The following is a 101,369-nucleotide window of genomic DNA, read 5'->3' as shown; positions in this document are numbered from 1 at the left end:
AATTAGGTCATCCGGCAATTAGCGGAACGTTGCAATTACCGCAAATTTATCCTCTTATACTCTTAGGTTCCAGATAAACGGGGTGGTTTGAATAAACGGGGGGGGGGGTGGAAAATTTTCTAGATTTTAATAAACGGGGGGGACCTAATTGCCGGGGGGGTTGGAAATTGTACTTCTGAAACCCAAAAATAAGGTAAAAATAGCCTAAAATCAGGCTATTTAGAGCAAAATAAGGGGCCTTCTCTTTAACAGCTGAAAATATTCTTAGAGATTAATAAACGGGGGGTCCTAATAAGGTCCGGGGGGGTTGGACAATTTTCGAAAAATTAACAAGCGGGGGGGCCCGTTTATTTGGAACCTAAGAGTACTAAAGATGATTCATTCATTAATATGCGTTACATTAAATCTAAAACCTGAAACCCGATGAAAACCACTGACTTTTATATATCCCTGGACCAAGCAAAATCTTTGATCGGAGTTTTTTTGAAATTGGTACCCGCGGGGAGAGCGCTAGATTTTCTTTACAGGTACCAATTCACAAAAAACTTCGATCAAAGATGGCGGATATAGCTTCGTCCAGGGATATATAAAGGGTCAATGGTGAAAACCGATGTAAAAAAGGTGGACACAATTAGAAAACAAGTGGAATTCAATGGTTTCCACAGTTTTCAGATCTTAGATTTAGTGATAGCTAATTTTTCTGTTTTTGTTATTTTGACATGATGAATAATTTTAATGCAGATCTTCATAATAGCTAGCCTGGATATCCAGGTTGTAAACTTTTTTATAATTTGATGTTTCTGGTTTACAGCCTGGGTCTTCATAAAGCGATTTGCATTCCAACATCATAAGACAACGCATGCGTATTTTGTCAATTCAAATATTGCACGAAGCTAAAGAACTACCGACAGGCATCTAGGTAGACCAAAAGAGAAAAGAAATCAAATTATTTACAACTTGGATATCCAGGCTACAAAACAACAGAAACATTTTTTTATTTCTGTTTTTCTCATATTTTATACTCAAGAGTGTTGAGCGTCAAAGATTTCTGAAGATTTACTTCAGTTTGCAAGAGTTAAAAATATCTTCAAAAACATGAAATATTTTGTATGATATTCTCTCCCCTATAAAAGCATCACGAATTTACATGAAAACATATTTTCTACCTAGAAAGAATCCTTCGAAAGGAAAAGACGTTTTGTGATTCGATGGCGACATTTGATTGGATAATTTTTAGGATCGCCAAAACATTAATTTAATTACTTTTATTCATCCTATTAAAAAACCAAAGCAAAATGGGACCCATGTTTCTTTATTTTGCTTAACGAAATAGGACTTTTTATAACCTATTGATTTATAGGTCTCGTTTTGGGGCAAAGAAAACATTTATTTATCAGGTGCTTATTTTTATAATTCTTGATTATTTTCCCAAACTTTCGATTACGACATATTCGACTTTCCCAACGTTCTCACCTATTGTTTTCAATGGGGCTTCAAAAGGATTAAAACAAATCCTAGTTTCTATTGCATAATAGCCCATACTCTAAAAAGGGCGGGCGCCCCACCATTATTAAAATAACTAAGCATCTAGGCATCTACAATAATGAATAGCGAATTGATTCAGAATCAGTATTTTTTCATCCTGACACTTTTCTTGTTTTCTGATGAAACACAAACTACGCTTGTTTTTTTACAAGAACCAGTAAAATTTTGATGAACCTCTGCTGTTGGTTTGTTTTGTCACTTTGAGCCTCAATTGTTCTTATCCTGTTCTTATGTATAGGGTGTTTTATGCTTTGCAGCCAATTTTTACTACTTTGACCCTTAAATTGCTTAAAACTGAGTAATTTCAGACTTAGCATTGTTCTTAAACTGTGTTGTTATTTACTATGGTCAATTTTCACAAACCTTGATTTTCCAAACCAAAAAAAGCCCTAAGGCTATCCTTCTCATTTCTTTATAATTATAATCATCAAATTTTCGAAATCTACATCTTATTGAAAAAAGTCGCAGGAGCATGTTATTCTCTTTGCATGTTTTTCGAATGGCGGATCACAAAGTAATTATCTCCCTTTAATTACGTCAGTCAGCTGCCGCAAATTCCCTCCGATTTCCGCCCAAAGTACTTCGCATCCGCTGCCACTTTACCGGTTTTATTTTTAGAAAAGATTGCCGCCCCCCCCCTGTCAGCCCGCTCCAAAAAATTGATCTCGAAATTTGGGATAAGCGTTGGATAAATACACCTTTTCGACCGTACTCGCGCGGTCAGGCGCGTGCCACTTTATCATTTATTCACCTAACCCTAAACTCGATCCGATTCTTTTTTATACCTTTTTCTATTGTCTATTGGTACGAAAAAAAGACTGGGACGGTTTTAGGGTGGTAAAACGGACAAAAAAATGCCCGCGCTGCAATTGGCGGCTACGGTCAAAAAGGTGTATACTCCCCCGTATTTCTTTCTCTATTTATTCTGCCGGGGGAACAAACAAGAAACCCAGAAACTATCAAATTCTTAAAAAACATAGAGGCCTTGTGTATGGTTCAAAATAAAAAAGATGAATTTCTCAAAAGGTTTTTCTGGACTCAGTTCATTTCAATTACTGGCATTGATGTTATTTACATCCCCTTTATTACAAATTTGACGCTTTTCCTAATCCCTCGTAAACAGAAATAAACAACATCATTTGGCAATTACAAAAATTTTAGTTATAATTGACCGTATGTGAGAAATATGGCATTGTGGATAAATTTCCTTTTCCATAAATTTCCAAAACATTAAAAGTGATTTCCTAAGAAATTGGATGCTTTGGAGTATCAAAAGCCTTAGAATGTTCTTAATTTGTTCTTATATAGTTTGTTTATAAGTAAACTTGTATCTTATGTAGTTCTTCTTCATTTTGGTAATTATCGCCTCCAATAAACAAAAACACATTACCAGACACAAGGGGAGGAGCAAGTTGTTGTCCATCATCTGAAATTTTAGGAAACGTCAATATCATTTTCGACACTATCTTCTTCGTAAATCTTGATTTGTCATTTGGGAAAACCCCTCTTCATTTACAATGGCAATTTTTCATATCTTTCAGTATGTACTGTTAAATTTTCCGGATGTTGATTTTTGCCTGGTGCCCGGATAACCTAGTTACTCTTATGGAAATAAAAATACCGTATTACTTCAAATAAACATCTGTTAGTTAAATTTTTTGGTTTTGGGGAGGGGCGTTTATTTGAGCGGGCGTTAATTGAACATTAAAGCCAGTAGAACCCAGTATTTTTGCGAGTTTCTCCTAAACTTATAATTAGTTCGAATTAAAAAAGATTTCAAACAACAGAAGTTCGAATTAGGGAGAGGCCATCGTAATTGATTTAAACTTTTCAGGAAAGATCAAAATATTACATTGAGATACCAAAGTAACAAAGTCTTCCTGAGAAGGCGCCCTCTGCATTTCTCTTGAATTATTCTTCATTTCTCGAATATTTTTCTTTAATTACTTTCAAAATCATTTTATCCGTAACTGATATTTGGGTGTCAAATCTCAAAATTTCAAGGACCCCCCCCCCAGGTCACCTTTCAAATCACGCAATCATAACGCAAAAAAAAAATTTAAGTTAAATTTCCTTTCTACAGTATCACGTTGACGTTGATCGCGTTGGTTTCTCTGATCACGCAATCACGCACTTTAAAATCTTAAATCACGAAATCACGAACTTGTTTTTCCAGGCCAATCACGCCACCTCGAAAACCGCTGGGGGGGGGGGCTCTTCAAGGAAATTATACTAATCATTAAAACTCTCGGGCAATTTCATTTTCAACTCCATACTTAGTTTAGTAAATTTACAGTCTGATGAAATTTTACTCCCCGTGTGTTTAAGGGGGTATATTTTGACTCTAAGAAACAGAGTTTCACATGTAGAAAACCACAGGGTAATCATTTGGGTATATCTAGAAGTCTTAAAGTATCTTGCTGTGCTTTTATAAAATGGTAAAGTGAAAATTTAGTTTATCTCCTACTGAGAGAATCAAAACGTCGGCCCTGCGTGAAAAGATGTCTTTTTTCTTCATAAAAATATTCTTTTTTCCTAACTTAAAAGATTGTTTTTATTTGTTTTTGGGCCGTTTTTCCACCCTTTTACATGATAACCCCAATTTTCAAACTTTTCTTTTTTTTATAAATCTTTTATTTCCCTACCGAAGAAATCGATCATTATGAAAAATGTCATTCTTCTATGTATTGTTTGATAATCGCTTTCACGTAATCTGATTGGTCCGTATAATTAATAGAAATGATCTGATTGGCCGATTGGATCAATTAAACAAATCTGATTGGCTGACGCATCTGAGCAGTGCACGCGCTTCTATTTTGTTTGTATAAATAAGCGAGGAATTTTTTGTAAAGGAACAAAAGAAATTGATTGTTTTCTGTGTATAAATTCTAAAGATATTTGAACAACATTGAAAGGTTTGAATCAAATGCGTTTTGTAATGTGTGTGAAAAGCACATAGAAATTTTTTTTGTACTTTGAAACAAACACGAGAGGAAAGTTCACTTGTTTTAAATTTGATCAACTTTTTCCTCTAATTGAAACATCGCATTCAAATTCTAAAGGTATGATAATTTTTTTATTCAACTGTTTGACCTTCATTAATTAAACGTGCGAGGAAGGGAACGACTTTCTTCCTTCGAGACTTTTGATGCGTTGACCTCACCTCATTGAAATTAAAGCCTTTAAAATCTGTGGGCTGGAGCTTCAAGCAGAACCAACCTTGAGGGAGGATCACTGGGGAAGCTATTACACGTTTAAAGTTCAAAACTATTAAAATATTTACAAAGTAAATATTTGTTTATGATTTTCATTTTTAGAAAAACCTCAGCTAAAAGCGGTTCGAATGTTTCCCCTAATTAGCTCTCTTATCGTGCGGTCATCAATTAAAAACTCATTTATTTTTCTCGTTAATTACGCTTTCTTTGAGATGAATGCGTCATTCTTTGACTGTGATTTATCTACTTGTCAAACTTGTCAGATGACATGCGTTTTGACGTCTTCTTGGCACCCTGTCCAGGATCTAGAGCTCAACTTGTTTTGCCTTTTTGATAGTCTGATGGTGGAAAAACTATGCCATCAGCCAACAACAGAAAGCGAAGTAGCGATGATAGATTTTCTCTAGGCTGCTGGCATCCACTAACGGATTCGTGCTCCTTATACTACCAGCGGTTTTGTAGAGGTCTGCGATTCAGAGTAGATTTTTTCATTGGCTCATGGGCCCTTTTACGCCAACCCAATCCTTATTGGCGTCAACTTTTGAGCCGGTGGGGAAAAGTACCTTTGCCCTTATTGCTTCTTAAATATAAAGTTATAGAAATTTCAATTATAACAATACCAAAACTATATTATGATATGGGAATCACTGCTAAAAGTTATTTAAGTCTGAGGGTGATTTTTCTTGCCATTGATACGCGCTTTTCACAAGAAACTCAAAAATTTTCAGGCGTCAATGTTCTCCCGATATTCTACATATGAAAACTTAAAATGGGTTTTAAAATCTGCTAAAATCAGGACTTTCTTAGTAATTCTGAATTCTGGGACTCAGATCGTTCTCAATTTGCTCTTAGGTTTTGGCCCGTGTTCTTATAAAGAAGCGTGTATTTCACTGACTGTCTAACTATACGTCTGGTCGTTTAAAATGAGAACAAAAGAATTTTAAAACATCGGTGTTTTTCTTTGAACTTCAGTATTTTCTTTTGCGGTGTGTCGCAACTTAACAAATGACGCAAGTTTCAATTATACTCAATGTGTGCACAGAGTTTAAAAAGTCCGGTGAAATATGCCTCACAAATCAAAACAATTTAAAATCGTCTACTAGAAACATTACTGAAAAAAATGATTATCTTTGTTTGAGGTAAGCTCCTTTGGATAGTGACTTACGCAGCTCGGGCCTTTAGAAGGACTGCAATCGACGAAAACTTTATTAATTTCACATTTGTATAAGTTCGAATACATAAATGCCCTGGGCGTTTATTAAATTCTTGGGTTTTTAGACAGCGTTTCTTCGAGGGGGTTTTTATTTGAAGTAATACGGTATTCAATTTCGAACTGTACACGGGTATTGACAAAAAAACCCTCTGGAAATTTAGAGTAACAAATTGCCCCCTGGAAATTTGGGCTACAGTATCAAGAAAGGCCCTGGATATTAGAAGAACTGAGCCTCCCTGGAAAGTCCTCGCATTTTAAATACATTTGTTGACCATCGTCTTAACGTGACAATTTTATTCCTTCAGAACCCAAAACCTTCACCAAAATGCCCATCATGTACGAAAAAGTCATCCCCAAAATCGAACCACTTGAATTGGGTGGCAATATGACATCATTTCACGGCCACCCTGGGAACGCCCAAATGATGACCGCCCATCACGGAGCGCCCATGCACATTTTACCCTCGCATCAGATGATAGGTTTACACTCTCACCACCATCAGAATGTGTCACCGGGTCCTCAAATGAACGGAATGCAACACCACGATGAAAACTCACCGATCTCCATGACAACTGTACAGGTAATTCATTTTTCTGCCTCACTTACTCTCGAAATAAAACTCTTAAAGCGTGAGGGGATTGGGTAAGAGATAACGTTGAACGTGTGAAGTTTTTCAATCAATTTACTCATAGACAAAAAAAATTTCAGTTTTTCTTCTTGGTTTGGTAACTCGAACCTATCACTTTTTTGGTGTCAAAAATGTTACCAAATTTCTGTCTATGTTGAACTGAAATCTTAAGAAAAATGTACACGCTTTTTTTTTATAAGAATACACTTTATAAGAATGTCTATGATGAAAATGGCCAAAAAATTAAGAATATTGTAAGAATATCACCATCATGGAATTTAACAACTGAACTTAAGAATGCCATTTTTAATGCATTTTAACCTGTAGATTGCCAATTTCGATCTTAACCTAAGAATACCGTAAGAGTATTTTTGGATGATTTTCGCCACAAAGTTAAGAATATTCATGATGAAATGAAAAAACACCATTCTTATAAAAAAAAAAGCGTGTATCTTGCATCTTACACTGTTTTCAGTTTCCCTAAAATCTAGTTTCCTTCCTAAGTTAAAAGTCAAGTCTTCAAATTTTTGGTCAGATTTGCACTTTCATTTTTAATCGTCCATGAACGAAACAAAAAAACAAAAACAAGGATCTACTTTATACAACAACAAAATATTCACATAGATTAACATGATACATGATAAAATTCATCAAACTTTATTGATTGGGCGTAGGGGTGGACAAGTCTCTTGATCATCCGATTAACAAGTTTTACAAAGCTTTAATTAGCAGATTTAACTAATTGAATCCATCAGTTTCCCTTCTGATTAAATAAAACAAAATCAAATCAAACTAATTATAATACCTTATCTTTCTCAACCTTTCAAAAAGTCAATACTCTTACTGATCAGTATTCATTCGATCACTTCACACTGAACTATCAACACTGTCCGAATTTTCATTTTTTGTGTCCGAAAATTGAACACAATGACGATTGAAGATTTTTTATCGATTCACCATCATATCGAAAATATTGTACGTTTCTTTCGAGTGAATCTTTTTTTCATCACCGAACTATCATTATATTGAATTTCATTTCAGGGACAATTTTTGCTTAAGGAACTCCTTTAGTGTTCAGTACCTTAGTGATGCCTGGTGGGTTTAATTACACAACTTTGCTTCTTTAGTTAAACGTTGAGGCCTTATTTTAATGTTTTTTGTTTTTCTTATCTACAGACTGCATCACCAGTTACAACTAACCAATCAGAGAGCGACAAAAAAGCACGTGATCATGTCAAGCGACCAATGAACGCTTTCATGGTTTGGTCACGTGAGAAACGAAAGAAGATGTCGCAAATCAATCCCAGAATGCATAACTCAGAAATCTCAAAAATTTTGGGTGCGGAATGGAAACGAATGACGGAGCAGGAAAAGGGTCCTTACATCGAAGAAGCGAAACGACTTCAAACGCAACACAGTATCGAGTACCCTAACTATAAATACAAACCGAGGAGACGAAAACCAAAAGCTATGATGAAGAAGGATAAAATGGGGTACCCTTACGACGCCAATGGCGTACCTGCTGGTATGAAGTTCCCTTACCCTTACGCGAACATTGCGACGTTCCCACAAGACGCGATGTACACACCCATCTATCAAATGCCTGGTGCACCCGCTGGCTACGCAATGTACGCCGCTCCCGCTCCAACCACTGTATCTACCGCTGACCAATCTCGACAATCCATGGTATCGCCATCTGGACAAGCCCGCCATTCACCGCCCACCTCCACCCCAGACTTCTATACCAGTATGGCTATCCAACCATCAAGCACCGTTCGTTCCTCGTCCGCCGACCTTATGATGTCGGTGACGTCTCAAAACGATCGCTACACGTCAATCAACACTACACAAGGCAACGTTCAGTATACTTCCACGCCTCCACTTCACATCCCGACCGCTGCGGAACCTGCCTCCGGAAGTCCCGCTTACACGTCAATGTACGGTGGCCAAAGACATTTATAAACTTTCATGGGAGGTTTTCCTGCTATGATAATTTCCGAAATCTTTACTTAGAACTTTTGTTAACCTAGCTCAGACCTTAAATTTGGCGTACCCCAAACAAGATGTAGTGTATTTTTGGTTTAAATTGTCATTTTTGAATGTATATACATAGAAGAAAACGTATTACACAGATCGATATTATTTATAATATGATAATAACACGATAATATAATATTCGTATATTTTATAACTTCGAATTGTGAAGTTAATGTAAGAAGATTAGAGAAAAGGGGGCTGGAAATTTCCCCCCTTTTTATTTTTTAATATATATTGATGAAAAGAAAAAGTTATTTTTCAAGGGACTAATTTCGACTAAATTTTTTAGCCATTTTATTTAATCCAGATTGAATCTGTCGAAGAATTTAAGTATTGGTCTTATCTTTTGTTGCTGTTTCATCTTTTGAGTTGTGTATAATTATTTGTAGTCCAAAAAGATTATATGTATTGCATACTATGCGTATTATACTTATAGAGAGAAATTTATGTCAAAAATTGTATGTTTTTTTTATTTCGTATCGTAACTGCAACCCTGTATATAGTGTTTTTTTAATTTGTTGAATTTTTCAAAATTCAGAATTATTTTTTTTTCTGAAACTAAAATAATACATTCATACTACTCATATAAAACTCTGCAATTTTCTATTTACTCGTCCGTGCATATTTTATCCTTTTCCCGCGATCCTCTCATAAAGAAGTACCAAAATTTGTATATAAGGAGAATCAATGGAGCAGACGATTCAATTTTAAGGTGCTTTTACTTTGCGTAAGGCAAAATTTTGAGATATTGATTTCCCTCTTCCCAAATTTGTTTTCGAAAAAATCTTATACCGTAGAGAGAAATGCAAATTTAATTGGCAACGGAAAAAACGACTTATGACGTCATATTTAATTAGGATACGATGACGTCATCCTGTTCTAATTAAATCGTCTCGATGTTGTTCCCTTCAAGGGAAAGGCGGAATTAGTGAGACATTTCTGTTGACAGCTGTGAATTATTAAATAACGCTTTTGGTAACTGTGTTTTCGGAAATTTCGGCCTAGGCCAACAACGTTATCCGAAATTACTGGGAAACGAAACTTTTTCGGACCAATGGGTAAATAACACGAAAAAATCCAAAAGGCAAAAGAATTGAAAAATACATTACTCGCATACATTTCTCTCAAGTGATTTGTCCATCTATCTAAACTGCGTCTGTAATCTATAATCAAGATCCTACAAAATCTTATAACCGCAAACGATTTGGAAGCGCTCTAAATTAGGTTGGAAGGGTAGAATTTTAACTCTGAGTTTTAACTCTAGACTTAAGTCTTAGGATCTTAGGATCTATGGATCCAAAAATTAGGGAATGGTCCAATAGGGCACGTAATATAGCCTGGAAGTCTATAAACCCCTCCCGAATTGAAATACTCGAATAAATTTATCAATTAGCCCAAAATGAGGAAATAAGCCAAATTCTCAATAGACTTTGACCATGATTGTAGTTGTTACAATTAAATTATGACACAGTAGTGTAGTAATTATCAATCTTGATTCCGTCCAGGAGGTCGGGGTTCGATTTCCATTCGGTGCTCACTTGGCAAGTGAATGTACCTTCGCCCGGGCCAACTCATACCATGTGAGGGGAATTGGGGAGACAGAACCTGAATTTGGTGACTGTGCTAGGTATCGATTTCACAATACATCGTGGATAACGTGAGAGTGCGCTGGCTTTTTGTGGTCTATGCCTGATTAATGCACTTGATCCAACAGCGTAAGACGGTTCTATCGAGATGACTTCTAAACTGCTCAATACAGCGCCGGGCATCCTCTGTAAGGAGAAGCCAGCCACCATCATATTTAACTGCCAACCAGCGTAATGTCTTTTTACAAAAATTATTAAAGAGTGCTGAATTTTGACACCCCTGTCTCAGTCGACGTCTCAGTGGCTGAATTCAACGAAGGGGGGTTTCATGGTTGGCGGAGGAGCGGAATCGGCCCTTTTTTCGGACGGAGTGGCGGAATTTGGCGAAAATTTAGACGGAATTACGAAAATTGGGTTCTCTGACGGAGACGGAAAATTAGACAATTTTAGTGCGGAAAAACGGAATTTAGCAAAAAAATTTGCGGAATTTCGGAATTGGTAAAAGATATTCAAAATTTGCGGAATTTTCGACAAAAATATTGAATCTCAAAGGAATTTTCGGTGACGGAATTTTGGTTCAATTTAAGATGGTTTGACGGAAATTGGAGAAAAAATTGACGGAATTGCGGAATCGGGTACCCCCTGAAACCCCCCCAACGAAGGATGTTTAGCAATTAGGAACAAACTGAAAGCTCTCTTGAAGATTTTAGGACTATTCTATGTGAGGTTTATTTATAAACTAGGGTATGGCCGTAGTTTATTATACATATTATGCGGTTGAAACAGTTAGATTTCAAATGAAGGAAGTTTTCTCACCCAACAGAATCGTCATTTGGAAATATAACTCCGAGTTGCAGCTGCTCTAAAAACCAAGAAATTGAGTTTTATTTCCATTCTCATAAATTTCCATACAGGGGGTGGACGAACCTTTTCAAGTGAAAACGAATTTCCTGGAAAATGGCAAAATTTGTAAAAGAACCCTTGGAAAAAATTCTTTTTATGTCTTAAAGTGAGAGTGGACGAACTAAAATCAGTTGTTAACCCCCTGGAAATTCAAGAATAACTTCTTACCCTCTGGAAAAATGAAAAACCACTTCTTTAGATCCCCTAGTATTTATTATCGGGCGGATTACCCCCTGGAAATGTTCGTCCACCCCCTGTTTGGACATAAAATGGAATGGCCTATTTTCACAAAACAGCTTCATGCAAACATGTTAAGCTTGACAGGATATACCCACTATATTTAGCAAAGATTAAAATCTTAACCCTAAACCTTCATAAGACTCTTCGCTGGAAATAACCCTAAGCTTGGGGAAGGATTCAGGCTAAAATCCAGGATATCCAGACTAGCCTGTGATACATTTCCTGGCCGCGAATTAAGTTGAGGAAATCCCTAAATAATCTTCTTTGTAGAAGAGATTTAAAGTTAATTAAAAATCTTGCTTAAACAATTTAGATCCATTCCTGTCAACTTAACAGCTCTTTTCAAATGATATTTTGCACGACTTTAAAAGGAAGGAAAAATTAGGAGGATTTTTCTCCGGTGTAATGGATAGTATGAATTCAAACTTTACACCCCCTTCTCACAGACCTCCTGGAAAAATTGGGCAAAATATCGTCCCCAGAGGAAAGTTATACTACAATTTTTGTACCCACTGCAAATACTCAAATAAAACAATCCTCACTGCAAAATATTATGCTATTTTTCCCATCCCTACTGAATTTTCTGATTTAAAAACAAAAGAATTGAAATCCTCAGCCATAGAAATATGGGAATATCAATCCCCATTGAGTTTCAGACCGTTATTTTTATCCTCGTCGGCTGAAAAAATCCTACCAGGTCTGTGAGAAGCGGTCATTTAACTTGGTTTAGTCTCTTGTTTTGGTCTGACTGAATTCCAAGGCAAACTTCAAAAATACAACAACATCTTCAAAATGTCAAAAATGCTATATTGCCATAAACCGCCGTATGCCTTAGCCTTGTGAAAACGAGCTGAGTTAAATAAACTAAGTTTGATTTATGTTTGATATTGAGAGCCCATGCTTTATCTAGGAACAACATTAAAAGTATAACCATCAAATTAAATATCGCCAGAAAATACATAAAGTATCTCTTTTAGTCAAGTATAGGCATTGTCATTACTTTCGATCTACAACGAAAGTAATGGAATTCGTCCCTTTTTTGGTATAAATTCACAAGCTCCCCCCATTTACTTTTGGCCAGGATTGTAGGTCTGGATAACCCTCTCTTCACAGCTCAATTTTCAGAAGAATTTTCAGCTAAGAAACGACGATCAGATCGACTGAGATCAGAGTGTTAGTGATACTAGCTTTCTGCCCTCCACGCTGGAATACCTCCTTTATAGAAACTCTTCCACAAGAGGATGAGCAGAAGCCTAGGTAAAAGGTTAAGATTTTCCTCGTATCCCAATTACGAGAGCGTATCATTAGAAGTATGGTCAAGACATGAATCATGAACGACCCGCTGCTGTGTGAGAAAAGCTTAACAAAATGAGGAAGTAGAAAATATGACGTCATCAAATTTCATTAAAAGATTTTTCAAGATGGAGACGACTCGGATTAATCTGTGGATTAAGCGATTAAACGAATGTTGCGTGGTTTGAGAGAGCTAGAGTAAGGACGGCTTCCCCATTTATTGATTAGCCAGATTAATTGTTATCTGATTTTCAATTTTCTTTTGTAAATTTCGTTGTACTGTACTGTATTTAGTGCAGCAACTGTGAAAACCCACAGTTATACACTGACAAACCTAAAGTCACTAAATGATTTTACTTACAATGGACTAAATTTCAACACACCCCTTTCTTACAGACCCGGTAGGATTTCTTCAGCCAGTGGGGGTAAAAGACGGAACAAAACTCAATGGGGATTGTTGATATTCCTTTTTTATGGCTGGGGATTTAGATTCCATTGTTTTCGGGTCGGAAAATTTAGTGTGGATTGGAAAAATAGCAAAATATTTTTTAGTGAGAATTTCTTTATCTGATTATTTTCAGCGGGGACAAAAAAGAGAGTATATTTTTCCAATGAGAGTATAATTTTCCAATGAAGGCGATATTATCGCCAATTTTTCCAGCGTGTCTGTGCAAAGAGATTTGTGCTGTGAGAAGGAGGTGTAACCCCCAGGGGGGGGGGTACTTAGGTAAATGGAGGGTACAGTATGTGCCGCCCTTAAGTGTACCTTTTTTGGTTCCAAAGTCCCGCTAAAGGTCGGAAAAATCAGAAAATTAAATTTCAGTCCCACTAAGGGTCAGAAAAATAGGAAAGTCTCAACTTTTTATCCCCTGAAAGATCGAAATTTGGTCAAAATTTGTCAAATTTGTCCTGCTAAGGGTCGTAAAATTCTCAAAATTTTCCTTTGTTTTCTCCTTTTTAGTCCTGGTAAGGGTCCAAAGTTCAAAAGTCGGGCAGCACCCGCCCCCGTCAGCTCGCAACCCTAGTACCCCCCGGGGTGTAACCTTTTGAAAACGCTATACGAATCCTAAAACAACAAACTATGAGGCTAGGAAGGAACTGTTTAACACACAAACAAACGATCAAAGATAAAGGCATTGTATGGCTGGCGATAACGGTTCATATAATTCACCACACCTTTTCATCCGATCGAGACAACGGGAAGTAAACACGACATCGATATTCCCGTGCAGCTAAGATGTTGATGATATTCTTTGCATAGTTATTTTTAAGAAGAAACTGATATTGAATTTTCGAGCAAATTTCCGCATCATTTCGTCACAAGTTCCGTTTGTTTTTCCTTTCCTTAATTGCGGACACGTGCGTAGTCAGTAGCAAAAGATGTACAACAAGAACTAATTTGTATTTTTGTCTTTGACTACAATATCTTGAAAACCTAGTACAAACAAAATACCCTCAAGAAAACAGCCTTGTACCCATAGCCATTCACTTTGTGGTTTTATTGAATAACTTTGATGCAATCGTGCGAGTTGTAGGAATCATAAAAAAGTCTCTACTAATGAATTAATCGACTTATAATATTCGCTCTTAGTTACTGGCGAATTCACTACGCCATCTTCTATAGCAATCATAGAGGAGCCCCCCCCCCCCAGTGGAAAGTCTGAACACAGTCTCACGCAATTTTTTTGTCTTCAATCAGGATCACGAAAATCAGCAAAAAGTTTTGATGATCGCGCATCCCTTTGAAATACCGGGTGGTCTGAAAAAAAAAACTAGAGCCAGGAAAATTTGTATAGTTATAATTTGGATGGTATAATGGTAAAGTAGTTGATACGATATATTTCGATTTTGCTAAAGCCTCCGATACTGTTCTCAACCGTCGCTTGCTGAAGAAACTTGAAGGATATGGAATAACAAGTAACTGTCTACGATGGATAGAGTCTTTCTTGACAGACAGAAAGCAACTCGTAAAGCTCAATCAAGCTCGGTCAAGTACAAACTCTGTTGTAAGTGGTATTCCTCAAGGAAGTGTCCTTGGACCACTTCTCTTTGTGATCTATATCAATGACCTCCCGGACAACGTCATCTTATCTATTTTCCTATTTGCCGATGATACGAAGATAGTCAATGAGTTCGTCCACCGTATCAAGCACTTTCGTTTTCTAATTTTTTTTCCGATGACACCGCCGCCGCGAAAGGCTATTGTAATACTTTACCTAAGCGAAATTAATAAATAATAAAATAAATAATAGATATCTTGGGACTCCCAAGAAAAATTGGGTTTGAAAAAACAAAATCAGGGAAACGGCAGATATTTTTGATAATAGTATACACTTTCAATTGCAAGAAAATGATAAAAAATGGACGTCAAAAAGACAAATTTTGATCCAACATGAAATGTCAATTAACAAATGAAATAAAAATTTAAATCATCTATCTACACACTGGATAACAACTATAAAAAAAACTAGCAATAGTGTTCAGAAAAGCATTCGTAAGATAGGTGTTCACTTAAATGTCATTTTGATACAATTTTACTTTCTCTCTCGGCAGTCTCAAATTTCGACATGTTATTTCTGGACCACCCGGAAGTCCAAATATCACGCATCACGGCTCAAAAGTCTTTTAAATCACGATCACGATCACGTTTTGACCTCTGATCACAAATCACGTAATCACGCTAGAAAAAAGTCCCTATCACGCCATCAGGAAAACCGCTCAGGGTCTCCATAGAGAGAGGTTAGGTAAAAATATCATATCGATTATTAGTGCAATCTCAAAATAGAAGGTCGTTCGTTTTTCTAGCTAAGTTAAGTATTGAAATGAATTGAAGTATTGCATAAATTCTTCACCATAAATATTTAATAAATTATGAATGAAAAAGTGCCATCAAACAATGATATCATATCATATGCTCATGAAAAATTAATTTCTTTTCTTTTTCACGACGAAAAAATTAATATTTTATTTTTTGTCTGAATCCTCTATCTCTTTCATCTCATTTTGAGCAGTGATTTTTAAGAGAAGTAAAGTGACAGAACATTGATTTCTGACTGGTCTGGATAAAGATTACAAGAAAATCGGGGGGATATTTTATTAAGAAAGATTTTGGAGCAAAGAATGTCCATATTATTCCACTATCATTATCTATTTTCTTGAATTTGAATTCATCTAAAATATACTTTTTTTGTTGCTTTGTTGAGAGGATAGTTGTATATTAAAAGGGTTTCACAGCTAAGGCCAATAAGCACAATCTAACCCGAGAATAAAAAGCAAAAAGTTCGAAAGTGTGTTGCGGAGCAAGAAAAATGACGTCATTCTCTAAATGCGCGCGTATTTTTCAATAATGGTAGATTAGCTGTGGTGAGTTTTTTAGTATTCACGCAGTATACACATGGAGGAAGGATGACCTGCTATTGTTTTATTTTCAAACATTGTGTTGTCTACTCAAATAAAAATTCAGATATTTTCGTACACTATCTACGAGGTATTTTTATCTTTTCTATACTTTCTCTCATGCCTGAAGACCAGAAACTCTTGCGCCTGAGCTTTCCAATCCAATTCCAATTTATTTGCGTGTTTTTGAAAGTTTGGTGTGTGTGCTTGTCCTCGTGGATTTTATTAATGGCATCAAAACAGAATATACTATGTCTTTAAGAGCAAATTGCTGTCCCAAGTTAGACCAGTTGTCGCTAAGGCGGGTAGAAAGGCAAAAAGGTCTGTAATTGTTTGGCGTGGCATTTGTATTGAATAACTAATTACTCCAGTATAAATTTTTATAATGATAACATCATATAATTGATTCGTCATTTACAAAACATTTGTTACCTAGGCTAGGGAAAAGATATTTTATCTCGATTGTACTAGCTAGACAGTTAGTCACACTAGTATCCTGCCAAAATGCGTATCAAAGATTAATGCTGCGAATGCGCTATATCATTTACTTGACTCTCAGGCAAAAAAATGCGCCGCAAAACTTCTAAAGGGATTCATGAAAAATTAACCCGGCGCTTTTTAATGAAAATAACATTTTCAAAAACTTTGAGAAATTGCCTAAAATTTGAGCCATAGATGAAAAAATTTGAGCCAAGCCAACCTTGAAAACTAATTCGAAGAGCAACTTCCCAACAAAAAGATCTACGGGGAGGCGGAACCCACCTAGATCCGCGCACCGCCGGATAGGCTTTTTCCCGGAAATTTTGCCGGACCTCAAACAATGACCCATTTACATGTGCGGAATTATTTTTAATTTAGCGTATAAACAAGGCCTTAAAAATCGAAGCGCTGTCTTGGGAATTGAATGACAAAATTTGGTCGGTTGATATTTGGCTGCTGCACGTTCGCAATCGGTAATTTTTTCTCATTTTAAGCTTTCAAGTTTTAATTGATTGTCTTGGGATCTTGAACTTGATTCAGGTAACTCTCATCCTTGTTGTTGAAATACATCCTGTAGATAACTGATGTTGTTTTTTCTGAAAGCTTAATTTCCTAGTGTGACTAACTGCTAGATGAAGCAACACTAGGCAGTTAGTCATACTAGCGTCCTGCCAAAATGCGTATCGAAGATCATTCCTGCGAAAGCGCTATATCGTTTACTTGACTCACAAACAAAAAAATGCACCGCAAAACTTTTAAAGGGATTTATGAAAAAATACCCGGTGCTTTTTAATGAAATTAACATTTTCAAAAACTATGAGAAATTGCCCAAAATTTGAGCCATTGATGAAAAAATTTGAGCCAAGCCAACCTTGACATGGTAATAAATCCCCAAAAGGCTGTAATGCTGGCACAAAATGCAACATGTTTCATCCACGTATGTGTTCTTCATCGATCAGAAAAGGTGAATGTTTTAACACAAATTGCACTTTTACTCATGTCAAGGGGACTAAAAGGGACCCAGTACTAAAAAACCATACAAACACACAACAATCATTGGATTTTCTGAAAATCTTAGACAATTTTCGGACAGAAATGATATCAATGATCACTACCAATCTGAATGTACGAAATATTCAGCAACCATCTCAAACTGTAGATCAGAAATACCCACACCAATTTCACCCCCGTCTTCAGGACTATCCACTCAACCAAAACAATTTTCACCACAACAAACAAGGGATACCACATCAATGAATACTTTTTCTTTTATGAATATTCAGGGTTTATGTCCCCAGACCACTCAATCATCAGTTCCTCTACTAGAATCAATTCTTCATTCTGAGAACCACATTTTTATGGGCCTAACCGAGACATGGCTATCATCTTCGCACAAGAAAGCAGAGCTTGAAATTGAGGGATACGAGCTCTTTCGTAAGGATAGAAATCGCATCAAATCCAAATATGGAAGACATAGCGGAGGTGTCGCATTTTATCTTCGAAGCGACGTATCTCCAATGTTTGAGCCAATACTTGAATTTTCAAATGGTGTCAATGAAGCTCTACTACTTCATTCAAAAAACCTTAACCTTATTCTTGGTGTCATTTATAGACAGCCAACAAATATTCTGCACAAATCAGCGGCTCCGGAATTCTTGGACCTTATCTCAGCAATGCAGGACATCATCGAATCAATCGAAGGAAATACCCCCGATATTTATCTATGTGGTGATTTCAATATACCCCACACCATAAAAAATGACTCTTACATACCATCAATTAGTTGCAACAAACAACTTCTAGATGTTTTAAACAATTTTACTTCAATTTTAAACTTGAACCAGATGATCCATAAGCCTACTCATTCTAATGGCAATATATTAGACTTCTTACTGACTAATAACTCTGATTCAATCTTCAACTACCTATGCACACCAACTGCTCTCTCAGACCACTTCATCATTGATGTTACAAGCCATCTGAACTTTCTATGACTGAAACAACTATAGTAATAACAATAATAAAAATTTAATCAGTGCTTTTGATAGTTTTAACTTCTATTATGATCAAATTAATTGGGCTGTCATCAATGAAAACTTCAAAGACACTGACTGGCACAATATTTTGAACCCACTTGATTCAGACCCTGACGCCCAATATGATGCTTTATCAAACAATGCATATTCATTATATCTTCAAATAATGTACCTCCAAAAATATTTTCATCCAAGAAGAAACGCAAGCCAAGAGACAGGCGGATTTTAATGCGAAAAAGAAAGAAACTGAGAAAAAGATTTCAAAATCTTAAAACTACAGAAAAACTTGTTGAAATTGAAGTGCTACTTCAAAAATCCTTTGCTCAAGAGAGGAAACAGAAAGAAGCTGAAGCAACCTCTAAAATCAAATCCAATCCAAAATTCTTTTACTCATACGCTAATCGCTTCTCGAAATCTAAACCAAAAGTTGGACCCTTAATCGATCCAGACACTAACAAATTGACTAATGATCCCCTTTTGATGGCCAATATCCTACAAAACCAATACAAGTCTGTCTTCACCCAACCTCTTCAAAACTACGACCTTCATCCGCTTGAGTCACTAATACCAACACTTGAAGATATCAATCTGACTATCGAGGAATTTGTCAAAGAAATCAGTACACTGTCACCAACTTCAGCACCTGGACCTGATGGTTTTCCAGCTATTCTTCTTCTGAAAACTAAAGATAACATTGCTCTACCACTTTCAATCATCTGGAGAAACATACTTAACAAAGGAATCACTCCAAAACTTTTAAAAACTGGACATATATCCCCAGTTTACAAGAAAGGGAATCAGGGACTTGCTGAAAACTATAGACCCGTTGCCCTCACATCCCATGTTTCAAAGGTCCCAGTTTGCAGAGTGTGGCACGTTTGCTCGAGATCTCGAGTGCACAACACGGAAAAAGTCGAGTGCAGGTGCAAAATTTGAGGTTTTCAGGTGCAAGTGCAGATGGTTTTTTAACCCCAAGTGCACAGTTCCACTATTTTCTTCTCAAGTGCAACTAACTTTAGCAATGTTTTGCCTTTTTTGGGCCAATTTCCGAGGTATAGGTGCACCTTGTCCGGACGCCAAAATTTATCAGGTGCGCTCTTCCAGTGCGGAACTTGGTATTTCCGAATTTTTCCTCGAGTGTAGCCTTACCATACTCTGCATACTGGCAAAGGTCTTTGAAAAGATTGTACGAGCCAAGATACAGAATCATCTAGAAGAAAACAATCTGTATAACAATAATCAACATGGCTTTAGGAAAGGCCGCTCATGTCTTAGTCAATTGCTTCAACACACCGAAAGACTGATCCATTACCTAGAGAATGGAAACAACATTGACGTTATCTATTTAGACTTCAGTAAAGCTTTTGATAGAGTAGACCATACCATTTTGTTACACAAGCTTCAGAAAAATGGCATAAACGGTAAACTCCTTGAATGGATCAGATCCTTTTTGACTCATCGAACACAGAGAGTTTCAGTAAACTCAACCTTGTCCTCAGAAACAGATGTTATTTCAGGTGTGCCGCAAGGATCTGTGCTGGGACCGCTATTGTTCCTGATCATGATTCAAGATATCGATAACAACATCCTTCATTCTATTTTGGCATCGTTTGCTGACGACACTCGTTTGATGAAAGAAATATCCAATCTGGAGGATGTTTATCATCTACAAAATGATCTAGACACTGTCTATAAGTGGACAGAAGACAACAACATGCAGCTGAATGGTCTTAAATTTGAGCACCTTGCCTACGGGAAAAAAACGACGCTCTGAAGCAAAGTTCTCGCTATTTTACTGACACAGCAACGTTGATCGAAAATAAAGACGAAGTTAAAGACCTTGGAGTCACCCTAGACACTCAGTTGACTTATGAGAAACATATCCAAGAACAAATCAAAAAAGTGAAAAATAAGTGCATGGATATACCGCACATTTAAATCAAGGGAAGTTGAAACCATGTTAACTTTATGGAAAGCACTAGCCATCCCTCATTTGGACTACTGCTCTCAACTCTGGTCTCCCTGGAAGCGTGGTCTTGTCCAGCAACTGGAAGAAGTTCAGAAATCATTTTTACATGGAATTCCATCCCTCAGACATCTCAATTATTGGGAAAAACTCAAATCATTAAAACTGTATAGCCTTGAAAGACGGAGAGAGCGGTATCAAATAATTTATACCTGGAATGTCATTGAAGGCAACGTCCCGAATTTTGATTATGACGAAAGTAAAGGAGGCATTTCCTGCCATATAAATCAGAGATTGGGGAGAATTTGCAATCTAAAAGCTGTCAATATCAAACACAAAAATATCTGGAGGGGAAGTCTTTCCCAAGAAGGCCCTCGATTATTCAACACCCTTCCCAGACCAATAAGAGATTTGACAAACTGCCCCAAAGAAGTATTCAAAAAACACTTAGACACCTTCCTCACAACTGTTCCGGACGAACCTCTGCTTGCCCACTATTTTAACCTTAGGCAAGCTGACTCCAACAGTCTCAAGGAAATGTCGAAGCATCGGACTCAACGAGTTGGATGAGCTGTTCAAGCAAAAGCCAAAAAGAGGTACAAAAGAGGTAGGTACCTTGAAAACTAATTTGAAGATCAATTTCCCAAGAAAAAGATCTACGGGGGAGACAGAACCCACCTAGATCCGCGCACCGCCGGATAAGCTACTTAACCCGGAAATTTTGCCGGACCTCAAACACTGACCCATTTACATGTGCGGAATTATTTTCACTTTAGCCAGCTTTAGCGTATAAACAAGGCCCTAAAAATCGAAGCGCTGTCTCGGGAATTAAATGACAAAATTTGGTTGGTTGATATTCTGGCTACTGCACGTTCGCAATCGGTCATTTTGTCTCATTTTAAGATTTCAAGTTTTAATTAATTGTCTTGGGAACTTGAACTTTATTCAGGTAAAGCTGAAAACATGGCTTTGTTGGTAGCTTACCGCCAACCAGAGGATAAAAGCAATGGAAATCCATTGACATCCAATGATTTTATCACCCCACTCAATGAAGTAAAAACAGCAATATCAGAGCTAGGAGCCACCCAAACATCATTTTTGGTGGTGATTTCAACCTACCTAAAGCTACCTGGCCAGATGGCTCACCTAAACCTGGTTGTCCTTTGGATGAAAGAATCATCCTAAACTCATTGAATCAATTCTGCAATGATTATTTCATCTCTCAATACGTGAAAACTCCCACACATAAAGATGGAAACATACTTGATCTTGTTTTCACAAACAATGAAAACATTATCCATAACTGCTCAACAGTTCCTGTCCTTCAAAGTACCTTACACCACAAAATTGTCCTGGTATCAACCTGTCTTAATGTTAACACTGTATCAGATGAAGATGAGCAGCCAGAACCTCGTACAGGTTTTAGCACCCTGAACTTCTTTGCTGATGAAATAGACTGGGAAAATATAAAAGAGACCATGCGTCATATCAGGTGGAAGGAAACACTTAGTGACGACCCAAACGAATTATTGGAAACCATAAATGCCCTGTGTTTCAAAATCTGTAAAGATAATGTATCAACCAGAATACCAATAGAAGGCAAAAGGAGATCAAAAGTTGAAAGGTATTGTAGACCCTTAACCAAAAGACGGAGAAAAATCACAAAAAAACTTTTACTCACAAATTCTCAAACCCGAAAGAAAAAAATCAAAGAGGAGCTGCTGCAAATCGAAAAAAAATTGCAAAAATCCTTCCAAGATTCAAGAAAGTTTGCGGAAAATAAAGCTATTGAATCAATCAAAAAGAATTCTAAATATTTCTTTGCATACGCCAAGAAGAAATCAAAAGTGAGAACTAAAATTGGACCACTAATAGACAAAAATGGGAACCTTACAATGAAGAATAAAGAAATGGCTGACACCCTTTCAAATCAATATGCTAAAGTCTTCAGTGAACCCATGTCACCTGACGATCAAGCTTTCAACACACAAACCACTGAAATATCAGAAATGGTAGTCACTGAAAATGACATAATGAAAGCCATTGACGAATTATCACCATCCTCAGCTGCTGGTCCAGATGGTTTCCCAGCAATAGTCCTAAAACAATGTAAAGAAGAATTAGCCATCCCATTGTGCCATCTATGGAAAAACAGTCTGGAAAAAGGAATTGTTCCAAATAAATTGAAAAAATCAACTATAACCCCAATCTACAAAGGAGGAAACAAATCACTGGCTGCAAACTACCGACCAGTCGCCTTAACATCACACGTTATAAAGATCTTTGAGAAAGTCATCAGAAAACACATTGTCAAACACATGGACGAAAAAATAACTTTTTCAACCCAAATCAGCATGGCTTTAGAAGTGGAAGATCTTGTCTGAGTCAGCTCCTTGAACAACATGATCTTATATTAAACTTACTTGACAAAGAGACCAATGTAGATGTTGTTTACTTAGACTTTTCTAAAGCTTTCGATAAAGTGGATCATTCAATTGTTCTGTCAAAATTCAAAAGGCTAGGAATAACTGGTAAAATCTATAATTGGATAGAGTCCTTTTTGAGAGACAGGCAACAAACTGTAGTGGTTAATGGTGTGAAATCAAACAACCAAGAAGTTTATCTCAGGTGTACCACAAGGAAGTGTACTTGGACCCCTGATTTTCCTGATACTCATTGGAGACATAGATGAGAATGTTATCCAATCTATCGTCAAGTCCTTTGCAGATGACACTCGCACAACCAAGTCAATAAAGAATGCTGAAGATGTAAAAATATTGCAACAAGACCTTCAGATTTTATATCAATGGACAATCGCAAACAATATGAAATTGAATGATGCAAAATTTGAATTGCTACTTTATGGCTCAAATACTGAAATCAAAAATGAATCTCACTATACCTCACCATCAGGAGATAAAATTGAAGGAAAGAATATGTTAAAGACCTGGGAGTTCTTATGTCCAATGATTGTCTATTTAAACATCAAATTGAATCAATAATTCAAAAAGCCAAAAACATCATTTCTTGGATATTACGTACCTTCACTTCCTGCTCTACACATACCATGATCACTCTCTATAAATCACTTGTGATCCCTATACTGGAATATTGCTCAGCGTTATGGAGCGTCAGTACTATTAGTCTTATTCAAAGACTTGGAGAGATCCAGAAATCATTCTTAAAACAAATAAAAGGAACACACCAAAATTATTGGGAAAGTCTAAAGAAGCTTAGAATATACTCACTTCAAAGAAGGAGAGAACGCTACAGGATCATATACACCTGGAAGATATTGGAAAATCTTGTGCCAAATATCAATGATTGCTTCAAATCTAAAGAACATCCAAGATTAGGACGAATGTGTTTTAGCAAATACGCCGGTCCAACAGTACCCTGACTATACAAGGAGCAAAACTTTTCAATGCAATGCCAAAGAGCATTAGAAACTTGAAAAATTTAACTGTTGACAAATTCAAAAATGCACTTGACAAACACTTGCAAAAAATTCCCGATGAACCCCAAATCCCTGGTTATACAGGGTGCAGGAGAGTTGACTCAAACTCAATTTTAGACATAAAATCTCTCTGCTGATCCATTTCTTCCTTCAGGAATTATGGATTGAATGAAGATTGTGGTGTAGATCAAAAGATTCTTGCCAGAGCGGTACGCTCAAACACATCCAAAAGTATCCAAAAGTAAGTAACTCTCATCCGCTTTATTTTTTACTTGACTTGCAAGCAAAAGAATGCGACACAAAACTTCTAAAGGGATTTATAAAAAAAATGAACCGGCGATGTGAATGAAATTAACATTAAAAAGCTTTGAGAAATTGCCTAAATTCTAAGCCAGAGATTTGAACAGTTAGATTATTTCAACGTAATAGAATTGTATCAAATATTGAGCCATGTCGAATGTAATCGATTTATTTATTCAATGATTTTCTTATGTTAGATTTTGTTTGTATTTTGACAGTATATGTCAAGCAATCGAATTTTAATCAATCAATTGCCTTCAAGTTCAACTTGGCTTAATTAGTTTGATTGATTTGATTTCTGCAGATAATAAAAGGCGCGCAAAAATTAATGGGATATAAGGTACAGAGTGTTACTGCCAACGTGGTCTTTGGTGGCTAGTGTTTCGATGATGGAATCAATCATCATCAACAGATATAAGAAGCGCGCCATTATCATATTCCTTGACACGCTAGATAGGGCAACTGCTCACAGATTTCCCGCTGAAGTGCGCCCAGTGTTTAAGTCGACTAGTCAGCCGTGTTGTTTTCTAAATTATCTTAGATTTTCGAACGTTCGAATCTCAAAACATTCGAATCAATGACCAGAATGAACAAGATGGTAACACTGGAGACGCTTCCTTTTATATGAGAAGTCCGATCCAGTCAAGTATTTGGGTAAAGGCCACATTTTTGGTACACCTGTCCCTTCCGTTACGCTAAAAAAATTTCATCCTCAAAATTGCTTAAAACCTATTTATTTGGATGTGTATATACCTCTATGATGATAATCAAGTATGTGCTCCTCTATATTACCTTTTTGCAGAACTGTAGGACCCTAGAAGTTGTTGTGGTTGATTTTTTTCTCATTTTCAACCAATAACTAAAAACTTGTTATTTCTACAAAAAGAGACACTTATAAGACTAAACTTACTCTTAAATGTTTCTACAAAGTGTTTTAACCAATTCCTAATCGTTTTCATGATTTTACATTTTCGGGTTGGAGGGGTAGCCTAATTTGCGTAACGGAAGGGACAATTTTCAAATTTTTAATTAACATCTTTACTAGGAAAAAACTTGTTTCAAAAGATAGTTTGAATTTTAATAGTCAAATATGATCTTTTAACCTAAAATGATAGAACTAACCAGAACTAACTATATAAACTTACAAATACTCCTAAAAATTGTAAATATTAGGTATAGAATAAGCGTAACGGAAGGGACAAATTTTTCTGAAAAATTTTCAAAATTTTAAAATAGCTCTGTTTTGGGCCATCCAAGCCTCATCCCAAGTTTTAGATGATCCCTAAAATTTAGGTGACCCACTGTAGGTGACCCCTGAAACCAAAAATGTGACTTGCATTTCAGTTTTTCTTTAAAATTTTATATTGAGCATTCAAAAAAGAAGACGCGAAACGCGTCCTATGGAGCCTAAGGGTTAATGAGACCCCTGGTAAAATTTGTTATGGTCAAAACAACTTCGAATAACTCCTAATTGTCATTTTCAGGCATTTTGAGCAGTTTGGAGTCTTCAAAAAAAAATCAAAAATTTTTGGTTAACCCTTTGAGCGCGCAGTAGTTTTGAAAATGTTGAAAAATTTCAATGATTTTTTTGAAATTTGAAACTTCAAAATGGCGTAAAAGCTTGTAGCTTTTGATTCAGACACTCGTTTTGGTACCAACCGTTGGAAAGGTAATTCTATACAGGAAATAATAGACGATGCATCCTGGAGTATGATATTGTTTGCAAACCAGCTTTCTAAGCCAATGTATACTGTGAGATCTGGTAACTTGCATCAGTGGAGAGGCTAACATGCATAGCCCTCAACTGACTGACCAATCTAAGCAGCAAAACTTCAAAACAAATGAACTACGCAGTCTCGCTTGCAGCTCTACTCTACCATTTTAGTTTTGATTTAATTTTGTATTTTAATGACCAGCCAGGTCATTCATTTGAGGGCTATGCATGTTAGCCTCCACTGATGCAAGTTACCCAATCTCACGGTATAGAATTTAACATCATTACTGGAGTTGGGAGGATGCCTACAGCAGTCTATGCTTAAACTCCTATATCAGGATTAAAAAGTAGGCTAATTTTACCCCTTTTATCTTTCCCTTTACAAAAATACAATGCTAACAAGTTGACACACAACACATTGACAAGTCATCCCTGAGAGAAGTTTATCGAAATCTGCAACAAAAACGAATAAGTGTTCTCTTCTACAGTTTGCTCCCCCCGGCACTCTTTCGAAGCTGTTTATCAAAATTCCACCAATGGGGTTGCCGCATTTCAAATGGCCCTTCTTTTTGACACCCATGGCCTCTCAGTGCCTTGTATGATAAGCAGCTGTAAAACTCCACCCTTCATATATTTATTTCAATCCGTGACCCTAAGCAGGGTGTCTACGGGACCTTGAAAACCTTGAAAGCCTTGAAAACCTTGAAAATGAACTACCCAACCTTGAAAACCTTGAAAACAATCAATTTTCTGGGAAAAACCTTTAAAACCTTGAAAAATCGTTAAAAACCTTGAAAAGCACTATCCAGTCATTCGAAAAGTAAGAATAAGTAAAAAACCGCCTGCGGTGCTAAACCTTTATAACATTTATAGAATTCCATATTTCCCTGTTTCTGTTGCAATTCTGACCATTTTTAACACGGTCCAAGAATTGAGCCAAAACGCTCGCAGAACGCCCCCGAACTTCCGCGCGAGTGAAAAATTTAATCAAGCGAAGAGTACGAGCAGCGATTCTAGCTTTACGATGGCATCGCGGATCATCAGTGGATAGTATTCAATTATCATTATCCTTTTATATTCATTTCTAGAACTTTTGCAAAAAAAAAGGAAAAATAGAAAAGTTGCATTTTTATTGCTCTATTCACATACTGAATTTGAAAGATCTTCTATGTGGCGTTTTTTTTTGCAAACTGCAAAAAACTGATTTTTTTCCCGCTTTTGCAGGACTTCAGTTTTTAAGTGCTGGCGTGCAGCATAGGGTGCAAAGTCCAAATATGTGTTTCCCGTAATTTTTGTATTAAGAGTTAGGTCTATACTGGCTCAGGTTTTTTCTCATCTTCAATTTACTGAAGAAAGCAGGAATTTGATGCGAGAGTTAGATTGTCAACAAACTGCCGTAAATAATCATTGAATAAACGAAGAACTAAAATGTTAAATCTTTTCATTTTGAAGAATTGGTGCAAAAAAGTGAAACATAGAAAAGTTTCATTTTTCATTGCATTAACTGAAATAGGGGATTTGGAAAATTTTCTTTGTTTAGTTTTTCATAGCTTCAGCCTTACTTCCCTTCCCTTACTTTTTTTTTTTGGGGGGGGGGGGCTAAGAAATATTTTGGCCTTTTTAATAAAGAACCTGGGGGCTAAAATTACCAAAATATTTGGGGACCTAGATTGTTGCCCCCCCCCCCCCGCTAGATGATCTGACTGAGACTCTGGGAGCTGTTCAGCTGTTCATCAAAAGATCTGCTCTTATCTTACTACTAAATCAAATATAAAAAGCAAAAGATTTGTAAAGATAGATATTAATACAAGGAAAATTTAATAGTTTTCATTTATCAGTACTGTACTTTCATATATTTTTTATTGACTTCTCTCTACGGGGGCGAGAGAAGAAAGTTAGGGAACCTAGCACAAGGCAATTTTTGGGGGACCTTACTTTGTTGGGAGGAGCTAGAAACCTGGCTGAAGCTATGTTTTTTGCTTAAACCTGTAACTATGGGCGAGCAACCCGTTGCTAAATTGTTGGCTTGAAATTGAAAATGAAACAACTGAAACTTGAAATCCGGTAATCTTGATATACAAGTTTAAGTCTAAACTGCCTGGTATAATAATGAAATTTTACTGCATGAAATAATTTTTGGTGTGCCATGTTAAACTGGTGGTTCAATAATTTCACTTCCCACTTTGACATTTGAATATAGTTTATCTGCCAAGGCTTCACACACTATGAATGAGGCCAAGAGTTTGAATCTGGTCTGGGTCAAAAAAGTCTTGTTATTTTATGTTTTTTTTGGGTGTAGAATCCAAAAAAGTGGTCCAAAGGTCTAAGGTCATCTAAATTGATTTTTTTGGTGGGCCATAAGGTAGGCTATATGGCCAGGCCACAGAGGTAGGCCATGTTTTCGACTGACCCTGGAGCATAGTATATAACCAATAAGAAAAACTAGCTGACTTTGGTTTTACCACGAGTACAATGTGCTGTAAAATACAAAATTCTGTATTCCTGAATATTTAATTTGATTTTTTCTCTATAACATTTAAAAACTTTGATATACAGGGCTATAATATAAAACCGAAATATTACATAATAATAAAATATTCTATATTATAAACACTTTTAATGGGTTTTTTGGCAAGTTACAAGCGTTTGACAACACAACAAAAAGTTGGGATTGGATTTTTTGGCATCTTGATAGGAATTGTTGGTCCTTACTATACAGAATCATTTCAAAAATACTTTGAAAATCAACAACAAAAGGAAAACCAATTGAAAGGTAATTTTCGCTCAGCGGAAGAACAACGCAAGGAGGAGGCAAAAAGACAATTTAAAATTCTTAAAGAACAATATGAACAAAAAATGGCAGAAAAGAGCTCCTGATTGTGTAGCCAAGTCTAGCCTGCCGCTTAAGGGAATTAATTTTGGTCTGCACTGATTTTGGCAAACAAGAACCTAAGAACATCTTTCAAATTGGAGTGACACAATATTTTAATTTTGGCATATGGTAGTGAAAATCTAAAAGCATTATTTTTAAAGATTATAAAACTACAAATCTTATTTGGGGACATTTATTTTGCCAAAACTAGTTCCCTTAAACGGTAGTTCTTAGCTTTAGTAGTTCAAGGCTTTAATGTGACAGCTCAACCATCCAGCACAATTCTCTGGAATTCCATTTTTATATGATCTTTTACAGATCGTATGTACGCTGAATGATATGTATATGATGATAAAAAATATAGATTTATAAATATGTATTTTTACATTCTTTAAAAAAAGATCTCGTAAATGTGTAAAACGTGAAATTCTTTCCATTTTTTACTAAAGGTATATGTTTTAAAATATCAAGGGATTTAAGTTCCTTGGTAATATGTAGCTTATCTTATCATCAAAATTTAGATTACTCAATGATTTTGGTCCCTTTAGGCCTTACCCTGAATTTATTTATTTTGTTTTAATCCTGATTGTCTTGTCTTCTCATTTAAGATCTCAATAGAGAAAAAAATAATAGTCATCATAATATGGGTTCCATTACCCATTGACATTTTTAAGTGAAGCTGAATAATTCCATTAAAACGCAATGAACAACTTAAAAAAGAAAAAGCACACCAGAAATTGCTTCGTGAAAAATTGATGAGCAGCTTATGACGTTACCAGAAAATAAGCATATGGCTATCAGGACCATTATGAGAGGTTATAATTGACAAAACTTTAAAAACAACACCACTTTCGTTATCTACTTTTCACGATCTTTTACAGATCGAGAGAAACAGAAAAGGCTCGCAGAAATCCAAAAGAAAAAAGCTGAGGAAGCAGAAAAAGATCTAGAGAAACAGAAAAGGCTCGCAGAAATCCAAAAGAAAAATGCTGAGGAACTAACCTCACAATTAGCTGAAAATGAGGAAAAGGTTAAACAAGCTGAACATTTAATCCAGAAAAAAGAGCTTTATGATAGCGTTGAATCTTCTGCAAAAGGTAAAACTTTCGAAGAATGTATTAAATTTGCTTTGAATCGTGCAATCGAAGATTTGAATTTAACAGGTCAAAATTTATTGTTTGAACACTTTTTGAAAATCTTATTTGCAAGGGATTTGTACTAAAAATCATCATAAAATATCCCAAAAAGGTTCAAAACCTTTCGAATTGACTTTGGATTTTTTGGTGGTTTTTAAGGAAACTCTGTGTCACATTTTAGCCTCATGTTATTTTTTTTTGAAGGTAAAAACCTAATTCTACCAGACTACAGAGTTGATGACTCATCTGCTATGAGTTTGTTGAATATTTTTTAAAGAAAATTTCCTGATGAGATCATTTTCATTAATATTGGTCAATTTGTTTTTGCTGATATGTGTTTTCTTTTCTTTCTTTTTTTATTTGGTTCGTCCTTGCTTTAAGATTATTTGATATTCTGATGTGTACAAAATTCATAATTAAATCTTGTTTACTTCCATCATCGAACAGATCAACGAGACAGATATAGAACGAATGAAAAGGATAATACTACAGAGAGAAAACTTCTGGATCAAAGAACTGAGAACCCTCGCACCTCATGGGTTGAACCAAGAACTCAATCTTCTCCAACCGAGCGCCTAAGTCTGATTTACACGTTCATTTTAGACCAAATTCAACTTATCAGATGGCCCCATTTACACCAACCCATTTTCAAGCCGAAATCGCCTAAAATGACGTATTTGTCCAATTTGACGTCAAATAATTTTGTATAAAAACGCTTTTTTTTCTATAGAAATATCATTCCCTTGAGAACGGACCGAGTCCGAAACATGTCGGGAAAAATCAAAATATAATAGCCGCATTCTTTTTCACCGCCCAACACACAATCTTGTTTACTTCTTTCTTTTCAGATTAACTAGCATATTAGAAAAATAAAAAAATTTCCATCGATGCATTCTATTTTGTGAAATATGGATTTTCAATACCCTTTGACCTTGACATTTCAAAATAAGGATGATCATATTCAACACGTAAATGTGCACTATGGTGGCCCATCGTTGTCAACATATTATTTTCTTCGAGTAAGAAAGAAATTTAAAAAGTAATTAAAAAAAAGAAAATATTTTTTTATTTCTGAATGAAAATTTTAAAAATCGTTTAAAAAGAGAAAAATAAAAAAAAATTGATAAAAAAAAAAAATCGTTTTAAAAAAAAAAATTAAAAAAAAAAAGAAAAAAAAAAAATAAAAATAACGCGAAAAAACCACGTAGCCCAGCGTTGTCACTGTCATTATTATCTCCCTAGTAATTGGAGTTCGGGAATACGTACTAGTTATCGCATGACTTCGAGTGCAATACGAGAAATATTTTACGAGTACCGATATTTTTCCGTAATATTTTTCCGAGCCTTTAGGCGAGGAAAAATATCGGTAAAATTTCGGAACGAGTAAAATATCGAGTATTGCACGAGAAGTCATGTGATAACTAATTTATTGTCGACTCAAAAAAATTGTCCTCTTTTTGTTTTAAAACTTAATTCCGCCTTCTTCTGCTTCTGTGTACTTTCGAATGTTTTTATTCGAAAATCTAATTCGAACGTTAAATTCGAACAAAATAACATTCGATAACTTCCCGCCGAAAATATTCACACAAAAACAAAATAGAGAAACATTTTTCGATCATTTTCGATCCAGAAGTTTTGTTTTCTGTTTTGCAGATTTTTCAGAGATGTATTTGAAAGTTTCTAGATTGATAATTGAAAATGCAGATGATGTACAGTATGGTTTCGATAGAGAAAACCTTAATCATTGGATTAATCATATTGATAACATTCAGTCTTTTTCTATGTTTTTGTTTCGATGACATGGCCATGGGAAAGAATAGCAGAGGAAGGGAGTCCCACGATGGAAATGTATGCTTGTAAAAATGGTTAAAGAACAACATTTTTTCAACAGCAAAACAATTTGGATACTTTCTTGATTATCGTCAATCTCTAAATGTTTCGAATTTTAGAAGGAAGATATAATGATTGTTGAGTTGAAAAGTCAAGGACGTACGTTGTTGTCGAGAACGAGAATTAGGAGAGAACTTTTATAAAAATCACTCGTCATTTGGTTTAATACAAGACATTACACTTTCCTTGTTATGTTATGAGAAATTTTATTGGCAAATATTGAAGAATCTCAAGTTTTTTGTATGCATTGATAAAAAACTGTTTGGTATCACACGGACAAATTTGCCACAAGTTGAAAATATTTGGTTGGTGTCAAGTAGTTTTATAATAAATTCTTAGTTCATCAGATTTGATTTTTAGTGTCTTTTATGTTTTATGGAAGAACTCCAAAGTAAAAGTTAATCTGAACATATTTTTGTTGCGTTTCACCCTTTGATGTTTGATTCCCAAGTCAGTTTCTCCGAAAGTCAGTTCTTTTCGGCTGTTTTGTTTTGATTTTTCTCCCACCGCTTACCCAGTCCCCCAAAAGTCAACGCGGTCATATTTCCAGACTAAAGAAATATGAAATATCGCAAATATCTCGATGCTCTCGACCAATCAAAACGCTGATATTTTTTTGGGTCGGCAATAAGTTAAGTTAGCAAGAGAAATCCACAAAGTGGAGAATGAAGAACGAGTGTATTTTGACAAACTTCCAAGCAGATCACTTCCGCAGCTGGACACTGCAAACCTGTGGTTTCGTAGCCTGTACCAAACTATTCTTCGCTGAAAAGATAACGCGAAGTACAGTTTGTTACGGTTAGGCACTATTCCGTGTCTGAGACATTTTTTCACGAGTCTCTAAATGTCTGAGACAAACTAAGACACAAAAGTTCTCTAACCGAAACAGACCGACACCACTGCAAGATTTAAAAAAAAATAAAAATCGCCCGTGGGCGTTCGGGGTGGTACAGGCTAGTGGTTTCGCTTTGCATTGACTGAAAAATTACTCCGTGCGAGCCAATCAACGCAAGCTTTTTCCTTAAAAAATAAATCGGTTTTTCAAACATATCTGGTAAGCCTCAGAAGATTCCCTCCCTTAACCAGTGGGATCGTACCACGAGCGTCAGAGGCCAAAGCTTTCTGCGAGAATATTTGATCTCACTGACGACGAGGTGGGTGATTTTAATCTGCGAGGTCACTGCATTGCAAAACGTTCGAATCTGGAAAAGTTTTACTTACTATGTAAAAAGAATCTCAAAAATCTAAACAAGAGCTCAAAATTTTCAGATTCTTGGTTGGAATGAGAGTTTAAATAAAAGATTTTAAATGTTTTGGGCTTAACTTTCTAAGGACTTTGAAGGTCCAATAATAATCCTACGTCAGTGTACAGCAGGGGTCTCAGTACAAAAATAAATGAGAAAACTTGTGTTTATTATCAAGAAAGAAAACAACTAAAAATTAAAAGTATTTATTTATTTATTTTTTTAACAACTGTATTTTTAGTAGCTTGAAAAGTATGAAAAGTAGGGAACTACATGAATTGCTCAATAACGAATATTGCTGAAAACCGACTTCTTCAATCTCAAAAAATTAAGATTGTCAATACAATGTCTACTTAAAATAAAAGAGGACTCTAACAGCCAAAATTGAAGCAGAAATTGGAAGACCGAAAAAGTAAAATAAGAGTATAAGTTTTCACTTGAAATAAAACTTTAAACATTTTCGAACTGATGGAACTATAATAATACTAAAACAAATTACTGTATTGAAAGGTCCTCCTACTACAAAAGAATGTTTTGTATACTTATATAAATTAGTACTCGCCAAAATAAGTTCCCTTAAGGTAGCAAATTTTCAAACAAACAGAAAAGCCAGAAACAATGCGAATAAAATAATGTTTTGGACAGACAGTCTTTTATGGATTTACTGATGGATCCTCCAATTCCACTTCTATTAATCCGAGAAGCCTACAGTAAATATTACACTTGAGTGCATCGAAAAAGTTGCTGAAAGCAGTTTCGTTCAGATTTCCTGCACAAAAATATCTTTCATTTTCATTTTGTTGAAGTTCATCTGCTGTTGCAATTTCTGGATCGTACAAGGTGTTAACCGCTGCCTTGCAAGTCGACAAGGAGCAATTTCTCATCACTTTCTTGGTACGAAAAATGTGTAAGAGCTTCAGCCTTCTCATACAGTCATACATGAAATTCAAGTCATTTCTTACTTTACATGGTATATACACCATCATTATTAAGATACTTGATGAAGGCTCCGTCAACAAAAGGCTCCACTGTAACTGGCTCACCATCAAGAATACTAAAAAAATAGTCTGATATGTGAATCAATTTTCACGAAAACCAGGCCTTGTAACACATTTCACTGTAATAGCTTTAGTTGCAGTAAGCATCTGCTCTTGTTTTCGAGTGTGCTGCTCAAGGGTCATTTCATAGCGTGGCCCACATACTTCCCAAGCTGTTGCCTTGAAATTCTTAATGACCCACATTTTTGTTGCATCATTCTCTGTTGTGTACGCTTTAAATGCATTACGTAATCCTCCCTCAGCAAATTTTAGTAATTGCATACGAAAGGTTAAAGGTGTTTGTCTCAATTTATTGTTCAGGGCTCGGTAGCCTAAGAGTTTACCAGGTCCCTCAAGTTCTTTGGCTACTACAGCATCTTTACACTTTAACAGCCTCGATTGGTGTCATTTTGTCTAAATACCACAGATTAAAGTGTCTCATTCATCGATCTAGGGTAGAAAGACTCCATGGGTAATTAGGGTTTTTTTTTCGACGAAGCGGTTTTGCTTTACCAGAGTCTTTAGATCTGTTTCAAGCCTTTCATTAACTTTCCAGTTAACAACCTCCATGAACTCATCCGCCATGTTTGTTTACATGCATATACGCGTTCATCATTTATCTTTTGGAGAATATTATGGAGATAACACACGGTGAAGATGATAACGCTGGGCTACCTGTAATTCACATACTTTTTATTTTTTACTTATATTTTGATTTTTTTTTTTGATTTTTTTTATTATTTTTTTTATTTCTATTTTTTCATTTATTTTTATTTTTTTTTATTTATTTATTTTTTTATTATTTTTTTTATTTCTATTTTTTCATATTTTTTTATTATTTTTTATTTATTTTATTTTTATTTTATTTTTTCAATATTTCCATTTGTAATTTATAAATAAAACACGTTGACAACTATGGGCCACCATAGTGCACCAAAAGTTCTACAACGAAGTTTTGAAAACCGTCAACCTTGAAATTAAACAACAGTTAGAGTGTAGCCAACAAGAGGCTTATGAACAAATAGAAATCGAAAAGAAGAAAGCTGAGAGAGCAGAAAAAGACCGAGAGAAAGCAGAAAAAGACAGAGAGGAGCAGAAAAAGCTCACAGAAATCCAAAAAGAAAAAGCTGAGAAAGCACAAAAGGACCAAGAGGAACAGAAAAAGCTCGTAGAAGTTGAAAAGAAAAAAGCTGAGAGAGCAGAAAAAGACCGAAAGAAAGCAGAAAAAGACAGAGAGGAGCAGAAAAAGCTCACAGAAATCGAAAAAGAAAAAGCTGAGAAAGCACAAAAGGACCAAGAGGAACAGAAAAAGCTCGTAGAAGTTGAAAAGAAAAAAGCTGAGAGAGCAGAAAAAGACCGAGAAGAAGCAGAAAAAGACAGAGAGGAGCAGAAAAAGCTCACAGAAATCGAAAAAGAAAAAGCTGAGAAAGCACAAAAGGACCAAGAGGAACAGAAAAAGCTCGTAGAAGTTGAAAAGAAAAAAGCTGAGAGAGCAGAAAAAGACCGAGAAGAAGCAGAAAAAGACAGAGAGGAGCAGAAAAAGCTCACAGAAATCGAAAAAGAAAAAGCTGAGAAAGCACAAAAGGACCAAGAGGAACAGAAAAAGTCGTAGAAGTTAAAGAAAAAAAGCTCAGCGAGCAAAAAAAAGAAAGAAGAAAAAAGCCAGAGAGGAGAAAGAAAAAGGACAGAAAAAGAAAAAGAACAGAGCTCACAGAACGAAAGAAAAGCTGAGAAAGCACAAAAGGACCAAGAGGAACAGAAAAAGCTCGTAGAAGTTGAAAAGAAAAAAGCTGAGAGAGCAGAAAAAGACCGAAGAAGAGCAGAAAAGACAGAGAGGAGCAGAAAAAGCTCACAGAAATCGAAAAAGAAAAAGCTGAGAAAGCACAAAAGGACCAAGAGGAACAGAAAAAGCTCGTAGAAGTTGAAAAGAAAAAAGCTGAGAGAGCAGAAAAAGACCGAAAGAAAGCAGAAAAAGACAGAGAGGAGCAGAAAAAGCTCACAGAAATCGAAAAAGAAAAAGCTGAGAAAGCACAAAAGAACCAAGAGGAACAGAAAAAGCTCGTAGAAGTGAAAGAAAAAGCTGAGAGCTGAGAAAACAGAAAAAGACCGAAAGAAAGCAGAAAAAGACAGAGAGGAGCAGAAAAAGCTCACAGAAATCGAAAAAGAAAAAGCTGAGAAAGCACAAAAGGACCAAGAGGAACAGAAAAAGCTCGTAGAAGTTGAAAAGAAAAAAGCTGAAAAGAAAGAAAAAGACAGAAGAAGCAGAAAAAGCGAGAGGGCAGAAAACTCACAGAAATCGAAAAAGAAAAAGCTGAGAAAGCACAAAAGGACCAAGAGGAACAGAAAAAGCTCGTAGAAGTTGAAAAGAAAAAAGCTGAGAGAGCAGAAAAAGACAGAGAGGAGCAGAAAAAGCTCACAGAAATCGAAAAAGAAAAAGCTGAGAAAGCACAAAAGGACCAAGAGGAACAGAAAAAGCTCGTAGAATTGAAAAAAAAAAGCTGAGGAGAAAAAGACCGAAAGAAAGCAGAAAAGAGAGAGGAGCAGAAAAAGCTCCAGAAATCGAAAAAAAAAAGCTGAGAAAGCACAAAAGGACCAAGAGGAACAGAAAAAAGCTCGTAGAAGTGAAAAGAAAAAAGCTGAGAGCGCAGAAAAAGACGAGAAAGCAGAGAAAAAGACAGGAGGAGCAGAAAACTCACAGAAATCGAAAAAGAAAAAGCTGAGAAAGCACAAAAGGACCAAGAGGAACAGAAAAAGCTCGTAGAAGTTGAAAAGAAAAAAGCTGAGAGAGCAGAAAAAGACCGAGAAGAAGCAGAAAAAGACAGAGAGGAGCAGAAAAAGCTCACAGAAATCGAAAAAGAAAAAGCTGAGAAAGCACAAAAGGACCAAGAGGAACAGAAAAGCTGTAGAAGTTGAAAAAAAAAGCTGAGAGAGCAGAGAAGAAGCAGAAAGCAGAAAAAGACCAAAGAAAAGAAAGCACAAAAAAGAGAGAAAAGCTCGTAGAAGTTGAAAAGAAAAAAGCTGAGAGAGCAGAAAAAGACCGAGAAGAAGCAGAAAAAGACAGAGAAGAAGCAGAAAAAGACCGAGAGGAACAGAAAAAGCTCGTAGAAGTTGAAAAGAAAAAAGCTGAGAGAGCAGAAAAAGACCGAGAAGAGCAAAAACGAATCACAGCCTTGGAACGTCAAAAAACTCAGCAACTTACCTCACAAATAGCTGAAAATGAGGAAAAGGTTAAAAAAGCTGAACATTTAATCCAGAAAAAAGAGCTTTATGATAGCGTTGAATCTTCTGCAAAAGGTAAAACTTTGGAAGAATGTATTAAATTTGCTTTGGATCGTGCAATCGAAGATTTGAATGTAAAGGATTATGACATAGACGAAGAATCAAAAAATCATTCGTGTGACATAAGAATTGAAGTTCCTGATTTGGGAACAGTTGCTATTGAAGCCAAGGATAAGAAAAAGGTAACCAAGCCAGATATGGATAAATTTAATCGTGATCGACTACAAAATCAATTTGCTGGCAGTGTATTTTGGAGTAAAACATCAAAAATTCCAGAAACAACAGATACTGGTCCTCGAAAGAGTGGTCAAAATTATTTATGGATCGATCCCCAGAGTAAATGTTTGTATGTTCGAGGGGAGCAAATGGAGAGAATCGCTCACATTGTTTTCATCTATATTGATTTCCTGAAAGTCCTTAACCAGCAAGGAGGTGAAGCTACTGTTCTGGGAAATAATATACAAATCATGTTCGGTATGATGTCTTCTCGATACAAAGCCTTTTGTAAATTAAGGAAAGAGTTTGAAAAGGTTGACAAAACATTCACAAACAATTTGGACATAGTGAAAGAAATGTGTCAACCACGGAAACCAAATATAAGTCCAATGAAAAGAGGTAATTCTTCTACTGAAATCGGATATGCTAGTGATTCGAAACCATCACCATTGAAGAAAACAAAATCTTCTCCCCAGCCAAGAAGTAATGTTGCTCCAGCCATCAATAATCTTACTGCTGTGTCTGGTGGCTCAGAAATCTAATTCCTCCAACACACAGAGGTCTTCACCGTTTAGCAATGTCAGTCATGTGTCTATGTTTCAAAATGCTAATCCATCTAGCAATTCATTTCATGATTACAATTTTTCTGCGCACCAACCCTATCTTAATTTAATCAATTATGGTGGTAATGGACATAAACTTCATGGTACAGCTGTTAATTTCACTGGTGGTCCATACCAAAGTCTCACTCCACAACCACTTAATATAATGTTACTTGTGAGGACGATGATGAAAATGAGACATGATGCATTGACAATCTCAGCAATTTTTCGTGTTGCTTTTTACCATGGCGATGGTTTTTTTACGTACATACAAATTTTAATTTTGCCTTATCTTAAGTGGGTTGACTTTCGCGTGGATTAATATTCGCGATTTTCCTGAACTTTGGCCATTTTCGCGAAAAATAGTCATTGCTAAAATTTAAAATTCGAATTTTGACCGAAAAAAAGTCTAAGCGAAAATTAATCCACTTAAAAAAAGGTAATCTTAAAATCATTTGAAAACTTTTCATCTCATCTTTTTTGAATTTTTTTTTAAGGGAAATGATTTTAATTCTTTAATTGCACAAATAAAGTTCTGAAAGTTAAATTCTAAGCAGCCTAAAATTGCGACAAACAATATATTTTATAATACAGATACAAATTTGAATTTACTGATTTTTTTACATTTTTATATATCATAGTGTGCACCCCCCAGAATAGTGGGGGGGATTTGTTGATTTGGGTCGAAAATTTTCAGGTGGGATTTGGGAAATTTTCAGGTGGGATTTGGGGTTTTCCAGATTTTAGGTGGGAGAAACAAGTTAAGGTGGGAGTTAATTTCTTTAGGTGGGACTTTGGGTGTTTTGGAAAAAGTTAAAGTAAAACTTCTTATTTTCAGATTTTATGATATATTTTTTTTATATATTTCATAAATAATTCGGTTAGTGTAAAACACAGGTCACATGTCACAGGTCACGGGTCACAGGTCACAGGTCAGTGTTGACAGGTCAGCTTCAAGTACTGTAAAACACAAAGAAAATGTTTGAACAACAGTTGTTAATGTCAAAAATATAATTCCAAAGGTATTTTATTGATCTAGAACTATTTTAAAGCCAAAAATCTATCCAAGTGCTTACCACTTGCTTTCGCGTTTTATGTCGTGTATAACACGGACCTGTAATACTTGTATTATATATTACACCTATATCACACATGTAATAAAAATTATCTTTTCAAGGTTATATGCATGTTATGTATGTTATATACAAAGAATACGTATTAAAAAACCTTTTGCTTTAAACGCCCCCTGACAGGAAAATAGCTATTTCACAATCACTATGTCATATCTCATTTTATATCCTGCATCACCTTGGGTATGATAACAAAAATTGATGAAAATAGCATCAATGGGATTATAATTTATAAATGTTTCAATATTTTTATCCCTTGCTTTGTATTTTTGATAAAATGACGTCACTATTTTCATATCTCTAAAACAGCTCTCTTGGAGTATTTATTGTTTCCAAAACCTGTCAATATATATCCACTTGCAGCGTCAGCATCCTATTATGCATGAAAAATATTTTGATGTTAATTGGTGGACAAAACCTCATATTTTGAGATAACGTCATTATTTACATAATTTAATTGTCATTTGTTGTCAATATTTGGGGTTGATGATTTGTCGTTTAAGTCTTCTAAATAACATATTTTGATATTATATTTTCATTACATATAATTTTCTCAGAAACTTATGTTATGAGTTGTGTGTTATGAGTGCGTTACAGTTTTCCGATCTGTAATTTGTATGACCTGTTACCTGTAACCTGTGACCCGTGACCTGTGTTTTACACTAACCGTAAATAATTTTTTACCATGCTAAACTTTTCTTTTTATTATTACAGGTCATTTGATGTGTGAATAAATATCTTTAAGAATGTTTTTTTTTTTACTTTTGCTTACCTTATTACACTTATATAACTAGTCAAGTAAAAGTACGCGGTTAAAATGAGTGCGAGAATTTATTAACGCGAAAGGCAGGGTTTTCGAAAATAACCACGGCTCGAATTTTGTTTAAACATTTGTAATTAACGCGAGGTAAGCAATTCGCATTAATAACATGAGTAGTTATATAAGTGTAATAAGGTATTTTGAGAAGCACCAAAATGTAAGAAATGGAACTATACATATACGAATAATTACCACAGTAAAATAATGATAAAAACTAGACTTACATAATGTGAACAATACGCAAGAAATATTTTTGCTCTTATTTGTAACAATCATAATCGTATATTGACGAACAATATATTGCATCTTCAAGTTTTGTTTCGTTCCTCGAATTAGTATATATTTTTTTTATTTTTAGCTGGGATCTGGGAGTCTGGGCTGAAGGTGGGAATTTTAGGATAAGGTGGGACCTGGAACCGCCTTGCACACTATGTATATTAGTTACATACCTACTCTTAGTTAATGTTTTTATGGTGTTTTGTAATTTAGCTTTGAATGTTTTATTTTTTATCACGCTAGAGTAGACTTTTTTTGTTCATGCTTTTGATGGTTCAATGATTGTAGTTATAATACCAACTTTATAATAAGAATAGTGGGTATGCTTTGGGTGAGGGTGAGGGTGAGGGAGGGAATTTTAACATAACAGCCGAAATGGAGGGCGAGATATTTTCAATGTTTTTCTTTTTTTCAAACTCAAATTCTATGCACATGAGTTCAGGTAACATGAAACACAACATTTTCCAGACGTCTCTTTCATGGGCACAAAATCACATAACGATTTTCTAGTCATTCATATTCTTCAAGCAGTTGCGTGGTGGATTTTCATTTTGGCGATTACTTGGGGAGCAGTTATTTTAATTTCGGCGAGAAATAATTTATATCTAAAACTCGTCATAATTAGTTTTCGCTGAAATAAGTTCTCTAAGTTATATGGATCAATTATAACATGATTTAGGATTTACATCGTTTTAACTTTTTATTATTCTACGTTTTATTGCAAAAATGTATAATTTAAATTTAGCTAGCTTAAATTATTTTGAAATTATTAGGTCTCCGAGGATTCTAATTTCACTCCTCGCCCCTGTTGCCCCTTAATGTTTTCGAAGTTTTTTTGAATCTTGAATCTTCCCCATTTTTAAGGTGACTGTAATTTTACCAAAGTTTCTTGTCAAATATAGGAATAATCTCATTCTCTTTAAATCTAAAGATTTCTCTTTTTTGATAGAATATCACATCACATCTTTTTATTTTTCATTTAGAATTAAAAATTGAAACTAAGTGAAAACCTTTTACCAGAATATGGGGTTCCAATATCCATTGACATTTCTAAGTGAAGCTGAACACATCCAGCACGTCAAAGAGCATCAAAAATTCTATAATAACATTCTAAACAAAATCAATTTGGAAATTCAAGAACAGTTACGCAATGAACGACTTGCGAAAGAAAAAGCACATCAGAAATTGCTTCGTGAAAAGAAAGAAAACGAACAAAAGCTACAGACCAAGAACGAAGAACTTCAAAAAGCACAAAAAGAAACTGAAAAGCTACAAGACGAGGCTCGAGAAAATAGAGAAACTGTAAAACAAGCCGAGCAGCTTATCTATAAAACTGAACAGTACAAACATGTAGAGTCTTCAGCCAAAGGGAAAACTTTTGAAGAGGAGATCAAATACGCTTTAGTTCAAACAAAAAGGATGTTGAATTTCGATTGTGTTATTGATACGCAGAATAAAATGCGTTCATGTGATGTCAGAATTCGTGTGCCAGAGCTTGGCATTGTGGGTATCGAAGCTAAAGATAAACAAATGATTACCAAAGATGATATCTCCAAATTTAATCGTGATCGTTTGCAGAATGGTTTCGTAGGAAGTATATTTTGGAGTAAATCTGCTAAAATTTATGATACAAATGATATGAGTGATCTACAGAGCTTTATATGGATGGATGCGAGCAGTAAGTGTTTATACATTCGTGCTAACAACGATTTTGAGAGAATAGCCCTTGTTATTTTTGCTTATGTCGAGTTCCTTATAGCTCTTAAGGAAGGCAGTGGTAGTGATAACAAAGCATTAACTGAAACAATTATCAAAGTTTTTGATATGATGGTGAACCAGTATGACCAGTTTGGACGCTTAAAAAAAGAAGTGCAAAATTTGGATATCACTTTTAAGAAGAATTTAGAAATGGTGACCCATTTGTGTAAAACGCATCGTGTCAAAATTAATGAACGTCTCTTGAAAGAGACTGATTTTGTTGTGGTGTACAAGAGAGATGCAAGGAATTTAAATGCTTATCGGAACGATGAGCTGTATAAGATTCAGAGTAAAAGCTTTTTCAATCCAAAAGGTAAAGCTATGAAGAGTCCAATGAAAAGTCCATTAAAACGGGAAAACGAGAGCAATAGAATCGACGTTAAAACTGAGGAACCACCTCTTTCAAAGAGAAGTAAAGAAATTCTGTTCGAATCTAGCGTTAGTGACTTTACAGCCGTCCAGGAGAAGGGTTTGGCTGGAGCTAAAACACAGCTATACAATCATGATTCGCTTTTGAAAGTAGACCCTTCGAGTTTTTACGAAGAGAATTTTGATTCAAGCAATGCGAATCGAGCAACGAAAAAATCGATTCTGGAACCGTTTCAGATTGATTTAACTTCAAATAATAGCGAGGATACATTTGATACTGCAAGCTATGATAGTCAAGAATTTTGAGAGCTCTTTGTGAAACATTTTGTTTTACAAGTCACTTTTCCCAGAAAGGATAATGGAGATTCACCATGCCTAGCTGATTAGCTGATGATTCGTAAAAGATGAAACTGACAGTATTAAATGGATTCTTGTCTACTTTTCTTAAAAATTGTATGATTCGCCATGCCTATAATAAGGTTAATACTGAGGTTAAGCATACCAGGATAATCACGACGACGGACGAAAAATGTAATTGGCTAGTGAAAATACGAAATTTGATTGGTTGAAACTCACTAGCCTGTTAAGTTTTCATTCGTCGTCGTGATTTTGCCGATTTACTTAACCTCGCTAATGTGATACAGTGTTTCCCAGAAAAAAAGTGGACAAATTTTTATATAAAGTAAAATCCTTATAATTTATGCGAAATTTTATGACTTGTTTGTTCAATTAATATTCCAATTTCTAAAACCTATTCAATCATCTTAGGAATTGAATATCTATTGAAACGGAGCATGAGCCTGGAAAGCGACCAAGAGTACCTAATAAAGAGGCATTTTCGATATTATTTTGCATCAAAATGTGTACGAATGGTATTTGAATACCTAATTTGACGTATTTTGTTCATTAAATGAGATAAAAAGCAAAAAATTTTGAAGTTGTTAGGCATTTCTGGCTTAAAATCCATAAGCAACTTTTTGGCTGAAATCCTGAAAATCCTTAGCAACTCTAGCCCTGAGCCGAAAATTGAGGTTGCTTATAAAAAAATGTGTATTTTATTCAAATGAATTAAAACGAAGTCCTTTTTAGGGACGTAAAAACTCATATAGTAGATATTGTATTTTTAGTCTGAGCAATTTTCGTACTCTTCGAGAAGAAACAGCTTGTAAGCAAATAGAACATTTTGTAAAAGATAGCTTCTTTATGCAATGCATACTAATGTTAAGGGACCTAATTTTCGCTGTCGAAAAAATAATCTAAAAAATCTAATTTTGCTGTAATTGATTTTTGCTTTATACAACTAGTTAAAAATATCAAAAGTGTTTCGCTCAATTTGAAATTTTGAAATTATTCTCTTGATTTTTTCACGGTGGTTGCAAATATTTTCGTGGGCACTTCAAATTTTTGCGGTTTTAACAAAAAACCGTGCAAAAAGCAAAATTAGTTCCAACGAAAATTGTTTCTCTTAAGGTATTTTAGTAGTGAAACGGTAATTATTTAATTGTAATCTGGTAGTTTTCAATTTCTTTTCAATTTCATATGAAATTTTATTCAATTTTAATAATTATCATAAATCAATCACACGAAATGCAAGTTCTTTTTTGACCAATAATTTCATTATTCGAACCCTAGGTCATGCTGAAAATATCAATGAAAATGTAGCAAAGTATTGGCCAAACTCCCCCATAATTATTTTTCCCTTAATATTTAAAAAAATTGTCACCTCCACAAAATAAACTTCTCCCGGGTCTTCCCATTTTTTGACTAATAGGCTCATTTTCAGGGTATAATGGACCGGACCTCGGAACCCTGACCTTTGAAGGAAAAAATCAATGAAAAGTATTTATTTTCAAAAGCATTTCCAAAAGAGCTATTGAATTAAGATGAGCTAGAAATTACCCTTTTACTCTTTGCTCAATAAGGTAAGGTTAATCACCTTCAAAAGGTTAATGATAGGGTCACATTTCTGCCAACCGTCATTTTTTTGCCAAAATAATCAACATGCAAGCAATTATTCCCAAGGGACCAATATACTTACTCAACGTGCAAACAATTATTCCCAAGGGACCAATACAGTAATCAACGTGCAAGCAATTATTCCCAAGAGACCAATATAGTAATCAACGTGCAAACAATATTCCCAATATAGTAATCAAAAGCAATTATCCCAGGGACCAATATAGTAATCAACGTGCAAACAATTATTCCCAAGGGACAATACAGTATCAAGTGGCAATATTCCAAGGGACCAATATAGTAATCAACGTGCAAGCAATTATTCCCAAGAGACCAATATAGTAATCAACGTGCAAACAATTATTCCCAAGGGACCAATATAGTAATCAACGTGCAAGCAATTATTCCCAAGGGACCAATATAATAGTAATCAACGAGCAAGCAATTATTCCCAAGGGACCAAAGTAGAAAAAATTTACCGACCAATATTAAGTGATTTGTTCACTCAAAATTTGAATGAAACACTAGAAACAATTATTGGGCATTATTGATTGACTGATGCTCATTATTTATTCTGCATTAGTAAAAGAAACATAAAAATACAAAATTCAAATTGGTTACGAAAATAAAATCAATATTTCTTTTTTATCCAAGAAATTTCTCAATTAGATACATTGAAAATTATGAAAGACAGTAAAAATGCAATGTGTAAAAAAAAGTTCCATGAAAAAGTTTCCGGTGTGTATTTACAATACGTACTAGTTATCGCATGATTTCGAGTGCAATACGAGAAATATTTTACGAGTTCCGAGATTTTTCCGTAATATTTTTCCGAGCCTTTAGGCGAGGAAAAATATCGGTAAAATCTCGGAACGAGTAAAATATCGAGTATTGCACGAGAAGTCATGTGATAACTAATTTATTGTCGACTCAAAAAAATTAACCTCTTTTTGTTTCAAAACTTACTTCCGCCTTCTTCTGCTTCTGTGTAGTTTCGAATGTTTTTATTCGAAACTCTAATTCGAACGTTAGATTCGAACAAAAACATTCGATAACTTCCCGCTGAAAATATTCACACAAAAACAAAACTTTTCGATCATTTTCGCATTTTCGATCCAGAAGTTTTGTTTTGAAAAGTTGCAGATTTTTCAGAGATGTATTTGAAAGTTTCTAGATTGATAATTCAAAATGCAGATGATGTACAGTATTGTTTCGATGGAGAAGAAACCCTCCATCATTGGATTAATCAGATTGATAACATTCAGTCTTTTTCTATTTTTTTGTTTCGATGACATATGGCCATGGGAAAGAATAGCAGAGGAAAGGAGTCCCACGATGGAAATGTATGCTTGTAATAATGGTTAAAGAACAACATTTTTTCAACAGCAAAACAATTTGGATACTTTCTTGATTATCGTCAAGCTCTAAATGTTTCAGATTTTAATTGAAAAGTCAAGGACGTACGTTGTTGTCGAGAACGAGAATTAGGAGAGAACTTTAGTAAAAATCACTCGTCATTTGGTTAATAACAAGACCTTATTGATGTATATGAGAAATTTTTTTGCCAACATTCAAGAATTCAAGTTATTTGTATGCATTGAAAAACTGTTTGTTATCACACGGACAAATTTGCCAAAAGTTGAAAATATTTGGGTGGTGTCAAGTAGTTTTATAATTTCTTAGTTCATCAGATTTGATTTTAGTGTCTTTTATGGAAGAACTCCAAAGTAAAAGTTAATCTGAACATATTTTTGTTGCGTTTTTCCCTTTGATTCCCAAGTCAGTTTCTCCGAAAGTCAGTTCTTTTCGACTGTTTTGTTTTGATTTTTCTCCCGCCGCTTACCCAGTCCCCCAAAAGTCAACGCGGTCATATTTCCAGACTAAAGAAATATGAAATATCGCAAATATCTCGATGCTCTCGACCAATCAAAACGCTGATATTTTTTTGGGTCGGCAATAATGCAAAGGATATTTTCCGAATAGGTTGAAGTTTTACACTTACGCGAAACTAATTAAATTTGTTGTTCTCGTTGGAAAAATATTGGTTGGTCAGTGGGTATAGCAAAGTGCAAAAAGATTTTTTTTGTGATCTACATATGGTTTTCAAAATTATACCTTTTCTTAAAATTATTCAAAAGTACTTGGAATTGATAATTTCATATTTATCAAGGCTGTGGATGAATACATTTAGAGCCCTTTGACGCCCTTTTATAACCGATGTGTAACATTCACCGCAGTGGAAATTCGATATTGTTATTTCTTTCAATTTCAGTAAAAAGTAGGTCGGTCGGGCCCGTAGAACAACAAATTTAATTTCTTTCAGCCTGAAAATTTACAAGAAAGCGCGAGGTAAAAAAAGTAGAAATAGTTTCAAATTGAATCAATAAAAAATTAGCATTAAGAAAATTTAACTTTAAAATGCAAAAAAAAATTATGTATAAAAATAAATAAAAACGTATCACAAGCTTAACACTGACAATTTTGGGTCAGTCAAAAACCTGGCCGATCTCTGTGGCTCGGTCACATGGCCTATCAAAAAAAATTTATTTAGGCCTTTAGACCCCTATTTTTGGATTCTACGCCCAGAAAAACATAAAATATCAAATATTTGTGAAATTTTTTTGACCCGGACCAGATTCGAACGCTGGGGACCCCCAAGTGCGTGGAACCAGCGTTTCCTTAGAATGACTTTTGTGGAAGCGCTGGTAGATTTTTAAAGGATTATCATGGCTTGCCACTGAGCTCAAAAGGAACGCTTAAGAGTAATCTATCAGAGGCTTGGCTAAAGATGTGCTCCAACAGAGAGGTTACGATGGTTCCCGACCGAGAGAAAAGTCTCACTGAGCTACCACAACAACAGAAGTTCCCAGGCGGTCCCCACCCCACGATTCCCCCGGTCCAGCGATGCTTAACACCCCTATTCTGACGATAACGCGTGTTTTCATTGCGTTATGATTTTCTTCATTATGCCAATCAAATTAGTAACATTGAAAAGCGTCTGAAATCTATGTCAGGTGTATAAAAAACTGACTCAAAACTTATTTATCTTGTTTGTATATTTTAATCTCATTATTTTTCTAAATGCTAGAAAAACAAAGTCGAACCTTAGAATTTGTTTTCAGAATGAGGAACCAAAGCATCTTTTAGATTTTTCAGGTGGGCAATAAGGTAGGCCGTAGGGTGGGTCATCTGGCTAGGCCACAGAGGTAGGCCAGGTTTTTGACTGACCCGACAATTTTTGAGAATAAGAATTTAGTTTATAAGAATTTATTAATAAAGAATAGATTTTTGCCTCATGGCTCATATAAAAAGTGTGGATTGAACAAAACCATTTTAAAATTAGAAATTGGGTAGTATGTACCAAAATGCGAAAATAGAATTATTAAAAGTGCTGTTTTGTATGTGCTTCCCGGGGGGGGCACTGGGTTTGCGGACTGACGGTATGTGCGGGCCAAAAATTGGCTTTTAAAATTGCACCCTTACAGTGCAGCAAAAATCAGTGAAAATCATACCCTTAGAGTGCATTTTCCCCCAAATTTTCGATCCCTTTCGTGCAAAAAATGGTCAAAATTCTAGCATTTTTGGTCAAAATATCTAGATTTTTCAAGAATTTTCTGAAATTTCTACCCTTACAGTGCATCTCTAGTTTTTCCGACCCTTACAGTGCATTTGAGGTGCCTTGAAAAAGACACCCTTAGTGCCCGCACATACCCGTCGGTCCTTTTGCCCAGCTGCCCCCCCCGGGATGTGCTTCAAATAAGTGAAAGTTGGTGTCATCAACTATTTATCGATGTCTGATAAACATCCCACCCCGTTTGTTTTTAATCACTTACAGTGCAGGGGAAAATGTAAACAAAAACCGTTAATAGACCCAAACTTACAACATCAACCCAAAACTTAGCCGATCCAGTAATGTCGGAAATTATGAAACCAAAAATTCATAGATGTTTGTCTTCGATTCTTGAAGGCTTCATCAAAAACTTGTTTGAAGTGTGCTACGGCGTCTTTCTCGCTTTTATTCATCGCTAAAGATTGACGCAAATATTCCAAATCGTCCGGATGATCCAACTCCGGAATTCCGCACGATACCAACATGGCAAATACGGTAATGAAGAGGTTACCTCGACTCCGCAAACAGGCGAACGCTTCGATACAATCTTTCTTGAACCTATGCACAGGGAGAAATGAATTTTTATACTTTCGAAAGAAACTTCAAACGAAAAGCCTTTGTGTTGTAAATTCTTCATCTACTATACTTACTCAATTTTAAAAATTGATCTTTAATTAAGCCTTTTATTTTTCATTGCACGACAATAGTCAATATAGGTTTGGATTTTTGAACTGAATTTAAATTATGTTACGAGCAACGATTACCTTGTTTTAAGAATATTGCTATGGTAATTGATTTCTAGAGGAGTTCGAAAAGTACCACTTCAAGACTAACGGTATATTATTCACCTTGGCAATGGTTTCAAAACGAAGCAGTCGTTGCCCATTAAATAATTCACAGTAAACTCTCGCTTACATGTTTTTTTTTTTATAAGCATAACGCTTATAAGCATATGAAGGCTCAGATTTGCAGAATTCCTAAGCATAACATGAGCATATATGTCAGCCTAAAATATTTTTCAAGTGATCATTTTTATCTGTTTAAAAAGGTTTGGTAGAGGTCAAGTAAAAAATAAGACATTCTACGACTAGCTTCATTCCACTGCTCCTAAAACCTGAACAAATTTTTACAAAATTTCATTAAAAACTTGGCTCGGGGCGAATCATAAGCATGATTCTTAAGCATGTAATATACATGAACTATGCCTGGATGCTTTGAGAACTTATTATTATTATTATACAGTATACAAGTTCACAGGCCCGAGGTGGGCCTCTACGAACCGGTTTGATTACAATTCTAATTTGTTAAATATCTAAGTTTGTGTCTTTTCCACGCTTCATTAAGGTTTTGTTTAAACAAGTGAATGGAGGTCGACTCGACGACAAATCGTGGCAATGCATTCCATGTAGGGATTGTTCTATAGTAGAATGACTTTGTTTGCGCTCCTCGAAGACCATCAGCAGCAAAGTTTGGAACGAATTCGTGATCGTGAAATCTGGCTGGACGAGTTCTTTTAACTAGCTTGTCCCGAGTTGTTTTTTGATCATAAAAATGGATATGCTTATACATTTGGACCATATCGCAGAAAAGTCTTCTAAACTCAAGAGATGGAAGCTTGAGTCTTTGTAAACGCTCCTCATAGTGGAGATTGCGATATTGCGGAATCAGTCTTGTTGCCCGTCTTTGGACCCCTTCAATCAGATTAACGCTGCGGCGTAATTTCGGCTGCCATACTGATTGTGCATATTCTAGATGCGGTCTGACAAAGGTCGTATACAATGTGCAAAATGCCGAAGGACTCAGGTCACTGAAGCTTCTTTGGATGACTCCTAAGATAGAATTCGCTTTATTGACTTGTCTAGAGATATGTTCCTCAAAAGATAATTCAGAGTCAATCAAGATGCCTAGGTCTTTTTCTTCAAAAACATGTTCAAGTTCGTTACCTCCAAGTTGGTATCTGTGTGCATGCTTAATATTAGCAAATTTACCTATAGTCAAGACATGGCATTTGTCAGGATGAAACTTTAGTAACCAATCTCGGGACCACTTTTCCAATTCACAGATATCTTTTTGAACAACTAGAGAGTCTCTAATAGAATTGATTATTTTCACTATCTTCGTATCGTCGGCAAAGAGAAATGCATCGGAGACTACCTTTTCTGGCAAATCGCTTCCTTGAGGAATTCCACTTATGACATGGTCAGTAGTTGATTTAGCTGAGTTAACCTTGACTAGTTGCTTGCGGTCTGATAAAAATGCTATAATCCATTTTAACAGGTTTCCGCTGATCCCGTAACATTCTAGTTTCTTTATCAACCTCCTGTGAGGAACTGTATCAACGCTTTTGCAAAATCAAAGTAGACACAGTCAACTACTTTTCCTTCAGACATTGATTCGCAGCAAAGGTCGATATAATATAGTAGTTGCGTAACTGTTGATCTTTTGCCAATGAAGCCATATTGCTTGTCTGAGAGAAGATTCTCTCGAACAAGGTGATCAATCATTACTTTACGTAATACTGACTCCATCATTTTGCATATTATCGATGTCAGGCTGACAGGTCTGTAGATTATTGCCAGATTGTGTGCACCCTTGTTTTTGTATATTGGTGTGACATGTGCCATCTTCCAGTCTTCGGGCAGAACGCTCTCTTCTAATGTCTTGTTCATAATGATCTTCAATGGTTCTGCTACAAAGTCAATCAGTTCTTTCAGCATTGACGGATGTAGCTCATCAGGTCCGAACGATTTATTTGCATCTAGCTGTTTGATCTGTTTTATTACTGTTTCTTGGGAAACTTCAAGAATATTAATCATCGATTCTGTTTTCTTCTCAAATGGAGGTAGTTCTCCCTCAGGTTCATGTGTAAATACACTGCAAAATTGCTTCTGCAGAATATTGGCTTTCTCCACATCTTCATGCTTCAACGATTCTGTCATCTTCGGACTCCAGTAGAGATGTCACGCGGCTAGTTGATTTCAGTTGATTTCTAACGTGTGACCAGAAACGCTTTGGGTTATTCTTTGCTGATCTACTGATGTTGCGTTCATAACTTCTACGCACTCGCCTGATCATGCTGTTGACTCGGTTACGTGATGAGACATATTGTGTTCTATTGAAGACTTTTTCCGCGTCTGAAGAATTGACCCACTTCCTATGCAGTCGCTTCTTAGTTCTGATTTCTTTACGGATTTCTTCTCCCAACGGAACAATTCCTTTACACTTCCAATAAGAATTTCCAACTTCTTTTAAAGGCACGAATCTGTTTCTCAAATCGGTAAGATCCCCTTTGAAATGTTCCCAGAGCTCACATACGGTCTTATCGTTCGATTTTGCGATGAAATTTTGAGTCCATTTTTCGGCCTCAAGAAAGTATCGCATCTCCTGGAAATCAGCTGAACTGTAGGCATATTTCTGGCAACTTGGCTTCTGTTCGGCACGACTTAAGCATACACGAGCCTGACCAAGAAAAAAAATCATGTATTCGAACTTCTATTATTCAACTTTTTCTATAATTCGAACTTGTTTCCAGTCCCCGTCAGGCAGAAACCCTCTTTTTTATTACAAATAAGATTCCCCGTTTGAGTTCGAATTAGCGAGAGTCAACTGTATGAAAAGCCCAGTGGGAGGGGTGCTTGCGCAAAAAGGGGTACGAGGATGTGCCCCTAGTCAGGCTAGCGTTTTTACCTCCATGAGTCCCAGGTAGTGTCGCAAAAATACCAAGATAGAAAAATCAGTCCTTCGTAAGGTACCTTTTTAGGGGACTTTGGAAAAATATGGAAAATTTTGAGAAAATTTTGGAATTTCAGCCCATTCAAGGTCACTTTTTTCAACAAAACAAGTCCCACGTAGGGTCCATTTTTCGAACTTCAACACCCCCATCGGTCAGCAAGGGTACTCCGGCTCCTCCCCGAATGAAAGGCCTACCGAAAAGTTTCGTTTCCGAAAACAACTTACTGTTTAAAATCTTCCCCTTCTCGTCCTCTCTCTTGGTTCAATTGGTTGATGCAATAAATGATGTCATTTGTCAACACAAACTTCGCTTTCTCTCGATTGTATCCCCATTTCTTTTTCACGTTTCCCAAAAAGTGACCAAAATCAATGTGAAAGAACTAAATGAAAAGAGAGAATAAAGGTTTCAGTTTTAAATAAGTTTTCTCGTTTCATATCAGACACTTTTTGAAATATTTAAAGAAATGTACTTTGGATCCATAACGTTTGAGGTAGTTTTCTTACGGACACAGTAAAACAACACAAAATTAAAAGGTTTCGTGAAGCCGTTTTATTGATACGCATCAAGCATCAAGCATCAATTGACCGAACTTTCAGCCTCATTCAATCATTTTTAATTTTTAGTTTAGTAGTTTTGAGCATACATATATATTTGAACATGTTTTTTTTAAGCATAACGCTTATAAGCATATGAAGGCTCAGATTTGCAGAATTCCTAAGCATAATATGAGTATATATGTCAGCCTAAAATATTTTTCAAGTGGTCATTTTTAGCTGTTTAAAAAAGGTTTGGTAGAGGTCAAGTAAAAAAATATATATTAAATAAGATATTCCACGTCTAGCTAAATTCCACTGCTCCCAAAATCTGAACAAATTTTTACAAAATTTCTGAAATTTCATTAAAAACTTGGCTCGGGGTGAATCATAATACTACTCCATTGCTGCTAGAAAAATTTAAAAAATCTAAAAGTCATCCCAAGCGGCAAAAACAGCAAAAACACCCACAAGCAAGGTCATATAGCTGAAAATATTTTTTTTTTTTTGAATCACTGGCCGTTCGGTGAAAACAGGGGTAAAAGAAGTGAGCATAGACAGTATGCTAGTCGACTAGTTCAAAATAGGAAAAAAACAAAAAACGAAAAGGACAGTTTGTACAAACTGATACTTATCCAGTAACAATGATCGTATTATCATATAGTGCATATTACTACTGTATTCCACAGATTATAAATGACTCCAGTCTAAAGTGAGCATTACCATTGATTGCAAAGCCTCGAAACTTTTGGATGGGAAAACACTTGATCCGCGTGGTTTTCAAATTTCAAAATACGGGACAAATGGGTCAATTTCAAGGCTTCACTTTTTCTTTACCCTGAGTATCAGAGGTTAAGTTTTCAAAGAATATATTAACCTCTGAAGACCAATAATAGAAATTTCATCGCGCATGTGTCAATCTAATCACTGTAGAAAGAATCAAAGATGAAGAGCAAATATTACCTTATTAATGTCTAGCAGACTGTATCAGTATGCAGTTTACTATTTACGAATTCCCCAGAAACCCCCAAGTGTCATCGAAGTGAGTTTCTTTCGAAATAAATCTTATACATGATCCCCAAATGTATAACAGTATTACTAAACTATTAATTATGGAAATATCACTTTTAATTGAATCGAAATAAATGGGACAAGCTGGAGTTTTTACAAGCTCTTATTTGATTTGGTTGGTCGTTAAGATGCAATAAAAGAATGTTATAACTTTTTCTAAAGAACGCGTCATCTCTATCACTTTAAATGACCAATTAGTGAAGTATCTTGTAAAAACTCCAGCTCATCCCAAATAAATAGACAGACTTTGTGTTGTGAGTTATGATTCTATATCACTGACTCTTTTTAAAAAGCATTGATGATATTTTTTAGTTGTGTTTTCAACGACGGGAATAAAAATATCAACTTTCAACTTCATCCAAGATCTTGGATGGTCGTCATGGTTACTTTTGTTTTTGTTGATTGTGCGCTAAATAGAATCTCGATTCGTCGGCACAGCGTCAATATATGATTTTGACCTGTGTTTTTCACGGTACTTTTTCTTGCTTTAGAAAGGTTGAAGATTCCTCTCTAGCCCCTTCGAGGCTTCAAATTCAATGAACATTACCTGTCCTGTGTCTTTCTTTAACATAATATTATCATTATGTCGATCTCCTACACCCAAAACATACATCCCTACACTGTATCCGATGGTGGCTTTCGTAAAGTTGTTGATGTATGTATCGATGTTCGGATTTCTAGAATGAAAGAAACGATATGTTATGAAACATTTATTTTACATGCACAAGTTCAACCTTTTATCAGTTCAAGCTAAAAAAAGAGTACGAAGGAAATATAAGATATTCAACCTAATTTAAATATTTGTCAACAACTCCACTTAACTTGACCGGAATATTCCTGGTCTAAGAATTTACTTATCAGTCATTTTGCCATTGATTTTTTTCCCGAAAGACTTGCATAGGAATCACACATAGGAATAGAAGATGAAAATTTTAACGTTGTTTACAGTTAGTTAGTCTATACTAGACGTAACCTGCGTTTTTTCTACGCAATGATGAAAAATCCCGGTTTTTGGGGAGGTGCTCGCTAACAGTTAGTGGCAGTTACAATTAATCTCCACAGGAGAAATACAAGAGAATAGAAGACCACTCCCTTAAAATTTCAAAACTTCGAAACCGTGATTTGGAATTCAACCTAACAAACTAACCTTGTGTTATTATCGCAATATTCTTTCAACCAACTGAAAAGTCCATCCTCTTTGAAAACACCCCCTTTCGAATGTTGTATACGACCCAGGGTTTCCGCATTCGGTACAACCTGTATCAAGCCTAACATCGGACCGGTCGACAGTACACGATACGGAATGACTCCATAATCCAGATCAGAAGTCTTCCATACATTCTCCATCAGGCGAAGAGAGAGAAGTGTCAACATGTCTTGTCGTAAGTCTGTCAAGGAGGAAAAATTACTTAATTGTTTAGCTCTCGTAAAGATTAGCTTAAAATGCACTGGCCACAACAGAAATACAGTTGTCAGTTGTCTGATATCTACGGCTAATTTCAAAATTCATTTCCGTAGTACGAAGCAATATACGTGAGATAACTCTGGTACATAGTAGAAATACAGTTGACGCTCTTTAATTCGATGTTTTAGTATTCGATAAATTTCATTATGCGATAATATTGAGAGATAATTGAAAGAGTCTTCTATGTTCATTTTCGATACTTTTGTGTGGTGTAGTTACTTTTTACTCAGTATTGTCTATTGAAATTTTTGGGGGTTTATTAGGGTTTTGCATGTGCCCGGTAAAAGATATCAGTGAAAAATTATGCTAATTTGATAATACTGTGGATTTTCTCCACATTTTGTAAAAGTTGATTTTTGCCAAGAGTTCAAAAGAAAGAATCGAGTCATCTTACCATCGCCATTTTTGAAAATGATGAGAACGTCATCAGCTTCTTCATCCTGGTTTTCAAAGACCAACCATAATGGTTTCTTCTTGCTGTCCATGTACTTACATTTCTCGATCCTAAAGTGACAAAAATGAAGAAAAGGTTATCATCTCTTCAATATAAGCTGACCACGATACGGTAATTATGTTATGAGAAAGCCATTTTAATGGGCCGTTCCATTTCCATGGGGTAGTTTGAAGAAGAATTTCCAAGGGGTCTAAGGAAAGTTCTTTATTCCTCCAGAGGGTAAATTGTTATTCTAAACTTCCAGGAGGGGGGTAAAACTTTGAGGTATGAACAAGAATTTTTCCAAGAGTATTTTCGCAAATCTTTTGTTATTTTCCACACATTTCATCCACCCCCTGCACCCCATGTATGGATTTTAAATAGCCAAATGGTTAACAGTGACCAACACGTTAAATTTAACCAAATAAGGGTTTCATAATGAAGAACTTTGGATCCATAATGTATGATCGTAATCATTGAGGGATTGCCATAATCCAAAGGAAAGCAAAACTTCACAGACCGTCTTGTTTGTCTCAATGGAAAAAGCAGAAAATGATAATAATGCTTACTTTAATCTTTTAAGTTTCTTGCGCGGATCAAGAGGGGATGTGATATCTTTGAAAGCATTAATATACGCTGGTCCTTGGAAACATTCTCGCATCATTCTCAGTTTCTAGAGAGAGTGAATAACGGAATTATACAGCTTATCCAGAGAAAAGCTAAACAGTAAAAAGTGGAATCGTCAAAACTTATCTTCTTGCCTAAATCAGCCCTAGGTTACTGTATTTAGGAACTGTACCAAAGTATAGAATACTCATGGGACCAATTATTTTCCGTTACTAACTAAAAAAACGTGTAGTCCGTTAAAATTTGGCGGATTTGGCGGATTTGGTCAAAATCCGCCAAATTAAGTTCCCACCAAATTTGATTTTTTTCAGCCATCCGCCAAATTTAAGTTGCTCTATTTATTCCCCCTGTGTGCTATTTCAGAGGTTTTTCCTCTTTTTAATTGGCGTTTTTTTCAATTTTTTAAGTTGACCGCCAAATTAAATTCTCTCTGAAAAAACTTTTTCGGCCATTCGCCAAATTAAATTTCTTCCTTTAATGTAAAAAAGGTGTAGGTACATCAAAGAGAAAAGTTAATGTTCATACCCTATCCTTGGGATCATTACAAGACTTCAGAATTTCAGTCACAGTTTTCATCTTGTTAATTGCTTCGTTCTGAAAAAAAAAATGAGAATTTAATGAGATAAAAATCCAAAAGTTTGTCTGCAAATAATATTCAAACAACCGGTAGCATAGACAGGAGGGACGCAAACAATGTGTAAGAGATCAGATTTTTATGACACTGTAATAATATCTATTCACGAAACAAAAAGATGATTACTGTGCCATAAAAATCTTATCTCCTACACATATTTTGCGTCCCTCTTGTCTATGCTACTGAAACGAAATGAATGTACAATTCAAGAGATAAATGTTGATCAGAAAGGTATTTTTAAAGGTGATTTGCCCCCCCTACCCAAAACATAATATTGATGTTGAGAGTCAGTTCATCCAAAAAAATTGTCATGTTTTTTCCCCCGACTGTAGGTAGCTTCGTTCAAAGGAAGAGGAATAGTTCACATCCCTGACAGAAGATCTAAATCTCATTTTCTCACAAAGGAAAGGAGCAACGACGATATAAAGCGCTTTTCCCCTGTCAGTTTCGTGTAGTTTTTCTATGTCCTTTTTTTATACTTTCAAAGGGAATTTATGAAATTTAAAATACATTTTTTTCAAAACACTTAACCGACATCATTAAGGAGGGAGGGATCAAACCTTATTCTGCATTATCAAAATTAAAGACTAAGACCATGTTCAGACGTTATGGTTTTGTATCGCTCCGAAACGAAACAGTTCCGAAATACTATCTGAACGCCAAAATTCGAAACGTTAAAAATGAAGACGTCACAAAGGAAAAAAGATCGAAACGGTTTCGCTCCTCTATTTTTTATCGGAACGGAACTGCTCCGTTTTCTTGCTCTTAAGCGTTCCGAAATGAGTATGAACACTTCCTATCCGTAAAAAATACCACAACGGAGCTATACGAGACCGTAACGTCTGAAGATGGGCTAAACTTTGTTACCAACCTGTCTGGTTAAGATATCAATATGGTCAACAGCACCACGACAATAAATCTCCAATATCAATCCAAATTGCAACGAGTAGTCCGGATTCCCTGCTTCTGCTCTATAAAGTCAATCAAAGGTTACTATAGTCAACTCTCGGGGAAGGGGTATTTAGGCAAATGGAGGGTACGGTATGTGCCGCCCTTAAGGGTACCTTTTTGGATTTCCAAAGTCCCACTATGACTAAGGGTCGGAAAAATCAAAAAATCAAATTTCAGGCCCACTAAGGGTCGGAGAAATAGGAAAATTTCAACTTTTAACCCCCGGAAAGATGGAAATTTGGTCAAATTTGTCCCAATAAGGGTCGTAAAATTCACAAAATGTTTCTTTGTTTTCTTCTTTTTAGTCCCGGTAAGGGTCCAAGGGTCGAAAGTCGGGCGGCACCCCAACCGGTCAGCTCGCAACCCTGGGGAGTCAACTCTTTGTAATTCGAACCTCTATTTGAATTTTTATATAATTCGAACTAAAATATTGGTCCCCTCAGCTAGAAATTAGTATAAAATACTTTCTGTAAATCGAATCATTCTCTAATTCGAAGAAAATCCTTGGTCTCTTGAAAATCGAATTAGAGAGAATCAACTGTAACTGATAATTTACCCGAGCTTAGGCAAATAGTAGTAGGGAGGGGGTAGAATGGATTTTACAAGAACGCTTAAGATCAGTCGCGTTCAAGATATTATGGGCTATCGACAGATTACTTGAACAATAGCATTAGACTAATACAAATTACAGTTATTAAAAAATTGTGTAAAGAAATCTTACTTGAGATGCCAGAACAGGTAGTGTCCAATTCGTCGATTGTTGAGAGCTCTTTTCAGTAAATATCTTGCAAGAGGCGAGTCCATGTAAGATTCGTACTTCAACGCCTAAGTATTCAGGAATATGAAAATAATCGAGTATGATGTAAGCCATGTAACCTGGCCCGTAGCAGAAGTAAGAAATCAAGGAAAAATTCAAACTGTAGTTGATTATCAAAGGGAATTGGATTGTCATCGATTAGGCAGCGTATCTAATAGTAGAAGGTCGTATTGAAGACCGTCAACTGTAATTTCATATTTAATATTTCTTAGTGCCAAAAGTTCTCGATGATTTCTCAAAGCTGTTTATAAGTTGTTAAGAATGAAACTTGTAGATTTTGGTACTCAGAATTTCATCAAACCATCAGATTTGGTCGATGCTTGTCGTCCATACGGGCGATGTGAAATTCAGAGTACCAAAATCTACAAGTTTCATTCTTTATCGGCGATCCAAAAAATATCTGCAATCTGATTGGTTAAAAAGAGTACAATATATCTTGTATTTTACATGTAAAAATATAAATTGACGAAAAGATGTTGTTGCATTGTAGCGGTAGAAGCAATCTAGCGTCACTTTGCTACAAAAGTGTCCTCCAACACAAAAAGTGCATTTTTTGGGTCACCGATAAACCAGTTATCAGACATCTGTCCGATAACTATTACTTATAACTTTAGATAATATTTTACTCAAATGTTGTTTATCCATTTGAAGAAAATTGAGCCTTGAATGAGCAGAAGTTTCATAGGAACCTCATGCTGCTTTATTTTGTTCTTAAGGGAGGGGGAAGGGATATCATACCTGGACCAAATGAAGAAAGTACATCTCAAGTTGGCTATCACTAAAAAGGAGCGAAAGTAATTTGAGGATTATTAAACAAGAGAGTTAACAAAGTATAGTTATCAGTTTGGCACACAACGTTGTTTCAAAGTTCATATAATGTTCACAACGTCCATATAATGCTTGACAAACGTTGAAACAACGTGTGCCAGGTGGGTTAACCATGCATAGTAATTGATACATATCAGAGAACTAAGGGTCAGTCGCCATTGATCATTTTCACGCTTCATCAATTTCCATTCAAAAAAGCACCTACTTCACGCCTATTTTCAGCTTCCAGTTGCAACTTTTTGAATATGGAAATCAGGGATTAATGGGTTTTAAAAACAAGACGGGAATTGTGTATTTGCATCTTAACTGGACGGATTACCGTAAAAAGTTGTAACACTGCTCAGCTTCCAGTTGCTTACCGCTTCAATTGGATTGTGGGAACACACATTCACAATTTAAAACTGTCAATATTACCTTAAGGAGTCGAGTACTTGAACAGCGAGACGTCGGACCTCAATATCAGGAAATTTGTAATCCAACAACTCCAAAGCAATCTCCACTTCCATCCGTGATAAATTCCATTTATTCAGTAAGAAGTGAATCTAAACATTTAAGATGCCACTGTCTAAAGTCAGAGTCAGAGTCAAAAAAAGTCAAAAATGTTCTTAACTTTTTTGTCCACCGTCGAAGGCTTGTTCTTATATAGCTATGTTATTACGATAAAACGTTTAGCACCCACTGATCTCTAATTACTTGACTAGATCGAGCTACCCATATATAGGAATCGTGTCCAGGTTTAGAGCTGGCTATCTTGTTTTCAAATTCTGGTCGTCAGCTATGCGTGATTCGAATGAACGTTCGAATTTCTAAGGTGAATTAGAAAACAACATTGCGAACTACATGTTTTTTTTATAAGCATTGCACTTATAAGCATATCTAGGCTCAGATATGGGGAAAATGAAGCATATGGCAAGCATTACTTGAGCCTACGAAAAATGTTTTTTTCCTGATTTTGGCTTTTTTTGGCTGGACTTTTACGTATTTTCAGTATTTCCCTAAATCTATGCTTTGGACTTAAGCATCCCTCAAGCATTTTTCAGCTTTATTAAGTTTTCGACCTAAGCATCTCTGAGCCTGTTTTCAGATTTTTGTATGCTTAAAAAAAACATGTAGTCGACTTCAAAACTGAACACACAAATTACAAAACCAAACAAAAATATTTTCAAATTACAAACCAAAATGCTCTACAAAAGAAATCGTCAGTGATTGGGCATTAACAGATGATGATGAATGATTTATTTTGTAAAATTAGCAGTCGAACTCTATTAGCTTTAAAGCTAGTACAGATTTGTACACATTTTTCGACTTTAAAGAATATACACATTAGCATTAACATTAACAAGAGTGTAAAGGTACCTCTTTCACGTCTTCATGGTTATCCCACTTGACACATTTCAGGATCTTTGGTAACGATTCTGGATACAATTCTAAGCATTTCTCTCTGAAAGGGAAAAAGAGGACAAGAAAATACACAGACCTATTATGGCATTGATCGGAATTTTCAGTACCAGAAAGTTTCCACATGAAAAATTGAGTAAATCACCTGGTTGAGAAAAGTACATTTCACGCCTTGGAATGTGAATGATAACCGATCGCGTTCCAAGAGTTGATAAAGTGAACGAGTGAACGAGTGAACGAGTGAACGAACGAACGAACGAACGAACGAACGAACGAACGAACGAACGAACGAACGAACGAACGAACGAACGAACGAACGAACGAACGAACGAACGAACGAACGAACGAACGAACGAACGAACGAACGAACGAACGAACGAACGAACGAACGAACGAACGAACGAACGAACGAACGAACGAACGAACGAACGAACGAACGAACGAACGAACGAACGAACGAACGAGTTATGAAAATTTCGAATTATGGAGACTAGTTTATGAGGTATTTGTAACTAAATGGACCAGCAGACTTGTCCGAGTTAAGGAGACATTCGAGTAAAAGAGGTTGTACATTGTACAAAAAACATACCTCCATTCCCAAAGCAATTCCTTATCGTCATCATAAAGATCATAAAGGGCATCGTGGCCAATCAGCTCTTCAATCTGTGGTCGCCAACTGTCCCATGTACGATTATTAAACACTGTCACCTCTCGTCGGCGTTCTGGACTATGCATCGCGCAATCCCGAATATAATGCTCAGTGGGGTAGACCACAGTATGAGCAAATTTCATGAAATCAATGACAATGCAGAGCCCCTTCGATTCACTACCAGCGTCGGTAGAGACAGCACCAAGGGGATTGAAGAAAGAATGATCGCCTTTGATAGAGCGAGCAGTGTGTTGTTTGCAATTCACTCGATGCGTACTTTGTTTCATGATGGCTTTGTAGTCAAACACTGAAATATTAGCCCACGCTAACGGGACAGCTTCCTATAAATCAAAATTAAGTGAAAGAATTTAAATTTCACAACCTATTTGTCAACATGATTTAACTTTTTTCTACGCAATTAAACGTCTATTCCACTTTGGAACTTATTCGAATGTTTGGAGCCCAGGTCTTCGGCCTACAAACATTCGATTTTTTAATGTCGCTTTAAAAGACAAAATCTCACCTTTTTCTTTCTCTCTTCTCTCTTCTTCCAACCAACAATACAGACACATACACGTGCCATGCGTGGAATGTTACTGACGGGTAGTTTGAACTCTAGATATTCGTTCCACACCGGATGGATACCTCTTTGCCGTGATGTGATCTGTGATTCGCATACTTCCTCACCACCGTGGAAAATACCCACTTGTACTTCTTTCTGTTACAGGGAAATACCATAAATGGATTTAATTGGCGATTTTTGCCAAATTTAGTCCCCGTGGAAAAATTTAAGGTCGGAAATTTTCGCCTAAACCCTTAGAAGAATTAGATATATTAAGTATAAAAAGAAGCTGATTCGAATTTTATTCCAGGCGAAAATTTCAGATTATAAATTTGCAAAAAGGAAGTCCACACGAAAATAAATTCAGTTAAGGTAAGCTCTAGATAATATTCTCTGGCGTCAATCAGTAACATAATAAAGCCTTAAATTCACGGGGACGAGGTTGTGACACTTTAATGGAATTAATTTTGGCGGGGATTAAATTTCGAGGTTGAGCTCATCCGCGAAATTTTAAGATTTCGCGGAAACTTAATTCAGCGGATGGCATTATTAGGAGACAATAATTTCACGATTTTGTGCCTCTTACTGTCAAATTATGCATGTTGATTTTTGAAATACGCATTATTAGCGCCTCTTTGATGTCAGTAAACATTCAAAAAGTACATATTTTCAGTTTTGTTTGGATGACACCCAAATCCGCAAAATCCGCAAAATTTAACCCCGCCAAAATTTGATAAAGACTAAATATGGTCACACTCACCCACATATTAGCATCAGCCATGATATTCAGTGCGCAATGAACTTTCAATCGCAACATAGTTGACGGTGTGATATCCCACAGAGACAATCGATTCGATTCTCGTTCTTTGTTCGGTAATGGTGGCGGTACTTCGTTGGATCCACGCTCGATCTTGCCAACGTCTAACTGTGAACGTTCAACGATCTTCAAACAGATTTGACGATCCCATAACAAACACTCGCGAATATACTTTGTAAGAATGAAAAAATGTAACGATGACAATTGGCTTATGGCTTATGCGGACGAAAATAAATCTCACAAAATCGCGTGAGATTGCTGACTCGCGAAATTACATCCACGCGGAATTTTTAAGATAACTACTTAAAAAACTGTTATTTCTGACAAAAATTGACGTTCTCAAAGTCATTTTTAAATACTTTGAGGAAATAAACACAAGCCAAATATGTGAAAATGCTGATTCGCGAAAATGAATCTAGGAAAGTTTACGATTTTATTTTTTGAATTTCTAAGTTTCATCTCAGGAAAATTTATTCGATTAAAGTAAACAAGAAAGTCTTGTTCAAGATAAAAGGAGCCTCATAACACGACAAAATAACCGTTTCATGTAATATCACAGAATGCAGCAGAGAAACTCTTTCAATGAGCCAACTCCAATAGAAATCTTTAATACTATCATCAAGATGAGACTAGCATCATAGTAGGACGGATCCCAAAATGATACAAGTCATCTGGATGATAGCCGATTCACATCAGGAGTTATGATAACAGAGGTTATAGGATTATTAGTAAAGTGTTAGTAGGCCGAATTTTGTCGAAACAAACTGAAAGTGAAGGTAGATTTGTGTGAGATCTTAGGTTTGGATGTCAAAGTTATCGTTCTCATAATTTTAAACCTTCTTTGCTATGGAGGTAGAATATGCAAAATATTTGCATTTATATTTGGTTGACTTGAAAGAAGACAAGACAGTACAATTAAGTAGTTGAGCTGCGAAATAAAAAAAATCTGGTAGTATGCAGCAGAGAAACTCTCTCAATGAGCCAACTCATATAAATCTCTAAAATGATTCATAACTTTAATTTTAAAGCCATTTGTATGTTTATGCTCTATACAGGAGCAGCACTGATGAATCTTGGAAAGGACGAAAGACGTGTTTACAGTGAACTCGCGCTAATTCGAATTTCTAATTCTAAGAAAGTGATTGTGTTGGTCCCTTAGAGATCGAATTAGAGAGAGAGAGAGAGAGAGTCAGCTATACATGTGTTACATGAAACAAAACAAAATACAACATACCTTATACTGTATAAGTGGACGTTCACGATAAATCTCTGTTTCGTTTTCAACATGTCCGAGGAAATAATTTTCACTTCCAAGCTCTTTGAGTACATAATCATCAGGTTTTTCATTGGTACGATTGTTGATGTTAAACTTCTGTAAACCCTTCTCGATCAGATCTCTCGGGTGTAGTTTATGAGAGACGCGGTGTGTTTGCTTGTGTAGAACATGGTTGTACTTGTAGTGTATCGAGATCGCAATAAACCCATCTAGCGTATCTAGAGTTCGTTGCAAAGCAATCGGGAGGTCTGTATCTTCCTCAAAATCAGGCGGGAAAGTATAGATAGCGCGTCGCTCCCAAGACGCGCGGCTACGCTGCTCCGAGATACGATTACAAAACAACATACATCGCGTACGTAAGTCGTTAACTTGCTCATCTTTAGCTGACGTGGATGCTGGCCGACCGATCAAGAGATTTATTTTAGAGTTCAGTTGTTTGAGTTGCTCATCACCTTGTCGTTCGACCACTTTCAAATACGGGCGTACGGGCTTGATATCAAACAACGATAAAGATTCATTGATGAGTTCTTCCGTACCCCCGTTACGGCTTACGACGGCAAATACATATTGGTTACGCGATCGTAACATGGAAGCCATTGCGAAACGAGTGGCTTCTTGCCATAATTTCTCCTTGATCTGACTCAACGGCGTATCGGCGCGTAATGACGGGAACGTATGACAAATACCATTGGGTAGTAAACAAACCACGTCGATGGGGGTGAAGCCATCTTTGTTATTCCAAAAGGAAAATTTCTCCAATATTTTGATTCCCATATTGTGATCAGTGATGACTTCTTTTTGAACAAGTTACATTTTTATTAATATTATCCTCATTGCTGGGACTTTGTTTTTTAAATAATTTCACTGAAAAATATGAAAGGAAGTGAATTATTAGAGTAAATTTAAATACTTGAAAAAGCATCAAAACGAATAGAGAAAAACATAATCTTTGACCTTATTAAATGCCCAGTGGGCAATGTATCAAGTGATCAGTATTGTTGGATATGAATTGATAAATAGTAACGAGAATGGAATAATTTCAACAGCAAACAGTCACCCCTACTCCTAAAAAAACAACCTAATTTGAAATACATTTTCATCTACATCAGAAATTACCTCCTTCTTTACGGTAGTTACAACAAAGGTATTCATTTTTTTATGGAGAGAAATCATTCCCATAATTCGGGGTAAAGTCATCAGTAAAAACGCCGAATTCCTCTCTACATCATTGAAACAGGGATGTAATTAGACAATCGTCAAACTGTAGAGAAAAAAAGTGGGGAAACGAAGAATCCCAATCAAAACCCCTAGCACTAAAACATATATTTTATCTCATTCTAATAAAAACAAAACTAGAAAAAACGACAAAAACATCATCATGCTATTATATACAAAAAATACTTTACACCGTACAATATGATTTATAAAATTTAGCGCTAAATTTTAATAACATGTTTCCAAGCTATTTATGTTATTGTGCTATGACTTAATCAAAACAATGGAAAAGGAACTTAGACAGAAAAAAAAGTAGAACTCCTATTAAGCAGGTCCAACATTTTGTGACATACGTTCTCCCCACTTTAGAATACCAACTAAAAATGCTGTAACTCTCTGGAAATCTGAGCGGTTTTCTTTAGTATCTACACACCCAACCCCTCGTAAGTAAATAAAGTTAACTTGAAAAACAAAAACAAAAACAAACAAATGTGGGTGTTCTTTCTGCTCAGTAAATAAATTGAATGGCTTCCGAAAAGTGCAGTCGAACACAGACTCCCACATCACACTTCAAAGACGATTTAAATATATATGGGTAATCAACTTAATAAACTAGTCAGCCTAACAAAAATTAAATGCAGTTGAATATTACCTATTTACCTAAATGTAAATGTAAAATTACCAAAAAATTGTGTTTTTAAAAATCTACCAAAAACGTATTATTATCCGTAATACATAAATTATCTACAAAACATGTACTTTTTTAATATAAAACAAATTTAAAAGAAATGTGTTAACAATGCTGATTTCAAATATATACATTTACTCTATTCATATCATACCAAGTCAACTAGATTTGCATTTGAAATTGGAAATTTTGCGCTCTCCCACCCTTGCTATCTTTTAAATGCGAGATTTCCAAAAAAATTCACAAGGAGAAAATTGCTTGTTTTGATTAGAGTTTAGAAAGATTTTTCTTAGGAATTGGTGTCTGATTAGGTGAAGTTAACAGCCCTTTTGTTTTACACCAGTCCTTTATATTGACGTTATTATTTTTTCGTCACTTGCGTAATAAGGGCCGGCGTAAAGGATCGGAATTAAATTAGGGTCGGGCTAAAAATGGGGTAAAAATGATCTCTGGCGCAATAAAAATCGGCACAAAAAGGTCCGGCGCTAAATTAGGGCCGATAAAGTAATTGGGAAAGGCCATGTGATCTCTCGGCGCTGACAGTAATTGTGAAACTACAAATTCGAGTTAAGTGAGCCATGGCGTTTGAAGCTGAAATTAAACTAGAAAGCGACAACACAACTGTAGTAAGAAACTAAATTACCAATCTATCTTTGTTAGCTTCAGTTTCTGTGATGCCTGATGTTATGAATCAAGAACTGGATGGTCGTCCATCCACCCTTGTTTAACGCCTCTTCGAAAATTTCTATGAAATGTTTCTGGGCGTCCGCCTCATCTTTCAACAAAGCCAACGAATCACGAAGGTAGTCGATATCTGTAGGTCTCCGTAATTCAGGTAGACCGGACGAGAGAAGCATAGCAAATACGGTTATGAACAGATTACCGCGTTCTCGTAAACAGCTGAAAGCTTCTAAACACATGCTCTTAAACCTAAAAAAAATAAATAAGAAGAATCAAGAATACTTCTTAACACTCAGAGGAGAAATGTCTTGTCACTTTTGCATAGCAGAATATATTTGACGTTTGTCAAGAAACACAGACTAGACACTCGTTGGTTCAATTTACACGGAAACAATAATAAGCAATAAATTGATAAGCGCACGGGGGAGCTTGCTGGCTTGAAGACTTGAACTTCTGTGAAAGACATGAAATGTTAAGAATGGGCTCTTCCAGAAAAAATTTTCACATGGGGGGTGGAGGATATATTGTCCGGGGCGTAGCAAAAAATCATCAAAACTTACCTTGTCCGGGGTGTAAATTTGCTCTGTCCGGGGGTAATTTGGTGTGTCCGGGGGTCAGCAGATGCTTGTCCGGGGGGTAAAACCTATTGTCCAGGGGGCCAAAAGTCGCTCTGTCCGGGGGGTAAATCACTAAAAATTGTTATATCCTCTACCCCCATGTAGAATTTCTTTCTGGAAGAGCGCAATATCGAAACTCTTCCTCCAGGGTTTTTAGCCATGTTCAGGCGCTATAGCTCTTCACCAGAATCCAGAAAAAGAAAAAATCACCCAGGGATTCACACAAGGAAATCCCTCTGAAATCTCAAGAATATCGAAACCGTTTACGTTTACATTTGCATACGAACCTGCTAGATGCATCGTCAGCCCCGTCTTTTGCAATGACGTAACACATGTCACTTGTCAACACGAATTTCGCTCGTTCGCGCTGAATACCAAACTTCGTTTTAAAGTTGCCAAGAAAATGACCGAAATCAATGTGGAATAGCTGAAAGATCAGAAGTTTGATGTCATCAACTCTATTATAATCACAGTCATGTAGAACTGTTGAACTGTTGAACGTGCTAAAGCGCACTAGCTCAATTTCAGTTTTTTTAAGCCACTCTTAGGCACAATTGTAAAATTTTGTCAATAGTTGCTAACTTGAGAAAGAATTATCGCAATATCAAACTTACAACTGATAACTCGTGCTCAAAGGTTTTTAGCTATGTTTTGGCTCTAAATTTCTTCCCCTGACTCCAAAAAATGAAAAATTGAAAAAATGGAAAAAGACTCTTTGGGATTAAGTAACCCTACCTTATCGGTCCTTTATTATACACCGGCCCTTATTGGCGTTATTTTTGGGCTTGTGGCGTAATAAGGGCCGGCGTTGAAAGGGCCAAGATTTTGCAATTTTAACTAAAAGCGGCGTTAATTTTTCATCATTATTTTTCAATTTATAGGATTTTAGGTATGATTCGAAGACGAAAATGATCCACTGTTTTACTCCATATTTAAAACTTCAGTGAAATATTTAATATATCTAAAAATCAGTGATTTTCGATGGAATTTTTAACAGTTTGCTACTGAAAAATGACATTTCAATGTAAATTTGTTAGTCATTATTTACTAATTTGAAGAATGAGTAGCCATTTTTACAAATTTTGGCGTTATTAACGGCCCTAATTGGCGTAAGCCCAAAATTAGGCTGTGGCGTAAGAAGGGCCAGCGTAAAAGGGGCCGGCGCCAAAAGGGCCGGTAAGGTATTATCAGTGATAGCTAACCTGTCCTGTATCTTCCTTCATCATGATATTATCATTATGCCGATCGCCGACTCCTAACACATACATCCCGACGCTGTACCCGACTAACGAGCGTGTGAAATTGCGTGTGAGCAGTTCCAGTTTCCTTTGAAGATTTGAAAAAATAATTAAGATTTCATTGTTAAATACTCAATGACTCGAACCCACGCGGGGAACTCATAATTTGTTCAAGTTAAGGAAATTCGAGTTATGCAGTAAGGTTTACAAGGAATTGTTAACCTAACTGAAGGGACGAGAAAACGTGTTCGAGTTAAGAAGACATTCGAGTTAAAGAGACTCTACTGTAAACAGCAGATGTAAATTAAAACTCATCAAAAATTGGATTTCGTCAGCTTAAATCTTTGTTTGTATCGAAATTTGTAAAAGAAAATGAGCTTATCCCCAAAATCATTTAAAACAAAGGAAGGTAAGGGTACACAGATGGAGCCGACAGTCAATCGAAATAAATAGATAGGGTAATCAGCACCCGTAAAAGTTCTCCCGAGTATCTATTTCCTATCGATTATTTGTCGATATTTAATATATCAGTTTAGCAAAAACGGCACGGTAATCCTGCTCGTGATCTGTCCTTTTCTATTTTATTGTAAATATTTTGAGAACGGGTATCAAAGATTGTGTCTTACTGTTCCCCTGTCAGTGGAGAGACTTGATCTGTATTCGTGACCTTTGTAGAGTTTGCTTCAAGCCAATTGTACAAGACAGATGCTGATAAAGCTCCCCTGATCACGCCACTCTTGGATTGGATACTTTAGTAAAAAAAATAAAATAAGATAGAAAGGTTAGTAATTATCAAAAGTACCATTTATTTCCTAAATTTTAGCCCCGATATAAAACTTAGCCTACGCGCCCCTGAGAAATGTGGGAGCCTGAAACATACAATTTTGGTTATTAAGCTATGTCTGAGTGGTCTATGGTGTGTTAGTAGGTAAGTAACAACATTTTTCAGATAAACATGAAAGAAAGGGGAGATTTTTCAAGTGTGATCGAGAAAGGTCACAATCGACTCTAATATTCAAACACAAGCAAAAGGAAGAAACCTAGCAATAGTTTTGGAATTGGTGACAACTTGGATGAGACCGATACTTGGTCCGGTCGATAAACATCGGTAAGGGATGATTCCGTAGTCAAGTCCAGCTGATTTCCATACACTGTCCATGAGTTGTAATGAAAGTAAGGTTAACATGTCTTGACGTAAATCTAAAAACAAAACAAGATTCTGAATTATATCATACTTTCTTCCCTGCATAATATTGATACAGTCGCATCTCTCTAATTTGATCTTCAAGGAACAAAAATTTTCTTCGAATTAGAGAAAGATTGTTTTTCAAAGGAAAATGTCAGACAAAATTACTTAAGATTTCTTTTTCAAATTCTAAATAAACCACCTTCGGAAGCAGATTTTATTTAAATTAAACAAAGAATTTGTATATTGAAAAGGGGAGTGGGGTCGGTACTAAATTCTCAGACATATATGAGTACTAGAAGGGTTTTCGCGAATTTGTTACCACCACCTAATTTTAGAGAAGTGAAATTTTGGTACCAATGTGCTAAAATCTTTTGGGGCATTTTGACACAGAAACCACCCAATTTTGGACTTCACAGGACAAATTTTTCTTCTGGAGACCAATTTTCTCAAAAGTGTCGATTTTTGCAACATAATATTCATTTTTGCAAAAATTGACACTTTTAAACAATGCTGTGTGCATAGACCTTTTCATAAATTACGTCACGAACATCACTTGCCTCGTATTCAAACAACTACCATGGTGATTATGTCTCTTGAGACATTAAATGATTTTTTTTATGAATAAAGTAGTTATAATAATCACCAAGACAATAATTTTAAATAAGGCAAGTGATGTTCGTGACGTAATTTATGAAAAGGTCTATTGAACAAAAATTAAAAACATTTCACTGAATGCAAAAATAACTGAACTTTGAAAATTCACGAAAAATTCTGATTAAGATTAGTATCAATGCACTAAAAACGTCTCCAATTTTAATCTAGATACTACCTTTTTGGTATTTTAGTACCCCGTGGTACTAAAAGGATTTTAAGTTTTTTTGGCATACCACAACGTCACTAAACATCATTTTTGTTTATTTCAATTTTCTGTTCCCCTTTTTTTCAGGTCACAACATAATTAATTGTAAGAGCAGACTCAAACTTACCATCGCCACTCTTGAAAATGATGAAGATATCGTCTGCTTTATCATCAAAGTTTTCAAAGACCAACCAAAATGGCTTCTTTTTGCTCGACATCATGTTGCATTTTTCAACCCTGGAAACAAAAGACGTGCAGGACCGTCAAAACTTATATACTTTTTGACCCTATGATTTTTGCCTGAGACCGTCATATTTGTCCAAAAATCACACCAAAGTGTCCAAAATAAAATTGGCATCCAAGTTATTACGATTCCCCTACGCCCTAGCTTTCCAAAAATGTATAGCAAGTGCTTTGGCTAAAAAATCGAGCGATCTCAAAAAAAAAAACGAACGAATCTCCCCCTACTATTACAGCAAATACTAATTGTTAAACTGAAGTATTTATATTGCAGTTGAGAATGAAGTCTCGTGAAGATAACAGCCGGCAGAAACAGTTTCAGGCTAAAACTGACCTTTAAATTCGGAAAGAGGTTAAGCCTTTCATAAGAAATATAGTCTGACCTTTTCTTAGCAACTTTTCCTTCTTGACAAAATGGAGGTCAAACAGTTTGTGATCTTTGTAAGGATTATTTTTCAAGTAGGATATAAAGAAACTAAACTGCGTAAAATCCAGTTTTTTTATGATATCATATCATCCAAAGGAAGACTTCGCATGACCTTTAAAACACTTAAGCAAAAACATTCCACAGCTCCATTAAAAACGCAGACAATTCATTCCAATTCTTATTCGACACTTTGCAGTCAAAACATTGTAAACTCTCTGGTAATCATGGAGAACTTTTCCAATTTTCAGAGCAATAGCGTGTCGGATGAAAATTTATGCATCTTGGTGCCAGATAAAATTTTTTGTAACGATGGGTGCCAGATAAAATTTTTTGTAACGATGTGTGCCAATCAACAAAAGATTGCACTGTGAATATTTGAAAAAAACGTAAACAAAACTTAAAAAACACTCACCTCAGCTGTTTTAACCTGTATCTTGGGTCGAGTGGAGATACAAGATCTTGGAAGAACCGTGAAAATCCTTTAAAGCAATCTTTCATTCGATCAATTTTATCTTTCTGGAAATACAAAAAGTGACAAATTTCAGTTCAAGTAAGGCGTCATCTACTTGACCACGACTAAAAAATTACATGGATCTATGATTTTTTAAGCATGAAGATTCTTCCTTTTTCATAATCATGACATGCAATTCTTAAGAATATCTAAACCTTGCTGATCTCAAATCTGTGTTCACATTTTTTATATCTTTATTGGATAAAAAGTTACAGCCCTTTGAAGTAGGTATAAAATGACCAAAAAACAGTTAAAATGACCAAAATCAAAATGCTGTAATTTTTCATCTAAGAAAGATGCAAAAAATCTGAATACAGATTTGAATCTTTTCAGGTTTTAATATTCATACTTACATCCTCCTTGATATCAATCAAAATACTCGATACCGTTTTCAATTTTTTCATCAACTCCACCTGAAAAGGACAAAATGAGAGTTGAGCTTTACGAGGAGACACAAAAAAACTTTCCTTCTTACAAAAACGAATTCAAGCTCCTAATAGTTTGATCTCATTTCAAAATGAAAAAATAAACCCCAAGAAGAAGGGGGTATACGCTTTTGCCATTTTTATAAGAACATCCAAAATTTTTGAAGCCTTCAAATGTTCTTAACTCTCAGAGTTTTGAGCCAAAAAAAATGTTCTAGAGATATTCTTCATCATTTAGAGAGTATTTTTGAGCAATCTTCTAGTCCACAAAGCTTAAAATGTTCTTAGCTTGTTGTTAATATTTTGGCCAAAGAGACCTGATGTTCTTATATATAACCTGTTCTATAAAGAAAAATGCGTTCTAAAAAAGTTCTTCTAAAAATGTTCTAAGGATATTCATCATTTAGAGAGTATTTTTTTGTGCAATCTTCTAGTCCACAAAGCTTAAAATGTTCTTAACTTGTTGTTAATATTTTGGCCAAAGAGGCCTGGTGTTCTTTTATATAACCTGTTCTGTAAAAAACTGCGTAGAGTGACACGTATATCGATGGGATCAAAATTTTATTTTTCTTAAAAGGATCTTATTACTTACCTGCTTATACAAAGAATCAATATGCTCAACCGCACCAAAGCAATACAGTTCCAACAATAAACCAAACTGAAGTGAATGTTCAGTATTCCCAACATCCGCCCTATTGACGAAGGTGAAAATAAAAGATTTAAAAACTAGAAGAACAGTTGAAGTTCTCTAATTCCGGAATTAAAGCATATCGAATAAGGGAGCATATCGAATAGTAGAGGGTCGTTTAAGAGTTTCTTGTTGACGATAGCTTCGAATATTATCGAAAAATGGAGCATTTTTATCAAAGTTGGCTGTAACTATTTAGGACACTAGGTCCTATCGTTGTTACCAACTGAAAATAAATCGATAATGATAATAATAATAATATCGAATAGAAGAACGTCGAATTAGAGAGTACATTCACTATACCCAAAATAATATCAATCAAAGCTAATTATAATTAATTCATTCATAAAATTTGGTTGATAAGATCAATTTCTCCACATCAAAGTGTATAAAAGAATTTCAGTTTTCATTCAGATATTTATCCACAAAGCTTTTTATCCACAAAAATTCCACATTGTCCAAAAATATTGCAAAGAGAGTGATAAGTTGTTGCTCTTTAGAAATCTTACTTGAGATGCCAGAACAGGTAGTGTCCAATTCGTCGATTGTTGAGTGCTCTTTTCAATAAGTATCTCGCTAGAGGCGAGTCAAGGTAAGATTCGTACTTTAAAGCCTGAAAATAAAACGATATTATTGCTTATAATCAGGAACTGTATTCGGTGTGATTAGAACACCAACATCAACAGGTTAATAAAAATAAGAGGTCTAAGAGCCAATTTTCAAATTTTTGGAAAAAAGTAATGGCCACTGTAATAGTATAACAACACTGACATCAAAACATTTCGGCAACAAAGCACAAGTAACAAGCTATTTTCCTAATGAAATTCCATTTTAATCATATCTTCTTTGTGTGTAAGTCGTATTTTTTTGTTTAAAATTAGAAGGTCTTATCTGGTTGGTTTAATTGTACGAAACAGCAAATAAGGACAGACAACAGAACATGGGGAAATTAAATCCAATGAAATACCAGGAGAAGCACGCTAACCTGTACCAGATGAAGCAAGTACATTTCCAGTTGGTTGTCACTTGAAATATAAAAAGTGGGAAAAGTCATAAAGTCAACTACCAGGTTGACTGGTTAAATCTGGTTAAAATCGCACCTTATTCTCTCTGTCTTATACAATTAAAGGTTTTGTTTGATATCCTTTGCTTACTCATCAATTTGAATTTACAAGCTTTTTCACATTGAATCAGCACAAATGTGAAGCAAGATTGGTCAGAAAGAGAGAAAGATAAAACCAAGGATTTATTATACACTGGATAAAAAAGTACCTGATTTTTGCCGATTTCTCGTGTACTAGCTATGCCCGCAGTAATGATATTATTGTTCACTCGCTTTCCCTCATTAAATGTTTTTTCGAAGCATTTTTATTGCATTTCTTATCGAAAACCACTCATCCAATTCCCAAAAGAGACTTAAACTTTTCCTGTGAGAGTCAGATTCTTCCACTTAATTGATAATTATAAGTCGTTATGACGTTTCAAGCTGTGAGAAAGATGCAAAAGACGTGTTGTGTATAAGAAATTGAAGGTTGACACCGGAAATTTTCAAACTTCAACCTCAAAAAAAACACCTTGCCACCACGTGCCTCCAAAGGATTTTCATACCACAGTGGAGCCAAGATACTCAAGTCTTATGTATGTTAATTTCAGCTCTTCTGGGGACAGTCTTGGAAAGATATTTCCAATTGAAAATTTCGTGTCACTATAAGCATTTTGTCTGAATTTCTTGTCTAATGATGATTTTCTCACACCAGATTTCACAAATGTATCCAGCTTGGTATGCTAACCTTACTTTCAAACTTTTTTTCTGCAAATGTACAAAAAGAAAGAGCTAGAGAACTATTTTAAAATAAGACTGATAAACATTTTTTTTAAATCAGACATCTTCGAGCCGCCATGACAGTTGTCCTTTGCGGACAAAGCTTGAACATCAATTGTTTTCTGAAACAATGAAAATACAATGATCGCTCTCCATCGTTTTATGAGTCGTTTATCCAGTGTATAATAAATCTTTGATAAAACAAATTTTATCTATTCAGCACTAAAACCTTTACCACAGAGTGGTCTTAAGTCTGCGACACGACATACCAGGGATTCATTGTTCAAATTCATGCAATTTTGAAATGATCATTCCTACCTGATGTTATTCAGTACTTCTACAGCACGCTGACGAACTTTTAAATCTGGAAACTTGTAGTCCAATAACTCCAGAGCTATTTCAACTTCAAGTGTTCTGCAATTCCAGCTTTGTAACAAGAAATGGATCTGAAAGAATTTAGTTAACACATTAGTCCAGTAGAATTTTAAGTCAACCTGGAAAAAAGTTTCATAAAAAGGTTTTTATATACCGTTGGAAAGATAATATTTATCAGCTTTCGAATGTAGGGTAGAGTCAATTTTTTCACCAATGGGAAAAAAGTTATGGACAAAAGAATGACAGGTAGAAAATTAATTAAGGAAGATTTCGAAAATCGTTAAAAACTCATTTTCGGTATTAACCACCACCTGTCACTCTTTTGTCCATAACCTTTTATAAATTTTTTTTCTAGGTTGACCCTATTTTTCATGAAATTCGGCTGGATTACATCTTTTTCCTCGTGTGTCGCAGAACAGGGGTACTGAATCAAGCTTTCTGATTGGTTTATTATTTATTATTTATTCTGATTTTTATGTTGGTTTTAATAATGGTTTGAGATCTGTCCACTTATTCTGAGTGTAGGAGGTGATAGGTATGTCCAAAAAATCGAAAATTGGTTTATAGAGGGCTAAAATGTCGACTTTAAACTTTGTTGTTTTTGTGACCTTTTTATAGATTTAATTGTTTTTGTAAACCTTTTTTTGTGATGGGAAAAGAGCATCTTTCAGGCCATTTTTTATGCCCTTTTAGCGTCCGATGACCGGACGCTGCCCCTCCTGAAATCACTAAAATTTTGGTAAAAACAGCCTTTTTAGCGGAAAAACACAAGAAAAAGTGCCCTTTGTGCCACCAATGGACGCTGCCCTGCCTTTCTAAGATATGGCCTGTCTTTTCTCCTAGATCCCTCCCTTATCTCTGGGGGGATGGTTTTTTTACAACTATTGTTACAATGCACCAATACCCACAGAAACTACCATAAGGTGATCAAATGTTTCAATTTGCTTATTTAAACAAATCAACCAGTAATCAATACCCACAGAAACTACCATAAGGTGATCAAATGTTTCAATTTGCTTATTTAAACAAATCAACCAGTAATCAGATTTAGAATTATATATTTGGACTTATTTCAACCTGTGCAACTTGCTCCTTGTTATTCCATTTGACACATTGCAAAAGTTTGGGTAGAGATTCTGGGTATTCCAAGCAACATTCAGCCCTGTGGAAATAAATAAATAATTTCAATGATACTCATACAATAGTCTCAGTTATCATGACAAGAAAGAAATTTGTGATTATGTAACTTCCTGCCAATTCGAAATCAGAAGAGTGCAATAGCTTATCTTTCTATTTCCTTTTTAAGGTTTCAGTATACTGACAGGTTTTGAGGTTAAGATTTGAGTATTCCGGAACCCCCCTTCTCATGCTTAGAAGATTTCATTTCCCCGCCTAATGCTTGTGGAGAAGTGAAAAGTGTAGTTGATGAAATTTATATTTCTTGTCTTAAAAAATGGACTAAAAAATTTTGTTTTGTTAAGCAAAAACTCTTTTATCTACCAGTATCTACTTCTTTTTCTAGGCAAGGTTAAGACTTCTCCACAAAAAAAAACCACTCTTTTAGAGAAGAGTCATAATAATTTTTCGTCCAGGGGGTGCCCTGAATAAACCTAGAAAATCTAGGGTCCAAGGGGTTTGATGTGTCCATACATGACCTCCTCAACACGGAGGTAATTACTGGAATAACCTATCACTAAACGAATCCAATGTTACCTCAATCTCCATAACAGTTCTTTATCTTGTTCAAACATGGGCGCTAACGAGTCCCTCTTAATGATATCTTCAATTTGTTCTTTGTGTTGTTTACCGCCTTTGACCAGTAAAATGTTTTCACCATCTGATTCTTGAGTACCTGGTATGTTTGTGAAGAAAAGTGTAATTGTTACATTGTTAAATATAATTGTAACAACTAGGGTGGCTAGTCAAATAAAGTATAGAAATTGTAGATAGATAGATTTTTTTATACATAAGAAACTTTAAATTTGGCTCAGTCAATCAAAGGTTATGCTAAAGTAAATATAAATTTCATTATTAAAACACAGAAAAGAGAAGATTTTTATTTTTCATTATTTATTGTTAACAATATTACTAAATTTTTTAATAGGCAATTATAAGATGGTTAAATTGAGGTGATCCCTTTAAAAGCTAAATTTGAAAATATGATCTTTGTTTTCAAACCTTTCGTAATGTCATTAGCTGCTTTCTCATAAACATCTTCTTCTGATGGGTAAACTACAGGACGCTTGCCATCATGCTCTGTCAACTCAAATGCAAGACATGGTCCAGACTCATTAGAATTCATGACAGTGCCCAATGGATTGAAGGTGAGATTCGCAGCAGTCCGGTTGCTTTTCTTGCTATGTTGCCAGCAGTAAATACGAAAAGAACCAGTATGCAAAAAACCTTTGTAATTGAATAGCGGCATATTAACCCAAGCAAGAGGAACAGCCTGACCCTGAAATAATAAACAATTTTGGGGTACAAACTACACGTATGGGTGAATTGCAGAAAAATCATACTATGTCCCATCTGCAACAGGCACTTTTTGAGGACCCATAACTCAACTTTGGCAAATGCAATTTCTAAGTACTTTACATTTTTGTGAACTTTACTAAATAGCCATCCTTGGATTGTTATAGATTTTTTTTGTTACAGCCCCAATCTTGAGAAAAATGTTGCTGACAGGACACTTTGTTGCGGACAGGACAAAAAGTTTTTCACTCATAGCTAGCTATTACATGTAAAGTCAAGAAAATGATACTGCTGCAAACAGCATGTAGTTCCCTATAGTTTATTGGCCTGATAAAGTTAGAACATTAAAGTTGTTTCAAAAAATGAGAAATGAAGACTTTTTTGCCGTTGCGGACGGGACAAATTTTTTTGTATTAGTTTTAACCAGTTAAAAAATTCAGAATATTATTTAAAGGCAATAAATGTCTTTAACGGAAGAAAGCATTTAGTATGTCACAACAAAACAAAAATGGGTATCTAGCTCCCAGATCTTGGCTTGAAGCATAAATGGAGCTTTTGTTGCAGATGGGACATTGTATGATTTTTCTACAATTCACCCGTATGAGCTACATCATTGCACTTAAAGTAGAAAAAATTAATGGGGCCCCTCCCAGCGGTTTGCGTGAATGCATGAATGGGCATTTTCGGTTGCGTGAATACTAAAAAAATTGAAAAAAAATGCGTGAATGCGCGAATTGAGAAAACTTGCGTGAACGTAAAAATACATTTTTTGATTGCGTGAATGTGTGAATCTGGGGGGTTGGTGTAATTTAAGATGCACGATCTAACGATTTACGATGCATGATTCGCGATCCGTGCATAAAATATGTTAATTCATGCGTAATTATGCTAATCATGATAAAATATTTAGGCAATTTACAAAATTTCAGTCACTGAAACTCAATTATTTTTAAAAACATCATTTATGTAAGATTATACAATTAATTATTCTCTCTTCAATTTAAATTAGGTTAAAGATCAAAAGAAAGTGTAGGTCACGTGCATTCACCTTCTGTACTCTTTCTTTTTCATAACTTGAATCAATATAGGGAATCGTTTACCGAAAGAAAATTCTTGTTCTCATAATAGAGCACCCGTTTTTTTGCTATGTACATTACGGTACGCAAAACATGTTGTTAGCCAATATATTCTTTTATTTGCTTTAGGAAAGAATGAATGAATTTCAAAAAAAAAAATTGCGTGATTGTGTGAATTGAGGGTCCGCTGGGGGGACCTCCTTAATTGTTGATAAAATACAAAATAGAAACAACCATATTTATGCTTGTAATGAATGCTTTGATGGCGGTTCATTTATATTATTACATTAAGTTTTAGCCTTTTTGATTCTTCATTCTACTTACAGTTATCAAATAGGGTATAGAAATCTATATACCTACCTTTTTTTTATTTTCATATCCAACAATACAAAAACAAAGCCTTGCCATTCTGGGAATATCACAAACTGGGAGGTCAAAATTTAAAAATTCATTCCAGACAGGAGAGCTTCCTTGTATTCGACTAGTGGATCTCGTCTCGCAGACTTCATCACCACCATGGAATATACCACACTGCACTTTTTCCTAAAATATTTGAAACATAAAAATCATCTTAGATATAAATAATTGCAAATATATTTTCTTGAGTGTGGATAAATATAACAAATGTGTTGGGATGAAAAAGTTTTGAATTGGTTATAACTGGTAGCCTTTCAAGTTTAAATATTGGTTTAAAGAAGTTCCTATAATTATAATTTGGCAATTATGAAGAACTAAAGAAATAATTAAAACATATAAGCATATGACCTTCAAATTTTAAACCATACAAAGTAAAAAAGAAAACTTTGGAATAACTGGTAGATACTACAAAACGACGGGTAAATACTGCTGGTCAACGTCCGTTAGATGTCTGCTTTTATGTATATTACATACCCATAACTTTCCACTATTCAAGTCAAGAGCAGATTTGATTTTAACTTTAAACATTGTCTTCGGACTAAGGTCCCACAAATTGATAAATTTATTTCTTTTGCTTTGTCGGTTTTTGGGTAACAGTGCTGGAGGATAATCCTGATTTGTGGATGAAAGTTTACATATATCCATATCTTCTCTTTTCATCACAATAAGACTTGGTCTTCTATCCCAATACAAAGCTTCTCTGATATACTAAAGCAAAATGTAAAATAAGAGATTCAAAATCTGCAACGAATATAGAAAAATTGAAAAGTTCTTTCTGTGATAAAAGTGGTATCTAGTGATATGTGATATAGGTATATAATGATAGTAAATTTGTGAATTTTCTCACACTATGAGATGAGTTTCCGTAAAGAATGAAGGGTGATTTTTAAAGTACATAGGCCTGGGGTAAAGGCTTTTTGGTGATCTGGAATCGCGATAGCTTTTGCAAATTGTCCTGATTTAACATTATTCTGAAACAACTAAAAAAAATCTGCAGTAGATGACAGATTCTTCGAAACATTCTTACCTTGTACTGTATTAAAGGAATTTCTTTATAGCACTCTTGATCGTTTTCAAAGACAATATTGCCAAGAAAATAACTTTCAGATCCAAGAACTTTCAACATGTATTGATCAGGATCATCTTTATAGTCTACTCTCAATGTCTGTGCTCGTTTTCGCAATGCTTTTTCGATCAACTCAAGTGGTTTAATTGAATACTCAACATCAAAGACATTTGACGAGTTCTTTAGAACAGAAACAGAAATGTGTATGCGTTTGTTTGGAAATTTTTCTTCTAAAAATCTTGGCAGCTTACTGTCCTCTTCAAAATCTGGTGGGTATGTATATATTGCTCTTCTATACCAACTTGACTTTCCACGTTCAATGGAAATTCTGTTACACATGTCTGAAAGATTCTTTTGTGCTTCTTTCACTTCTTCTTGATTACAAGCAGAAATATTATGTCCAATAAGCATGCTAATCTTTGATTTGATCTTTTTGATTTCTTCATTGCCTTGTTTGCGTGTTACTTTTAAGTATGGTTTCACTGGTTTGACATCGAACAGTGAGAGCTTTTCATCAACAAGCTCCTCTGTTCCATGGTTATTGCTTACAACAACAAACACATAGTTTTCCTTTGGTTCCTTAGAATGTTTACCTCTTTGTGACCATAGATCTTCCTTGATTTTTTCTAATGGTAAATCTGCTCTTATATTTGACAATTTTATGAACATCCCATTCCATAGTAAACAAATCACATCAATGGTAGAATTTGGTTCCTTTTCATACCAATAATTATGCTTCGCCAACGAAGCAAGTGTAACCTTCATTTTTTATCTAGTTAAAAATCTCTTTAAGGTCCCATGATCAAACTGAAAGAGAAAATTCAAAACAAGCTACATGTTAATGGACCCACCTGAAGGCTAATGTAATTAAGAAAACATAAAAAATGGCAACGGAACCTTTTAGGAATCTTTTATAAGACGCAACCAAACCTGGACCATTTCAATGAATGAATTATTTAAAGAGTTTTGTTGCGAGGGGGGGGGTTTCTATTTACGACTTAGCAAAATTTCTTAGGACTCAAAAACTGACATCACAGACAAAACCCCTTGACCCCAAAAATTTGACGAAATTTCAAAGTTGATAAAGCTTGAAACCACTTATATCAATCGAAAGCTCTTGAAAAACGATAGTCGAAAATATTGACGTAGAAGTTGCGTTTTGACATCATTTCCGGTCAATTACTAAAACACAACCAGGGTTATCTTGAATTGCAGTCTCAACCCAAATAAGTCAATTGGCCCGGACAAAATTCATCCAAAAATGTTGAAGGAGCTAGCTACTCTCGGGTGCCTAATAGCCGGGGGGCCGCTAATTAACTTCTATATATGATTATGACTGAATCATTTGATGAAAGTACCGTGAGTGGTACTAAATCCGACAGCCTTGCCTAAATCTGACCCCCCAAATAACTGCTATAAAAAAAAATTCTATTTTTACAAACATTCCCTCTCCAAGTTGAACAATAATAAACTATTCCAAGAACTCTCGAAACAAAACATCTAACTAGATGACTATAGAATGTCAAGATGTCAATTAATGTGATCAAAAAAGTGTGAGTTGTAAAAATAATTATCTCTATTATTCTGAATCTGTTTCTCGTGTTTAAAACGTTAATAATTTTGTAATAAAAAATTATGTTTTGTAAGAAGCAATTGTTGTTATTAGGTTCAAATGGTTCAGTGTATCAAATCTCTCAGTTTAGTTGACACTTTGGTATATTCATTGCGTTACAGCAAAAGGTTTGTTTTTATTTTAGTTTGTATCTTTGAAAGAACCCATCGGATTTAGACTGAGCTGTCCGATTTAGGACCACTCACGGTACTCTCTGCCAGAGACGGATGGAAGGTTGCACATTGTGTCACTAATATACAAAAAAAGGAGCAAAAATCTAGCTGAAAATTACAGACCAATCAGCTTTACATCCATCGCTTGCAGGCTAATGAAAAGATCCCTAAGGGACCAAATCATAAAACACCTGGTAGATGAGTAGCTATCATGGGTTCATTCCAAAGAGATCCACAGTAACATAATTACTTAAATATCTTGATTAATATGCTGATTACATCTCAAATAATAAAGTGGTTGATATGATTTATTACTTTATGAAGGCCTTTGACACTGTACCACATTGCAGACTGCTGAAAAAGCTGAATGCTTATGGCATCAGAGATTTGGAGCTCAACTGGATACATACATCCCTTTCTCATTGTTGTCAATATGTAAAGGTAAGCGGCACATTGTCAAGAAGATTAAAGTTATGAGTGGAGTTCCATAAGGAAGTGTAATTGGCCCACTACTTTTTTTTTTGTACATCAATGATTTACCAGGCTAGGAAAGCAGAAATGTTCCTGTTTGCTGACGATACAAAACTGGTCGAAGAATAAACAACACCCAAGATGCCAAGATTTTGTTTGACAATGAGTGATAAATTAAAAAGAATAAGTGATAAAGTAAAAACGTTGGTGGCCTGTCTGACTAACCAACCATCTGAATTTTTATCACTTCACTATCAAGGCAAAAGAAAGGCTGTGTCCGCCTTTTAAAGGCTAAATAAAAGGCTTAAACAAATTTATTCTTATTAATTGGATTTGGAAAAATTATTTTATCTCAGAGGGAGAAGGTTCACCAATAAGTGGTAAAAGTTTGAAAAGGTGGTTGTGGTAAAAAACAATTTAAGAGACAAATTTTGATTTCTTAGGTGCCTTAGTTTGGTTTAGCCGCCAGACAGTCTAGACTTGAACTCCTATGAGGACTGATGAGGATCAAGATTATCTATATATGGGATTTTGAGTCTGGGCCGATTTTACTTTCGTTTTCAGTCGCTTCATTTTTTATTTCAAGTCAACATCTTAGCAACGAGGTGCTCGCCCATAGTTACGGGACGAGATGGAGTTTTTACAAGCTCTTATTTGATTTGATTGGTCGTTAACCAGTAATAAAACAATTTTATTACTTTTTCTAAAGAACGCGTCATTTTTATTACTTCAAATGACCAATTATTAAAGTATCTTATAAAAACTCCATCTCATCTGATAGTTACAGGGGTTTGCGCAAAAAACCAAACAAGGCGTATAATACCTTGTTCAAGTAAGAATTCAAAATTTCTATTGTTTGATACTTCCTATTTAGGAAGTACCCAAACTAGGAAAAAGGCCACTCTATCGTCTATACCATTGGAAAGAACACGAAAAACTGAATTCCCATGGTGATTTTTAGAAAATTCCACAGCCGGAATTGATCACAATCTTCAATTTTAAAAAACAACCTTAAAGTCAAGTCTACATTAAACGAAAATCGGCTTTTTTAAAAGATGTAGAAAGAGGTCGCAAAAATCAGTTTTATTGACAATTGAATCATGCTTTATGGTGAGCATTGTTATCAATAATGTTTTTGTGAGAAATATAGAAATACAGGGAAAAAATCTAATGAAAATCTGCAAAAACGGCGATTTCCGGCATTTTCAACCGAAAAAAAAGATTTCTTAAAAATCGAACTCAGCCATGTTTTGAGCATTGCCAATACGCATCTTTCTGCAAAAAATCAGAAAAAACTTTTGATGAAAATTTGAGAAAATGTAAAAAAACTGGTTTTTCCGGCATATTTCCAGCACTTTCGGCCGGAAAAAAATCGGGCTCCGTCACATTTTAGGTATTGTCATATTGCATCAGTGTGCAAAATTTCATAAAAAAATATATAGTACAGCTCGAGAAATTCAAGAAATACTGTCTTTCCGGCAAAAATAGGTTGTTCCGGCGATTTTTAAATAGCTCCAGCTTCAAAAATCGATTTTATTGAAAATTTAAACATGCTTGATGGTGGGCATTGCTATTAATAATGTTTTTGAATGAAAAAACAACCAATTATTGTAAGGAAAAAGTCTAATGAAAATCCAGAAAAACAGCGATTTCCGGCATATTTCCGGCATTTTCGGCCGGAAAAGAATTTTTCTCAAAAATCTGACTCTGCCATGTTTTGGGCATTGCTAATACGCATCTTTGTGCAAAAAATCTGAAAAAACTAATGATGAAATCTCGAGAAAATGCCAAAAATGCAGTCCTGAAATTACACGCGGGTTTAAATCATGATTTCAAAAGTTAGCTGAGGCCCGCCCGCCATCCTCGGGCTTTATGCGCAATCCAATAAAAGTTTTGGCCCGAGAATTCTCGTGCCATGTCGAGGGTCGTGTATTAGGCGGTCATCGAAAAAATGCTCTGTTCGCGTCGCAACGGATGTTAAAAATACATGCGGGCGGACGGGCGGTCAAAACATTCCCGGGTTTTTTTAATCATGCCAGTAAAACTCAGGGGCGGGTGGCAACGCGAGCAAAACAATTTTTTGATGGTCGTCAGAGCAATTGACGGATGTACCTTAAACAAGGTACATGTATATTAGATTTTATTCGCTTTAGTATGGTACTTAAGCGCTAAATCAAACTCATCGTACATAATTGTAATCGAACGAAATTGAAGATTAATCCAATGTAATTGACAATCAATCGAACCAATCGAACATAGTCAACAATCAATCGAACCAATCTAACCTTACTCGAACGCAATCGAATATTACCCAGGAATCGGCCGTTCGATTGAGATTTGATTACGTTCCACAATCAAATCGCAATTATTCGATCGCGTTCGATTACGTTCGATTGGTTCGATTGCGATTTTTGTTCGAAGTTGTTTGATTGACACCGTCTGGTTTAAATCATGATTTCAAAAGTTAGCCCGCTTGTGGCCCGCGTGAGGCCCGCTGGCAGCCCGAAAACTTGGGCCATCCTCGGGCCATCCTCGGGCTTTATGCGCATTCCAATAAAAGTTTTGGCCCGAGAATTCTCGGTCCATGTCGAGGGTCGTGCCTGAAGAGGCCCGAGAATTCTCAGGCCATGTCGAGGGTCGCTCGTCCTAATGCAATGAAAAATGAAACTTTTCTATGTTTCACTTTTTTGCATCAATACGTACACCGTTTAGGAGTGTCGACTGCGCACGCGTCAATCCAATTTTCCATTGTTTTGATTTTAGCGACCACAAAAAATTCACTCTCCTCCATAAAAAAACGGTAGGTAAACATCTGGTTCTCATAAGGAAACATAAGAAAAACTGTATGTAAAGAACTCCTTTTAATCATAACTTCTTTTCCTCTTGTTGAATTTTTGTGAAATTTTCAGGAGAGACTTATAAAATTATCATTGATATCATGTTCAAATATCTAAATAATTATCTTTAAAGGAGAGAAAGAAATTCACAATGTTTACATTCCTCTAACCTTTCACAGTACTAAAGTGCGCATTTTACATACCATTTTTACCGGCCTCTGCAATGGAGTACCGTGAAGATAGCGAGACTCCTAAGCGGTGTACGACCCTCGACATGGCCCGAGAATTCTCGGGCCAAAACTTTTATTGAAATTCGCGTAAAGCCCGAGTATGGCCCGAGCTGGCCCGAGAATTCGGGCCGTGTTCGGGCCACATGCGGGCCACGCACGGGCCACACTCGGGCCAATTTTTGAAAACATGATTTAAACAGGCGTGTAATTTCAGGACTGAATTATTTTAATATTTTCTTTGAGAAAAACTTGGTTTCTCTTAATTATATTAAAAATATGAATGCTGTAAATTCATATAAATATTAAATTGTCTTATTTGGTACCGTAGAGTCGTCTAATCTCGACATACGTCTTGCAATCTCGACATAGCTGTAGGCTGGTCTTCGAAATAAAAAATCAAACATAAACAAATACATACCAAAGTTATCAATCAATCACTAAAATGTACTCTCTCTATATATATCACGTCACAGATTGTTAATATAATATGAGAAATGTGAAGTGTTATTACTTATATTTGAAAAGAAAACTTTAACGATGTAGTAATCGCTAAAAACTAATTAGCATACTTTCAACGAAGATGTCCAAATCACAACAACACAACATTTTGCACGCGAGGAATTTTTTAGTAGACATTTTTACCGTGAACCGAAAATAATAAAAAGAACCCGGTTTCCTTTTGAATTTAATGTGACCGCCATACTGGCAATCACGGCGTGCGGCCTGTTAGCGCCTAGAGCGTGTGTTTTTAAATATAAGGAAGGGGAAACCAGGCTAAGCGCGCGAATTATTTTTATCACGTGACTTGAAGCGTAATAAAGCTGTAAAATTTTAATGATGGACACGAGAAAGTTACGAGGAAGTTTGCATGCGTTTCGTGTGTTGTGTAAAACTGCTTATAATTTGGCTGTTTTTTTAATTGAAAGGATTGCAATGTTTACTGAACTTCTAGTTTGATGGATGAACTTGTTCGATAAGAATGATACCAAGAATTTCATTCAAGGTTTGTTTTGATTATTTTACAGATCCGGTGTCGAGATTGCAAGACGTATGTCGAGATTAGACGACTCTACGGTATGAAAACATAGTTATAAATAAAATATACTTAGGGTGGAAATATTTGCTAGTAAACTGGTCCCGGTTTTAAACTGAAGCGTGTCCACGGGAAGCTTGTAAAGTTTTTTTGAGCGATAGAAACAAAACAGACAAATCTTATTTTGTACTATTTTGTTTGACTGGACATGCTGAATCAATTTAACATTTAACATGGCCCGAACATGGCCCGAATGACTCGGGTCATGTTCGGGCCAAAAGAATTGATAGGGTCTCTCGGCCCGAACATGGCCCGAAGAGGCCCGGGCCATGTCGAGGGTCGTAGCGGTGTATTCTTCAAAATGAAAATATTTAAGATTAGAAGCAGTTCCTCTTTTATTCAATGATTCAATGACACCCTTCTTTAGAGAGATAGAGGAATAATAGACCTTTTTTCAAAGAGGACATCCTGTTGAATAATTATGTAGTCCAGCCATAAAAACAATGATAGAGCCATGCATAATTACTGTATCATGCATATTGTGATAATTATGCATGGCTTTATCATTGTTTTTCTGCTGGACTACATAATTATTCAACAGGGTGGCCTCTTTGAAAAAAGGTCTATAATATGAAGTTTGAAAGGTACTATTAATAACAAACAAATTCATAAAATATATATTGGCGTTTTTACCACATATCTAGCTTTGCTTGCTGCGTCAGTCTTTGATACTGATTTCTTTTCCCTTTTCTGGCCTTTTGGCTTTTTTTAAACTTCCCACTTGCAGTAACAGCCAGCCCAACTCTTCATGTAATGCGGCTGGTTAGCTCTTCGGGCTGCTACTTCTAGTACGTCGCTCTAACTAATGCCTTCCGGCTCTGTAGAGCCAAAATCAAAATCAAAACAAAGATTTTCCTTGGAGTCCGAAGAACTGCCCACCCGTAGTGGTGAATCTTACCAATAGCCGGAACCTGTTAAAATCCCTTACAAGATTTCTGACCATTGACAAAAGGTTGGCTGACCCTGGCATAACAACTCCACTACAAATCCTACCAAATCTTTGGAATCATGAAGCTTTTTATTTGCAAAATCACAGGTATGTATTTTCAACCTTTCTTCATTCTCATGGGTCGAAAATTTTTCCATTTCAACCAAAATTTTGGCTGCTTTATTACAATCTAAAAGTGGGCTGTGATGGTTTGATATAATTTGGCATATTCTTTCCATGTTCCTGAGCAAAATTCCCAGATTCTTCCTTTCGTTTAAAGTCAAGATATGACTAATCTGATAAGAAAAGTTGAATAAAAAACATCGTTATATCTAGATGTTTCGGTGTTTCTATCACCATCACGATGATAGTCCTGTGTTGTTGATGTCGAAAATTGATTCATTCAACCAGACATCCCCGCTCGATAGGATCGATTATCGGAACAGCTCGATGACGGATCGATATGTGATCGATGGATTACTTAACAATCCGGATAGGAGATCGATAGGGCGGTCATCGAAAAAATGCTCTGTTCGCATCGCAATGGGTGTTAAAAATGCATGCGGGCGGACGGGCGGTTAAAAACATTCCCAGGTTTTTTTTAATCACGCCACTAACTCAGGGACGGGTGGTAACGCGAGCAAAACAATTTTTCAATAGTCGTCAGAGGAATTGAGAAAAAAGCTATACTTTAAAAGAACAAATTGCTTTTCCCAGATTTTTTTCCGCATCTCCGCACAGGAAAATCAGCGGAAAATTTCATGCGGGCGGGTGACACGAATAGAACAATTTTTCGATGACCGCCTAGATAGCGACTCCAGAAGTCATGCAACTTTCGTTGACGTCAAACCAAATGTTTCATTTTTCCGTGAACTTTGAACCCTTGGAACTTTTCTTCTATGTATGCTAAAGCGTTCCGGTTTTTACTAAATGAAAGCCCGTGATCTTAGCTTTCCAGCGGTATATAACACTGTGGACACAGGCTAGACGGCCAATTGGTAAAATGCCGAACGTTTTGCAACATTTTGAAAATTGTTTGCCGACGGGAGAAAATTTTTTTGCAACTATCGAAAAACAAATGTGTCTGGAAACGGAGGAAAATGTATTTGGAGGCTGAAACTTTGTATGTTTATCAGAAAAAGGGTGAGGAATTCAAAAATCACAATCGCTAATTCTAGTTCTTTCATTTTCATGTATAGTGACACTTACTTACAAAATTAATGACAAAATCATAAAATATGATGCCTAACAAGACAAAAGCACGAAAAATATTTATTATATATACAAAATGTGATGTGGATGGTGTGAATGGATAAAAAATGGCACCATACAGAAGCTTGCAAGGTCCCTAAGAGAGTGGTTTTAGAAAGTTGGAACTAATTAATTATTCAATTATTATTTTAATGTCTTAATGCTGCTTAATGACAATTTTTGACAAAAATATTAACAGAATCATAAAATCTGATGCAAGAAAAGACGAAAACACGAAAAATATTTATTATACAAAATGTGATGTGGATGGTGTGAATGGATTTAAAATGGCACCAATCAGAAGCTTGCAAGGTCCCTAAGAGAGTGGTTTTAGAAGGATGAAACTAATTAATCATTCAATTGTTATTTTAATGACTTAATGACAATTTTTGACAAAAATATTGACAGAATTACAAAATTTCATGTCTTACAAGAGAAAAACACCAAAAATATTTAGCATGCCGAATGTGATGATAACATGATGTAAGTTACATGTGAGTTTACCGTCGTCAACTTACCCGAAAATAGATGCGGCATGATTTCATTTAAATTCATTATTCATTATTTTCCCAACAGCACCTTATCCACCATTTCTGCTAACCATTCTCTCTCAAAATAAAAAATTTTGCTTCGCTTCAACCCTACGCATGTTTTGCGAACGAAAAATAAAGATCGATTGCTACAGTGGCGCTAGATTTGGCAAAAAACTAAAATGGCCGCCAGGGCGGTTAGGCAGATTGATGGGCGTGACGCCCGCTGTAGTTGTAGGATTGAGGGCGGTCACATTTTCTGTAAAAAATCTTCTTTGTTTACCCGTGTTTACTCTGGGAAAAAGGTCATGCGTAGAGGGAATCCTGCGTAGAGACGATTTTAACAACAATGGAGGTTGTAGTTGTAAAGAAATATAGAAATAATGAAATTTTGAGCAGTTCATCGAAATAATGAAATTTTCATGCGGGTGCTTTTTAGAGATGCGGGCGGCCGACGGTAAACTCACATGTGACTTTCATCGGCCATATGGCTGGATATAAAATTACACCAATCAGAAGCTCATGAGTTCCCTGAGAAAGTAGTTTTAGAGCGATGTGTTTTATTATATGTAACCATCATATAACATTACAAACATTACAATATGTAATATACCTGTTATACGTATAATATGGTTTTAAATATTTTCTGGTCTGCGTTATACACGGCGCAAACTGCGAAAGATCGATAAAAGCACATGGTTAAATTTTGATGTTCGAAATGGTTTTATATGGATGAAATTGCTTGAGAATTATGTTTTTGATAATTCTTTGTGTTTTCCAAACATTTTCCTCTGCAATGACATTGATTAGAGTCAACCTGTCATCACTGACCTGTGACCTGTGACCTGCGTTTTACACTAACCGTTTTTCCAAGCTATTTTCCTAACCTTTTTTTTGACATTTTTAGTCAAATTTTTGACACTAAAATTTGAATATCTTTACAACCACTTATCCTCTGGAGGCCTATGACCCCTCATTTTCTTTCTTTTTCAAAGCTCTACAATATAGGATAGATTTTGAAAAAAAAATTAAAACTTGAAAAATCTTCTGGAGTTGCTAGCCTAGAGGATCGATACTCAAGATTTTTTGAAGCTTATGATTAGTTATTGATTATTTATCAATCTTATCAACCCTATCGACTCCTACTCGATTTGCGAAATCGATTAACGATTGATGACGAATCGGTATACTCAATTGAAATACTAGCTCGATAATGTATCAACGAAGGATCGATACTCAACACTTTTTAATGGCTGAATCTTCCATCGATCTCCTATCCGGATCGTTAAGTTAATCCATCGATCACATATCCATCCATCATCGAGCCGTTTCGATGATCGATCCTATCGAGCGCGGACGTCTGGTTGAAGATAGACAGGCAGCTGATGACATCAAAAAAGTGAATAAGTGAAAATTCGAGGGACAAATATTGAGTATTTATTATGAAATCTTTATAGTTTAGAGAGTCAGAAAAATTTACTCGGCTTGTTTAAAAATCATTACTGGACGTGTCCGAGAATAATTTATTAATTGATGACAAGCAAAAGTGAGAAATTGATGTTGCAAAATTTCAAAGTTTCATATACCATTCGAAGCGTATTTTGATGTAGATTTCAAATTACATCAATCTTAATAAGTAAAAATTTGAATAAGAAAAGCTCTTCTATGACGTCATTTTTGAAAAAATGCTTCATTTTATAAGGTGAAAAAATGCTTCATTTTATAAGGAATTATGATCTCAATTTTCTCAAGTTAGGCTGAGAAATTGAATATATATACCCGTTTAATTGTCTTCTATATAGTTTTTTACGAGCTTTCGAATGGTGTAAATTGTTTTTCGATTTGATGACGTTGAAATTTGACATTTTTAGGGGGTGAGAGGGTCATGATTGACCAAAATCACATGTAAAATTTAAGTCATAACTTTTGAAATCTAAATTTTTACCTATTGAGATTGATTCTTTTAAATACCCTTCCTAAAAGGAAAATTATTTCATAAACGCCCCTTTTAATGAACGCCCCCTCTAGGCAAGCGGCGTTTATTAGAAACTTGTGTCTTTAATACTTCAATACCAGCGTTGATTGGGTTTGAAAAGGAAGATTTTAGTCATTTCTCGTAACCAGAGCAGTTTTCGATTCAATAATTCAATAAACGCCCCCTTCTTTTAAACGCCCCTCTTAAAATCGAAAAACGTAATACAGTACTTTTTTTCTCGATTATTTCTCCCTTCCCTTGGAAAGAATTCAGAAGAAATCCCTCTGAACAAAAGTACTTTTGAATGGTTCCACTGTGAATCCTTGATTCGATTCCTAATTGATGCCTAATCATTTCTATTTTTAGGTAAAGAAATCTTCACAGATGCAAGCAAATATGAATTAGTTGATGATGCCTACTACATTGTGAAAGGCAAAATTGAAGCTTCATCTAATGAAATTGATGAATCAGCCATTGGAGGTACATTTTGTTATTTAATTTTGAATGGGTGTCTGAACAGGGGCTCTTCCAGAACTTTTTTGTACATGGGAGTGGAGGATAGTGTCCAGTGTACAGTATATGGCCCCCAAAACGGAGACGGCCCCCAAAACGGAGGTTGTCATTAAAATGAGGATTCTGACTTGTAGATTTATTAGAATTGAACGATTTTTGTTTATTTAGAAAGAATGATGGTTATACTAAAAAGTGAGCATGTTTTTGATGGTTTGAGACAGATTCAAAATAACATATTTGCGTATGAAGGAGATATTTTAACACCAAAATTAGATAAAAATTGCATATAACTCACTCTAGCTCCTTTGATATTGAAAATAAGTTATGAAAATGGGGTATTGGAAACTTTCTACACCTAATGACGTGCAGAAAATGCAGATACATCTGTGACTTCAGAGGATGGGTAAAAGATATAGCATCTTAAAGGTCAACCAGTATTTTGGGAGCCTAGAATCAGCATTGATAAAACCGAAAATTCTAAATATGAGAAACAGCAAAATGTCTTGGAATTCCATTCCTATCAGGTTGAGTTAATAGCTTATAGCAAAAAATTAACATCATATATAAAAATTTTCGCTGAATCAGCAAAAATGGCAAATTCTGTCATTTTTCTGCAAAATATAGGAGAAAAATATCTTTAAAGCTTAATATTTTCAGTTTCAGTGAAGCTTTTCTTCTCAAATTTTCACAGCTTTTTCCATTCATGAATGCAACTATTTTCAAAAGACATTGATTTTCAAAAACTTGATTAAGACGTTGTTAAATCTAAATTGTCATTTTGAAAATTTCTAAATTTTCAGTTTGGACTTTGCAATATCGAACATCTTGAAATATTTCATAAAAATCTTAAATTTTACATCTATCAGGTTGTAAATTTAAGGGTAAACACAAATATGTTCATAGTTTTTCCTCCTATTACCACTGGGCTTAATAATTTGATTTTAACTATACCTCCGTTTTGGGGGCCCCAAACCTGCATTTTGACAACCAGGGGTATACTGTAAAAAATTTATCAAACAAATTTATGCCCAAAACCCTCTAAATCACATTTCAAAACTACGGTCAAAATTTTGTATTGATATCTTAAAGATATCTCGAGAAATCGCTAAAATTGCAAACCTCTGTTTTGGGGGCCATTAGAAAAAAGCTACCTATCTTTAAGCGATTGAATAATATTGTTGAAATTGAAAATTTTGAAAAAGAACTGTCGGGAAATAAAATAGAGATGTTAAAGTTTTGCATGCAAGAAAAATTCTTGTAAAACCTCTTTTCCCCTAGCTTTGAGAGAAATTTTAAATTTGATCGCCGTTGTGGGGGCCACATACTGTAGTGAAAAATATACAAAATTTGCCTTGTCCCGGGGTGATAAACTGGTTCTGTTTTTGGGTAATTTGGCTCTGTTTGAGAGTAATTTTAAATGTCAAGGGGGTCAAAAGTCATGTCCGGGGGTAAATTTCCAAAAATTGTTATATCCTCTACCCACATTCATGATCCATGTATAAAACTTCAAATTTGGTCAGTTCGTTCCAATATTAAGAGGTTTTTAGTTTCGCCGGAAAGGCTTGTGATGACGTCATCATAAAACTTTCAACCCTCATAACTTTTAATAGGAAGATTAAGATAAGGCATGCTTTATACCTCAATTTTCATCAGCATTTCATGCTTTTTCCGCTGCAACCATCAGATTTTGAATATTTTCAAAAGAAATTGTTTGCCCAGCCACCTGATGACGTCATCTGGCAGGTGGCCAGGTGACAAAATTTGGTATTACTGAAGGTTACTGTTTAAAATTAAGTTTTAGACCCTTTAAGGATCATCTGTGCCAAATTTCACGATTTTATCACCATCTGAAGTATTCTTACGTTTTTATGTGCTATCAGACCTCGCTATACATTTTGTGTCACACATGGTACATTTTTAATAAGAAAATATCTCATTTATTTTTCCAGATTCGAAATAGTCTTGTTTCACCAATATGCCAATTATATTAGTGAGTATCTACCTCATCAAACACAATCCTATCTCATTTTCCCTGTTAGGAAACAAATCTGCTGAGGGTGGAGATGAGGAAGCTGCTGAAGTCCATGTTGCAATTGTTTCAAGCCTTGTCAACTCATGCAAACTAGAAGAGAATGTCCCAATTGCTTCCAAGAAAGATTTCAAAGGCAAATTTTCTGCCTATTGTAAAAAGATTACTGGCTTTGTAAAAGAGGAATCTCCAGACCGCCTTGATCACGTTAAATCGGCAATGCAAAAGAAGGCTATGGAAATAATCGGTGACTTCGGTACTTATCAATGGTATGCTGCTGAAGACGACGGTTTTGATTGCGACGGAGCACCTATCCCACATAAAACTATCAATTCTGATAGTAAGAAAGGTGATCAAGTAGGCGATGTTTGCGAAATTATTGTGTGGAAGGATGGTGTCCGTGAAGAAAAATGTGTAAGTTTGACATTTCCTTTGAGTAAATTCTTCGAATACAGTCGAAATAATCTGCTTAATTTTCATGGCGGGTTTCATTAGGATTTATTACCTTAAGGGAAGCAATTTTGGCGGAATTAATTTTAGCATTTTTGGGTGTCTGACCCGAACATTAATTCCGCAAAAATTAGTTCCGTTTAGGTAATCTCCTGCCGTTTGCTCAAAATGTATTTTTGAACTCAAGATAAAACAACTTTCTCCCTCTCCTGCTTCCTGCGTGCACAAAAAAATTTGAGTGTTCCTTTATTAATTCTGCAAAATTTTAAAAATGGGCTGGGCTAACTAGGGCTACGTTATTTTCAGAATTAATTTTCTTCGATGCAAGTGATTTCTCTCACGCCTTTCGAACTTTAAACTCCATGATATCGACTTATTTTGATTTCCTTTTTTTCAGTAAATCATTAATCAATCAATGGGGAGAGGCTGGGTCAATGTTAACCAACCATCGGACGGGTCGATCGAATTTCATCTAAAAAAGATGATGTACTCAAAAGTCTTTATTGATTGAGAGGAAACTACTATTTAGGAATTGCCATATTGTACATTACTTGAATTGAATACATTCAACGAACTAATAAAATAATCTTTTCTACAATTAATTCCGTTGTCAGTTTTAATTATTACAACTAGTCATAGCTTTCACTATCCTAAATGCCCCCACTGAAAGGTCATGCCATGCACTTTTAAAGCTTTTAATGCTTTAAAGATTGAAGCATAAAAACAATCAGGAATAATTAATTGGTTTTTGTTAATTATTGATTGGTTGATTGATTGATTGAGGCAATTGCTTGAAAAAATAATCATATTCCATTAACAAAATACTTGAAGAATTCATGCAGCTTGATAATTTGATTAAATTTAAGGAAAAGCTGGAAAAGCTTTTCAAAAACATAATTCAAATATTATGGTATCATTATCTTACTGAATTTCATATCTCCTTGTTTGTTTATTTTCTCCTAGTTTCTTTCTTACAACAATATATGTCATGATCATTCACAATAGACCTTTTCCGATAATGCCGTAGACATCTTAGATTGTAGGCAAAATATATAGCGGTGAATAAATCAACAAGGGAACCAATCAGAAATAGCTTGTTTTTTTTTTCATTGGCTGCTATATTTCAACAATTCTCTACTGCTACTTTGCCTAATAAACAATAGTCAAGAGGATACTGTGTATTTTAAAATTTATGAAAAAGTTCTGCGCCATCTTAAATAGGGTGAAATAGAAACCAATCCTAGTTAAGGCCTGGGCTCCAATTGCCTACGCTGTGATTGCACTTCTCAAGCAAAATCTTCTATGTTGTTGGTCAAAACAAAAATAAAGGAATGCCATTGTGGTCCATTCAGACGTACAGTCGAGAAAAGTTGAAATGCGCCTAAATTGTTTTTCAAATGCATAGCATAGAACTTTTTCATGATGCAATCTTTTCTCCAAGCTGAAAGGATTGAAGCCATTAAGATGTTCGCAGCACAGACAATGAAGAGACGTGCCTTCAGGAAGCTAGACTTTTTGAGTTAATAGCTATATATACTTTCACTTTATAATGTTTCTATATGACTGTCTGTGTGCCTAGTCTAACCACCGTTAAATGCCTTCAGGAAGGTCCCTCCTAACTTGGAAAGCCAAAACTGGGGGTTGGTGTAATTTAAGATGCACGATCTAACGATTTACGATGCACGATTCGCGATCCGTGCATGAAAATGAAATGTGTTAATTCATGCGTAATTATGCTAATCATGATAAAATATTTAGGCAATTTACAAACTTTCAGTCGCTGAAACTCAATTATTTTTAAAAACATCATTTATGTAAAATTATACAAATTATATTTAAAGAAGCTTTCAGTGCGTTTTCCTGATTATGCCATAATCCCTTTCTCTTTTCAATTTCAATTCAGTCATAGATTAAAAGAAAGTGAAAGCCACGTGTATTCACCTTCTGTACTCTCCTCTCTCTCTTTTCATAACTTGAATCAATATAGGGGAATTGTTTACCAAAAGAAAATTCTTTCTCGTAATAGAGCACCCGTTTTTTGCTTCGTACATTACGGTCCGCAAAACATATTGTTCGCCAATGTACTTTCATTGCTTACTTATTTCGTTTTTGTTGCATAAGTTTACTTGAATTTACCGTTGTAAACAAAAGCGAGAAAAGATTATGCCACTGCTTTAGAATTATACAATATAATTTAAGTTTTATGATAATTATTAGGAATAATCAGCATACTTTATGCATGGATCGCGCATCGTGAATCGGAAATCGTTAGATCGTGCATCTTAAATTACACCAACCCCAAAATTGGGGCTATTTCACCAAACCACTGGAGCGTAAGTTATTACGTAGGCTATCACAACTGTATGAAAAAGTCAAAGTTGAATGTGCGCCTATAAAGTTAAACGAACGTAAACAAACTTTTTTCAGGTTTTTAAAATAGATTTACCACACTGAACAAACAGTGAAAACACTAACGTAAATCTATTTTGAAGACCAAAAAAAAGTTTGTTTACATTGATTGACATTCAATTTTGGATTCATATGTGTACATTCTACTTTTTTGTACTTTGCTGGTATCTTGTTTTACCAAGTTAAGAAAGACCTTCCCGAGTTACGACCATATGATGGTCCTTAAAGCTCAAGAAGCTCTATGAACAATAAAGGTAGTTATTAAAATAACAGACAAAGATAAATTACAGTTTGAACAAAAATATCAAATGTACATTTGAAAACTTGAGCAAATTTCTTTAAAGATTCCGGAAAAAGAATTTAAATCATTGCTGAAGTGAACTTCTGACTAAAATACAGTATTTAATATTCAGTTTCAAAGACAAGAAACAAAATTTGACATACAAAACACTTTTTCCAGTCAATGAATCAGCTCATCATCATCATAACCAGTCTGCCATTTTGTTTGTTTTGATTTGCACAGTTTGCAAAAGTAATATTGTAATTCGTGTTATCATGTAATCACTCTTTTTCTATAATTTGCATTTATAATACTCGCTTCAGCTTTTCAATGCTAAATCAAAACTAATAAAATATAATACGTAATACGTAATAATAGTAATAGCATATAACGTAATATGAAAATATGAATACTGCTGTCCCGAAAAAAAACCGAGCATTTACGGAAGAGACTAACTACGGGGATGCTTGCGCGACAACAAACAACAAAATTTCGAGATTCCAGTCCAATATCTATGCGTGAAGCTATGAGTGCCTTCTCGTCGCTACGCTCCTGCGGGGGCAATTAAATACCCTAAATAAATTATACTCTCGGTTACTTAAAATGAAAATACGGGGGTAAGTTGGGACGAGTTTTAGACGATACGCATCCCCTACATCATGGAGGTAATAAAAATATAGATGGAGAGTCAATGCCTTTTGTTCTATTCTGATTTATCATCGGAAGCAAACAGCGGTTTGGTTGCTTTGGGAATAAGATGATTAATATTGGGTATACTCGTGGGAATATTTAAGATGAATGAAAAGACATTACATTGTTAACAAGTATATTGAAATATAATAGCCTTGTCATGAAAAATTGAAAAAACTTCCCATAATAAGCACAATACTCCAAACTTCTAGGGGAAGCTGCCCATAAAGCTATCGATAGATTTAAAAAAGAATTACGTGTTACGATTAGGAACCTTGTATCGATCATTTTGTCAGAGTATGAAAACCGCTGCCCACTTAGACGAGAAAATTTTAAGATAAGAAACCTTCAATGATAATGTGATGCAACTCTCAATGTTAACAAAATGCCAGCCCAAAAATGTGTCCTTATAAAATTAATATACTCTTTTAGTCTTACATCAGTCGGAACTATTTTTGAATCGCATTTTAACAAGCAGGGTGGCCAGCGATACTGGAAATACTTGAAAATACTTGAATATACTGGAGAAAAAGATTGATACTTGATTATACTTGAAATTTTGATAAAAGTGTTATTTTTCAAGTATATACTGGAAATGAAAATCTCTAGTACTGGAATATACTTGATTTTATCATTCATGATGCCGCGGAGGTCAAATCCTGGATTGATGTCCAGCGCGGGATAACTCGCCACCCTTTTTCTTTATATTGTTTGTGAATATCCTTTTTCGTCGAGTCGATTTTAGTCGAGTATGTACTTGAATATACTTATTTTTCTTAGTCCAAGATACTTGAAAATTTTGAAAATATACTTGAAAAATGGAAAAAATGTGTGAAAATGTACTTGATTATACTGGAAATTGGATTCCTGAAATCGCTGGCCACCCTGACAAGGATTTTCGGTAAAATTAAGTTTTTCAAAATCAACCAAACAGTCTCTTTCTGTTCTTATAAAGTTATTGATGTTTTTTGCTTCCAATGATGGTGCATCAAAGAAGCCGCTTTGAATAGATTTATAAAAGATTTCAACGACCATTTAGATCATTACCGAGACGTTTTCTCTCCATCTATCTTTATTACCTCCATGCCCAAATCATATCAGAGGAGATGCGTGCAGCCTACTCCACCTCTAGTCAGTCTAGTGGCAAATTTTTGGTGGTTCATGGTCCATCTACTATCCTTTAAACTAGTCGTAGCTTTCACTAAATGCCCCCACAGAAAGGTCATGTCATACACTTATAAAACTTTTAATGCTTTAAAAATTAAAGCATTAAAAATAATCAGGAATAATTGATTGATTTAATTATTGATTGATTGATTTAAAAAAATTATATTCCATTAGGCGAGACCAATTTAATTTGTTGTTCTACGGGCAGATCGTTAGCAAAATAAGGGTCGGTCGGTAAAATAAGAATAAATTTTTCATTTATCAGGGCTGGTAAAGTACCGAAAATGTTTTCCAAAAAAATATCTGGATCAAAAATTCACTTTTTTTATCTTCGAAGACGATTATAATAAAATCTTAGTGTATGGAATGCTTGATTTTCTAAATTTTTCAATTTCTTGAATTAATTTTCAGTTTTATTCAAATTTGATTCTTACAAATAACTAGTGTGTAAAATATATTGTAGTGGAAATTCAATATTATTAAATTTTTTGATCATAGCAAAAATAGGGTCGGTCGGCCCTGTAGAACAACAAATTAAATTGGTCTTGCCTCAACAAAATACTCATACCCAGTCTGCCATTTTGTTTATTTTGATTTGCACAAGTAATATTGTAATTCGTGCTATGGTGTAATTACTCTACTTTTTTTATAAAGGGGGGAACTCACCAAAATCAATTCAAAATTGAAAAAACATCTGGTTTTATGAGATGATATAGCATAATGGAATGCTTAGTTTTATTAATATTATGGTTTAAAAACAACCATCCTTTCCATATATTCTTGAATTAGAACTACATTAGGGAAAAAAATAAGCGTTAAGTTCATCAAATTACAGCTTTTTAATTTTATGCTTGAGGGGGGGGGGCGGAGGGGGCGGACAGAAAAATTTTTGGAGGCAGGGTGGGGAAAATGAGGGGGGGGTGGGAAATTTTCATTCTAGGCATGGGGGAAGAGATTCTGAAGGACACTATCGGCACTATGTTATAACACTCGCTTCAGCTTTTCAATGCTAAATCAAGTCTGTCTCAAAATAATTTGCAGCTGAGACAAAAATGGGTTGTAACTTTTGATAGAATTCGAATTAAGTTACGATTTTGTGCTCACTGAAAAGATATTTGTAAGTGGAATATTATCAAGCAAAAATAAATTTGAAAAAAACGAAAAAAAAAATTGAAAAATGAAGAAGAAAAAAATCAACTTCTTGTAGAAATGTGGCATGATTACCATTTTCACAGGAGTGGTTCTTCAATCTTAGATCATAATCACTATGAAAAAAATTTTCAAAAATATTCATTCAATCAAAAGATATCAAACTAAAATTATTGCTGGTTGACTCTATAAAGTAGTAAAAAACGAAAAAAAACAGCCTTTTGTCAATCAACCAATGACAAACTTTGTTTGATATCTTTTGATTGAATGAATATTTTTGAAAATTATTTTCACAGTGATGATGGTCAAAGATTGAAGAATCACACCCCTTGAAACCCCCCTATATAATTGTTTGAAAGGTTAAGTTACAATGAAAATCAAAAGAATGTATGACCTTATACCGAATAGATCGAATTTAAAAATCCTACATTTGAATAGTTGTTTATTGAACCAACCAATTGAAAGGCGCTATTGTTTTATCCATCCAACGTCCCTTCTTTCCAGGGATAGAACCCTGTAAATGCTTTCATATTGGTCCATTTGTTTGGAAGTTACTTTTTAGAAATAGGTTATATTTCTTAAACATTGATATCTTTCACTACTATAAACCTGTTCTAATCACAGATCTGTAAAGCCCGAAGGGCTAGATTTGCGGCCTTTATCGAAAAGTGAAGCCTAGGTTTGGAAGGATTTCCTACCAAAGTCACGTGACTAAAATATGCAATTTCACCGGTTTGAGAGGTGTGAAATAGCGTTTGCCGCCTACTTTTTTTTATCTCGCACTCTGAAAACAATTAAAATGCTAGATCCTATCCATCGGCACGAAATTTAAAAAGTCAAATTTTTGCATCACTTTTTTTTGCTGAAAAAGCTTAAAGTTGCCTATCTAGCCCTTCGGGCTTTACAGATATCTGTGGTTCTAATATGACTCGCTCGACTCGTTTGAATTAAAATCATTTGAAAAATTCCTTATGCACAGTGATTATTTTGGCTAGTATCCCTTGTATCTCCGAAAGTAGTGCTCACAAGGAGACGAAATTTGGTATATAAAGTCTCCTTATAGCAATGTAAAAGTAGAAAATAATTTCTTTTGATACATTAAACTGTTCACCAGTTATTGGGCACTTTCGTTTTCGAGAGATCCCTCTATCGCGTCCTCATCCCGGTTGAGATCCCTCTAAATCGGAATCAAGATAATTCTGGATAGGAAGGTGCTAGAGACTTGAAATTTTCACATAATGTACTTATATTTGTCCTTAAAGGATAAAAGAAAAAGAAAGCATTTCTTCTCAGTTAATTTCATAAAATTTTGCTAAAACAAGGAAATTTGAATCCGATTAATCCAATCAAAGATCGCCGTGATGTCAGCTATCTGTATAGCCTACTAACTGTAATTTTAACTTAACCAATGATTAAGGCTTCCTAAAAACAATTATCAACTTTTCAATGTTCAATGGGTAGGGAATCATTGTATTTGAAAGGAGTTCACTAGCTCAAGATAGTTTAAACAAGATTCTAAGCAGGTTGATTTTTGCTTCATGACTAGTTGAGCAGATAAACTTATGGCAGCAGTGCAAT

At 35.3% G+C, this 101,369-nt stretch overlaps 4 protein-coding genes and 1 pseudogene across 5 annotated transcripts; 3 read left to right on the top strand and 2 right to left on the bottom strand.

Moving 5' to 3' along the window:
• The first annotated feature begins 4,420 nt into the window (after positions 1-4,420).
• Positions 4,421-9,217, top strand: LOC136801548 (transcription factor sox-3-like). Of its 2 annotated transcripts, none has more exons than XM_067058187.1 (3): positions 4,421-4,607; positions 6,279-6,553; positions 7,778-9,217. In XM_067058187.1, exons 2-3 carry the CDS (start codon positions 6,299-6,301, stop codon positions 8,561-8,563), a joined length of 1,041 nt encoding a protein of 346 aa, XP_066914288.1. In that variant the 5' UTR covers positions 4,421-4,607; positions 6,279-6,298; the 3' UTR covers positions 8,564-9,217. The 2 variants fall into 2 exon arrangements, with proteins under 2 accessions (XP_066914288.1, XP_066914289.1); XM_067058188.1 differs by lacking the exon at positions 4,421-4,607 and adding an exon at positions 5,738-5,899 and having other exon boundaries at positions 7,778-9,147.
• A 19,411-nt stretch (positions 9,218-28,628) lies between these two features.
• Positions 28,629-43,862, top strand: LOC136801567 (trichohyalin-like; annotated as a pseudogene).
• A 4,477-nt stretch (positions 43,863-48,339) lies between these two features.
• On the bottom strand, positions 48,340-64,864 carry LOC136801541 (phosphatidylinositol 4,5-bisphosphate 3-kinase catalytic subunit beta isoform-like). Its single transcript, XM_067058182.1, has 16 exons — positions 63,957-64,864; positions 62,666-62,893; positions 61,867-62,061; positions 61,284-61,684; positions 60,653-60,737; positions 59,711-59,838; positions 59,207-59,246; positions 58,373-58,476; positions 57,572-57,671; positions 56,592-56,660; positions 56,009-56,112; positions 55,401-55,510; positions 54,689-54,929; positions 54,089-54,218; positions 52,162-52,316; positions 48,340-48,762 (listed from the first exon to the last, which is right to left on the bottom strand). Exons 1-16 carry the CDS (start codon positions 64,770-64,772, stop codon positions 48,492-48,494), a joined length of 3,177 nt encoding a protein of 1,058 aa, XP_066914283.1. The 5' UTR covers positions 64,773-64,864; the 3' UTR covers positions 48,340-48,491.
• Positions 64,865-65,290: 426 nt separating this feature from the next.
• Positions 65,291-80,811, bottom strand: LOC136801540 (phosphatidylinositol 4,5-bisphosphate 3-kinase catalytic subunit beta isoform-like). Its single transcript, XM_067058180.1, has 18 exons — positions 79,966-80,811; positions 79,413-79,646; positions 78,882-79,064; positions 77,152-77,428; positions 76,687-76,825; positions 76,051-76,135; positions 74,917-75,044; positions 73,762-73,801; positions 73,286-73,389; positions 72,681-72,780; positions 72,017-72,076; positions 71,565-71,668; positions 70,613-70,722; positions 69,478-69,637; positions 69,064-69,186; positions 68,402-68,525; positions 67,487-67,626; positions 65,291-66,831 (listed from the first exon to the last, which is right to left on the bottom strand). Exons 1-18 carry the CDS (start codon positions 80,767-80,769, stop codon positions 66,564-66,566), a joined length of 3,183 nt encoding a protein of 1,060 aa, XP_066914281.1. The 5' UTR covers positions 80,770-80,811; the 3' UTR covers positions 65,291-66,563.
• A 6,505-nt stretch (positions 80,812-87,316) lies between these two features.
• On the top strand, positions 87,317-94,698 carry LOC136801538 (translationally-controlled tumor protein homolog). The gene is made up of 4 exons (XM_067058178.1): positions 87,317-87,456; positions 91,471-91,584; positions 93,657-94,060; positions 94,494-94,698. Exons 1-4 carry the CDS (start codon positions 87,429-87,431, stop codon positions 94,494-94,496), a joined length of 549 nt encoding a protein of 182 aa, XP_066914279.1. The 5' UTR covers positions 87,317-87,428; the 3' UTR covers positions 94,497-94,698.
• The last annotated feature ends 6,671 nt before the right edge of the window (positions 94,699-101,369 follow it).

The sequence above is a fragment of the Clytia hemisphaerica genome, unplaced genomic scaffold (assembly GCF_902728285.1).
Source record: "Clytia hemisphaerica strain Z4C2 unplaced genomic scaffold, Clytia hemisphaerica genome assembly, whole genome shotgun sequence".
NCBI classification, from domain to species: Eukaryota; Metazoa; Cnidaria; class Hydrozoa; order Leptothecata; family Clytiidae; genus Clytia; species Clytia hemisphaerica.
Note: the sequence above shows the minus strand (reverse complement) of the source record. Positions and strands in the feature narration are given on the sequence as shown.

What these genes read in the sequence shown, in the direction of transcription:
- LOC136801548 (XM_067058187.1), top strand. Translation starts at nt 6,299, where the DNA reads ATGCCCATCATGTACGAAAAAGTCATCCCCAAAATCGAACCACTTGAA. An exon ending in TCTCCATGACAACTGTACAG is followed by an intron (nt 6,554 to 7,777) that starts GTAATTCATTTT and finishes TCTTATCTACAG; the next exon opens with ACTGCATCACCAGTTACAAC.
- LOC136801540 (XM_067058180.1), bottom strand. Translation starts at nt 80,769, where the DNA reads ATGAAGGTTACACTTGCTTCGTTGGCGAAGCATAATTATTGGTATGAA. An exon ending in GAACTGTTATGGAGATTGAG is followed by an intron (nt 76,136 to 76,686) that starts GTAACATTGGAT and finishes TTATTTCCACAG; the next exon opens with GGCTGAATGTTGCTTGGAAT. An exon ending in ACTTGCTTCATCTGGTACAG is followed by an intron (nt 73,390 to 73,761) that starts GTTAGCGTGCTT and finishes TTTTATTTTCAG; the next exon opens with GCTTTAAAGTACGAATCTTA.
- LOC136801538 (XM_067058178.1), top strand. Translation starts at nt 87,429, where the DNA reads ATGAAGCTTTTTATTTGCAAAATCACAG. An exon ending in TTTTATTTGCAAAATCACAG is followed by an intron (nt 87,457 to 91,470) that starts GTATGTATTTTC and finishes TTCTATTTTTAG; the next exon opens with GTAAAGAAATCTTCACAGAT. An exon ending in TGATGAATCAGCCATTGGAG is followed by an intron (nt 91,585 to 93,656) that starts GTACATTTTGTT and finishes TTTCCCTGTTAG; the next exon opens with GAAACAAATCTGCTGAGGGT.
- LOC136801541 (XM_067058182.1), bottom strand. Translation starts at nt 64,772, where the DNA reads ATGGGAATCAAAATATTGGAGAAATTTTCCTTTTGGAATAACAAAGAT. An exon ending in GAATTGCTTTGGGAATGGAG is followed by an intron (nt 60,738 to 61,283) that starts GTATGTTTTTTG and finishes TTTCCCTTTCAG; the next exon opens with AGAGAAATGCTTAGAATTGT. An exon ending in TAAAGAAAGACACAGGACAG is followed by an intron (nt 52,317 to 54,088) that starts GTAATGTTCATT and finishes CTTTTCATTTAG; the next exon opens with TTCTTTCACATTGATTTTGG.